General features: G+C 48.7%; 2 protein-coding genes across 2 annotated transcripts; one reads left to right on the top strand and one right to left on the bottom strand.

Moving 5' to 3' along the window:
• Positions 1-22,190: 22,190 nt before the first annotated feature.
• Positions 22,191-60,009, bottom strand: LOC134411243 (carboxyl-terminal PDZ ligand of neuronal nitric oxide synthase protein-like). Its single transcript, XM_063144959.1, has 11 exons — positions 59,849-60,009; positions 51,730-51,801; positions 33,342-33,434; positions 32,220-32,278; positions 30,151-30,259; positions 29,911-30,052; positions 29,213-29,373; positions 28,616-28,783; positions 27,609-27,774; positions 26,436-26,778; positions 22,191-24,476 (listed from the first exon to the last, which is right to left on the bottom strand). The coding sequence occupies exons 1-11, from the start codon at positions 59,957-59,959 to the stop codon at positions 24,047-24,049; spliced, it is 1,854 nt and encodes a 617-aa protein (XP_063001029.1). The 5' UTR covers positions 59,960-60,009; the 3' UTR covers positions 22,191-24,046.
• Positions 60,010-75,709: 15,700 nt separating this feature from the next.
• Positions 75,710-142,232, top strand: TTLL11 (tubulin tyrosine ligase like 11). Its single transcript, XM_063144503.1, has 9 exons — positions 75,710-75,821; positions 91,142-91,238; positions 94,094-94,227; positions 100,387-100,962; positions 104,378-104,473; positions 106,990-107,105; positions 132,081-132,338; positions 133,713-133,819; positions 141,118-142,232. Exons 3-9 carry the CDS (start codon positions 94,096-94,098, stop codon positions 141,405-141,407), a joined length of 1,575 nt encoding a protein of 524 aa, XP_063000573.1. The 5' UTR covers positions 75,710-75,821; positions 91,142-91,238; positions 94,094-94,095; the 3' UTR covers positions 141,408-142,232.
• Positions 142,233-142,868: the final 636 nt, after the last annotated feature.

Here is a 142,868-nt window from a genome sequence, read left to right as displayed (position 1 = left end):
AGGTGCAACTTTGCAAACCTAAGCCGTGCTGCCACATTCTTTTTAGAGAGAAAAGGCTTTCTCCTGGCAACCCTTCCAAACAAACCATACTTGTTCAGTCTTTTTCTAATTGTACTGTCATGAACTTTAACATTCTCACTGAGGCCTGTAGAGTCTGAGATGTAACTCTTGGGTTTTTTGCAATTTCTCTGAGCATTGCATGGTCTGCCCTTGGGGTGATTTTGCTGGGACGTCCTCTCCTGGGAAGATTGGCAACAGTCTTGAATGTTTTCCACTTTTGAATCATCTTTCTCATTGTAGAATGATGGACTTTAAATGGTTTGGAAATGGCCTTATAACCCTTCCCAGATTGATGGGCAGCAGCAATTGCTTCTCTAAGACCATTGCTGATGTCTTTCCTCCTTGGCATTGTGTTAACACACACCTGGATGCTCCAGACCAGCAAACTGAAAAAACTTTGGCTTTTATAGAGGTGGTCATACTTGCTGATGATCAATTAATCACAGGCATTTGATTAGCAGCACCTGTCTGCTACTTAGCATCTTCATTCCTATGGAAGCAGTAAGGGTGTACTTACTTTTTCACATGTGGCTTCTCCATTTTGGCTCTATTTCTGTTAAATAAATCATGACACGGTGTAATATGTCATGTGTTGTTGTTCATCTGAGGTTGTATTTACCTACTTTTTAGACCTTCTAAGGAACAGATGATTGTTATTATGTCCTGATATGTAAAATCATACAATTCCAAGAGGGTGTACTTTCTTTTTCACACGACGGTATATCCTGGGCGTGCTAGGATTAACCAGCCACGTTGCAGAGGCTGTTTTGGACCTGGGCTGTGTTCAGAATTTCTTCTAGCTGCCGCAGGCCACACTGGAGACCGAGGCAGTCTGGAATTGGTTTATTGCGTAGCCTGTGAACACATCACGGAATGGGACTCAGCACTTGGAGATTCCGCATCCCGTCCAGGCAGGACCAACTCCGTCGTAAGGGCTGGGGAAAACGCCGGGCGCGTGTGACTTGCTGGCGTTCGCAAACTCTCAAATCTTTTCCTCCCGCACATTTCTCTGAAACTGACACCCTTCTAATTGGGAACCCCTTCCTTCTTATCCTGTCCTCGGGAGCCCCACGCTATCCTATCCATCTTGCTCCTCTTGTGCAGTAGACCGTATCCTTTTTTCTGGAAAGATTCCGATCCACCTTGAAGCTTCATCTTGAGCGTTGAAAGCCTCAGAGCGTCTTCCTTTGCATGGCGGACGCGCCGCCGCTCGTGTACAGGGCCGCTCTCCGGGTGCTGGTTTCCGCTCGTTCCTCCGCATTATGCACCCTTACCCAATACTTAGGATATGAAATAATTATCCTAAGTGATCAGATTTTAATTAGACGACGCAGCGGATGATTATTGTATTCCAAATTGGTGCGGAGTGCTTAGTTATGTACCAGCCAAACCTGGTCTCTACTATTATACCCAGTGGGTGGCCGTAAGACAATCAGGAAGTAATTAGTTCGGCTGGGGGGGTTGCGTTGCTGCGCCCACCGGGGAGCGCCGTGCTGTGTTCCAGGACTGCGGCAGCGCTGGAGCTGCTCACGGCTGGGGTGGCGTTCGTCTCTCTCTCCCCCCCCCCCACCGCCCCGGTTTCCTTTTTGCATGTGCGCGACACAGTAACAAGCCGTCTTTGTGCGGCAGCCTCCAATTAGAGCTGTCAATATTCATTTGGAAACCAAGATCACATTGAGGGCTTGGCAGATCTTGCTGGCCGTTGTGTAGTTTCTGGGGTTCGGAGGAAGAGTGTTTTGCGGCGCTCGGATGGTGCGGAGGAAACTGGGCACCTGGGCACATCCTCGTCCTCTGAGGCCAGCTTGTAAGACCTGCGGCGGCCCAGTGAGGGAACGGCAGAGCTCAGAGTCGCCAGATGGTAAAAACAGGCACCTTGGGTCCAGCCAAATATCCTGCTGGCCCAGTGTTCTGCCTCCAACAATAACCAGCCCAATGCCTGTGGAATTTACCAATGCCCCCCCCCCCAAATTGAGACTGGGATACCTATCTGAGCCTCTTCCCCTGTATACACCAATTTGACCTCTGAGATCTTTCAAGGGTCTAATCAGTCGTCCAGCGACCAACAGTGTGTTGTCAGGGAACAGCATGTAAGCAGGGTCTTCTCAGTAGCAGCACCTAACCTTAGGAATGCTCTCCCATGTGTGGTCTGAAAGGTGGAAACGGTGATGAACTTCTTGAAGATCGATCTGTTTACTCAGGCTTTCCCTGGCTTGTAATCACATAGCTCTGTTCCAGTGTTCCAGTAATGGTTTTGAATGTATTTTGTTATTTTATTTTGTTTTTACATGTGTGTTTATACTGTGTTTTATGTAATTAAAAAAAGAGAGATCTCAGGACATCAAGTGGCATATAAGTAGATTAATGGTGCAATCCTATTCAAGTTTAGATAGAAAAAAGGCCTACATCTCCCAGCATGCCCCAGTCAGATATGCTGGCTGGGGCATACTGGGAGAAGTAGGCCTTTTTTCTGTCTAAACTTGCATACAATTGCACCTTAAATAAGTAAAATAATAAATAGGGCAGCCTTTCCCCACCTGGTGACCTCTAGATGTTTTTGACTACAACTTCCAGCATTCCTGACCATTTGCCATAGTGGCTGGGGCTGATGGGAGTTGGAGTCCAACACCTCTGCAGGGCACCAGGTTGAGGGAGGCTGAAATTGGGAGTGAAGTGATTGTTTTTTGACAGCATCTGGCATTCAGAGATCTGACCATCTGACAAGCCCTGCTGCTCGATCACTCTCAAGGCCCACCCAATCCAGCCTGCTGGCCAACCAGATGCCCCAATGGGAAGCCCAGAAATAAGACACAAACGGAAGAGAAGCTCCCCTGTTGTAAGTCCCCAGCAATGGATAATGCAGAGGTAAACTGCCCCTGAGTCTGGAGGTTTCACATAGCCATGGTGGCTAACAGCCATTGATATCAGGGTGTTGAACCTCAGGCCTGTGGTCTGAATCTCTGAGCCAGGCCTTAGCACTGGAATTTGTGAAGGAAGAATACAGGGAAGACTTCCCTAGACTAGATGCAGACGGCATATCCCTCCCCGCATGAAGCAAACACCCGTACGTCGTCATTATAGTTTATTGTCAGGATTGTGCTATTTGATGCTAATTCTTTTCTTTCTTTATAATAAAGCTGATTCCTTCTTGACCTGGGAAGGTCAGCTTGAAAATGAAAATGCATTAAAAAAGAAAAGAAGTTTCTAGTCCTTATGTGAGATTTTATAAAGGGCGGAAGACGGGGAGGTTCCAAGAAGGATTTCCAATATTTGGGCAAATATTTCCCCAAATATATTTCTCTATGCCTTCAATAACAGCATCAGCTAAGGATAGAGTGTCTCCTCTGAATGAGTGCTTGGAGGCAGTAATGGTCTGGATGAGGAAAAGCAAACTGAAGCTGAATCCAGACAAGACGGAGGTGCTTGCTGTCAAGGGCTCTGACCTAGGTTTGGAGGTGTGTCAGCCAGTTCTGGATGGGGCTACACTTCCCCTGAAAGACTGTGTTCGCAGTTTGGGGGTGCTCCTGGATCCATCGCTCCAAATGACAGCCCAGATGGATGCAAGGCCAGGAGTGCCTACTATCAGCTTCGGCTGATACGCCAGCTGCGCCCATTCCTAGAGTCAGAAGACCTAAAGACAGTAGTGCACGCGCTGGTAACCTCAAGGCTTGACTTCTGCACTGCGCTCTACATAGGGCTACCATTGTACCTAGTTCGGAAACTTCAACTAGTTCAAAATATGGCAGCCAGGTTGGTCATCGGTACATTTAGGGGTGAGCATATTACCCCAACATTAAAATCACTCCACTGGCTGCCGATTAGTTTCTGGGCAAAGTACAAAGTGTTGGTCATTACTTTTAAAGTCCTAAATGGTAGGGTCAGGTTACCTGCGGGATCGCCTTCTCCCATACAGTCCGCTCCGCACACTCAGGTCCTCTGGGGAGAACTTATTTCAGTCAGCTAAATCTAGGCTGACATCAGTTTCCCAGAGGACCTTTTCTTCTGTCGCCCCCAGATTGTGGAACGGCCTGCCGGAGGAGATTCGTAAAATTAACTCTCTGTGTGATTTTAAGGCAGCTTTAAAGACTAGCCTTTTCCAGCAGGCCTATCCAGATCAATGTTAAATCATGAATTTTTAAGATGTATTGATTCCTGTTCTAATGTTGCTCCCCACCTCGATCCAAAGGGAGAGGTGGGTAATAAATATATTATTATTATTATTATTATTATTATTATTATTATTATTATTATTATTATTATTATTATTATTATTATTGGGCAACGGCAGATGGGAGACCCCTACATAGCTGTTTGGCTTCCCCCCAACTCCAGGTCTAGCAGTAACAGACATTATGCAAAACAGGCATATATACACACACACACACCCTTAATTTGTATGCCTTGTACAGATGACGAAGTCGAAATGAGCAATTTAACATGATGATCCCCTATTGGCATCACCTCTCTTCGCGAAGCGCTGCACCATTTGTGAGCTGTTTGCATTCACAACGGCCCTGGAAGGAAGAACACCGTCATTCCTATCATTGGGATGGAGCGCTGAGACCGACTCGTCCCAGGCCATGAAGTGCACAAGAGGTTACAGGGCTCCTGTAACTTTAACTGTTGTATAGAAAAGGGAATTTCAGCAGGTGTCATTCGTATACATGCAGCTATATTAGAGTGACCAGATATAAAAGAGGGCAGGGCTCCTGCAGCTTTAACTGTTGTGATGAAGAGGGAATTTCACCAGGTGCTGTGTGCATACAAACGGCACCTGCTGAAATTCCCTTTTCTATACAACTGTTAAAGTTACAGGAGCCCACTCCTCCTTTTCATAGGGTCACCCTAACAGAGGCAAGATTTGAACCCAGGACCAATTAAGAGGGATGTCCATCTTCCCCCAATGTCAGCATGTTAATACTTGGGAGTCACCCAGCAAAATTGTGTGTGTGTGTGTGTGTGTGGAATGCCTGTCCTAGAGAGTCTGCCCTTCACGCAGTGCATAGGTAACGGATCAGACCCCAAATGTAGCCCACTAGTTAGCAGTAGCATCATGACAGACGAAAGGAAGGATGTCATTAATATACAACAGGGCTGTTGGACTTGTTTCAGCTCATAGGCCGAATCCCACTTTTGGAGAAGCTCTTTGGGGCGGGGATGAAGGCAAAAAGGGCATGGCAAAACATAAGCTAAACTAAATAACTAAGCCTTAGGGGAGGCATTTCAACCTCTTAGAATTGGGGAAAACCTGTTGAAAAGCCAGGGAACCCCCAACCAGTCAATAGTTGGGGGAAAGGCACTAGAAACATGGTTGAAAAAAAGAAAAAATTTCATTCACATTTTCAAGCTGACCTGCCCAGCTTTAAAGATCTTGAAGAAATCAGCTTTGCCAAAAAGAAAGACAAGAAAATTAATGTTTTAATGTTGAGGGTTTTAATGGAATTGTTTTATATGTTACTGTAAAGCGCCTCGATGCCCGAAATGGTGAGGCGGCGCTATAAAATGCTTTAAATAAATGAAATAAATAAATAAATAAGAAAATAGACACACAATGGCTGGACTTGGATCTCCACGTGCAGCGGAGTGCGGTGGCAGAGTACACCTGGGAAGGAAGTCGGACAATAAATAGTCTCCCTGACATGCTCTTTTTCTGCTTGCGGGGAATGGTTGTTCTTAATGCCGGAGCACAGGAAAATGTGTTTTTTTGCCCCTCTCACATATGCACTCACATCTGCGGACTGAAGTTATGCAATCCGCACTGCCTCTGCAGGATTCCACCGCCTCATTCTGCTGGCGTATGCATCCCCGGGCAATTGAAAAAAGAGAGGCTCCATGTGTCAGGATCCCTGCATGTGCTGGATGTCGCCTTGCATTGAGTCGGTCTGACTAGTGCGCCCTAAGGAGCACTTTCTCCTGTGTATGTTGCTATCTGCCTTGAGGTTGGCTGAGGAAATCCGCCCAGACGAGTGTGTGTCCCTGTGCTTCTGATCCTAAGGTCTAGAAACTTGGGTCTTTCTAATTGTTTTCACAGCTTTATGGCTGTGTGGTCACAGGGATACTGGCCCCTCATGGTGGCGTCTACTCCCCCAAGAATTAGGCCTTCCCTAATTCCCTGTATTGCAATAGCTGTGCTTTTTGATCACTGGCTTTAGATAATTTTCATTGGTCCTTCTGTATTTGCACATGTGGTTCTCCAGGCAAGCAGTGATCCACCTCCTTGTTACTTGAGAGTAAGCACCACCAGGTGGGACCTACATCTGAGTAAGTGTGCTCAGGATCGCCATCTTAGCCATTTTTTATTCGTAAGCAGCTTTGACCACTGTTGTCCAAAAGCAGAAGGGTCTGTTTTTACAGAGAGGGCTCAGTTGCCAGGGGGGGACGGAGGCTTCCTTGCATTTAAAGCCATTGCTTTCAAATAGCCTTCCCCAACCTAGGGCCTTCCAGATGTGTTGGTCCACTGCTGGTTGGGGGATGCTGGGAATTGCATTCCAAGGCATCTGTACGGTGCCAGGTCTGTTTTAAGACAACTGGATCCTTTTTTTCTTCTTTTATCGGAAGTTGCCTGCAACTTTTACCTCTCAACACAAAGGAAACTTTCCCTTCTGTTTTTTGTTATTTTTTTAAGCATAAAATAGCAGAGATGCTCACTCCATTGAAATGATTGGCAGACTGGAGAGCTGAGAAAAACCAAATTGTTTATACGCTAATGAATAGGATCTTGATTGCAAGATCCTGTTTGGAAAATTATAGTGCCTGAATGGAAGCTGTACACAATTACATCCCTCAAATGCTGCATATTCATTTCATCTGCTTTGCATAGAGATTAACAAGCGTTGCCCCTGATGTAGACTCTGAAATTAAAGCCAGTGCCGATTTTAGTCACAGGTTACAAACTAAATGGCATTGTTGGATGAGTAAGAATCTTTACCACCTGCGTGCCAGATGATTGCCGAGTGGCATTATCCAGACAGCGAAAAAGGGAGGGAATACGTGGCTCTCCTTTGCCTGTGCCGAGGCTGCATCGTAAATTTGTTATGTACGTGTATCTGTACTAGGAATAGTGGATCTGGGCGACCTGTCGCGGGCCCTGAATTTCTGCAAGGGAGGTACGGGAAGCTCACTTTTTTCCGACAAGGATGTTCCAAGAGAGAGAGAGGAGAGCGTAAAATAAAATAAAATAAATAATACAATCTGGCACTAGTTAAACATGCTCAGCCCTCAAAGGTAGGCCTACTCCAGCCTTCCCCCACCTGAAGCCATCCAGATGTGTTGGGACTACAATTCCCAGCACACACACCCCAACACATCTAGAGGGCCCCAAGTGAGGGAACATTGGCCTAGTCCACCCATAACAGTGGAATCTGGTGTTAAGATGGATTGTACCATTCCAGGCTGCAGGTGAGGCAACCCTTTGTGGAAAAAAACAGAAACAACTCCCTTGTCCTAGTAAGCAGAAAACTAGCACAGCACAAGCCAGCTGGGCTCACTAACTCGCCTTGTTTGTTTGTTTGTTGTTTAACAAATTTCAGTGACAAAAATAAAAATAAAAATGGGGGAGCATAGAAGAATGTGAAACCTCCCCCCCCTCCCAACACACCTGCTATCTGAGGTTGCATGGACAATTCTTTGTTCTGATGCATGCTGCAGTCACTGTTGGTTTTCAGTGGGGTGTGTGTGTGGCTCATGTTGTTATTTTTTGAGGGTGGGGGCAGATAAGTGAGTGAATACCGGAATCAAATACGGTTAGCAACTTTGTGGCGTGAAAGCTCTTGCACTTTGTACAGAGTGCAGGACACGGGATAATGGGCTCAAGTTACAGGAAGCCAGATTCCGGCTGGACATCAGGAAAAAATTCCTGACTGTTAGAACCGTATGACAGTGGAACCGGTCAACTAGGGAGGTTGTAGGCTCTCCCACACTGGAGGCCTTCAAGAGGCAGCTGGACAACCCTCTGTCAGGGACGCTTTAGGGTGGATTCCTGCATTGAGCAGGGGGTTGGACTCGATGGCCTTGTACGCCCCTTCCAACTCTGCTATTCAATGATTCTATGTGTTTCTTTCCGTTGAGGAGAACAAAGCGTATGGAACAGCAGGACTTAAGTGTCTCTGAGCCTGGGCAAAATGACCTCCCCTTGCAAAAGGAGCTAAAAACAGTTTTAAGAAATGGACCTGAGAGAATCGTACCTCCCGTAAGGATGCCATCTCTGCTTTTTAAAATGCACCTTTTAGAATGCAGAAAAATAACAACGCACAAAACACACACTGCTGACCTGTCCTGGTGTCACATTCCTCCGTTTGAATTGGATAAATTCTGGCTAGATGAATAAACATTTGGCCACTTGTTGACTCTAGTTTGGAGCGCTGCTTTCTGGCTGTGGATGAGGCATCTCCAGGTGCGTTGCCGTCTCTCGGCCTCCGTTTGGCCCCTGCTAGTGAGTGGCCCAACACCTTTTGAAGTTGGTTTACGATCCTGGCTTGTTCCGAACCTGGTAGCCAGAGTTTCCTGGTTTAGACGCAACAGGAAACTATACTTCATTGAAGGCCTGCTGGTTTTAATTCTTGTGCTCCGAGAAGGCAGGTCGATAGGGTTGTGTGTGCCTTTGTTCATAGCTCAGCTTATTAACCCCAGATCGGATGATCCGAACAACACAGGTGTGCATTGGTCGTCTAAAAACAAAAGAAGTATGCTTCCGTATGACTGTTATCTGTACGTTATATAGAGCGCTGTTATATAGAGTGCGGTGGAAATTGGGCAGCATAGAAATGCAATAAATGTTAAACTATAATAGATTAATCGACACTTTATAGGTTACAGCTGTAGTTAATGCCAGAGCACTTCTGCTGGAAGAGCAAGAGGGCAGGTTTTGGGGCAATGGACAATTCCTGGGAAGCCATGCACCTAGGGACAAGCTTCAATTTTGCTCAAGGATGGTTTTTTTTTTTATTTGACCACTAGGCTAACAGTATTCTGCATCTCATCTGTGCAGGAATAATTCAGCCACCGCTTCATCCCAAATAACTCTGAGGGTTTGGAGGACCCCCCTCCCCCCCCGGTCCATCGCTAGAGCCCCTGCTTTGCATGTGGAAGGTTCTGGGTTCAGTTCCTGGCACACCCCGCGAACAAAAGGGCCATGCAAGGCCGTGACAGGAAAGAAAGGCCATTTTCTCCCCGAGACGCCATAGAGGTGTCGCTGCCATCCAGACTAGAGCCAAGATTAGGCTGGATGGACAAAGAGCCTGACCTGGTTAGAAGGCTGCTTCCTCTGAGCTCTGCACGGATTGTTAGTATATTAGAGAGTGATAACAATTCATGGAAAACTCTGGCTCCTTTGCACAGTTTAAGCTCCCAGGGTTTTGTGCTTGGAAACCCCCCATTTAAGCTGTTGTATATGCATGGGGTGGTTGCGGTCGGGTGGCTGTGAGCCTGTGATTTCATTGGCCACGTTGCTGGGAAAGATGGGAATTGCAGTCCAGCATAGAATCATAGAATAGTAGAGTTGGAAGGGGCCTACAAGGCCATCGAGTCCAACCCCCTGCTCAATGCAGGAATCCACCCTAAAGCATCCCTGACAGATGGTTGTCCAGCTGCCTCTTGAAGGCCTCCAGTGTGGGAGAGCCCACAACCTCCCTAGGTAACTGGTTCCATTGTCGCACTGCTCTAACAGTCAGGAAGTTTTTCCTGATGTCCAGCTGGAATCTGGCGTCCTTTAACTTGAGCCCGTTATTCCGTGTCCTGCACTCTGGGAGGATCAAGAAGAGATCCTGGTCCTCCTCTGTGTGACAACCTTTTAAGTATTTGAAGAGTGCTATCATGTCTCCCATCAATCTTCTCTTCTCCAGGCTAAACATGTCCAGTTCTTTCAGTCTCTCTTCATAGGGCTTTGTTTCCAGACCCCTGATCATCCTGCGTCCTTCATGAATTGTGGAGCCCAGAACTGGACGCAATACTCTAGATGAGGCCTAACCAGGGCCAAATAGAGAGGAACCAGTACCTCACGTGATCTGGAAGCTATACTTCTATTAATGTAGCTCAAAATAGCATTTGCCTTTCTTGCTGCCGTATCGCACTGTTGGCTCATATACAGCTTGCGATCTACAACAATTCCAAGATCCTTCTCGTTTGTAGTATTGCTGAGCCAAGTATCCCCCATCTTGTAACTGTGCATTTGGTTTCTATTCACAAAATATAGAACTTGGCATTTATCCGTATTAAATTTCATTCTGTTGTTTTCAGCCCAGCACTCCAGCCTATCAAGATCACTTTGAAGTTTGTTTCTGTCTTCCAGGGTATTAGCTATCCCACCCAATTTGGTGTCATCTACAAATTTGATCAGCGTTCCCTGCACCTCCGCGTCCAAATCATTAATAAAAATGTTGAAGAGCACTGGGCCCAGGACTGAGCCCTACGGTACCCCACTCGTTGCCTCTCCCCAGTTTGAGAAGATTCCATTGATAAGTACTCTTTGAGTCCGATTCTGTAGCCAACTGTGAATCCACCTAATAGTTGTTCCATCTAGACCACTTTTAGCTAGTTTGTTAATCAGAATATCATGGGGCACTTTGTCGAAAGCTTTGCTGAAGTCAAGATATATGACGTCCACAGCATTCCCACAGTCCACAAGGGAGGTTACCCGATCAAAAATTGAGATCAAATCAGTCTGACAGGATTTGTTCCTGACAAATCCATGTTGGCTTCTAGTAATCACCGCATTGATTTCAAGGTGTTTACAAATTGACTTCTTTATAATCTGCTCCAGAATTTTCCCAGGGATGGATGTCAGACTGACTGGTCTGTAGTTCCCAGGTTCCTCCTTTTTGCCCTTTTTGAAGATAGGGACAACGTTAGCCCTCCTCCAGTCGTCCGGCACCTCACCCGTCTTCCATGATTTTGCAAAGATAATAGACAAAGGTTCTGAGAGTTCTTCTGCTAGCTCCTTCATTACTCTAGGATGCAGTTCATTGGGCCCTGGAGATTTGAACTCATTCAAGGAAATTAGGTGTTCTTTGACCATTTGTTTATCAATCTCAAACTGCAATCCTGCCCCCTCAACTTCTGCTTCACTTTTTCCAGGGGGATCATAGACCCGCTTTTGGGAGAAGACTGAAGCAAAGTAGGAATTGAGCACTTCAGCCTTTTCTTTGTCATCTGTTATCAATTTGCCATCCTCATTAAGCAGTTGAACCACCATTTCTTTCCTGTCTTTTCCTACTCACGTATCTGAAGAAAGCCTTTTTATTGCTTTTAGCATCCCTCACTAATCTCAGCTCATTCACATTCACAAATTGAAGGATATAACTTGTTCAAAAAGAACAGAAGAAATAGAAAGGGAGGTGGAGTTGCACTATATGTTAAAAATACCTATCCCTGCACAGAAATACAGGCGGATGAGACTGGGAGCCCTGTCGAGAGCATATGGATTAAAATAAATGGGGCTAGGAATAAAAAGAATATGATAATCGGAGTCTACTACCGACCACCCAATCAAGGAGAAGACGAGGACGAAACTTTTGAGAAACAAATTGCCAGTGTTTCAAGGAAGTGTGATGTACTAGTGATGGGGGACTTCAATTACCCTGATATCTGTTGGGAGACCATTACTGCCAAAAGCGGCCCTTCCAAGAAATTCCTGACATGTATGGGTGATAACTTTCTCCTACAGAAAGTGGTGGAAGGAACTAGAGGATCGGCAATCCTTGACTTGTTATTGACCAATAGGGATGACTTAGTGGATAAAGTGGCAGTTACGGGAACTCTGGGGGAAAGTGACCACGTCATACTTGAATTCTTGATTATGAAGGAGACAAAAGTCGAGCGTAGCCATACACGTACTCTGGATTTTAGGAAAGCTGATTTTAATAAACTCAGAACTATAATAAGTAAGGTCCCGTGGCAAGGGAGCCTAATGAGAAAAGGAGTGCAGGATGGGTGGGAGTATTTAAAAAATGAAATTTTAAAGGCACAGTTACAAACAATTCCAACCAGGAGAAAAGATAGAAGACAACAGAGGAAACCAATGTGGCTCCACAAAAAGCTTAAAGATGACCTGAAAACAAAAAAGGATACATATAGGAAGTGGAAGGAAGGCCAGGTTACAAAAGAAGAGTACAGACAAGTGGCGCAGAAGTGCCGAAATGGCGTCAGGAAGGCTAAAGCTGTGAATGAGCTGAAATTAGCGAGGGATGCTAAAAGCAATAAAAAGGCTTTCTTCAGATATGTGAGTAGTAAAAGACAGAGGAAAGAAATGGTGGTTCAACTGCTTAATGAGGATGGCAAATTGATAACAGACGACAAACAAAAGGCTGAAGTGCTCAATTCCTACTTTGCCTCGGTCTTCTCCCAAAAGCGGATCTATGACCCCCCTGGAAAAAGTGAAGCAGAAGTTGAGGGGGCAGGATTGCAGTTTGAGATTGATAAACAAATGGTCAAAGAACACCTAATTTCCTTGAATGAGTTCAAATCTCCAGGGCCCGATGAACTGCATCCAAGAGTAATGAAGGAGCTAGCAGAAGAACTCTCAGAACCTTTGTCTATTATCTTTGCAAAATCATGGAAGACGGGTGAGGTGCCGGACGACTGGAGGAGGGCTAACGTTGTCCCTATCTTCAAAAAGGGCAAAAAGGAGGAACCTGGGAACTACAGACCAGTCAGTCTGACATCCATCCCTGGGAAAATTCTGGAGCAGATTATAAAGAAGTCAATCTGTAAACACCTTGAAATCAATGCAGTGAATACTAGAAGCCAACATGGATTTGTCAGGAACAAATCCTGTCAGACTAATTTGATCTCATTTTTTGATCGGGTAACCTCCCTTGTGGACTGTGGGAATGCTGTGGACGTCATATATCTTGACTTCAGCAAAGCTTTTGACAAAGTACCACATGACATTCTGATTAACAAACTAGCTAAAAGTGGTCTAGATGGAACAACTATTAGGTGGATCCACAGCTGGCTACGGAATCGGACTCAAAGAGTACTTATCAATGGAATCTTCTCAAACTGGGGAGAGGCAACGAGTGGGGTGCCGCAGGGCTCAGTCCTGGGCCCAGTGCTCTTCAACATTTTTATTAATGATTTGGACGCGGAGGTGCAGGGAACGCTGATCAAATTTGCAGATGACACCAAATTGGGTGGGATAGCTAATACCCTGGAAGACAGAAACAAACTTCAAAGTGATCTTGATAGGCTGGAGTGCTGGGCTGAAAACAACAGAATGAAATTTAATAGGGATAAATGCCAAGTTCTACATTTAGGGAATTGAAACCAAATGCACAGTTACAAGATGGGGGACACTTGGCTCAGCAATAATACAAATGAGAAAGATCTTGGAATTGTTGTAGATCACAAGCTGAATATGAGCCAACAGTGCGATATGGCTGCAAGAAAGACAAATGCTATTTTGGGCTGCATTAATAGAAGTATAGCTTCCAAATCACGTGAGGTACTGGTTCCTCTCTATTCGGCCCTGGTTAGGCCTCATCTAGAGTATTGCGTCCAGTTCTGGGCTCCACAATTCAAGAAGGACGCAGACAAGCTGGAGCGTGTTCAGAAGAGGGCAACGAGGATGATCAGAGGTCTAGAAACAAAGCCCTATGAAGAGAGACTGAAAGAACTGGACATGTTTAGCCTGGAGAAGAGAAGATTGAGGGGAGACATGATAGCACTCTTCAAATACTTAAAAGGTTGTCACACAGAGGAGGGCCAGGATCTCTTCTCGATCCTCCCAGAGTGCAGGACATGGAATAACGGGCTCAAGTTAAAGGAAGCCAGATTCCGGCTGGACATCAGGAAAAACTTCCTAACTGTTAGAGCAGTACGACAATGTAATGGCAATGGAATCAGCTTTAGCCTTCCTGATGCCATTTCGGCACTTCTGTGCCACCTCTCTGTACAGCCTGGCCTTCCTTCCACTTCCTATATGTATCCCTTTTTGTTTTCAGGTCATCTCTAAGCTTTTTGTGGAGCCACATTGGTTTCCTCTGTTGTCTTCTATCTTTTCTCCTTGTTGGAATTGTTTGTAACTGTGCCTTTAAAATTTCATTTTTTAAATACTCCCACCCATCCTGCACTCCTTTTCTCATTAGGCTCATTTGCCATGGGACCTTACTTATCATAGTTCTGAGTTTATTAAAATCAGCTTCCCTAAAATCCAGAGTACGTGTATGGCTACGCTCAACTTTTGTCTCCTTCATAATCAAGCGTACCTGGAAGGCACCAGGTTGGGGAAGATCGGAGAAGCTTATGCAGGCCAGTGGGGCGACGTGCAACGCGTCTCCTAGTGCCCAGCCTCTGGTGTGAAGCGGAGCAACGGACAGGCACTTTCTTCTGCTCAGGGACCCTTGAAGGCCTCCTGCTGGACGCCTGTGCTGATATTCAGCTGCATTTAACTCCCTGAACTCAACACATCCCCTCCGAAGGAGGCACATGAAGCTACAGAAACTGGAGCAGCGCTGCCCTCTGCCGGCTTGGTTGTGGCAGGCCCGGAGCCGATCCCGAAAAACTCTATAAATGGACAAAGTCTTCAAATTATGGGCAGGTGAGAAAAGGAAAGGAAAGGAACCTCTTGTGCAAGCACTTGAGTCATTGCTGACTCCTAGAGGGAGTCATTTCGCTGACATTTTCTTGGCAGACTTTGTAGCAGGGTGGTTTGCCACTGCCGTCCCCAGTCGCAATTACCTTTCCCCCAGCTAGCCGGGTACTCATTTTACCGACCTTGGAAAGATGGAAGGCTGAGTCGACCTGAGCCGGCTGCCTGAGAACCAGCTTCCGCTGGGATCGAACTCAGGCTATGAGTGCTGCTTACCACTCTGCGCCACACGAGGCTCTGGGCAGGCGAGGCTCTTAATGAAATTCCACCCCCCTCACCATATTAGCCAAACCATGCCCCTCTCGTACCCTTCTAAAAAGAGGTAAGGGGGCTGTCTCTAGGGACGAGGGAGAAATTAGTTTGGTTTGCATTTTAATCCATTTTCCTAATATCTCGCTTTTCAATACACAATGTCTTACTTTCAAACTGTGTTGGCTTTGGCTATTGGGCGGCATAAGTGCTGGTTATGACCCATAAAGCCCTCTATGGCTCGGGTCCAGGTTATCTGAAAGACCGTCTTCTCCCTTATGAGCCTGCCCATGCTTTGAGATCTTCTGGGGAAGCCCTTCTTTCAGTCCCACCGTCTTCACAGGCGCGCTTGGTGGGAACATGGGAGAGGGCCTTTTCGGTGGCTGCTCCGTTGCTCTGGAACTCTCTTCCCGAGGAAGCTAGGCTGGCTCCCTCCTTGATGGGCTTTCGGAAGCAGGCTAAAACTTGTTTGTTCCAGCAGGACTTTGGAGAATAATCTGGTTTTCCATCTATGTTAAGAACTTGTAAAGTTTATGTTTTAATATTGTAATAATTTTTTTTTGGTACATTTCATTTCCTAGGTTTAAAATGTATATGTTTTAGATTTTGTAAGGCCGCCTTGAGGCCCAGTATTGGGCAAAAGGTGTGATACAAATAAACATCATCATCATCATAGATGTAATGAAGTGGAAACTTAAAGTAGAGTTTCGGAGAAGTTGTCATTTGCAGTTCTCTGAATTTTGCAACGACGTTCTTCCGTCAAAAACGACACACAGAAATGTGTCTACGAAGAGAAACATGCCCCTGCAACTGCATTAGACTAGGACAATGGCTTGCTAAAATACACATTGGCAAAACAGCACACGGAAATGCATGAGGAGAAATGTGCAGGAAAAAATTACACAAATCTTCATGCAAATGTGGTGGTGGAGGGGAGAAATTTTCAAGTTCGTGATGAACCAGATTTGATTGGAGAAATGGAAGGAAACTGAAATTGACATTGGTCCAGCCCTAGACCTGTCACACAAACTACAGGTGCAATCTATGCATGTATATACAGAAGAAAGTCCTACAACTCCCAGCGTGCCCCAGCCAGCCATAGAGAGAAGGAAGTCTCAGCATGCTGGCTGGAGCCTGCTGGGAGTTGTAGGACTTTCTTCTGTCTAAACATACGTTGGATTGCGTCCTAAATGGGCCAGCCCCTGTTGAACACTGAAGGTTCTCGCCATAGCTTTTAAGGGTGAGCCCATCCTTCTAAGCCCACCTTGTGTGGCTCGTGGATTCACTACAGGAATGAGCACTTTGCATAGGGAGAGAAGCTTCAGCAGGGTAAGGCCATCCGGATAGGGTTGCCATACGTCCTGGAAAACTGGGAATATCACGGTTTCCAAGCATTTCCAAAATGTCCCGGCCGGTCAGTCAAGAATCCCAGATTCCTGGTTCAGCTGGCTGGAGAAATTCCAACCTCCGAAATGGTGCCTTGAGCCTGCTCAGTGGAGTGGCAGCAGCAGCAGAGAAAAATACACATCTATCTGGCGCCTTTTCCAGAGCACCGTCGCTCCTCCACAGGCTCAGCTCAGTTGCTCACTGCGACTCACCTTACTGCACCTGCGTAGAAGAGGAACAACAGCAAGGAAAGGCGCACGTGCTCTCCTCAGGCTGCCTGAGGCCCATGCAATGCAATGGAGTTTGGTGAGCTTGGCTGCTTGTGGTCACAGCTTTAGGGTAAGTGCTGGGCAGAGCTGCTGGGTTATTTGTGGGGGAAGAAAGAGAGTTTTGTGGGGGTGAGGGGGTGAAGGAGAGGGGGGAGAAATAAAAGTCCCCTCCCCCCCAAAAAACATTGTCCCGGTTTTGTGGATTCAGAATATGGCAACCCTACATCAGGACCAGGGCTGAGCCGCTGACAAAGTTAAGAAAGAAACTGTGGCCTGATCCTATGTGGAAGAAACCTGTTCTGGATGGGGTTGCACTCCTTCGGAAGGATCAGGTGCGTAACTTGGGAGTATTCCTAGACCCATCCTTGTCACTGGAGGCCCAGGTGGACTCTGTGGCCTGGAGTACTTGGGGTCAGCTTTGGCTGATCCGCCAGCTACGGCCTTTCCTGGACGGGGATAACCTAGCCACAGTAGTGCTTGCACTGGTAACTTCCAGATTAGACTACTGCAACGCACTCTACGTGGGGCTGCCCTTGAAGACGACTCAGAAGTTGCAGCTGGTGCAAAATGTAGCTGCTAGGCTGCTGACCAGTACATCTCACAGAGACCATATAACTCTGGTCTTAAAGGAATTGCACTGGCTGCCTATTTGCTTCCGGTCAGAATTCAAGGTGTTGGTAATGATGTTTAAAGCCCTAAATGGCTTGGGACCTTGGTACATGAGGGAGCTCCTCTCCCTGTATATGTCTGCCTTAGATTTGAGATCTTTTGGAGGAGCCCTGCTCCACGTCCCACCAACACAAGACATACGCTATGGTGGGACGTGGGAGAGGGCCTTCTCTGTTGTGGCCCCCCGGCTGTGGAATGTCCTCCCCTTGGAGGCCCGGCTGGCACCAGCACCGGCTTCATTTCAGCACCAGGTTAAGACATGGCTTTTTATCAGAGGCTTTGATGGCTAAATTCACCAAGCCTGCACATCATTTTAATTGGTTTTACTGTTTTTAAATTCTATACTGGTTTTAGCTTATTAATGGTTTAATTTGTTTTTAGCTGTGTATATTTATTGTTTGCATGATTTTACCTGTATGCTGCCTTTATCTGTACGATCCTTGTGATATAGGGCAGGATAGAAATGTTTTAATAAATGCATAATAAAATAAAATCCATAGACTGGTTCCTCTCTATTCGGCCCTGGTTAGGCCTCATCTAGAGTATTGCGTCCAGTTCTGGGCTCTGCAATTCAAGGACGCAGACAAGCTGGAGCGTGTTCAGAGGAGGGCAACCAGGATGATCAGGGGTCTGGAAACAAAGCCCTATGAAGAGAGACTGAAAGAACTGGGCATGTTTAGTCTGGAGAAGAGAAGATTGAGGGGAGACATGATAGCACTCTTCAAATACTTAAAAGGTTGTCACACAGAGGAGGGCCAGGATCTTTTCTCGATCCTCCCAGAGTGCAGGACACGGAATAACAGGCTCAAGTTAAAGGAAGCCAGATTCCGGCTGAACATTAGGAAAAACTTCATGACTGTTAGAGCAGTACGACAATGGAATCAGTTACCTAGGGAGGTTGTGGGCTCTCCCACCCTAGAGGCCTTCAAGAGGCAGCTGGACAACCATCTGTCAGGGATGCTTTAGGGTGGATTCCTGCACTGAGCAGGGGGTTGGACTCGATGGCCTTGTAGGCCCCTTCCAACTCTGCTATTCTATGATTCTATGACTAAAGGCTGCCGAACTCTGCATAGGAGCGGGCTGTGGGTTGTCATGAATTCCGAAGATGCCGCTGTCCCGTTTCCACAAATACACTGCATAGAATAAAGTCTGGGCCTCTATCTCTCACGCCGCTTCTCAGTTCATGCTTTGTTCATCGGCTCCAGGTCATGCTTTGTTCCAGCTCAAATCACATGCGTGGTTTGGGGGAACTGACAAGCCACATCCAAAGCAGAAACGCAGCAGATCTCACAACGTGTTTCTGCTTTGCAGAATTCATTTTTATAGGTGTGGGCAAAACATTTTAATCACCCTTAGTCGGAAAACACGTAACGAATGCGGTGCAGGCATACATGTTTGCGAGCCAGGTTTGGTTGTGCAAATGTGCAAAGAAGGTCTTGTTCTTCCAGCACAGCACTTGTTAAAAATTTCTGAAGCAATAGATCTTATAGCACCCTTTCCCAACATGGTGCCTTCCACTTGTGTTGAGACCTCAGCTGGCATCTGGAGAGTACCAGGTTGGGGGTCCGGGTGGTGCATTGGACAGGTGAGTGTGGCACACCTTAGCCTAGTTACGCAGGCCGCCTACTTAGGATCCTAGCCAAAGCTTGGAAAAGTTTTAGTTTTCGGAGATGGTTACAAACTCTTTCAGTCGAAGTGTCGATTCCAACTTTCATGCCCAATGCAGACCGCAAACAAAGAGATTTCAGCGGGTGCTGATCTGAACAAGGCAGGAAGAGCATGAAATCCACACTGATGCTTAGCTCTTGCCGCCAGAGGGCAGTTTAGGACCATGTGAAATGGGGATGCTGGGAAAGTGAACTTCCTGAATAAATTTTGCAGCCGTTTCCAGGGTTTGGATAAAGATTAAAGAGAGGTGCTAAGCCAAAGTCACTGAAGAAGGTGATGGCACCAAGCACGCTAACAAATATTTTCTACAAGATACGCAGAAAAAAGTTATTGAACCAAAGAAATGCTCAGATATCTGAATGTATTTCAGCTAATGAGCCCCTTAGGGAAATCTAAGGCCGTCATGCCAAGTTGATTTTGTTTTCCAAAGTAGCTACCTTTGGCATGCATTATTCCCCTAAAGAAAGGCTTTTTGGCTCCAACCGTCTTGAATATTGAGCATTAGCTTCCTTCAATCCATTTTTTGACAGACCTTCTAGAATCCTCTTAGCTTAAACAAACAGGGACAAGTTAATTTCAGCCGAGGCTTCTGTGGATGCCCGGGTCTAGATGCTGTACATGGAATTGCATGCTCTAGTCTTCTTTTATGGGGTAGCATGGAACAAGGGCACCCAGGCAGAGATGAGAAATGTGCCACCGAATTTTGGCATGTGGGTACACCTTGAGAAAAGGAATAGTTGTCAAAATATGGCGGGGTGCAGCAGAGAGAGAAGAAAGTCAGGCATCGTGAAGGAAAGCACAACCCCCCAGGTCCACTGGAAAGGAAGAATCATAGTAGAGTTGGAAGGGCCCTAAAAGGCCATCGAGTCCAACCCCCTGCTCAATGCAGGAATCCACCCTACAGCATACAGCAATCCACAGGTAGGAATGAAAATAGGTCAACCGGATTGTTATACTGAAGCATCTGTTTTGTGTGAAGACGTGTGTGTGTGTGTGTAACTCCCCTCCCTGAAGAAGTCCGAGTACTTCAAAAAGACCAATCCAATAAACCAAAGAAAAAAGAATCTGTAATTACACCGATGGTCCCAACAACACTGAACACTTTACAGAATAAAATCAGACTTTTGTGTGTGTCTCAGTTTGAAGTCTTTGATAACAAATTACAGAATATGCTTGCAAAATAACTCCCTTTACTTGTTCCCTCTGTTCCCAAGCATGCTTAATCACGCCGGGTCTTTCTCTCTCTCCCCCCGCCCCCCCGGCTTGGTTGCTCTTTTGGAGTAGATTTTGCACTACCAACCATGGAGAGAAATCTTGGCTCTAAATTTGGGCCAGTGTTTATTTCTTGGAAAGAAAACCAAGCCAGTATTCAGTAGGCACGGGTGTGTGTGTGTGTTTCGGCTACGTGATGGTCTGTGTACGTGGCTGAGAAGGACGTTAGGAACTTCCAATCATGTTTGGCTGCTTGGAGAAAATGAGTGTCCTGATGGAAATTAAGAAACTAAAGATGGAATGCCCGTCATATACACCCTATGTCAACCTTCCTCCTGACCTGGTGTTCCACCCCACAAAAGCATGGAGAGGATGGGACTTGTTATCCAACATGCCTTGAGGATGCCAGGTTAAGGGACGATTGCCTTACTTCTTATAAAATCTGTGATTGTTTCCAGGAGGGTGGCTTTTGGGGGAGTGGGTGCTTCAAAAATGTGGATTCTTTTTCTGCATTTGTCCCCTCTACTGAAGGTTTGGAAGCAGAATAATTTGAGAGGCAGGGGAACAGAGAGAAGAGGGCCCACGAGGGAAAAAGCCACCCTGCAGCTGCAAACTGACTTTTTGCCCTGGAGACTCTCAGTTCACGAAGGAAAATGTAACGTGTCTTCCTTACATCTCCGCGTGGGAGTGGGGTGGGGGCCTGTGTCACGACGGGGCAAATCCCTCGAGAGTCCTCCAACATTACGGCGGGGGAATCAGCACCGGCAGAACTCCGGCCTGCCTTGGGGCAGATTCTCACTCAACGCTTTGTACGCTGAAACACACCCGCCCCGTCACTTGTACAGAACATAGGTCTATGTGCATAAAAAGCCACGTTTCCCTTTCAAACATGCTCAGCCGCCCACCTTGATCCTGTCTCGTCCACGCAGGCCCCCTTCACCACTGACAAGGACCGCCCTTATGCTGAGTCCATTTCAATAGGGTGACCATATGGAAAGGAGGACAGCGCTCCTGTATCTTTAATAGAAAAGAGAATATCAGCAGGTGTCCTTTGTAGGCATGCAGCACCTGGTGAAATTTCCTCTTCATCACAACAGTTAAAGCTGCAGGAGCCCTGCCCTCTTTTAAATCTGGTCACTCTAGTATAGCTCCTGCAGCTTTAACTGTGGTGATGAAGAGGGAATTTCACCAGGTTCTCCATATATTCAAATGACACCTGCTGAACTTCCCTTTTCTATGCAACTGTTAAAGATACAGGAGCCCGGTCCTCCTTTTCATATGGTCATCCTACATTTCAACAAGCCGCCAACTTTCTTCCAACGTGCCGCTGCAGCTTTCGCACGTAACCTGAAACGCAGAGATTCCCAGCTGTGTTTGGCTGTGTTGTGTGAGAAGCCCATTTCTGCACATCTAACTGTGGTTTCAAGGCACAAGAGCATTCCCCGCCCTGGTTGGTTGGCAACCTGAATCGACTGCTATGAAGCAACCTTGGAGGCCGAGGCCTCCTTTGGTGGTGGTTGCTAGGCAATGGGTTTTTTTTTTGCCGTAGTGGCCACTCTGGGCCACCAGCCTCTGTGGTACTTGCTTTATCTCTACAGAGGGTTGCTTGGCAACCCAGACATTACCAGTCACTGTCTCGTTCCCCGCTGCATCCTTACTCATCACCCATCCTGAACTCTGACGCAACCTTGCAGACGTTCCTAACTTGCCCCGTGCCACTGTTTGGTTGGGGCACACAAAGGAGGCACACACATGCCCCACACATATCTGAACGGCATGCTGGGAAAACGGCCGCTCGCCTCTCCCCACAGAACCGCACTGTGTGATGCAGCCTGGCCTTTCCCGAGAGGGTGGAAGAGACCAGTGGGGAGGCCTCGTGGACCGGCCCATGGCGAAATTGTGTGGAGCTGGGGGCTGCATGGCAATCACACACCCCCAAATTAGCCCCTCCTGGCTTTCTCAGCCCCTGCGAAGCACTTTTCTTGGTCTTTTAAGCCTCCCCCCTCCCCTCCAATCATCTTCCTTTTCAACAACAAACTCCCAATTTTCCTCTCTCTTTCTCTCCCTCCCTCCCTAACCACAAAGAGCAGCGTGATTTCCACCTGCTTTTGCATGACTTCAGGTGTTGGGCTTTAACATATTTTTCCCCAGCTTTGCACACATGAGGTCAGGCCCCGTAGTGCGAGTTGCTCACTACAGCTTCCATTTCTCGCCTTCTCCTGTTTGTCAGGGGTTGATTCACACAGCTGAACGGGGGCTGCGTCTGGACGCATCACAATGTTTTTGCGTGACTGCTCACGCCCAATTTTTATCCCACCTGAAGGCCAAGTGTGTCTGAGCATGTGCAGAGTGTTTCCCCCCAGCAACAGAGCCAAGCTTTTTAAAAAAAGTCCTATGGGCAAAGCACTTTTGAATATCTACAGCAGGTGTGGAAAAACTGTAGCCTTCCAGAAGATGGGGAATCACAACTCTCATCATCACTGACCACTGGCTATATGGGCTGGGGGTAATGGGAGTTGGAGTCTAAACAACACTTGGCAGCTACAGCCCCCCCCCCAAATAATCGGCACAGATGTGCTTCCTTCCGACAGGGAAGCAAAGCAAATTAGAAGAGCCAAATGCTTCTCTCTTCCGACAGATATTATCTTTAAAATGCATCTTAGGCTAGTAGAGAAGCAACCATGGAGAAATGCAGCACATACAAACTTCTCCTAGTTTATATTTTCTTGCTGGGGCAACAAGGTCTGGAAGAGGATATTCTCATTGGGCTGCTAAAGTTATGGCCAGCTTGGTCCTGTTCTGTGTGGCCCACTTTTGTTTCTCTAGGACTTGTCTGCTCCAACACCCTCAACCCACTCAAAGTAGTTGGATTTTACCTGCCCGATTTTAAAAATGGAACAGGATCGTGGAAATAGCTACCCCAACATCTGGGAAAACTGAATGCTTATTTCTCCTGCCACAAAAATACATAAAGGCTGCGACAGAAGAGGAAAAAAGAGACGTCTCTTATCTTTGCCACCAAATAAATCTACAATACGAATGGACCCTTGCAGCCACAATACCATTTGCATGTTCAGGGCTGGCTGCGGATGCGTAAGGGGGGGAATCCTGGGAGGGGGGGGCGGCTCTTGAGTGAAGGCTGCACAGCCCTAGGTTCCCTTAGCCATTCCCTGCTACCTGAGCAGGGAATTCCCACCTGTGGCAATTAAACTGCTGGAGTCGAATTGTGCGAGGGATTTTCTCCACAAACGATGGGTTTACAGAGAGGGAAGGGAGGCTTTTTTTGGGGGGGGGGGAACCAGGCCTTCCCTTCTCCAAATTTTGAAGCCAAAATGCCCTTGTGCTAGTTCTCGTTGGCTGCAAAACCTTGGAGGAGTTTCCCCACCCTCCCAACACAGATGGTGTTTGAGCTTCTATCATCTGCGACTCTGGGTATAGGCGGACCTGAATCCACCTGAAGTTCACCTGAATCCATACCCCACAAGTGGAAATAATGACTAAACTCTGCCGAACTCGCGATGCAATCTCTCCCCGCATCCCCCGGCTATCTCTTGCACTACAGGCTTTCTGCAACTACCCTTCCTGACTCTTTGCCCCAAACCTTCCCTGGCCGTGAGGACAATCTCCAGGCACACCCCGACATTCAGCAAACAGTGCCAAGGTCCTTCCCGGGGAGCTGACGAGAGCCTTCGGTGGTGTTTCCTTCCTGCATTTGGATCCTGGTTTCCGGCCGGGTTCTTGGAGGGTTTCCCATCAAAAATGAGCCAGGCTCACACCTGCTCGCCGTCCGACGGAGTTCTGAGCGCTCTCAGAAGGCCTTTGCTTGTGTGGAAGACTGTCTCGGGGAGGACTTTGGAGCCTCCAAGCGGTCTCCGTTTAGAGATGACGTCTTGGATTCGAAGTCTCCCTCTTTTATAAGGCCAAGCTGCCCTCGCGGAATCCGCCAGTCTGCTCACGCACGGGCAATGCAGATTCCGGCCTTGTCTAGCTCATCCTCCGAGAGGCTGATATGCAAGCGGGTTTCGTTGCCGCCCGAGGAGAAGGCCCATGTCACGTCCAAGTTGCCCGCCGAGTCCCTCGTCGGATCCTTATCGAGGCGACCCAGAACGGCCTTTGGCAGCGGGGCCAGGCCGTCCTCCCCAGCGCGTTCCTGCCTCGGATTCCCCCGGTTTTCTGCACAGCCAGGTGTGGGCCGTTCTCCCAGCGTCCTGGCCCCGGACTCCAGATTAGAGAGGGAGAAGACGGCGACGCTGCTGCTGCTGCTGAGCGTGGAGGGGGCACCGGCTGCGGTCTCGGCTTCCAGGCAGGGCAGGGCGGTTTTACTGGACCTCCTCCTCAGAGTGGGCGGAGGGGGGTTCAGCTTGGGAATGAACGGCTGCAACCTGTCAAGGGGGAGGTGGGAATGGGGTTAAGAGCCGGGACGGCCCTTGCTGCTGGTGTGTGTAGGAAGCTGCCCTCCACCACGTCACACCCTTGTAGCCTGGGGGGCTGTCTATACGCGATGACAGCCCCCGGGTGGGTGGGTGGTGGTGCGTCGTCGATTATATCATGCAGAAGCCATCCCGGGGCTCCCTCCGAAGCAGAAAAGTTGGGGACCTGACTTTTTTATTGGGAGCTCGGTGAGGACAACGCATCGCCATCTGTCGCCACACTCCAGGGTCGTGGCAGAGGTGTGGAGACGGGTGGATGGCGACCCCGATTGGTTGCCGTCCTCCTGGGCAGGGGGAGGGGCCGGCCGGCCAGCCAGATGGCCACCGGAACGCCCCTGCGCTGCCTCCAGGTGGGGAGAAGAGTCTCCCTTTTGCTGTGGGAGTTGGGTGGGAAAGTTCTCCCCTTGGCTTCAATCCCCGTGAGGTAAGGGGGGAAAAGCCAGGGAGGGCGGGCAGCGGCGCCCCCTCCCCGTGAGCCATATAAACCCCACGCTCGCTCCTTAGTGTGGGGATAATGTGCTGCAACCCCGCAGGAGCGAAACCGTGGGGGTTTGGGGGCTCGCAGCGCCAATGTACCATGGTCAAGACAGCCCCTGGGATACTCCGACTGGCAGCTGTTCCCCGGGGTTATCAGGCAGAGCACCTCATGCCCAGAGAGGAACATGGGACCCGCTGAAAGGCACTCCGCCCCTGAACTGCTCCCTGTTTACTGGGAGGCTGGTTATATTCCAGTTGTAGGGAGCACTATTTATCTCCATTTCTTGGCCGGAGGAGAAGCTGGGCAGCGGAGGAGAAGCTCAACTTTCTCTTTGCCAGGACCCAACCAGTTTGTGACTCAGAGGGCGACCCTCTTTGTGGTTAAAGCAGGCAGTTGAAGGAGAAAGGAAAAGGAGAAATTCTCCGATTAAATGAGCCACATAACAGCTTTTAAATCATGCAGGGTCCCAATGGGTCCATAAAACCTCCATTTTATTAAAAAGTCTACGTTTAAAAATACATAAAAAATTATTGCTTCAATCTTAATATACTTTTCTGTTAGTTGTACATTTTAAGATTCGTGTATTTGCTGTTTGTTTTAATGTGTGCTTATTGTGTTTGAAATGGTCTGAAATTGATCAAATCTGACTTGACTTGACACTGAGCTGTGCCTCCTCCTGAGGTGGGATTCGAACTCGGGACTCTGCCCCGGATTATTCCAGCCACTCTGCTCCTTGGCGCAAGCTGCCCTGAGAGCTGAGCTTTGAGCTGGATTCCCTGGGACCAAAGCGACACGTGGAAAGTGTGTGTCGTGCAGAGGTCAGCGCAGGACGGCTGCTCTCAGACTGCCTTCTAACTGCGCGCTCTGGACATTCAGCCTCTCTGGAAAGCTGCTGGAGGTGAATTTGACAGAAGGAAGTGTAAGTGCAGCTGCAGCTTTTCCTGCTACTTCCTGCGTGCCGTTTGTGCTCTGGAAGCCGCGCATGGCGCACCATGAGGACAGTGTCTTCGCCCTGAAGGTTTTACAAACCTCCATTAGGTGGCTGTGGCTGTGGGGAGGGCTCCCAGCTTTGCAGGCAGAAGGTCTCAGGTTCGATCCCTGGCCTTTCCAGTTAGATCAGGTCTCAAATACTCTGACCTCCTGTGGCCTCTCCTTCCTTTAGGACGAGGAGGGAGAAGTCATAGAAGCAGAGGTGAGGCAAGACAGCCCGGCCTCCCGTGGGGCAAGACCTACACAAGGACTATTGGGACGTTCTCCTGGCCTTGAATGGTAGCCCAAACCCTGCCAAAGAAGGCCGACTCTGCAGAGGAGAGCCACGATGGATACGGGGGCAGGAGTGTCCTTGGCCTCGTCGGAGCATCGGGAGGGCCGCCCACCCCTTCGCCGCTCAGACCCTGGGCGGTCCCGAGCGCCACTGAACCGAGTTCCCCTACCTTTCCTCCTGTGCCCGAGCGCTCGGCTCGCCGCCCTTCTGCCGGCTGGTCCCGTTGGGCACGCTGCACTCGGCGGCCTCTGAGCCCTCGACGCTGCGCAGGCCGTCGGGCCCTTCCAGCACCGCGAGGTGCTCCTCGTTCTCCGCGCCGTTGGGCAGCCCGCTGCCGGTCTCCAAGTTGGCCAGGTTCAGGTAGGATTCACAGGTGCCCAGCAGGGTCACGGGGCTGCCCAGGACACTGGCCGGGGTCGACGTAGACGGCAGGTTGATTTCGAGGCTGTAGTGGTTCTTCAGGTTGAGGGAAAGGGACTGAGCCAGCGTCAGATTCTGCAGTGAGCGGTCAACTGGAGACAAAGCAGGGAGAGAAGGACCGGTCAGCGGTGCCACGGGCACTGGAGAGCAAGGAGGACCCTGCTGGATCAGACCAGGGGTCCACTTAGTTCAGCCTCTGGGAAGCCCACAAGGCAATACCCAGTTTTATGTCCCCGAGGTAGACGGCCACTATGCACAGGAGGTTCCATCTAGCCAACATGAAGCATTGGTTCAAAGCAACATGAGCATCCCCGCCTCTTATGGCTGCGAATCCCAGAAGTTAACTATGCGTCGTGTGGGAAGAAGGTCTTTTTTGTCTCTCCTGGATTTGCTGCCAGTAATTTTCATGGGGGTGACCCTGAGTTCTAGGATAAAGAGAGAGGGAGCAAAATGTCTCCCTCTCTCCACTTCCTCTCTCTCATGTCTCCCCATCTGCCGTCCCCTGAGCTGGTTGGGAAGGCGATAATTTTAGTGTCCTTTTCCCATCTCTGTTTGAGGCGGGGGTAGCTGGAACAGCGCAGCTTCGTTATGGGCAAAAAGAGATTTAAGCTAAAATAGGCTTGCATTTTTGGCCCTGCCCCTTTTGGCCTTTGGCCCCGCCCACCACTGGAACCCCGTCCCCGAGAGCGGCTCGGAAATGGAACCGCCTCTCAAGTTGAGAGAGGCTCTGCACCCCTCCCGTGAGGACGACCGGATCCTGACCCACCACCTGTTGGACGAATGAGCCAAAGTCCGTCGAGGAAACTACGGATGCATCAAGCGATGCTGCTGCCATCTGGGGTCATTTCCCTGCGCCCGTGGTGGCCCCTCCCAATGGCCCCGCCCACACTGAGTGCCGCCCCGCCCCCATAGGCCCTCTCACCTGGATGCCGCAGCTGCACCTTGATCTCCAGCTCCTTGAGCTGCCGCACCAGCAAGGAGACGTGTTGCAGGAGGTCGCGGTTGGTCAGCAGCAGCTGGCGGACGCGGGCCTGAGCCTCGATGCGGGCGGTGGTCTCGGCCGACAGCTGGTCTTTCAGCAGCTGCACCTGTCGGGGAGGAGAGGGGCTACAGAGTCACTCGGACCGAGAGGGACGAGACGAGCCCCAAACGCCCAGCACACCCAGTATCCTGCTCCCAACGGCGGCCAGCCTGATGCCTGTGGGGAGCCTAGAAGCAGGGTACAGAGGCGGTGGACCCTCTTGTTGTTGTTTACTTTCAACATCTGGTATTTAGAGGTACTCTGCTCTTGAATACGGAGGCTCCAGTCAGCATGGTCAACAACAGTATGGAATTCAATAAATTCTCTCTGTTTAGTTTGACTTTGTTTAAGCCATGGATGTTGAACCTCTTTCAGCCAGTGGAAGCTTTTGGGGTACTCAGTCTGGGAGCAGGCAGGGCCAAAGGAAAGGAAAAAAAAGGGGGGGAGGGGAACTACAAAAAATGCCAATATAATTTAGCTTAAGGGGTGTGGTGATATGACGAACCTTGGAGGGCTGGAATTGGATTCTTGGAGGACCAGCTTTGGCCCCCGAGACTGAGGCTCCCCACCCCTACACTAGCTGGGGCATGCTGGGAGTTTTAGGTCTCTTTTTCTGTCTAAACATGCACAGGGCCGCACCCTTAATCAATCCACTTTTATTGATTTAGGACATTTACGTACTGCCTTTCACAATCTACTTCCCAAGGCATCTGGGGTTCTGCCACGTTATTGTGGCAAAGGGATCCACGAGTTGGTTTAGCAGCCCTTCAGCTAGTCCTCCCCAAGGGCAATGCAGAAAGGGATTCTGGGATGAGAACTGGTGGGAACAAGAGCCGGAGCGTTGTGACCCTTCGGAGGTTCGGCACGTGCAGGGAGCCTGTGGCTCCTGGCCAGAGAGGGGCACTTACCTGGGCCACCGCCACCTGCGTCTGCTGCTGCTGTTGGAGGAGCTGGTGCTGGAGGAGCTGGAGGCAGTGCTGGGAGGCGAGCGGGGTCACCGAGGTGGAGGAGCAGGGGCTGCCGGGGCTGCCCAGGGGCTGCGCAGCGGCGGGACGCAGGGAGCCACTCTCGTTCTCCTGGAATCCGCAAAGGCAGCAACCGTCAACAGCTGCTCTTGTTACGGTATGATTTCCCAACCCTTTTCTGGCTCAGCCCCCCTTCCCCAAAAGGGACATTTTGAACAGGTCTCAACCCGGCCTTTTCTGCAGGGATGGTGCTTTCTCTACCTTCCCCCCCACCCATAAGAGTCAGTGCGCAGCAGTGGATAATCTAACAGGCCTGGGCTGGGAGAGTCCCGAGTTCAAATCCCCCGCTCCGTCAGCATGCTCACCTTGGACCAGACAGGCTAAACTACCTCGCAAGGCTGTTCTGAGGATAAAATACAGGAACACCCCCCCCCTCTTCGTAGCTCCTGCCCGAAGGAATTTGGAGGCAGGCAGGAAGTGATACAGCTGTGATATAAAATAAAAGTTCTGACGGCCAGCTCGCTGCTGTAAAGCTCATACCTGGCTGCTCCTGTCCTTGAGGCTCAGCCCAGGTTTCGGGACCCCCAGGTCGGGCACAGCCAAAGGCAGCTCACACGCCCCGCAGTCAGGCACATATGACCCCTGGGAGTCAGCAGGGACGGGTTCTTCCTCAGCCATGGCCGGCCCAGCCAGCTGGAGACCTTCGAGAAAGCGAGAGGCAGGAAAAGTGAATACCTCAAATGCCGCGTCCGGTTCTGGACACTGCACGTGAAGGCGGATTCAGACCAATTCGAAGGAGTTCAGAGAACGCCAACAAAGCGGATCAGGGGACTAGAAACGGTGTTCTACGAGGAAAGGCGGAAAGAACTGGGCACGCTTAGCCTTGAGAAGAGAAGACCGGGTGGTGGTGGTGCTATGCGAGCACTTTCAGGTTCCCAAAGGCTTGTCTGGCAGAAAAAGGCTGACAAAATAATGGGCACATTTTGGATGAATATCAGGAAAACCTTCCTCGGAGTCAGAGTTAGTCAGGCAAGGGAACCAACTGCCGAGGGAGCAGGCGGGCTCTCCGTCCCTGGAGGTACCCAAGCAGAGAGGGCCGAAAGGGCCCCTTCCAGCTCAATGGTTCCAATTCCTAACATTGGATGAGCCTTTCATATTGATAATACCTTCTTTTCTTTTTTTAAAAGAGGGCTATTTCGAACCCGCGAAATAGGGGGGATGCTGCCCAAATCCTTCACCTTCCAGGTGGGGGTCGTCCGCCGAAGTGTTGCTGGCGCCGTCGGCCTGGCCGTCTGCGTTCTGGAGCGCGTGCTGGAGGCTCAGTTTGTGGCACACCTCGAAGGCCTGGCCCACGGTCCGCACCACGCGCATGGCCTGGGTCTGCGGGGAGAGAAGGAACGGCCTCCGCGTGAGCAGGGAGGGCAGACGGGGCGGGGGGAGAGGAGCCAGACGGAAGCCCCGGCCCGGCCCCCATTCACCTTCTTCTTGGACTTGAAGACGTTGCACCGGAAGGAATTGTTGGCGCCATCCCGGGCGATGTAGCTGAAGATCTTCAGGTCTTGGGAGTCGTGCGAAACGTAGAAGATCCTAAGCGGAAGGAAGAGGGAGGTGTAAAAAGCTCTTTGGAGGCCGCCACGGTGCGTGCAGACGGAAGCGGCTCGGCTTCACCTAGAAGCCCCTTCCTTAGTTCACACTCGCGGAAACTACCCTGGGATCTTGCATGGGGGAAGGGAGGGGAGGGGAGGGGAGGGGAGGGGAGGGGGTGTCACCAGCTGTGCTCTGACGATGGAAGATGGAATTACCAGCTTAGATGGTTGAACCACCTGGACCAAATTAACAGCTTGACCAATCCGGTTTTGCAGATTACAACCATCTGATGCAATTTGAGGCCGGGGTGGGGAGAATTCCAGATATCCGCACCGCCTGGCACCTCGGACGGCAAGCTCATGCCGACAGAGGGCAGCTTGAACTGGGGTTTCTGGGACCCACGTGCCGCTCCGCCCCACAGGAAGCTTTTGCCCCTTTGCAACCTGGCGCTCCTTGGCAGGAAACGCGTGCCGATGGAGCGCAAATCAATCTTGCACCCCCCTCCATCTCTGGCAACTCCTGGTTGCGTGGGCAAAGCGCTGCGTTTACGGGTGCGAATAGGTGGCAACCTCCACTTGGCACTGAACATGGAAAGGAGAGACGGCAGCGAAGTACCCGTAACATGATGTGCCTCCCGTAAGACTCTCCTCCAGGTGTCTCCTCTGAGGGAGGCTCAGAAGGCGGCAACAAGGGAGAGGGCCTTCTCGGTGGTGCCCCCCAAATTGTGGAACAATCTCCCTGATGAGGCCTGCCTGGCACCAACCTGGTTATCTTTTCGGCGCCAGGTTAAGCCTTCCTCTTCTCTCAGGCATTTGGGCAGCATAGGATTTAATCAGGATTTTTCTAATTCTTGTTTAAAATCGTTTAGATATGTGCGTGTTGGTGTGAGTGTAGTCTCTTCATAAGTTTTTACACCATGCCTAATGCCTTTTTTAAAAAATGGTTTTTAATCTTTGTCAACTGCTCTGAGAGCTTCAGCTGTTGGGCGGTATAGAAACGTCAGAAATGAAATGAGGAGTGAAGTTGGTGCCTGGCGAAACGGCTGCCTGTGCTGTGCGGGCGGGTTGGGGGCTGGGGGTGATGCACGAACGGCCTGGCAGTGTCGCTGGGGGCCGGCCTGGGTGTGTGTGTGGGATGGCCGTCTGGTTCCCTTCCAAGCGACCATTCTTCCACTGGCAAAGCATTCAGAGCGCTGGCCACGCACGGGACCTGCAACCGTGAGCCAAGGCGCTGCCAGCTGAAATGTCAGTTCAGCCGCTCAATGCATCCGGTGGCCCTAGGAAGCGGCCACATACGGAGTCAGCCCCTTGGCCCACTTAGCTCAGTACTGTCTTCACTGACTGGCAGCAGCAGCAGCTGTCCAGGATTTCAGGCAGGCATTTCTCCAGCTTGACCCAGGGATCGAACCTGGGACCTTCTATATGCAAAGCAGGGGCTCCACCATTGAGCTACGGCTTCACCAAAGCTTCCCGATCCCTGAAATTTGCGATGACGACGACGACAATGATCTTTCTTATGGGGTGGGAGGGGCTTGCACAAATGACCCGACACAGAACATGCAGAGCCCTTTGAAGACTCAAAATGCGCCAACGGAAGCTATGTTACCCAGAGGCAAGACGGGAGGTGAATCCTGCAGCTCTGAAACCAAGAGAGCGAGAGAGAGCAGGAACAACGCCCAGCTCTGTCTCGGATCATGAGCCCAATTGCATGATTCATGTCCCCGTCCCCCCCGGGCACAACTTTGTGGGCAGTGGGAGGGAGAAGCCCGTGCAATTACCCACAGGCAAATAGGATGTCCCCATCTGGCGCGTCGGAGCCAGCTTGCCAACCCAATAGAGGCTTTTTGAAAGCCACCCGCCAGGCCGTAACGCAGAAGCAGCTGAGCACCTCTTCTCCGATTGACGCCCCCCCCTTCCTTGTCAGAGGGACGGGGGGACACAGATTATTCACAGCAGCTCACCGGTAGACGGGGTCGTGCATCACCACCATCTTGCCCTCATCCCAGGTCCATTCCTTCCTCTGGAAAGCCAAGATTAAAATAAAAATAAAAAAGGTTAGCAGTGAAGTTTAGTTCAGTTTTAATAGCTGTGCAGCATGCCGGAGCTCATGGAGGCAGAAGGCTCCCTTGCCAGGTACTGATGTGGATGGAAGTCTAAACACACCAAGGCAGCTGCGAGAATAAACCCAGCGTCATATCTATCTATCTATCTATCTATCTATCTATCTATCTATCTATCAGGCTGGATATCAACGGGGAGCAATCTTGCGATGCTTCAAAAGGATGCGGGGTAGGAAATGGGGTGTAAATATAATCAATCAATGGGTGTAGGGCCTTTATTTTAGCAGCCAGCCAGAGCTTTCCCACAAAGCACCCCTGTAATTGTAGTTTGGAGACCACGGAGGGTTTTTTTGTGAGAGAACTCTAACCCTCCAGCCCTGCTACAAACTAGTATTTTTTTAGAAAGAGGACTTGGCCATTAAACCAGACGGTGGTGCGAATTCGCTCTCTCCCCCAGACCATCTGGGCTCCTGTTTAAACTACGGGCCAAATTAGACGTGATGCTAGTGGCAAGAATGCAGTTAGTCCCGCAGGGAAGCCCTGCACAGCCTCAGGAACAGGTGGGGAAGTTTAACTCTCCCTGCAAGAATCTGGCCAAAAATCAACACTTAGGAGCTGCTATTTGCGGTTCAAGCAGGAGGCTGGTGACTCCGATGGCAGTGGGGCAGTAAACCCGCTCCGGATTTCTGACTGAAACCTGGAGCAGATTCACCCGCCCCAATGACATCAGAGACACCAGCCTCCACCGATTTCAAGGTGGAGAAAATCCATTATGATTTTCTCATACAACATCTTCAGAGAGGGGATTTTTTTGGGGACTGTGGCAGGGAAAGAACATTAGATGTCAACCTCTCTAACCCCCCCCCCCCACCCGATCATCTCAATTTTTCTGAGACGTGCGTATTAATTGTGCTCACGCAGTTGACGTCACGTCTAGTTTGGGCTCTAACTTTTATAAGCGAACCCTCTCCCACCCCTTCCGGCTGGGGGGTGTGTGTCGTCGGCGAAGGAACAGTCCCCCACCTTCTGCTTCTTGCGTAGGATCACTTTCACCCCGTCCACCGAGATGACAATGTTGACTTTCTTCTTCTTGATATTCTTGGCCTTGAATTCATACTGCGGGAAGAAAAGGGGGCAGAGAGAGGCAGTTGAGGCCGCCAGTTGCCATCCGTCACTTTATCTGGGCCCCTAAAAGCCAGCCCTGTGGGGTTTCAAGAACCAGAAGCATTTGTGTGCACGCAAACGCACGCGCGCGCGCGCGCGCACACACACACACACACACACACACACACGTACGTGTGTCAGCAGCGGGCTGCCTCCTTCTGCATTTCCCTCCCTCTGATTTGTGTTATTTGCAGACACCACGGCCTCTTTCTCCCGGGCCTTCTTCTCTTCTCCTGAAGCTGAAAGGGCCGGATCCTTTTTATCTCGGCTCAAAAGGGAAGCCATCGGTCCCAGCGGAGGGAGCGAGCAGCATTCAAAGGGAGCTTACGTGGGGCTCTCTGGGCGATCAGAGGGTGCATGGAGATGCTCCCTTTGTTAGTTAAAAGGACCCGAGGGCCTTTTGCAATTTGGATTACAAGAGCCTCTGTGTGTGCGTGTCAGAGAGGAACACATCGTCTGGCCTCTGTAGCCCCCAAACAGGAACAGAAGAAGAGCCCTGATTCCGGATCAGACCCAGGGTCCGTCTAGTCCAGCGGTCTGTTCACACAGAGGCCAACCAGCTGTTGACTAAGGACCCACAAGCAGGACACGGGTGCAACAGCCCCCTCCAAACAGATACGATTATTGGGGATAAACAGCAGCACTGGCCCAAACACTTCTGTCTCAGGACGTGAAAGCTGTTTTATCGGGTGTAAAACCAGACCAGGGCTCCATCCTGGGCTGCGGGCTGAGCTTACTTAGCAATGCGGAGGATGCTGATGAACGCACTCTGCACATCCTCAGAGGTACTACACGTTTGACGGTAAGGGACACTCGAGGGAACAGGTTGCAAGGCTCAGTTTCTTCTGTCGTTTTGCCCCACCTTTTTGGCCCGAAGGACGGATGAGCACAGCCCGGCATGGCACCTTCCAGGTGTGTTTGGACTGCAGGTCCCATCATCCCCAGTGGCCATGCTGGCTGGGGAAGGCGGAAGGCTGGATCAGCGGGCCGCAGCTTTGTGCTCGCAGCCCCCAGCCAGGCAGGAACCCACCCAGCTAAGCTGCGACCTCTTGATCCGTGCACGAATTCTGACTCCGGGTAAGCTGTTTAGGAAGCTAAATTTAGCAGCAAAGTGTGAACGCAGAGAGGGGCGCGGAGGGCGGCGTTTTAAACGGAAAGAAACGGGTGTCGAGTGGTGGGTGGGTGGGACGTAATCCCCGCTGACTGACGGGCAACAGCTGCTCCCCTCCATCGCTCAGCCTTCAAAGCAACCCCCCCTTTCTCCCTTCCCAATCTCTGCCTGCAGCTAAGAGCAGTGATGTCGTGGTCCCCCCAACTCCCTTTATAGATATTTTAAGCACGTAATTGCAAGGTAGGGAAGGGAAAGGCGGAGAGAGGAGAGCAAAGCCCCATCATCCGGTTTGGCGAGCGGAGCAGAAACGGAGCCACCTGGCAGGCGCTGGAGAGATTCTCCCGGGGGGGGGGGACCTGTGGCCCTCCAGAAGTTTTGGGACTCCAGCTGCTGCCAGCCCTGACCACTGGGCTGGATTCTCCGGGGGGTGGGGTGGGGGTGGCGCACTTTCCCCACCAATGCTGTAAGACAAGAGGGGGCCTTCCTGACGTTTCAGGGCCACTGCCAGCCACGCAGCCGCCCAGCTGCAACCGGTGCGCCAGCCACGCAGCCCCTGGGCCAATCGCCGGCCTTGTCTGCAACGGTGGCTCCCAGCATGACGGGCCCTGGGTCTTCAAAGAGATCCCTCTCTGGTTCAGAACTGCTGGGCCTTCGAGACAACCGTGGGGGGATTTTTTTTAGTTGAGAGCGGGGGAGGGGGGGCTACTTCTAACCAGGGGGCCCAATTCGCCCCTCCAGGGGTGCCATTCTGGACCTCTAGGGATCCCCAGAGAGCCCCGCCCCCTTTCCCTTGGCCCCACCCCTTTTCATTCAACCCACAATTGTTTTATGAGTTCCCTGCTTCTGCGCAGGGTTGTTTCTAAAGGGTGGAAGCCTCTCTCCTAAGGTTTGGTTACCGGCTAGAAGAGCTTTTAGCTAAACAGGCAGCTCTGCGAGGGGGGAAGGAGGCCAGCCCCCCCCCCGTTTTCTCAGGGTGGGGGAGGCCGACCTTTCTCTAGAAAAACAGCCGCGCTGGCTGCCAGGGGCCCTGCGCTCTGCCAAGGCGGCAGGAGGAGAGGAAGCAGCCTTGGAACGTCGTCGGTGAGCGATGCCAGCTGGCTGCCGCCGCTTTCCACCCTCGGCTCTCACGTAGGGAACTGCTCGTTGCTTCGAACCCGGGGCGGGAGCCCAAAGCTCCCAGGATTGCAGACGGAGCTCAGTCATCTCTTCTCGACATCTCTGAGATCCGCACTTTGGGCTGATATAGCAGCCAGAGACCAGAAAGCACTGAATCCGATGTTGCAAGCACAATTTATCATTATTATTTGTTTAATGGTAAGTTTCTAGACCAGCTTCCTCCAACCTGGCGCCCTCTTGATGTGTTGGACTACATTTCCCAGTATCCCCCAGCCAGCAGAAGGGTGGACTGTGTCTGTGCCTGGAGGCTCCCAAGTGACAGCTCCGGAACAGCCGTTGGGTTTCCCCAACCCTTTAAAAAACGCTTTCTGAGCTAGCGGCCATCGCCGTGACAATTTGTGGCAGTGAGTTCCGTTGATCCAGTGCACGAAGGAGCTGCCCTCTCCGTTTTTGGCTAATTCACTGCCCATCGGTTTCATTGGCCAAAAGGCCCAGTTCTAGTATTACAGGAGATGGAGACAAACAACTCTCTCTCCATGGTGCATAATTCTACAGGCATCTTATTTCCCCTCTGCCGTCTCCTTAACTACCCTTAGTCTGCCTGGGGTCACCCCCCCTCCAACTGCAACTGCTTCCCCCTAAAGCAGGTGTGTGTGTGTGCGCGTGCAAGACCTCCTTCAAGCCGAGGGCCGAATTCGGGAGCCACGTTCCAGAGATGGGGGCATGGTCAAAATGGCAGCCTGCTTCAGCTAAAAGCTCTTCTAGCCGGTAACCAAACCTTAGGAGAGGGGCGTCCATCTTTCAGAACAGGGGGGAAACAACAACCTTGCACAGAAGCGGGGAATTCATAAAACAACCGTGAGTTGGACGAAAAGGGAGCTGGGCTCTCTGGGCATCCCTGGAGGTCCAGAATGGCAACCCTGGAGGGGCGAATTGGGCCCCCCGGTTGGAAGTAGCACCCCCCCACCCCCGCTCTCAACTTAAAAAAAGAAGTCCCCCACGCTTTTGCCTTTCGTCTCAGCGCTCCAAGCCTTTTGGACGTCCTTCCCTCTGCCTTTCCCAACCGTACAACCTTGTTTTAGGAAGGACACGAAGGCGACCGTAGAGAAGGAATTTGGCTCAGAGATGAGAGCGGAGGAGGCGGCCTCACCGGGTGCTGGCTGGAAGGGGGGCCGTTTAATGAGCCCACTCCGAGCTGCGGAGGCGCTGCGGACACCGGGAGAATCCCTAATGCAGCCGTCCTGCCCAGCGCCGCTCGCTCCCCGGCTACTAAATAATGCAGGCCCTTCTCCGTCCTGTTCCTTGCAAAGCAGCTATTTTGGGCTGTATGGATTTCGGAGTGAGAAACGAGCCCAATCCATTCGCTTCAGTGCAGGACTTTTTACACACAAAACACGCACGCCACGCAAACTCCCGCAGCTGGGACGGGCCGCTCTGCTACAGGCAGGAAGGACTACTTGGAGGACATGTTTAGCCTGGAACACAGAAGATTGAAGGGAGAGATGAGATCCCTCTTCAAATACTTGAAAGGTTGTCACACAGAGGAGGGCCAGGATCTCTTCTCGATCCTCCCAGAGTGCAGGACACGGAATAACGGGCTGAAGTTACAGGAAGCCAGATTCCGGCTGGACATCAGGAAAATCTTCCTGACTGTTAGAGCAGTACGACAATGGAACCAGTTACCTAGGGAGGTTGTGGGCTCTCCCACACTAGAGGCCTTCAAGAGGCAGCTGGACAGCCATCTGTCAGGGATGCTTTAAGGTGGATTCCTGCACTGAGTGGGGGGTTGGACCCAATGGTCTTAGAGGCCCCTTCCAACTCTAGTATTCCATGATTCTATGTCACAAGTGGAATCAGACTGATTCATTCATTCACTCACTCACTTATGTACCCTGAAGATACAGGAGTCCCATGCTGGTTGGAGCTGATGGGCACTGTAGTCCAAAACATCTGGAAGGCACCAGACTGCCTGACCTAGCTGCAGAGCACATCAAATAAAATCACAACAAAATGCAAAGGAACCGAAAGTTAAGGGGCTGGAGCAGCATAAAGGAAGGGCAGAACTGACCGGGGGGGGGGGGGGCGCAGCTGCACTTTGAAAGGCGTTTGGGCCCTCCTCACACCCACCTTGGGGGTGAAGCATTTGGAGTTTTGCTTCAGGGAGCAAAAGGCCTTTGACCTTGTCCTGGGGGTTACTTGGAAGCTACTGAGGGCAAATGTGAAGCAACTTTCCCTCCTAAGTTTATTTGTAATTGATTCACCCTGCCCTGCCCTGCCCTGCCCAACCAGCGGCTGCATGCTGCCCTGCTGGGAATAACCTCAAGAGGCATTAGTAACCTCAAGACTGGATTACTGCAATGTGCGCTACGTGGGGCTGCCCTTAGGGCTGTTCCGGAAGCTGGAGCTAGTGCAGAACGCAGCAGCTTGGCTGTTGTCGGGAGCTGCCTCTTTTCAGCATGCAACTCCTTTGCTGAGGGAACGGCACTGGCTGCCTATTGGCTACTGGGCCAGGCTTAAGGTTCTGGTACTTGTGTACGAAGCCCCAAGCAATTCGAGACCAGAGAACCTCAGAGAGCACCTTCTCCCGTACCAACCTGCCCAATCTCTGAGGCGATTGGAGGCCTTGCTCCTGGCGATTCCACGTGGACCTCTGGCCCGATTGAACTCCACCAGGGGAAGAGCCTTCAGCGTGGTGGCCCCTTCCCTTTGGAACTCCCTGCCCCTGGAGGTCAGGCAGGCACCGACATTAGGCTGCTTCCGCCGCCTCCTGAAAACAACTCTGTTTCAAGCAGCTGTGCCCAACTGACCAGCCACCCTTTTTTCTGGCTCCTTTGTTTTTAAATTGAGTAATTTTAATTTACTGTTTTTAACCTTCTTTCTTTTTACTGTTTGTTCCTATGTTCACCACTCCGAAATCTATTTTAGATATGGAGCGGTATATAAACCTTGTAAATAAATAAATAATCATAAACAGTATCTTGGGGAAACCGAGGGAGAAGCAGGGGTACAAGACCCGTGTTAGCTCCTAGAAGCAGCGGGGGGCCTGCTCTTGCGAACGGCCAAGAATTCTGGTCCTCCAGGAGGAAATCGTTAGGAAAAGCATCTTTTCCCAGCATCCTCCCTGGGTCATGGGATGCAGCCTTTTACTGAGTCAGGTGCTTGGTCCATCTAGTCCAGTATTGTCGACACGGACTGGCAGCAGCAGCTCTCCAGAGTTTCAGGCAAGATTCTTTCCCGGCCCTACCTGGACCTGCTGGAGATAGAATCTCCATGGTCTCCCAATGGGCTACGGTCCTTTCCCTAAAAAAGAGAGAGTAAGTTTCTAGTCCTTATGATCCTAATTAAAGGGCCAAATCAAAACGGGAACATCGGAAGCTTCCTTGTCTCAGTTCAGACCCTGGGTCCGTCTAGCTCAGCATCGGCAATCCGGAGCTCCGCCCTCAGGGGTGTCAGGCTGAGGCCTTTCCCTTGCACTAGATTGATGTCCAACCTCTGAGCAGCTGCTCCCGAGGGTGCGGCCCTTTCTAATGCCAGGGAATATGGCCGGAAGGCTGCTTTCAGGATGGGGACCAAGCACAATGCTCAGGATTCCACCAGGGAGAGCATTTTGCTGCTGCTTTGGAGAGGGAGCATTCTGGGATGCAGGGAGCATCATGCGTGTGCATCCAGCCTCTCTCCATCCTTGACTCCATCTTTGCAAGTGGCTTCCTTTTCTTTGATCGGGCGTCTCCTCCGCCTCTTCCCTTCTGAGCCGAAACCCAGCATCCGTCAGCGCCGAAAAGGGGGGACGAGTCGTGTAATGCAAGCCCAGGCAGAGCTGGCCAAGTCTCCCCCCCCCCACACACAGGGGGGCTGCCTTCCTGTGCCACGGGGTGGGGTGGGGGCGCATTGACAGACTGAAGAATGCCATCCGGGCAGACGCAGCAGTGGGAACAAGGCGCCCCGATGCCAGCAGGCGAATGTGGGCGCCAGAACGATCTCTTGATCAAGATCCTCCGGCGATTTGCAGAGGAGAAAATGCAGGAAAGCTCGCAGGAAGGGAGCCAACCCCCTGCGAACGGAGTGGTTCAAACTCCCTTGTGCTCCCCGTTTCTAGGATGGGATGCCCGGAAGCTGGGCATGGTGACAACAGCCCTCTTCCGCCACAGCTGCTCCACAGCTGGTCTTCAACTTAGACTGCTGCTGGCTCTCAGGGCTGGTGTCCAGGGCAGGCACGATCGGGCGCCTGCCGAGAACCCACAACCCAGCAGGGGCCCACGAGCAAGACCTCCCTGGAGTTGCTCCTCCTCTCCATCCTTGCAATGTGCTTGTTCACCCGCCTCTCACTCTGGCCTAGAAAATGCTGGCGGGGAGAAGTAGGAGACGCTACGGCCTCCCTGCTCGCTGGCTCTCTGCCTGCCAAGCAATCACGTGGGAGTAAAGAGGAGGAGGAGCAGTGGTGACAATAAATGGTGGCGAGAAGATCCCTGAGGGAGGGGGCCCATGGACAGTGTCTTGCCCAAAGGCCCCCCAAAACCTAGAGCCGGCACCAATAGTTATTGATGAGCTCCTTCTCTTCCATAAATTTGTCTGATCCCCTTTTAAACCCATTTAAACCGTCGGCTTTGTGGCAGTGAGTTCCACAAGTCAAGTCTGAAGACACTGCCCTGAATCGCCTGCCAGTTAGTTTCACTGGCTGACTCTGTGTTCTAGTCTTACTGAAGTGTAAGACTGCAAAGTCTTACTGAAGAACAAAGACTGCAAAGGCGTGTCAAGCCCTCGCTGGAGGGAACCTCCTCTGAGGAGGAGCTCAAGATCCAGAGGTGACGAATAACAAGGAGCCCCCCCCAGAAGGAGGCCTGTGGGAGCCTGGGCCCTCAGGGGAGATGGGCAGAGCTCTGTCCCCACAGGAGGTGGGTTCCATCTCTGACGTGGAGGCTGGGCAATCACCTAGCTCCTGAGAGTGTCCTCATTTTTTAGAGGTAGGGCAATAGGGCTCCTTGGGCGCCAGCCTGTAATGAAGTACAGCTGAGCCCTGGGTGGGGCTCAGGAAGCTCTGGCAATATAATCCTGCATTATCAGTCTAACCATTGCTGGAAACAATGACCAGGTCTTACTGCCTTGTATCCTGTTTTCTTCGCCTTGAATTGAACTTCTGTGCTACTGATCTTGGACTCCTGCTTGACTCCGCTTCTTGGACTGCATTTTACATCTGACTGTTTATCTGTGTTTGGACCTTGGCTGCTTTTCAGATGTCTCTTTTGGAACTCTCCTTCTTGCCTGGTCAAACTGCTTTTGACCATTGCCTGCTTACTGACTTGCTTTTGGATGGCCTCTTAGTTTAACCGGAGCTTAATCCAGCCATGGCAGGACAAGCTGTGCTCTCCAACCTTTCTGGCTCAGTGGGCAGATTTGGAATGCTGAGAGTGGGTGTTGTCACAAAATGGCTGCCATGGGCCCCCCCTGCCCATTCATAAAACGGCTGCTGTGGTGGGCGGGGCCGGTCACAATACACTCATTTCCCAGAAGGCAAACTGGTGAGACTAAACAGCAAGTCACTTGCGCGAGAATTCGGCACTGGAGGGAGACCCCTTCGCTTTGCAGCATGCATCCCAGTTGATCTCCTTAAATCACAAATTAAGCAATAAAATAAAAATCAAGAGAGACAGGGAGCTTGGCAGGCATTAAGAGAGATGTCTGCAGGCACATTGGTGCCCACAGGTACCACACTGGAGACCCCAGACCTAAAGTAACTGACAAACTCCAGTTCCCGAAATAATTTTAGAAATGCCTGTAGTCCAAGAGAAGTGGGAGATCAAGCCGGATGAAGCAGAGGAACACGATGTGGAGCAGGACAGGAAAGCCCAGTCACCTCTGCAATTAATACCTTTGTGTCAATCATTCTCAGAGCTAAACCAGACATGACAATGCTAAACGCTTCACTTGACGTTGCATCTCCGTAGGTAAGCAGGGCCTCTCTAGTCCGGTGTGGCCACCCAGCTGTCCTGGCGGGAAGCCCACAAGCACAATTATAGCACCCTCCCACTTGTGGTCGCCAGCAACGTGGACGGAGAAGCACTCTGCTTCTGACACTGGAGGGAACATACGGCCATGAGGACTAGTAGCCAGCACAGAAAGGGACCAGGCTGCTGCTGCAGGAAAGGCAGAGCGCTCCAGTCCTCTTCTCCTAGACCCCTGCAGGCTAGTCAAGGTTAGGTGAGGTTAGTCACTTTTGTGGACTTATTTACAAGGCTGCGTTAACCCTTCCCCAACCCCCCAGGTGCAACACTCCTGGTGAAAACTGCCTGCTCCACTCAACAGGGGTGGCAGCTATTCCTGTAAACAAATGCAAAGAGGCAACTTCACGTTGTTATTCCTGTATACAAACACAAAGAGGCAACCTGACGTTGTTACTGTCGTGCCTGGTTTGGGGCTTCGACTCTTCCTTGGCTAACCGGGATGGACATTCACACAAACTAGCAGGGATAGCCGCAGCGCCATCTGGGGATTCCCCCCACCCCAACTGCGGAGAGAATCCAGTTTCAGCCGTTCTGAGCATGGCATTAAAAGGTCACCATTGCTTAGAGATTACACGTTTTGCCGGCTGATCCATCAGCCCATCTGCTATCAATCATCCCTGGAACGTGATCTCATAACCGTGGCATTTTCTTCTTAACTAGCAAAATGCCCGTCATTATGACCAGGCGGGGGCGGGGATGATGGGCTGGGTGCATCACAGGGCTTCCACGGGGACGCACAGCAGCTCAGCCCTCCATGATCACTACCAGTACTTTTTTAAAAAAGGATTTTTAAAAAAATGCCCTTATGGTTGCAAAGATAAAGTTAAAATCCTTAGGGGGCTGAGAAGAGCTTGCAGCAGTCCAGGGACAGCCGTTCCGTGTTCTGCATGACGAGCCATCAAATTATGTTAATCGCATGCAAATCTTCATGATTGGAATAATCCGAGTAACTGAACTCAGGTTATGTCGGCAAAGGAATAGTGTGTAGAAGGCTGCCCTCATGCCAAGCTCCCCACCCTCTCTCTCTCTCTCTCTCTCAAGTGCAGCACAGAGAGTCATGCCAAGACACCCTTTGAAGTTTCGTGCATATCATAGAATCATAGAATCATAGAATAGCAGAGTTGGAAGGGGCCTACAAGGCCATCGAGTCCAACCCCCTGCTCAATGCAGGAATCCACTCTAAAGCATCCCTGACAGAGGGTTGTCCAGCTGCCTCTTGAAGGCCTCTAGTGTGGGAGAGCCCACCACCTCCCTAGGTAACTGATTCCATTGTCGTACTGCTCTAACAGTCAGGACGTTTTTCCTGATGTCCAGCTGGAATCTGGCTTCCTTTAACTTGAGTCCGTTATTCCGTGTCCTGCACTCTGGGAGGATCAAGAAGAGATCCTGGCCCTCCTCTGTGTGGCAACCTTTTAAGTATTTGAAGAGTGCTCTCATGTCTCTCCTCAATCTTCTCTTCTCCAGACTAAACATGTACCAGTTCTTTCAGTCTCTCTTCACAGGGCTTTGTTTCCAGACCCCTGATCATCCTGGTTGCCCTCCTCTGAACACGCTCCAGCTTATTGCCTCTGTCTACCATATCTGCCTTCCCTACAGCCCTGTGAGGTGGGCCACTAACAGTGGATTAAGAGAATCACTTCTCCCTCTTCCATCATTTCATCATTAGAAGAAATGTTATCATAATACCTGTGAAACTGATTTCAGGAGATTCAGGATGACAAAAAAAGAAAGGACTTTGTCACATACTCGTGGCAACAAGATGCAGTGAAAACCACATAGTCTTGTGTCACCTTAAAAGACTAGCAAATTGGTTATTGCAATTTGTTACTCTTTAAGGTGCCATAGCAAAGGGTGGGTGAGCAGGTGATCATTGACCCTGTTGAAGTGCTCCAAATTCTTCCTCGAAACTTGGATCACTTCGTTCGCGTTCCCAAATGAGAGTCTCTTCTTTTTTCCCCAAACAGGAAAAATGTGCATTTCTGATCAGGGGAAAATACATGTTTTAAAAAACTGTGCATTTTCCCCAATTGGGGGGGGGGGGGAATGCACATTTTTAAAAATGCAGTTTTTCCCCAATGCAAAATGCACATTTTCTCCTATAGGCAAAAACACAACAGTACAGATTTGGGGTGGGTGGGAATGCACTCTTGCCTATGTACGCTTTTCGGAAGCATGCACTTTTGAACACGAACACGACTTCGGGAAATTGCGAAAATTTCCCCGAGAACTGCATTCCTGATCGCATTTGTGTCTCGGGTTATGAACAGGAACGAAATTCTCCAACAAAGACCTCTTGTTGTTTTTGCTGTAACACTCCGAGACGGTTCCCTCTCGGAGGTTGCAGTGACGACAACTAACTTAGATGGCTTAAAAGCAATGATAATTTAATGAAACCTCTACTGTCAGACGCAGTCTATATCTGAACGGCAGAAGCCACAGGGGAGGGCTATAACCTTCACGTCCTGCTTGTGTGCTTCCTAGGGGCATCTGGTCATTGACTGTGGGAAGCAAGGTGCTCCACTCCGTGGGCCTTTGACCCAATCTAGCTGGGCTCTTCTTAAGTTCTTCCTGCGATTCTCCTTTCAGAGATGATGGACGAGATCACGTGGGGGGCATATTTCTTCTCTCAGTCCTACCTGGTGTAAGACATTGTAAACCTTTCTCTGGCCCCCAACACGCGCGCACACACACACACACACACACACACGTTCCAGCAGGTAGGATTTGCAGCTAAATTCCTTATTGCTCAACCTCATTTCAAGGGTGTTTACTTACTGTGGAGAAAAGGTCATTGCACATTTGGCTGACTCTTCTAATTTTGGGCATCAGAAGCTTTTCAACGACTGTGAAAAGCCTGCAAAAAGGACCTTGCGCGTCCTCTTGCCAGGCGCCGTTGATTCATTACCTGCAACGCTGCAGGTAGACTGAGCGTCTTGGGAATCCTGAGCTAAAAATATCCCCCACCTCTGTGACCAGAGCCCTGAACATCCTGCAGCAGGCAAGCCCCAACGCCGACAGCAGCCGAGGGAGAATTACGTCAACTCCGCGTCCTTATCTTGGAACGGATTTTGCCCCAGAAAGGCTCGGGCTTCCGGAAGCCATTTTGGAGTTCTCTGTAGAGGCATGACACTCGCAGGACCACAAGCCACAATAGTGAGGGCCACTGAGCAGAAAGCAGAAGCCAAGCAGCCTGTGCTTCCTCACTCAGGCCTAGCAACATGCCAAGCCATCTTTTTCCCTTGCCACTCCTCATCCATCGGGGAGAAGTGCGGTCTTCCCAGAACAGTTCTTTTGCATGTTTGGCACCCTAGAATGAACGCATTATTCTTCCCCCAGTGGAAATGTGAATCTGCTCACTATTTCAATGGGCTTATTGCTCATTTCTCCCCACCGGACGTACTGTTCCGCTCGCTATTGCACCACACCTATTGCTCATTTCTCTTCATTGAAGTGCTGTTCCACTTGCTACTGCACAGGGCCTATAGCCTACTACTCACTATGAAATGTGCTGATCCACTCACTATTTCACAGAGCCTATTGCCTATTACTCACTATGAAATGTGCTGATCCACTCACTATTGCACAGAGCCTATTGCTAATTTCTCTCCACTGAATGTGCTGTTCCACTTGCTATTTCACAGGGCCTATTGCTTATTACTCACTACGAAATGTGCTGTTCCACTCACTATTGTACAGAGCCTATTGCCTATCACTCACTATGAAATGTGCTGATCCACTCACTATTGCACAGAGCCTATTGCTCATTCCTCTCCACTGAATGTGCTGTTCCACTCGCTATTTCACAGGGCCTATTGCCTAGGACTCCCCACGAAATGTGCTGTTCAGCTTGCTACTGTGGGGGTGCTGCACAGTTGCTCAAAGGACGGTTGTTTTTTGGCAGGGCCCCTGTTTTGCATGCAGAAGGTCCCACGTTCAATCCCCAGCAGCATCTCCAAGTGAGCTGGGGAAAGCCCATTACTCGAAACCCTGGAGAGCCACTGCTGCCAGTCAGTGTTGACAATATGGAGCTAAGATGGACCAAGGGCCTGACTGAGGATAAGGCAGCTTCTTACCCTGCCGCATTCTGTGCCTTTGGCTCAGTGCACAATACGTCACTGGCTCCTGAGTCTCGGCAATTCACCATTTGCTTTATTTGGGATCCTAACGGGGCACAGAGCGGCATCAAATGCTAAATGGAGCCCAGCCTGAGCAGCAGCAGGCAGGGCCAGCGGCGTGCATAAGAAGAGTCCTGCTGGATCTCCAAAGGACTCCGTAGTCCAGCAGTCCGTCCGCATGGCGGCCAACTGAATGGCTGCAGCAGGGCTGAGCAGCTGCTTTCAGTCCGTGGCCCAAATTCCTTTGAGAAGATCTCGGGGGCCGTATTAAAGAGGTGGGCAGGGCTGAAGGGAAACGGGGCGGAGCCAACACGCAAAGAATCACAGCCTCTAGCTCTTCCTTCCGGTTACTGCCTCTTAGAAGAGGCATTTCAAGCATATAGAAAGGGGAAGGAACAGTAAAAAAGCTGAGAAAACGCCAAACGACTGGTGGTTGGCGAGGAAACGGGGTGGCCTTCTGAGGATCAAAGAATCATAGAATAGCAGAGTTGGAAGGGGCCTACAAGGCCATCGAGTCCAACCCCCTGCTCAATGCAGGAATCCACCCTAAAGCATCCCTGACAGATGGTGGTCCAGCTGCCTCTTGAAGGCCTCTAGTGTGGGAGAGGCCACAACCAACCTAGGTCACTGGTTCCATTGTCGTACTGCTCTAACAGTCAGGAAGTTTTTCCTGATGTCCAGCTGGAATCTGTCTTCCTTTAACTTGAGTCCGTTATTCCGTGTCCTGCACTCTGGGAGGGTCGAGAAGAGATCCTGGCCCTCCTCTGTGTGACAACCTTTTAAGTATTTGAAGAATGCTATCATGTCTCCCCTCAATCTTCTCTTCTCCAGGCTCAACATGCCCAGTTCTTCCAGTCTCTCTTCATAGGGCTTTGTTTCCAGACCCCTGATCATCCTGGTTGCCCTCCTCTGAACACACTCCAGAGGAAGTCCAAATTAGAACCCCAGGGAGGCAGGATTTGGCTTCCAGGATGGAGCTTCTCCAGCCTTGGACTACAGGAAGCAGGACATGAGGGTAACAGCGCCCCCTGCTGGTGTTCCCCAGCAACGGAGGTACCGAGGCACGTGGTCTCTGATACCGGAGGGAACACAGGCCCATGATGGCTTGTAACCACTGATCGCCTGATCCTCTGCGTGCTTTAGAAGGGCAGCTGCAGAACTCCGCTACGCCACTGGAACGCGCCTTCCATTTCGGAGCGCCCAATTGTGTAGAATCCCTGTTGCTTTTCAGAACAAAATACGACCGCTGTGCCTACCCTGGCATGCCGGCGTGATGCAAAACCACATTTTGCGGCATGGTTTAGTTTGCGGCGTGGTTTAGCAAAGGCGCCCTTGGGAGGGCAGCCCTGCACAGTCTTGATCTTGAAGCCTGTGGCAAAAGCAAGCCCTGCGTGCGCATGCCAGTGCATCGCTGTTATGCCCTTGCCCTGCACCACAGCATGTATACCTTTTGACAGAGCTGCTGGCTCAGGAGCCGACTTGCCCGCAGAAGAATCAGCCCACGTGACCCTACCACGTTTGGAGAGCAATCACGCCTGCCTAGCAATTGGCAATTAAGGGGGCAGAGGAAGAAGGTCAATGAATTTCCAAGCCGCGGCGCAAAGAGGAAGCCGGGAGACGATTGTCCCTGTTACTTTCGTCCTTAGAGAAGTAACAGAGGTGACCGCCTACCAGCGCTCTCCGTGCCGTGAGCAGAGCTCCGTGGGTGCGCACGCTGCTAAATTTGGGGCCACAAAAGCGAAGTTCTGCGAGCTGTAGACAAGCGCACACAGTTTTTCTGGGGTTTAGGGTGCGATGCGTAGCCTACTCACTGTGCTGACTCTCAACCATAAGGACTAGTGACTTGTTCCTTTGTGTCAGGAAGGGGCATTCTGAGATTAATATGACACGGCTGATGACGATTGAAGATGCTGGGGAGCACAGCTTGGCCTGCCCCTCATAGCAGTGCATCTTCCCTGGGAACCTTTCTAGCCCGGCTTTGCCAAATTCAGGGGAGCAGCACCTGGGTCAAACGGGGCATCACTGACTCTCCCGCGCCCCACCCCAAAAAGAAGCAAAGGTGAGTGGTGGTGGTGAACCACACTGGTACCAACGGAAGGAGCTGGGAAAGGTTTATCCCACCACGCGGATTGCACGCAAGAGGTGGGGAACCTCAGGATCAGGGCCAAATCCAGCCCTCCTGTTCCCCAGACACTCCCTTTCCCATAACCACGGATCGCTTGATGGTCTCCCAACTTTTGTGCCATTTTCACCCCATTCTAAAATGTTGAAAGGCCTCTTCCTAAGGCCGAGTTGATGGCAGCGAGGTCTTCGAACGCCAATATGCTGGTGGGTGGTTTTTTGTATGCTTGGCTCCACCCGCTTGGCCACACCCCTTCCACCTTCAGCCCCGCCCACCACTGGAATGCGGCCCCCAAGAGCCAAAACTGAATCCGGCCCTCGGGCCGAAAGAGGTCCAGCAACCCTGCTTGCTCCACGTCCCCCTCAACTGTAGCGTCTGAGCAGGGCTGCATTCAGACAGAGAGTAAAAGTGGCTGAGAAGGACTGAGAAACCGCTCTCTTTAGCGCGACAGATCTGCCTTGCCTTCTCCCCTCCTCAGAAGCAGGATCGAGGGATGCTGTTAAAACCAACCCCCGCCCTGAAGCTGGCCAGCACCTCAGAAGAGATGCACACGTGTGCATCAGTCGTTCTGGGGATGTGCCCGTTTCGAAGTGCATGTGCTTTTGAAACGTACGCCTGCTGTCGAAGGCGGACTGCAAGCTCGGATTGCATCTGAGCCTGTTTCTAGCCCAGAAGGTGCAAACTGGGTAAAATCCTGACCAAAAATGAATTGACATGACTTTCTCATACATCCCTATTTAAAATCACCTTCTGCCTTCTCCAGGTGACCCACCTGCTGAGGCAAACCGGCGGGTGGTGGAGGAGGGGATTACCATCAAAAGAGCCCTTTGCTACCCCCAAATGGATCCGCAAGGAGCCTTCACAGACAGGGGTCAGGATAACGTTTTCCTTTTTAAAAAGGTCCTTGATCGATGGTCTACTCCTGTACACCTGTCTCCTGTACTCCTGTCTTACCGTTTGGGAGCTGCTGCCTTTTTCAATGCCATTTAATCACTTTAGGGTTACGGGTGTCCTTTGTTTTCTATTTATTTTTAAGGCATTTTTAATTGTTCGGTTAAGTTCTCGACTTACTTCTGCGTAGGCAGGTAGCAAAGCGACTCATAAACCATCATTGATCAAATTGTGAATCTGCCAACACGCGATTGACCAAGCATCTGTGCATCTCTGTAGCGAAAGGGGTCTACAGGGGGTGTTGGCAAAAGGGGAGGGGTGTCCAAAAGAACAGGAAATACCAGCGTGTTTTAGCGTCAAGCGCTCGCGGTCAGTCACCAGAGGAATTTCAGCCTTTTCGAATGGGAGGGGGAAAACGGCACGAAAGCCGGAGGCATCTACCAAACAACTGGCCATTGGGGAAGGCAGACATGGTCATTTGGAGGTCCTGCACGTAATATATAGCTTGCACTAGGGAACAGAGGGGCTGCATTTCGTACCATGTCCGTAGGGACAGGACCCCCATTCACGGAGAATCCCAGGTATGCCATCCTCAGTCCTTGGGACAAGGGGAGGTCACCAACGGGCTGGTGGCATGGGGTGCACAAGGCCACGTCACACTGAAAACAACACCGGGGAATAGATGCCACGCTGCGCCCGCCCAGACGTCCGTCGCCGCTGTGTTTAATATTCCAGCGACAGCAGTAACGGCGCGGCTAGCGTGGATTAATTCTGGCTCAGACGATCTCAGTAAAGCCTGCGACTTCAGGCAGCTAATAATAATCCAAAGGAAAGACTTGCAATTAAGAAATACAATTAAATTCCGGCTTGGCTGTGCCTTAACGACAGCCAGGCCTGCAGGCCCGTCTCCTCCCTACCCAATTTGCATTCCGCTCCATGCGCTGAGCTGTCTCTCTGTGTGTGTTCTTTTAAAAGGACGTTTCACCGAGAACGCCCCGCCCCACCCCTACCCCCAAGGCAGCGAGGGCCGTGGTTTGCCATTTGCTGCTCTGTTCCCTAACTTCTGAGGGACCCAAAGGCCCAAAGAGTACCGGAGAGGCAGAGGACTGCTCCTCCTGCTGCTGCTTTTGAGTCTCCAATGATTCCTTTGTGCCAGGCTGGAGCGAGGAAACGTTCCCACGTGGCTTTACACAGAAATCCCCACCCGCCACCCACTAAATTTAAATGTCCACGTCTTAAAAAACCCAGTGCCTTGGGAGAAAGGGAGCTTAGCGGCTAAGGTTCCACTTGCAAATGTTTTACCCAAGGGGGAAGTTAGCTGATTTATTTCGCTGCCCTTGGGGTGGATTCTCGCTTTTGCCAAGGAACCGGCCCAGCCGACTATAAAGACCCTTGCAGAGCCAGGAGAGTCTTCCTTGCATCCCAGCGCTTTGCAACTGTGGAGGCAAAACTGAGCGCAAGATGCTACTTTTGGTTGGCTGCGGGACATTACAGTTTTGCCAGATTTTGAGATGGACATGACTGGGATTGAACCTGGTACCTTCTGCATGCAAAACAGGGGCTGTGTGTCTGGGTGAAGGAGCGGCTGTCGTGGCCTTTACCACTGGCCCCACAAGTCCCGCCCCATCTAGCCCTGACTGCCAACAACTCTCCAGGATCTTGCCCAGAGAGGCCTTTCCCAGACTTTTTTGAAGTCGAAAAGTCTCGGATTGAACCTCCAACCTTTTACGTGGATTAATCTGCTCTGACCGTCGCTGCAGGAGCTCTGAAAGCAATCAGGGCCTGGCTCCTGGGCACCAAGGAACACCAGAAGCCCTTTGAAGGCAAGGACTCGACTCTTGAAAACGTGCAAGCGGAGCAGTTTATCAGGAGGGATCAAAGGACGGACATCTTCACACAACGCAGAGTTAAACTATGGAACTCACTACCACAAGATGTAGTGATGGCCACCAATTGGGATGGCTGTAAAGTGGGGTTGGATAAATTCCTGGAGGAGGAGAAGGCTATCAAGGGCTACTAGCCCTGATGGCTATGTGCTACTTCCAGTATCGGAGGCAGTTTGCCTGTGTGCACTAGTTGCTGGGGAACATGGGCGGGAGGGTGCTGTTGCACTCACGTCCTGCTTGTGGGCTTTCCGTGGGCAGCTGGTTGGCCACCGTGTCAACAGAATGCTGGACGAGATGGACCCTTGGGACTGGAAGGGGCATACTGTATGGGTGTGAGAACGATCAAAGTGGGGAGCATCTTTTCTGTTCCCCTCAAATCCAGATCTGAGGAAATCTGGGCCGCTCATTTTTGCAAAACAACCTCAAATTCATGCGGGTCCTCCGTCCACCCTCGCCAGTTGAATAAACACTGGCCAATGTCTACGTCGAACGCCTCTGCCCTCCTTTGACGCCTCTGCCCAGAACGGGCAAAGAAGCAGCCACCGCCCCAAGTCACGTCCTCGGCCTCTGAAGGCGAAGAGAGGGACGGGAAAACGCAGACCAGCGGCAGGGCCAGAGATGGACAGAGGCGCCCCCCCCCCGGCCAGCGCCACCATGTGCTCCCCCCGCCCCCCGCAGAAGGCGTCACGCTTGTTCCATTCATTCCTGACTCAAAGGCTGCTTGGGAGATCTTTGCTTCGATTCCAGCACGGAGCTCCTCCGTGAGCTTGGGAACGGAGGCAGAGGGTTTGTTCAGGAACCAGCCTTCTGCTTCAAGGGCTGCTGGTGAAAAGGCAGATGGGGGTGGTATCTCTTGGGGGTGGGGGGAGGGGAGAACGAGCAACAGGAACAAAGCAACATCTTGCCTCCCTCCCCAGCTCCCATTTGACGAAATTGCTCAGTACAAGCCAAAGAGAGTGCGGAGAGGGGAAGGCAGGAAGGCAGGCCGTATGCGCGCACTGACTCACCCGGATCCTTCTCATCGCTGCCACGATCTCCACGCGGCTGTTGGGTCTTGGCACGTCCAAACTCCCAATGTACTAAAAGGAAGAAAGAGAGGCACACAGAGAACACAGCAACGATGAGTTCAGTGGGTTACGTGGGAGTTGCCCTGGTCGTTCCAACGCATGCGCGGAGCTCTGGGGTAGCAAGCACTGCCCCAGTGGTTTCTCGGCCTGGGCAAGCTCTGCGCATCCATGCAGTGCACAGCAATGCAGTATTGGGTGCAGGGCTACCCCCCCACCCCCCAGCATCGACGCCCACAGGGCAGTTCCAGACGGTAGGGAGCTCCATGTGTGTGTCGGAGAATCCAAATGAAAACTGCCTGGTCTATTCAGCACAGGGGGTGTGGGGCTTCAAAAGGCCTGAGGGACATTTCCCTCCCACCCACCCTCCAGATGCTCCCTGTGGGCCGCACCCACTCACCCACCCTGCTGGTGCTAAAAAAACACACCCCAATACAAACTAATGCGCAGCAACAGAGTGCTAAAAGGGTGAAATTACTTTGTTCGTTTTGATCCTTTTTGAAAAAAATGTTTTTACAATTTGGGGTGGGGGGCAGATGGGAGCCATATGCTTCCCACCCCCAATTTAGCAACTTCACAGGTTCATCTTTGTACTCTCTCCTTCCCTCCCTCCCCGAAAAGGCTCAAAGCAAGCGGGTGTTGTCAGAGGCTGCGTGGACTCAGATGACTCGCTATGTGTTCTAAGCCTGGATGGCGTCCGAGTGAAAATGGGACCCCCACCCCCGGAAAGCTCCGTGCTGGGACAAGTTGCTGCACGCATGCAAGCCAGGCCTGGGATCCTGCAGCCGCCGGCCGACGGAAAGACTTGTGCAAACTCGCCCTGCGCTGCTGCCCCTCATTTCGTCACTCCTTGCAAAACAGGCACCGTCATCGGAGCTGGAAGGAAGTGCGCAGCTCACACCGGGCCAATGCCGAAATGCAGGAGCCGCAGTGTGCAAATGTTCGTTCCCCACGGTTCGTCTTTAGTGGCTCCGTCAAGGCAGAACCGGGCGCAGCCACCAGCAGAGACGGCCGAGCCACATCAAATGATCCTCGTGCCCTGCCGTAACCTGGTGCCCGCCAGATGTTTTGGGCTACAACTCCCACCACCCTGAGCCAGCATGCTGGGGATGCTGGGGCTTGTAGTCCAACACATCTGGAGGGCACCAGGTATGGGGAGAGCGGCACAGCGGCTGCAGAAAACCCATTCCCATCTCGCCTCCCGCCAGATTTGGAGCCAAGTGACAACCCAAAGGCGCCTCCTCAAGATCACTCAACACAGATTAGTTGCTTAACGCTCATTAAACCATCCACTCAGGGTGATGAAAAGAGAAAGGCCGGGGGGGGGGGGCAGCCTTCAGTGGGTCTTGGAGGGGATATGAAGCGACTGTAATCCAGTTTAACTGCTGTGAGCTCAGCCAGGGGAACTGGAGTGCCGTTCTGGGGTGATTAACAGGGAGGCTTGACCGCAACATCGTGTGTTCTGAGGGCGGGCCACCGAAGCGCGTCGCTTCCCGTTGCGGGGGTCACTCGACGCCCGGCCGACGCCAGCCCAGCAGGTGAGCCGACAATTGAAAATCATGTACAGGAGTGAGGATGATTTGTTATTTAATATTTCTAATCTGCTCTTCAGGTCACGGAAGACCCAATGCTGCTTACGGCGAAAAAGCGAGTACCAGACACTTAAAAGCAACCAACAGCAGTACAAAAGACAAATTAAAACACAATCCAATTTCGAAGGAGCCAAAAAGATAAAGGTTCAATTTAAAACAGAAACGGTGAATTTAAAGGTTGCCCAAATAAAACTGTTTTCAGTTTCTGTCTGAAGGATGGCAAAGTGGGGGCTGATGGACCTCCTCTGAGTGGGTTTTCCAGAGCTACGGCACCAACACTGAGAAGGCCCTGTCTCTTGTTCCATGAGCCCATTCATGAAATGGGCAACTTCGGTTTTCTTTAGACCTAGTACTCCCTCCTGCACTTCCCACTGGGCAAATGTCAAACCATCTGCTTTGGGAAATGGTCTATTGCCATTATTCATACAGGCTGGGCATGATAGTTGTAGTCCAATACATCTGGAGGACGCCTGGTTGGGGATAGCTACTCTAAAGCCCTTTTCCTGCCTCCGTCTCACCACGGCATCGTTCCCAAAATGAGCTCCAGGCTTTAGAGTAGCTCTCCCTAACTGGGCGTCCTCCAGATGTATTGGACTACAACTCCAATCATGCCCAGCCTGTTCAAGGGGGAACGCAGTTCCGAATTGCAGCAGCCTTCCTAGGAAGCCCTCCTCCTGAAAGAACCAGTTAAAGCTTTTAAACCACGTGCCGAATTGGAAAAATGCGCTCCTCAAATCCATAGTTTTGCAAAGTTAATGCACAATACTCTCCGAGCCAAGAATGAGAAAAAAACAAACCATATTCCTTAGAAATTGGCAATGTTTTTCAAAATTATTGGAAAAATAGATTTCCCCTTCCTGTAAATAATGACTATATATTTGATTTATTATAAAGATCCAACTCCTTATTCTTTCTTATTTCTTTCCCCTTTGCTTTTTATTTTTAGTACAACTGTCTGTAAGTTCTGCTAACGTTGATAAAAAAAGGGGGTTGATCCAGACTGAGTCATACTTAGAGTAGACCGGTTGAAATCAATGGGACTTAGTCATAACTTACGTCTCACTGATTTCGGGGGCTCTATTCTATGTTTGACAAAGTCAGGAATCCTACCAAATGTAAATATATTTATAAGCGGCTTCTAGTTTGCAGGTTTTCAAAGAGAGAATTCTGTGCTGCTGGAGGGGTGGAAAATGCACTGCCCACCGCCTGCCTGTTCTGTAAACAGCCTGCTAATGTTACTAGCCTGCAAATATTTTTACTAGCCCGCTGTGGGCTGGCAAATGAAGGACGGAGAGTTGCAGCACTCCTCTAGAGCCTGCTTGATTTCTATGTTGGGTGCAGTGGAGGGGCTGAGCGCCCCAGTCCTCCTCTTCCACCAGCCTGCTCCCTCACCTGCATGTAGTTCCTGGTCGCCTATGGCGAGCAACCTCGCGAGTGCTTACATAGGAAGCTACTAGAGCAAACGCATCAGATGCCTGTGAGCTTCTCTGCATGAAGTCAAGGTGCGACCAATTCTTCCATTTAAAGCCCTTTTGGGCCTGGCACCCACATGCTCCCAGAGGACACGTCTGCCCTACGAGGCTGGCTCTGTGGGAGAGGCTCAGCTCGGTGAACCTATTCTGCATGAGGTGAAGGTACGGGTTCAAGGGCAAAGCCGTGTTCTTGACCAAGGTTGCCCAAAGGCTTATGGAGCTGCCCTACCTGACCGAAAAAGGTCTGAAGCCATACGGTTCTTGGGCCTCACCGAGAAGAATGAGGAGCGAAGTGTTACAGTGGGGGTGGGGAATCTCTTTCAGGTCGAGGGCTGGGCTCCATTTTGGATGAGCTCTCAAAGACCACATTCCAGTGGTGGACGAGGCCCGAAGGCAAAAGGGGTGGAGTCAAAACCACCCCAAATCCCAGCATATTTAAGCGTGCAGCTTAGTGCCAGTAACAAAGCTGTAGGAGAGGCATTTCAACCTTTTTTTGGGGGGGGGGGGGAATTGCGCAAAACCCAAGAACCCACCAAACAATCGGCCAGAGGCCCAGATTGGAATGGCAGGAGAGCCGGATTTGGCCAGACAATTTGCACCTGTTTGACATGATCTGGCTTCGTCTGGATGGCTAACACGAGTGGGTGCATCTCTCTTTTTGTGTCGCCATATCATGGCAATGCTGGTATTGTGTCGATGGGCTGGTGTTCCTGGGGGGGAGGGGTGTCCTTTCACCCCCATTTCATCCTCCTCTTTGCGTGGATGTGACCCATGGCTCGGCTGCAACGCCCTCGACTTCGCTGTCCTTCTGCCACACCGCAACGCTTTGCGTGTGATCCATAAACACTTTCGACTTCTATGGTGCACCACACCAAGCACAGCCATCCCGTCAGTTGTGAAACAGGGCCGTCTACTATATTTATACAACAGCGTTCTCCCCTCGAAAACTTGCACTCTACAAATTGAGAACAAGGGGAGAAACGCAGGGAAGGGAACAGGATCACAATTAGGGACAAATCTAAGATGTCTCTTATATCACCTTCTCCAACTTGGGTTCTAACCCATCTGGTGGTCCCCAGGTTGGAGACGCTGATCTTATATGACTCCTCTCTCTAGGTTTGAGGCAGTTAGCAAGAATCTAACTCCCTACCGCCAGCATAGAATCTAACAATTGAAAGATACAAGTCACGTTGTTAATAATAGATCGCTAAAACACGCAGCATTTTTTTTTAACAACCACCCACTCAACAGTTCTAACTAGAGACTTAAAGGCCCAGTAAAAACACACACACAGACAACAGGGGAGGATGCTTCCCCCCTCTTCAAATCTCTTGTCCTAACAAGAATCGACTTTGCCTTTTTTAACCCCGGGAACTTAAAAAGGGAGGCATTTTCTTGCCCCTTTGGGCACAAGCTGCTCCTTCAAGAGATGCTGTCCCGTGTACTCTTCCAAGGTGAGATCCTGCACAGATCTGCTGGTTGCATGAGAGGCAGTGGGACCTGGTGCCTCGTTATCGCTGGGTTTAGGGTTGCAGTCTTAGGGAACAAAGACTGCACAAGGAGAGGCCGGGAAAGAGATTCCTCACCATTCAAGTGCAGCGCCTGTTTTAAAATAGCATTAACACTGGCACGGCGTCCCAGGGGCCAGGGCAGAAAGACAATGTTTGGTATTTAAAGCATCTCTGCCTGTGCTCCCAAACAGGCGCTATTGTCACCGGAGACCCGACTTCACACATCTCTCCCCCACATCCCACTGAGATCCAGCTCCCCCATCCCACAACAACAGGGTGGACTTACAAGAGGTCAGACTCACACAGACTCATTGGAACGCAACTACCTCCCTTCCACACTGTACCAGTTCAGCCTGGAAAGAGATTTATAATTACTCCTGCACAAAGCCATCCCCTCTCCATTTTGGTCTCCCCTGCGGGAGATGACAGAGATGATTTTCTCAGGTCAAAAACTCAGCAAGAATAGGACACTGCGCTCAACATCTAAGGTCCTGCTCCGGGTGCCTACTCCTAGGGAAGCTCGGAGGACGGCAACGAGAGGGCCTTTTCAGTGGTGGCCCCTCAATTATGGAATGATCACCTGGAGCCAACACTGTTATCTTTTCGGCACTAGGTCGAGACTTTTCTCTTCTCCCAGGCATTTAACAGCATTTAACAACATATTCTAAGTTTGTTTGTTTTTAATGGACCCCAGGACTGTTGTTGATTAAATGGATACTGTTGTTTTATACTGTTGTTTTGTATTTTTTGATGGTTTTAAATTTTGTATACTTTTTAATGTTCACTGTTTTTTAACTTTTGTAAACCGCCCAAAGAGCTTCGGCTATGGGGCGGTATATAAATTTAATAAAATAAATAAATAAATAAATAAATAAAATGTTCACTTGAGGATTCGGCGAGGGGTGTCCGTGAAATCTACAATGGAATCAAATGAGTGAAGGTTTCGACAAATCCGGCCTGCAGATTCTGCCGTGGGCCATTTTTTTTGCGAGTCATTCAGACTTGCGGACTGATTTTTCACTCCTGGAGGGGATTAGCGCTAATGTGTATTAACACATTAGCGCAAGTGTGCATTAGAGGTAATGGATGCTTGTGGACGTGCATGCTTGCGCTGCTGTGGATTAGGACAACAAGAACGAAATTCCGGTAAACAAATCCGATCCTGCCAATGAGTAGACAGAACGAAAGATCCCTGACGATCCCTGAAACGCGGACAAAACGGATCCCTAGATTGGGCAAAGTTCTACACAGGCTTTGGAGTTACACAGAACTCTTCACAGAGTAGAGCGGAATACCGGCACTTTCATCAGCAGCGTGGAAGGCTGAGGAAAACACAATTCTGCCATTCTGCTAGAAGAAGAGATCTGTGCAACTCTGAAGCTTGCATATTTCAACAGGCAAATGGGCTATTAGTATCAGCAACTGGCTGCCTGGGCAGATAAAAAAATATTGCTTGAGACACTTGGGAATATTAGAATATATTTTTAGACTTCTGCAAAGTTGGTACCAAAGTGTTTTCATCCTGTTTTAGGAGTTTGAAGTATTTTTTTCCAAACTTGGAAATACCAGCTCTGCTACAGAGATAGTCACACTACAGTTTTAAAGGGTTGTAATGGGTCATTTTTATCCAATAGGAGAGGTCCACCAAGAATCAACTCACTTGCCATTCTGCTTGATAAAGAATCCTGCGTCAGCAATAAAGCTTGCACATTCTTTGGCCAACGAGATCTTGAAACCAAATTTCAAGATACAGGGAGCTGTATCCTCAATCCTCCCAGAGTGCAGCACACGGAGTAATGGGATCAAGTTACAAGAAGCCAGATTCCAGCTGAACATTAGGAAAATCTTCCTGACTGTTAGAGCAGTCCGACAATGGAACCAGTTACCTAGGGAAGTTGTGGGCTCTCCCACACTAGAGGCCTTCAAGAGGCAGCTGGATCTGTCAGGGATGTGTTATGGTAGATTCCTGCATTAAGCAGGGGGTTGGACTTGATGGCCTCATAGGCCCCTTCCAACTCTCTGTGATTCTATGACAATGGCATGTCTAGGGTTGCTAAGTCCAAGCACACACATCACACCAGCCTCCACTCTGATCCAATTGTGACACGATGCATGTCCCAAAACGAACCGGAATCCCCCACCCCACCTCCCAAGCAAACCATGGCTCCTAATTAACCCTGCAGAGGAAAACGTCCAACTCATTTAAACTTTTTGAACCAAGGAGATGAAAATAAAATAAATCCCAGCAGGACAAACCAGTTTTGTCTCGAACACAGCATACGACGGTGGTGACCTTCTGACGTCTGCAGTGCTACCCCTCCCCCCCTCCCCCGGCTTCCCTCTTCCCCAAAACTGCCTTGGCTCCATCCCACTAGAACATAATGAAAGCTGGCCGTCACACCGCTTGGCTCCTTGGCTGTGTTTTCCTCCCCTCTGTAAATCTCACCGCTGACCTGTTGAGATAAACGTCTTTTGACTGCTAGGCCCGGCGGCGGCGTGGGAACGGCGAGTTCTGAACGCTACGAGGAGGAGGAAACACCCCCACCCCAGCATGCCTTTAGATTTGGCCAGAGAGAACTGGGCCTGCAGGCCAGCTGCACTTGCGCATCTGGTGGAAATCCCACCGCTGACTGGAAAGGGGCAACCAAGGAGCAGCCAGCCGGCATCCGCTGAAAACACTCTTTCCCCTAAAGTCTCGCTGGAGCGGAGACCAAGCGTCCGTTCCATGGTGGCCAACCAAATGCCCCTGTGGATATCTAAGGCAGGGGCAGTAAAGCCCTCTCCCGTAGTTGGTGCCTGAGTAAATTGTATTCAAAGGTAGACTGCATCTATGCAGAGAGGTTCCATTTAGTAAAAACAGCCTTCCCGAACCTGGCGCCCTCCAGATGTGTTGGGAATACATTTGCAACCTGAGGGGACTACGAGTTCCAGGGGCCGTTAGCCAGCTAGCACACCTGGGCAGCCAAACCCAGTCTGCCCTCCTGGGGAAGAGCTGGACGCCAGGATGCCTAAAGAGGCGCCCCCTCCGCGGGACGCCTCTTACCCTAACTCCGCACAGGAGACCTCGGTCTTTTCAATTGTACCCCTGAGGGGCAGAGACGGCAGAAGGGGGGCGGGGGAGGAATGCTGCAAGCAAAGAATAACGGGGGGGGGGGGAGCTGCACCGGTGGCACTCCTGACTTCTCGTGCACCTGAGAACAGGCAGGCTTACTGGGGCCAGGTCCGATTGGAACCAGTGCGGCTTCCTTACGAGTAAACGGCCGGGGACTCGGGGAAACACCCCCCCCCCCAGCACTCCCTTCTCCGAGGGTTGCGGAGTGCCGTTGAAATCCACGGGGGCTTTCCTTGCGAGTAAACAAGCCCAGTGGGGAGCGCCTGATGCCAAGGGCACCGGGCGCTTTGCCCATGCTCTGGGGCCGGCTGGGAGGGCGCGCCCCGGGCGACGAGGCCGGGCGCGCGGCTCCCTCCTCGCCCCGTCGAGGCTCACCTTGGCCTGGAAGTGGATGCCGTGCTGGAAGGCTTCCTCGTTGTGCAGCGGCACCCGCGAGTCGCCCGCGTCGTCCACCAGGTTGTAGCGGTTCTTGAGCTTGGCCGGCATCTTGCGGCCTCCCGGCGGCGCGCCCGCGGGCCCAGCATCGCCCGCCCCGACGGCACGGCACAGCACGGCACGCACGGCACGGCACGGCTCGGCGCCCCGGGCAAGCTCCGGCGCCCTCGCCGCCCAGCGCCCGGCTGCCCAGCGCCGAAGCCGCCGCCGCCGCCGCCGCCACCAGCAGCAGCAGCAGCAGCAGCACGACGAGGCGGAGCGCGGACGCGGCGCAGGCAGGCTCCGCCCGGCTCCCTCCCCGCCCGCGTGATGCGCTACGTCGGGGCGGAGCGGAGCCGAGCGCAGCCAGCCGGCCGCCCGGCCGCGGGGGCAGGAGGAGCGCAGCCACGGGCGCGCGCGCGGCGCGGAGCCCCGGAGGCGCACAGCCCGGCGGCACTCGCGCTCCGGCCGAGGCGGCGCTCTGGCCATGCTCAGGGGCACGGGCAGCCTCTCTTGCCCGCTCACACATATTATTACCTTTTTTTGTTTGCTGTTTGACTTTATTTATTAACTTTATTTGTTTACTTTATTGATCAAATTTCTTGTTATTTTAATTATGTATTACCATTCTTGTTTTCTATCGTAAATTAATATATAAATAAGTAAATACTCACATTTTTGTTGTGTATCATTTATTTATTGGCTTTAGTTATTTATCAGATTTCTTGTTTGCTTTTATTTATTTATTTTATTACATTTTCAAGCCTCCCAATAACTAATGTTCTCTTGTTAAAGTATGGTTTGGTATATACAATCTTCACCTTGGACCGCAAGACGATCAAACCAGTCCATACTCCAGGAAATAAAGCCAGACTGCTCACTTGAGGGAATGGTATTAAAGGCAAAACGGAAGTACTTTGGCCACATCATGAGAAGACAGGACACCCTGGAGAAGAGGCTGATGCTAGGGAGAGTGGAAGGCAAAAGGAAGACCAAGGGCAAGATGGAGGGAGGATATTCTGGAGGTGACGGACTCGACCTTTGGGCAGCTGGGGGTGGCCCACGATGGCCGACAGAAAGCTCTGGCGTGGGCTGGTCCATGAAGTCACGAAGAGTCGGAAGCGACTGAACGAATAAACAGCAACATCATCTTCACCACCGTTTATTTATATCCTGCTTTTCCCTCTGAAAGGAAGCCCGAAGTGGCTAACATCATTGTTCAAAATACTGTAGCATCAAATAAAATCTTACGAGAAATTAGCGTACAAAATACCGTAGTGTCAAATGAAATATTAAAAGAATGTTCAAAACTTAAATATCAAGACTATTAATAAATACAAAATTCATAAATGTATTAAAGAAACAAGGGAGACAATAAAATGCAAGCCATATTTTAACCGAAAATACACACCAACAGCCCATCCCAGCAGGCAACATTGTAAACTATTTGGACATGCCATGGAAAGAAAGAAAACTCCCTTGAAACTAGGTGTGATTGTTTTTGCACCATCAATGTGCATGAGGTGCTCAGTGTGCAAATACCTAGGCATGGTTACAGGGTGTGTTTAGACTTTCTTGCTCCCTAACGTGAAAGGATCTGGGTCGGATATCCAGTGGAGTGCCACCCATTGGCGTGCGCAGCACATCTCATTGGGGTGTGCACTCAGGGATTTTTTAAAAGGCGAACGTTTATTGAATACTCAATCATAAAGGACTTTATTTTTATTCATTTATTTATTAAAGACTATAGACATTGATGCCCCACTCCACGTTCAGCTTGCTTGACGGCCGGAGGACACAGTATTGGTGGGGCTTTGTGGTGACACTAGCCAGAGAAGGGGCTTATGAGGCACTATTAGCCTTTAGGGCCCCTCCTCCTGGCCTCTTTGAAGTGTGGCTCCTGGCAGAGAGGCTCCCAGCAGGGTGATTCCAGGACCGGTGCCAGACTACTTTGCGCCCTATGCAAGGTGAGCCACTTTCACCACCACCCCAAAAAAATGCCAACTTTGATTTTTAAGAACATATGTTTCCTGGAAAAAAGAAGAAGCACAAAACTTGAAACTGCTACATTTATTTTAAAGTGCAAGAAATACGTCATGCCAATTATAGCAAACAAATTGGAAAGGAACATCTATGGGTCTAAAATGCATTATTTAATAGGAATATCACCTCGAAATCATCCCCTCCCCAACTCACACACGCGCGCACACACACACTCAGCATCTCTCACTCCAAACAAACACACTCATGAACACATGCATTCACTCAAAGACCCCATTCACCCATACATTCTCTCTCTCTCTCTCTCTCTCTCTCTCTCTCTCTCTCTCTCTCTCTTCCAGGCGCGTTCCGGAAGTCCGAACATGGAGCCACCCCACCCCCAGCCCAGCGTCCCTGGCTTCGTTTCAGCTGGGTGGGCGTGGGGCGCCATCTCGCTCGCCCAGGCCCAGCTGAATCCTCGGGGCAGGCCGGCTCACAGCCAACATGCGTGAGTGCTGCGCTGTGCCCGATGCCCCTCTTAGCTTGGCGCTTTAGGCGGCCACCTGAGTGGCCTCTATGGTAGCACCGGCCCTGGGTGATTCCTCTTTGCTCCTACTGCCAGAAGCAATGGGGCACTGTTGCGTGGAGGGCACCAGCAGAACACCCAGAGGACTGTTCTCTCACTGCATCTCAATCCTCCTCTGAATCCCACGCGATGCCCCCCTCAATTTGATGCTTATTGCTTGAGACTTTAGGGTGTGCCTGGGCACACCTGGCACACACCCTTGCACACACCTATGGTGCCACCAGTGTCTTTATCCGACCCGAGACATTTTGCAGACATTTTGGGAACCGCCTCACCTGGGCCTTGCAGATTTCAAATTCCATCTCCTCTTGTTCTTGTTGCAAATCCTGGCTTCCACTCTGGCTAGAATAATCTGTTAACGTTCCCCGTGCAAATGCGCCCAGATTTATGCCAGCCTATAATTTATTCATCACATCCCCGCGTGGCTTTCGCTTTACACATGTGAATATATTAATTCTGTGGGGCTGCTTGGTGGCAGGTCCCGGCCCCTCATATTCTGTAAGTGCTTTGCTCCTTTATCATCTCTCCTTTGCCAAATGCTTGAGAGAGAGAAACACACACGCACATGCACACACACACGCACACGCACACGCACACGCACACGCACACGCACACACACACACACACACAGAGCTTGAAGGGGTCTTTTCATCTTTTCACAGTGGGCCTTATTTAAACACCACCGGAAGTGAAATCTAACCCACCGGAGAGAAGAAAAACCATATCTGTGTTTGCTTGTGAGCATCCTTATACCAAATAAGAAAGAATCAAGGGTTCAGCTCTGCCCCCCTCCCCCTTCCGCACTCTGGGAAATAAATATTTACACCCCAAAACATTGAAATCTGCAAAAGCCTTCCATTTTCTATTCAGATTTTAAATCTAATAACAAGAATGCCCCCAGGCACACAACTATTGTAAAGCTTAAGTTTTCTTTTCAGGAAAGCTTTTCAGGGAGACTGGTTAGGTACTCTTAGAGTCTGTAGTGCTCTCTGTGTTTATGGTACTTAAGTTCTGGGAAATTTGAGAGTCAGTGTAGTGAGTGGTGTCTTTAGAGTGTGGTGTGCACGTAGTGGAAGTATATTAATCAATACTGATAATAAAGAAAGTTCAAGAGTGATTGTGTGAGAAAAAGGAAAGTGCGTATGTGAATGAGTGACAGGATTGTATGAAAGGTTTCAAAAAGGTTTTTAAATGTTGTTATTTGAAACAAAGCTTATGAACTTTTAAAAATAAATTTTGATTGTTTTGTTTTTAAACTACCACAAAAGTCCCATGTGTCTGTTTGGCATTTATCATCTTAAGTTTACACATTTAACACCCACTCTGACAATCATTCACCTAAGCAGATATAACTCACAGCGCATTATATTATATATATTAAAAATCCATTCTCCATTTTAAACCCCTTTCTCCACATAGTTTGGAGGAAGGTGGGCTTTATCCCTTGCCTCAGGCGTATCAAGTGGTGGTGCTTGGCTTGAGCAGGGAGCAGCCTCGGCCGGGTCTGGTGTTCAGAGCCTGTGTCGCCCCATAAGAAGTGGTGGCAGACGTGAGGTCTGGTGTTCAGAGCCTGTGTCGTGGCATAAATAAGTGGTCCCTCCTTATAAATAAGTGGTCCCCAAAGCTTAAGCACTATATAAAATAGAAGTCATTATTTTGACTCTGTATATCATCACTGTTCATTATATTGTTAAAATTGTCACGCAGTTGTGTGCCTGGGGGCATTCTTGTTATTCGATTATTATCAACTGCAGCCCTCGTGTGTTTTAGTTCGGATTTTCAATCTGACATGTGCGTTTGCATTTTGGCCGTGACGTTTTTAGGGCAGTAGCCTGATTCAAGTTGCTTTGGATTGATCAATGCATGCGATCAATAACTCCTTTGCCTTCAATTCAAACGTAAATTGAATCAGCTAGTGAAAAAAAGGCACACTTTTTTTTTACTGTGAGGAAAAGCTGAGTCACAGTATCAGCCATGGCCTCAGAAGAGGCATTCTGCACTAGCACCGTGAGCAAAAGGGGGAATTCCTCTTCTATTTACGACTGGCAGTTTTTGGACCTACTTGCATTTAAGGTGTGGTATGGGGCTGCTATTGTAGCAGTGGAGCCTTGAACCATGACTAAGAAAGAGCCAGCCGAGAGACAGGGATGGGCAGAAGAGGCTCAGGGGCCAAAGGAAAAAGGGGCAGGCCATTTAAGCCTCTGAGATGTGGAGGCTGTGATGTATCTCCACACTGTGGAAGAATCGTCACTGGATGAATTTCTGCAGCTCAACTGCTGTTCAAGGTACAGGGAGCAGCTGCTACCGCTCTTCCTGCACGCCTGATGGGCTTTCTTGCCCAAAGTGTGATATGACAGAGTCAGAGGATGCCGGGTAACCATTCAAAGCCTCCAAGGATAATGTGACCTTCTCAGAGAGGCCTGGTTTGGATGCTCTGCTCTTGGTTTCCTGTTGGAACATCGTGAGTATAGTCACACGGCATGAGGCCATAGACTTAAACCGGTTTAACATTTGTTCCATCTCCCCAGCGAACAGTTCTGGGGTATGTTGGGAGTTGGGAGTTGGGAGGCTGCCGTCGCTATCAGAAACCTCAGCACCCTAAGCCCAAATTACACTTTCCAGGATTCTTTTGGAGAAGCCGCAGCAGTTAGATTGGTATAAAACTGATACGAAAGTGTAGTGTGGACATGCTCTTTAAGGGAACAAGCCGTGGGCACAAGCCATGGGAACAAGCTCCCATTTCTGAATGGGAGCAAGCGGTTGGTTTCTTGCACCTGCTGCTCAGTGCTGTTGAAAGAAGCGGAGCTTACTTCTGAAGTTGAAAGTGGAGGCACTCATACTGACAGTCTTCATAGCCATGCTCTGAAGGAGAGTCCAAACATGCCCTTGTGCTGTTCGATCTCTGTGTGAGAGGGAGATCTTTTGTAGGCCTTTTGTAAAGCTAACATGTCTTAATTACCCATTCAAGATCAAAGCCGCTCCAAAATACTTCGTATTACACTAAGTATGCCATCAGAGTTTTTAGTGTAATACAACAGATTTTCACGGATCCCTCTCAAGACATCGTCTACCTCCCGCCCCTTCTAGCCTTCTTTGCGTGACAAAAAAAGACCCTGGCAAATCTGAATCAGTTTTGAGATGGAAGTTGCCGCGATCTCCTGCTGTGTGCAGGAGAAGCAGCGGGATCAAAATGGCCCACTGAATGGGCCACGTGCATGTTGTTTACTTCCTCTTTCAAAAAAAGGAAGTAATGCAGGACAAACACGTGGGTGGAGAAGCGACGGTAAGCAAACGCGATTTCCTCCATGTGATGACATTCTAAAGATGGCTTGTTGCTGGGAAAATCCAATTCTCTCCCAAGTATTGTGAGCATTTCACCTGAGCTTAGAGGGAACAGGGACCTCTGAGGCTCTGTGTGTGTGTGTGGCAGATTCGATTGTCCCTGCTAATCTGAGTAAGCAGTTGTCTAGGACTGGGCTACAGAAAGTCAGACGATACTGGGCACTGGAAGACCCACGTTTGCTTGTTGCATTTGTCGAGAAAAGCTGCACCGCTTGGAATTCTTTCTCCTGCTTGTCTGTTAGGTGCTCAACCATGCCCAGGTGATGACCAACAAACAAAGCCTGCATTACATCTTGGACGGACGTCCCATCGACGGATTGCCCACTGTGATAAAGGCAGGCCTTCCCATCCAGCCTTTGCCAAGCCAGCCGGGTGCGATTGCATCAGACTACTGTTCCCATCTGCCTGGGGACAATGGGAGCAGTAGTCCAACACAACCGGAGGCCATCCCCTTGGGGATGGAGACAGTGGGTGGGGGGGTCGTGAGTCATTGTTACCCATAGGAAGTCGTTCCAAACGGTTAGTCTTGCTGCCGCCTGACCATAGATCAGAACTTGGGGTAGAATCATAGAATCATAGAATCGCAGAGTTGGAAGGGGCCTACAAGGCCATCGAGTCCAACCCCCTGCTCAATGCAGGAATCCACCCTAAAGCATCCCTGACAGATGGTTGTCCAGCTGCCTCTTGAAGGCCTCTAGTGTGGGAGAGCCCACAACCTCCCTAGGTAACTGATTCCATTGTCGCACTGCTCTAACAGTCAGGAAGTTTTTCCTGATGTCCAGCCGGAATCCGGCTTCCCTTAACTTGAGTCCATTATTCCGTGTCCTGCACTCTGGGAGGATCAAGAAGAGATCCTGGCCCTCCTCTGTGTGACAACCTTTCAAGTATTTGAAGAGTGCTATCATGTCTCCCCTCAATCTTCTCTTCTCCAGGCTAAACATGCCCAGTTCTTTCAATCTCTCTTCATAGAGCTTTGTTTCCAGACCCCTGATCATCCTGGTTGCCCTCCTCTGAACACGCTCCAGCTTGTCTGCGTCCTTCTTGAATTGTGGAGCCCAGAACTGGACGCAATACTCTAGATGAGGCCTAACCAGGGCCGAATAGAGAGGAACCAGTACCTCACGTGATCTGGAAGCTATACTTCTATTAATGCAGTCCAAAATAGCATTTGCCTTTCTTGCAGCCATATCGCACTGTTGGCTCATATTCAGCTTGCAATCTACAACAATTCCAAGATCCTTCTTGTTTGTAATATTGCTGAGCCAAGTATCCCCCATCTTGTAACTGTGCCTTTGGTTTCTATTTCCTAAATGTAGAACTTGGCATTTATCCCTATTAAATTTCATTCTGTTGTTTTCAGCCCAGCACTCCAGCCTATCAAGATCACTTTGAAGTTTGTTTCTGTCTTCCAGGGTATTAGCTATCCCACCCAATTTGGTGTCATCTGCAAATTTGATCAGCGTTTCCTGCACCTCCTCGTCCAAATCATTAATAAAAATGTTGATGTAAGGTGGACCGGTTAAGTTGTGGGCTGTGGTCATGGAAAGAGGGGGTGGGGGTCAACAGGACGCTGGAGGCTGGTGGCTCTGATGTCAGTGGGGCAGTGAATCCATGCCAGGTTTCAGTCAGCTACAGCTTCTTTAGAGTCCTGATTGGTTCTGACTGAAACCTGGAGTGGATTCATCACCCCACTGACATCAGAGCCACCAGCCTCCACTGCACCAGAGGTGGGGAAGGGACAGTTTCAGGCTTTACCCTACTGGTATCCTTGCTTTTTAGTCCTCCCCTACATTTGGATGGTGCCTGTTTGTTTGCTGTCAAAGGCCATAACCTGGGTTTGGAAGTGTGTCAACCAGTTCTGGATGGGGCTACACTCCCCCTGAAAGACTGTTTGCAGCTTGGGGGTGCTCCTGAATCCGTTGCTCCAAATGACAGCCCAGATAGATGCGACGGCCATGAGTGGCTACTATCAGCTTCGGCTGATACGCCAGCTGCGCCCCTTCCTAGGATCGGAAGACCTTAAGACGGCCGTGCACGCGCTGGTAACGTCGAGGCTTGACTTTTGCAATGTGCTCTACATAGGGCTGCCTTTGTGCCTCGTCCGGAAACTTCAACTAGTCCAAAATATGGGAGCCAGGCTGGTCACCGGTACACCTAGGGGTGACCACAACACACCAGTCTTAAAATCTCTTCACAGGCTGCCAATTAGCTTCCGAGCAAAGTATAAAGTATGAAGGAATACAGTATAAAAGTTAAAGAAAGCCAGATTCCATCTGAACATCAGGAAAAACTTCCTGACTATTACAGCAGTATGACAATGGAATCAGTTGCCTGGTGAGGTTGTGGGCTCTCCCACACTAGAGGCCTTCAAGAGGCAGCTGGACAGCCGTCTGTCAGGGATGCTTTAGGGTGGATTCCTGCATTGAGCAGGGGGTTGGACTCAATGGCCTTGTAGGCCCCTTCCAACTCTGCTATTCTATGATTCTATGAAAGTGTTGATTATCACCTTTAAAGCCCTACATGGTTTGGGTCCAGGTTACCTGCGGGATCGCCTTCTCCCGTACAATCCACCCCACACTCTCAGGTCCTCTGGGAAGAATTTACTCCAGTCAACAAAAACAAGGCTGACAACCATTACCCAGAGGACCTTTTCTTCTGCCGCTCCCAGTTTGTGGAATTGCTTGCCGGGAGAGATTCGTTAACTTAACAGTCTTCCGGAATTTAAGAAAGCCATAAAGACTGATCTCTTCCAGCAGGCCTACCCAATTGAATTTTAAGATGCCTTTTTAATAATATGCTGCTTTTAATAATGTATTAGTTTTATATATTTTAATCAATTATATGTATTTTATGGTGTTTTGTATTTGTGTTGTACCCTGCCTCGATCCAGAGGGAGAGGCGGGTAAGAAATCAATAAATGTATTATTATTATTATTATTATTATTATTATTATTATTATTATTCCCACGGGGGACATTAAGGTGCAGCGCAGGATTGCCCTCTACCTCTGCGATCCCATTCGTTGGCAGGGGGCCAAACGGACGATACCTCTTATTCCCCCTCCCCTCTCTTCTCCGGCCACATTGGGTGTTTTGCTGGCTTGTCTCAGCAACAGTTGCCCTCTGCTGCTCACGGCCACCTCTTTCACGGCCAGCCAGCTCCAACATTCTGTTGAGAAAGAGGCCTCGGAAATGAATACGTGTCACTTGCAATTAAGCATCGTTCCGTCATCCTCCGCCAGGCAAGCGTCCCCTCTGCATCTTTGCGTGGCGCATGTGGGTCGCTTCTCCCCGCTACGTGCCTGCGACAGAAAACAGGGGCTTTGCGGGGGAACGCTTGTGAAGTTATCCTGCCCCCGCAGAGATGCATAATTACAGAGCGCGCCCTCGTTTGCCAGATGGAGTTTCTTCTGACCAAAGTGTCTCTGTTTAAATGGTTGGGCTCTCCGGCAAGCCTACACTGAAAACTCCCGACCTATCATTTAAGGCATGCAGAGTTGTGGTTGCCCTGCAAAGGTCCTTCTGTTAAATGTGGCTCTTAAATGGTGGACCGAAATAGATACAGCAAAGATGTGGCCGTTTTCCAGTTGCTGGAGAACATAAAATGACAATTCCATTGTCATTCTTCACAAGTACAACAATGGAACCAGTTACGTTGGGAGTTGGGTGGGCATTCACACACTAGAGCCATTCAAGAGGCAGCTGGGCAGCCATCTGTCAGGCATGCTTCAAGGTGGATTCCTGCATTGAGCAGGGGGTTGGACTTGATGGCCTTATAGGCCCCTTCCAACTCTACTATTCTATGAGTCCATTTCACTCATGTCCTATGGGTGGGCTTCCCCACTGAAGGTCCAGCCTGTGGGAGGAGATGGACTCTCGGTCTGATCCAGCAAGGCTCCTCTTACATTCATATGCCATGAAGCAGGAGAAATATCATGCATTTCTGTGTGTGGAAAAGTCAGGTTGTGTCCCTGGGCTCCAGTCTTTGCAATTTCTCCCCTTCATACTCGTAAAAATAGGTGCACGTTGTGTTCTGCCACAGACATCTCTGTCTGCCAACGGAGGATAATGCATCATGCAATTAACGAAGTGGTCCGCACTCCACAAAGGCGCCTGCCACGATCAATTTGCAAGCCTTAAGGTGACTTCCTTGGGGGATGCTGTGACAGAATAACATGGCCTCCGCTCTGACGCTTGGGGAATTGTTAATTCCGCTGTCCCCACCAACTCCTTCCCCTTGGTACATTCCAGAGGTGGCACGAGGCGTTCTGCACGGCTTGTGATGCAACAAGCCAGGTGCAGATGGCCAGTCAGGCATGGCGAACCAACGGGACTCCCATCAACTTCCTGTTTTTGCAGACTGCTTGGAATGGCAAAAACTCCTGGCACCGGCCATGGGTGAGAGGTCCGTCTTTTGGCCGGCCAGGATCTATGGCTGGCAGGCTGCATTTGACAGATCACCAGTTGTCCAGGCTTGGGGTGGCTTCACAGAGACATGCCCGGATGGGAGGCGATCTCTCTGGGCTCAAACAGCAGGCCTCTGACCTCTCCCGTTGGGCCATTCCTACGTTCTCTTCTTTCGTTGCTTTCAGTTCAGATGGGCTGACGCTTTGCACTGAAGTTGCTGCAACTTCCTTCCCCTTTCTCAGCACATGAGTGGTAGGTCCAGCTGAGGCCTTGCAGTGTGTAATGCCTCTCCATTATCCCACCAGGAAATGAAGATTTTTTTTTTTTATTTCTGCAGCTCTGCACGAGGCCCCCAGGGAATCCGTTCTCTCAAGCTGCTCAGTCCAAGGAATAGAGGGCAACGCAAGCAGCTCCAGAGAAGCCGCTCTCTGCCTTCAGGTAGCAAAAGAAGCATCTTCTCGACACGTGTTTTGGATGCACCGCGATGCTGGTGTGGGAGCAATAAGCCCTTATTGGACTCATCCCCCCACCCAGCCCCCAGCTTACCCTCTGAGGCAACTATAAGAAAGATGCAGGACAGGGAGTTTTGGAACATTTGAAATGGGCAGGGCTGTGTGCATCATGCACACTTAAAAATCTGCCACATGGAAAGCTAAATTCTGCAACCTAGATAATTACACAAACTGAGAACATCTATCATGCTTGCGGTAGTCTTGGAAAATGGCTACCTACACCACTTTAAGGCTACTACCTCATGCACGCTTTGGCTAATTGAACATAGTGGGGCTTCCTTGTGAGTAAGCATACATAGGCACCTGTTGCATATCCTACCTCTGGTCACTTATTCACCTGCATTGAAAAGGAGCACTGGACCGTAGACTATCAAGCCTGATTCAGCAAGGTTAACCATATGGCATACATTTTCAAAACAAGTAACTCTAGAGGCAGGCATGTGCAAGTCATAAGAAGAACCCTGATGCTGGATCAGGCCAAGGGTCCATCTAGTCCAGCATTCTGTTCACATGGTGGCCAACCAGCTGTCCACAGGAAACTCGCAAGCACAACATGGTGCAACAGCACCCTCCCACCCATGTTCCCCAGCAACTGGTGCACACAGGCTCACTGCCTCGGATACTGGAGGGAGCACATAGCACTTCTCCTCCAGGAATTTGTCCAATCCTCTTTAAAGCCACCTCACTTGGTGACCATCGCTAAATCTTGTGGCAGTGAATTCCATAGTTTTACTGAGCGCTGTGTGAAGAAGTACTTCCTTTTATCTTCCTGAATCTCCCACCAAGTCATCGCTGAGCAAGAGAAAGCCAACTCACACAGAGTCACGAAGGCTTCTTGGGGGAGTCTGTTCACACATGCAGCTGCCACACATCAAGAGCTGTGCAACCTCTGTTCTCCTGTCACGCCTGCAAAAGTTGCTCTTCACTGTAACCCCATTGCTAGTTTTAAACACACACCACAAACACACAACAAAACATGGTTCTAGACACAGTGGCCAGGTCCTGCTTATACAAAGGTTCCACATTTTTTTCTTTGTCCTGTGTAGTGTGTCTGGAAGCTCCTTTGTTAATTATTTGATGTGGAGCGAGAGCGAATGTATAGTTGCAGTTTTATCTTTTCACTGTAGCAGCAGTGCCACCTAGAGGCCTTGTTGGGTCATAGACTCATAGAATGGAAGGAGCCTATAAGGCCATCGAGTCCAACCCCCTGCTCAATGCAGGAATCCACCCTAAAGCATCCCTGATAGATGGTTGTCCAGCTGCCTCTTGAAGGCCTCTAGTGTGGGAGAGCCCACCACCTCCCTAGGTAACTGCTTCCATTGTCGTACTGCTCTAACAGTCAGGAAGTTTTTCCTGATGTCCAGCTGGAATCTGGCTTCCTTTAACTTGAGCCTGTTATTCCATGTCCTTTCTTCCCTCTGCAGCTGTACACCTGGCTGGTGAGTTCAAGTCTGTTGTGGGTGATTTCTTTTATTTTTATTAATTACGTGTATAACTTGCCTTCCCTCCAAGAAGTCGAAGGCAGCGTAGAATATCTCTGCCCCATTTTGGGGCTGGATATCATAGGGAGACAACCCCCCTCCCTCACGTACCCAGCTCTCTCCAACCTTTTAGGTTTTTTTTATTAATATCTCATAATAATAGAATCATAGAATAGTAGAGTTGGAAGGGGTCTACAAGGCCATCGAGTCCAACCCCCTGTTCATTGCAGGAATCTACTTATAGCACTTTTATCAACAGAGGCCAAAAGGCAAAGAGTCAGCTTGTCTGGGACTCTTTCTCCCACACACACAGATTTGTGCTTTTGCACCCTAGTAAATGGCCCATGTGGTGGTTCCACATAGACCCATCCTTTGATTGGAGTCCACCAGGAGAAGAGCCTTCAGCATAATTTCCCTGCTCCCCCTACCCCACCCCTGATGTGCCCTGTGCCCGGTTCCCGGCTCCTTGAGGTTACTCGTGAGGAGCTGGGACAAACCATGACGCCTGGCCACACATTCTGCAGTCTCAGGATCATCCCGAGTCTGCGGAAAAACCACAAAAAAGGGTAGGGCAATATCCTGGGAAAAGGGAGGGATCATCGCTCCCTGCTACCGGGATCCCTTGTGCGTCATGTGAACGCACAGGGGCAATCTCAGGGCGATCCCCGGGATATCGCCCTGTCTAGCTATGCCCAAGGAGAGAGAGAGAGAGAGAAACAGCCAAGATTTGCAGGTAGTAGACTTTTGCACCTAGGATCACATCCTGCCTTTTCCTTGCCCTCCCTTGGGATTGTGACACACACACAGCCCTGACAATGGTCATTGGTGAGGGCCTGACCATGTGACCTCCATCCAATCAGAGGGCTAGGCAGACCAGGGAAAGGTAGAATGGAGATGGCCTTCATAAAGAAGATGGTGATGCATGGCAATTGAACAGCCCCAGAGGGGGAAGGAGAAAGCAAGGGGTGCTGATCCAGGGAGAAAGGAAGGGCATCTCTCAGGGAGAGGCCCAGCCGGTTAGGTACCGTCGGCAGCGCTTCCCAGGATGGTGCGGTTGCATGTCTTGTATTAGTGTTACTTTACTGATATAAGGGACCGTTCCCAGCATCGTCACTTAAAAACATGCATATTCACTTTATGACATGTTGAACATACTGGGCTTTCCTAATAAAGATATTATTTTTATCACCATCATTATTTATTATCACTTATTATCACTTATTATCTATTATTATTATTATTATTATTATTATTATTATTTATTCCCATCTTCACTGTAGCCATATCAATGTAGGATTTCCCCACTGGATTTGGTTATCAGGCAGAAAAATCTACCACATAATTGGGTCTTTTTCGATTGAGTGCAGGACACGGAATAACAGGCTCAAGTTAAAGGAAGCCAGATTCCAGCTGGACATCAGGAAAAACTTCCTGACTGTTAGAGCAGTACGACAATGGAACCAGTTACCTAGGGAGGTGGTGGGCTCTCCCACACTAGAGGCCTTCAAGAGGCAGCTGGACACCCATCTGTCAGGGATGCTTTAGGGTGGATTCCTGCACTGAGCAGGGGGTTGGACTCGATGGCCTTGTAGGCCCCTTCCAACTCTGCTATTCTATGATTCTATGATTTTATGATGAAGCAATATCCCAGTGTGATTATGAGACTTTTAGATGAGCTGGCTGGCGAATGCTGGGAGATGTAGAACTCCCCCCCCCCCCCGCCTCAATAGGCATAGGATCGTGCCCTTTGGCTACTGATGAAATTCATATGGGTTTTTTTTTTCTGTCAAAAGACAGGAACTGCTAAATCTCATACATACTGAATTCAGAAGGACTGACCTCTGTGGATGGACGCACAGCATTGCACCATCCAGACCTGGTTGCTGGGTTTTAGGATCTTACTGAGGATTTGGGGGACACATTTTATCCCTCCCTCCCCCTCCCCCTCCTCCATTGGTCTCCATGTGAGGATTCACCGGCACTCATCTTCCTCTTCTAACTGAAATGTTTTCATGTGTGAAGAGTGAGCAGCCACCTGATGAGAGACAGGGCTGGGCAGGCACGAAATTAGGAAAGGGGACACAGGGGAAACTGAGGCAGAAAGCAAGCAAGGAAGACATTTGAGGGAAACAGAATGGAAGAAAGGAAGGCAGGCACCTTGGGGGAAACTGAGGCAGAAGCAGGGAAAGAGAGCGAGACAGAGCGCTTTGAAGGGAGTTGAGGCAGAACGGAAGGCGGAGGACTTTGTGCCTTCCTTTTTTTCTTGCCTGAGTTTCCCTCAGATTTTGAGGGGAAACTGAGGCAGAAGCAGAGGAGGGATAGAGCACTTTAGGGAAACTGAGGTAGAAAGAAGGAGAAAGAGAAGGGAAGAAAACAAAACAACCCCCCCCAATGCCTGCCTTTATTTTTTGCCTCAGTTTCTTTGAGGGAAACTGAGGTAGAAACAGAGAAGAGGGGAGAGATCGCCACTTTCTGCTTTCCCTCCCTTTTTTCTTGCCTCAGTTTCCCCTCAAAGTTTAAGGGAAACTAAGGCAAGAAAGATAGGCCGGGACGTAGGGCGACCGTAAGGGAAGGAGGACCGGGCTCCTGTACCTTTAACAGTGGTCTAGAAAAGGGAACTTCACCAGGTGCTGCCTGCATGCTTACAAAGGACACCCGCTGAAATTCCCTATTCTAGACCACTGTTAAAGGTGCAGGAGCCCGGTCCTCCTTTCCAAACGGCCACCCGAAAACGGAGTAAACTTCGAGGGAAACTGAGATAGAAACAGGAGAAAGAGAACGGTGGGAGGGGGCGGGGAACGCGGTGTTTTGCCTCCCTTCTTGCCTCAGTTTCCCTCAGGGAAACGGAGTCAACTTTGAGGGAAACCGGCTGGCCGGCCTGGAAGCAGCGAGCCAGGCGCGGCGGTCCCTGCTGGGCCCGGCGGCGAGGCGCGCCTTGCGCGCGGGGCCGCCCCAGAGCCAGAGCGAGAGGCGCGGCGGGCGGCGAAGGCTGCGCCGCGTCGGTTTGGGCGGCTGCGTCCGGGGTAACAAGCGGCGGCGGCGGCGGCAGCAGCGGCGGCGGCGGCTCCGGGGAGCATGCTCAGTTCCCCTCCGCCCGGCTGGTCGTGGTGGCTGAGGGGGAAGGAGGAGGTGGAGCAGCGGCGGCGGCGGCGGCGGCTGCAGCAGGAGAGGAGCCGGCCCTGGCCCGCCGCCGGACCCATGGAGAGGCCGCCTCCGTCCGGCACCGCCGCCTGCGTCCAAGGAGAAGAGCAGGAGGAGGAGGAGGAGGAGGAGGGGGAGAAGGCGGAGGCGCGCCGGGCCGGGGCGCAGCCGGAGGGCGCGGCGTCGCCGAGAAGAGGCCCGGGCGCAGCGGCCTTGGCGCGCGCCTCTCCGGGGACGTCGCTGGGCTCGGCCGGGCGCCGAGGCGGAGCGGCGGCGGCGGCGGCAGCAGCAGCAGGAGCCACCGCCAAGGAGCCGCCTCCGCCGGCCTCGCTGCCGCCCACGCCCAGGAGGAAGAAGGGCCTGGCCGGGCCGGCGCCTCGGCCGCGCCCCCGCCGCGCCCCGCGGCCTGTCACCGTGGACAGCTCCAAAGCGCGCACCTCGCTCGAGGCGCTCAAGCTCAGCCTGCGGCAGCTGCGCTGGAAAGAGGTGAGGGGGCGCCCGCGGGGTGTGCGGGCGTGAGGAGGGGGCAGCCCGCCGCCCTTCAGAGGGGCTTGGACTGCAACTCCCATCAGCCCCAGGCAAAGTGGTGCTCTCCTGATGTCTGGGGCTGCAATTCTCAACTGCCCTGGCACACACTCCAGCAATTCCTGGGTTGTACTACAACTCCTATCAGCCCCAATCATACTGGGATTTATGGGACTTGTAATCGAAACACATCCGGAGGTTTGGGAAGGTTGTTACAAGGAGGTGAGATGTGTTAGACTGCAACTCCCAGCATCCCCAGCTGGAGCAAATGGGAGTTGTAGTCTAATCTAGCTGGTGGGCAATATGGGGTTAGAGATGGACAAACAGGCTGACTCAGCAAGGGGTGTGTGTGTGTGTGGGATAAAGTTCTCTGGGGGTTCAGACTGGGGTTTTTTCCCAGCTGTAGCTGTCTTGCAGGTGCCAGGTTTGCTGGAGTTGAACTTAGGAGCCTTTTTTGCCTGCAGAGCAGGGGCTGTACTGCTGAGCGGCAGCCCTTCCCAGAAATGATGGGGCCCATGCAAGAGGCCCAAATCTCTCCAGTGTAAGGATCTCAGGTGGTGATGGCGGACAGTCATGATTTTGGAGAGCCATGGCCTGCTGGAGGAATAAACGGCCTCTCTGGGCCCAGGGCTGGACTGTGAAGATGTGGCCATGTGTGCCCACATAGACATGGGGCAGAGCTTGTCTGCCCCATACCTGTCTTCGTACGGAGCAGACAGGCTGTGTCCCGTACCTAGAAGGTTTGTCTTCGTTTCCCTTTGTACAGGTTTCTTGGGTAACTGAGTCATAACGCTTCCCGCTCCAAGAGGTCTCCCATAGGGTAGTCCTTTGACAGATACTTTGGAAACTGTCAGAGAGCTCTTTTGTATGTTTTTCCTTCATGTCGATGTCCATTTGCTGCAAACAGAGTTAGCTGTGGGGTTTTATATTAATCTCAAGGGTTTTTTCATAGTTAAATATATCATTCCACATATTTATTCAACATCAAAAAAATGTTTACCATAGTCTTCCCCCAACTTGGTACCCTTCATATGTGTTTGAACTACAGCTCCTATCAGCCCCAGACAGGTGGTGGTGGTGGTGGTGGGGTAGGCTAAACAAAGATCTAAACAAAGTTAAAACAAAATGTTCAACTGGATAGTTATGGGTCAGTTTCTGTGAACTACACAAAATAGTCATTTTGCATAGAGTTAGAAGAACCTGATTGCTGGATCAAGGCCATGTAGCACACTGTTTCTCACAATGGCCTGCCATGTGCTTCTGAGAAACCCATAAGTAGGGCGTAAAGGCACGGCCTTTATTTTCTTGTCGCTCAGCCTCATCTGGTATACAGAGCTAGACTCTTGGAATATGGAGGCTTGATTTAGGGTCCAATCCTATGCATGTTTAGACAGGAAGAAAGTCCTACAACTCCCAGCTGGCTGGGGCAATGGGGCATCTGGGAATTGTAGAACTTTTTTCCTGCCTAAACATGCATAGGATTGCACCCTTAGATAGCATAAGGTGAGCAACACTGAATCAAACTGAAGGTCCATTTTAGTGGCCAGCCTGGAAGCCCCACAAACATCACATGGAAGCCTTTCGCCTCGGTCCAGTCTTGTTTGCTTCCCCATCCACTTGTATTTGGGGGCATCCTGCCCCCAAACCTGCAGACACCAACTGGGTTTCATCCCTAGCATTCTCTTCTATCATTAGTCTAATTTGCAGCTGAGCGTATTTTGTGCTAAAGGTCTTAAAATCCTGCAGTCCAGAATGTGCGCCAAGGAAAAAGGTGGATTTTACAACTTGTATAAATTATGCAAACAGAACACATTTGCATGGGTTTCCCCTGCCACTGATTTTGCAAAACTTTTTCTCCTGTCCTGCCACTGAAAACATCACACTGTGGCCTTTCTAAGCTTCTCCTATTTAAGGTATTTCAAGCATGTGTCCTCAGGCATAAGCGTCCCTTTTAAAAGGCAAAGGAAAGCTCAGATATCTAGGGAGACGTTTTATGCCTGCAATCCTGTGCCTTTTGCTCTGCTCCCTCAGAATTGTGGTGTACACACTGTTGCCTTGGTTGCATGTCAGTGCCCTGACTCCTCAGGCTGTGTGGCTGGCTTCTGTCCAGCTTTGTGGGGTGTTGATGCAGTTTTATTTGTTCATGAGCTTTCTCCTCTCCCTGGTGACCAAATTGGTGTTGGGAGGCTGCAGGTCCCTTTGGAGTTGTGCCTTGCTGAAGGGAGTGGTTAGACACTGGGTAGGTTTAACTGTTGTGCAGGTAAGCAGAGCCTTCCTTTCTGGAAACAGGGACCCTCCTTAGAAACAAACACAGGGTCCAATGAGATGTTGGGGGGGCGGGCGGGCTGGGGGCTAACACAGCTCTGGGACATTTCCAGCTCTTGTCCTCTTAATACCTAGTTGAACACAATGCATATTGTGACATCATTGCGATGTGCAATGCTCTTACTCTCATTGCTGCTGGTCAGTGATGTGAAGCAGGGATTGAGCCAGGCACAGTGTGTTGTTGTTGTGATGTGCATTGTATTAATCTAATCTGGAGCTGGGAAAGGATAGTAGGTTCACACATCCCTTGCAGGGGTCCACCAACCAGAGGCACCTCATTTGGTGGTGGTGGAGGAGGAGGAGGAAGTGAATGACAACTCTGAAATTGCCCGGTCTAAATGGCATTGCGCCCATTCATCATGTCACCAATGTATCTTATAGAACAACGTGTTTTAAAAATGGAAAACAAATTCTGTGGAAAAATAGAGCAGTGGAATATTTTACGTGATGGACAGATCTCGACCTCACATCACTGGCCAGACCAGGGTGTTTATACTTGGGCTACAGCCAGCCTCTAGCCAGGCCTGTGTGGCTTCCCATCCTTAATAGAAACGCAAGAAGAGTCATGCTGGATCGGACCAAAAAAGACTGTTTAGTCCAAATGGAAGTTCCAGTAGGAAATGCCCCCAAACCAGGATATGAGTGCAACAGTACCCTCCTGCCCATGTTCCCCAGCAGCTGGTATACTGCATCTGATACTGGGGGGATAGGATAAAACCATTATTACCAGTAGCCATTGATAGCCTTATCCACCATAAGTGTCTCTAAACCCTCTTTAAAGCCATCCAAAACTGGGGGCTATTGTTACATCTTGTGGTTTTCCTTACATGTCAATTTGAGCAATGACACCTCTCATTAGTTACAATAGTAGAAGGCAGGACCAAGCTAATTTCTCACTAAATGACGGGGCAGAATGCTGCCTGCATATTTTGCCTTATAGCTCCAGATCTGCAAGGACTAGAAACTTACTTTCTGAAAACAAACTAACAAAATCTTGGAATCTGGGCTTGGGTGGGCCCCTGATAGGAGAAAGCCCAGAGCAATTTCCCCTTTTGCGTATTCAATAAAACAGCCCCGTTGTGACCTGTTATAAATGCCACTGTTGACAAAGAGTAAGTGAAGGAGACTTCTGCAACTTTCAAACTGGCTAGATTAATTAATTTGAAACATTTTAAATTGATGAAGAAGGCACTTCTGATTTTTCGGGCACCACGTTTTTTGTTTTTTAAAATGTTATTTTTAATTTAAGTACTTGTCAGCCTTTCTAAATGTGAAGCCTTATAGATGTGTTGGACTACAGCGCTCATAATCCCCAGGCAGCATGGCCAAATGAGCAGGGTGGCTGGGTCTAATGGGAATTGTGATCCAACCAGGGTAGCAAATTGGGGAAGGCTGACTTCATTAAACTGCAGATGACCCAGTGCTAAAAAAAAAGATGGGGCAGGAATGCTTTTTCCAATACTATGTAAGAAGAGCCCCCTGCTGGATCTGACTTGGAAACCAGTGTGATTTAGTGGTTAACCAGAATAAAACCAAGCACCAATGTAGAAATCTAAAATACAGATTTAAAATGTGGATTTAAAACAGCAGAGCTAAAAGACTAGGATGGTAAAATGCTAAAATACTGGGGAAATAAAAAGGTCTTCACCTAGTGGCTGAAAGAACACAACATAGGTACCTGGTGAACCTCTCTAGGGAGCTCAATCCACAGCCGGGTGCCACAGCAGAAAAGGCCCTCCTCCTGCTAGCCACCGCCTCACTTCCTTTGGCAGGGGCTCATGGAGAAGGACCCCTGAAGATGATTTTAGGGTGCGGGCAGGTACATACGAAAAGAGGTGATCCTTCGGATAACCTGGCCCCAAGACAATTTTGGTGAGGATCAGTGAAATTTTGGCTGTTTGGCAATGCTGTACAGGATGTGCATAATGTGAATTGGGGGACGGTATGATCATGCATTTGGAATCCAGGGGACCAGTCATGTCTTGGGGTGCTATTGCACTGAACGCAGCCCTTCATGGCTCACCAGCTTCTGCGATTAGTGTGGTGCCAGCACGTTCCGTGCATTTGCTTGCTAAACAGGTTCCTGATTCCAAGTTCTTGCAGCTTTGGGAAAGGAAGAGGTCAGTAGAAACAAGGCTGGCTAAAATTGGATTTTGTGCTAACGAGATAGATGCGTTACGGGCTGACTTGCTGAAATCATTTGCAAAAGTGCAACCAGAAGGCTAGCTGAGAATTATGTATGTCAGTGTAAATCAGAACGGATAACGCTTCCGAAAAGTCCTCTGAACAAATCCTTTTGGAACAAGTTGACACCTTCGTCCGACATGTCATTTGCATAATATCAAGGAATTAGCATAATTAGCTCTGAAAGCAGAATGCTACCTGAAGTACTGTTCTACTGTATCTGGAGCTGGAGGCATGGTTTAGTGGGGACACTTTGGCCTGCAGGGGGAGCCATTGCTTTTTGTTATGATTATGTGTGTGTGTGTGTGTGTATATATATATATATATATATATATATATATATATATATATATATATATATGTGTGTGTGTGTGTGTGTGTGCGCGCGCGCACGCATGTGCTCAAAAAACTATTTGTGAGACCAGAATCCAGAAGTTCCAATTTCAGATCCTGAACGGCATTTTTCTGGCAGGCTAGGTGTTTGTATGTCTGTGTGTGTGTGTGTGTGTGTGTGTGTGTGTTCATTTCTATATTGACACCTGCAGCTTCATGCATTTTTTGTGCCTCTGTAAATGACATGCATCTGTGGGAAACGTGAGAATTTCAGCCTTCGTTTCTTCCTTAAAAACAAAACAAAAGCTAAGCACCTAGTCCTCATGTGTTAGAAATGTCTTCTTCTACACGGTGGCTGCCCAGGGACCACCAAGAACTGCACAAGCAACATTTCCGCTGTTCTCCATCTCTTTGCATGTGGTATTCAAAGGTGCATTGCCTCAGAATGTGAAGGTTCAATTCCACTATCAGTCATCACCTGCTCTTCCCCTCTGTGAATAACCTCTTCCCCTCTGTGAATGGCTCCAATTCTCCCTCCTTTCAAAGATTTGTATTTTGGGTGTTTTAAATTGTATTTTTATTTGTATAAAGCCTAGAGAATCTTTGTTTAACAGCATCTGTCAGGGATGCTTTAGGGTGGATTCCTGCATTGAGCAGGGGGTTGGACTCGATGGCCTTGTAGGCCCCTTCCAACTCTGCTATTCTATGATTCTATGATTCTATAAGCCAGTGGTGACACCTCTCAGCACCCGACCTCTCAGTTCCAATTTGTACCCAAATTTTCTACACCCTTACAAAAACCTCCCATCGAGGCATCAAGATATGGTGGGCTTTAAATCTAAAATGAATATTTCAAATCAGGTTGTGGAAGCATATCAGTAATGGCATCGCTATATGTGGCACAGAGACACAGAAGCAAACAATTGAAATTGCAGCTGTAAGGTCTGTCTTTGCTTATGTTATTCTGTAGGAAAATGAGTCAAAGTCTTAATATTATATATATTTAGTTTTATTCTTTGAAGAAGCCCAATGTGCTTTGGGCCTCTACCAGCGGAGGCTGGTGGCTCCAATGTCTGTGGGGTGGTGAATCCACTCTGGGTTTCAGTCAGAACCAGTCAGAGGTCTAAAGGACTGATCCAAGGTGCTTTCAGTGGTATAGCTCCTTTAGAGGTCTGACTGAAACCTGGAGTGGATTCACTGCCCCACTGACATCAGAGCCACCAGCTTCTGCTGCCCTTTGGGCCTTCAGGGGTTTTAAAAAAAATAACCTGCTGAGATCTCTGAAAAGATATATCTCCAAGGCAAATCTTGTTGTAAGCTCCTTGGGGTAAAGACCTGTCCATTTTTGCTTGTTACTCTGTGCCATGTACAGTAGCAACTCTGGGGAAAAAGAGAACAAGAGGGTGAATGTGTCTGAATGCAGTTACATTACAGTAATACTTATGCATGTCCCCAGCCCCAAATTGAGTCCTACGGCTTTCGAAATCCCCAAACCCCACCTTTTCCATGAAGACATTGGCACAACCCACAACCTGCACCCAGCTGTACGGAAAAGGTGGCGTTGGGAGGATGGAATGGAGTCTGTTACGGCTGCAATTGTATGCATGATGCTTTCTTAGGAGTAAGACCCATCAAAAGCTATATGGCTCACTTTGGGCAGGGGGCACAGACACACATGCATAGGGAGGGGTGTTCAGGTTGGTGAATCTGAAGGAGCGTGGAAACAAATTGCGGTGTGAGCTTCATTTCTGTGTATCTGTTGCCATGGTTACAGCAGCATTGTTTCACCTGCACTGCTATGCAAATAGTTGTGCCACACCTGTCGGTGTTTCAAGCGTTGATTTCTTGGCCTTTCAGGCACACCCTGCCCCACCCTCTTCTTTTGATTCTCTACTTTTTTAGCGCATCTTCCTAACCTTTTTCCCTATTAGAAGGAAACGGTCCGTTTCATACACGGTGCTCCAAATCTTCATTTTCCCTCCCTCCACTCGAATGCATAAAATGTGTGTATATACAGGCACAGCCAAGAAAATGGCACATGACATCCAGGCCTTGAAAAAAATAAAATAAAGCATAGTGCTAGTAGCAGGAAGCCATTTCAAGTGGGCTATGAATTACAGAGTATTTTATTTTATTTATGCATATGCATTTTTTTGTTTTGTTTTGGTACAGCTGTAGGTATGGGGTCTCTCTTTATATGTGCCAAAGAGTGAGATAGTGGCTGCATTGCTCCCACGTGCATTTGTTTAGCCCTGATAATGTCTGAAAAGCGACTTTTAGTGTTGGTGTTTTCATTTCTATTGAGTGTTGGTTGGTACCGTTTATTTGCACTCTCTTGCGTCATCAGAGAAGACAGTGCACACTTTGTACCCTGCTGGTTGGTAGTGAGTCACACAAATGCAGGTTATTACCTCTGTGTTCTTACCATGGGGGCAAGCTAATTTTCCTGTGTGTGTGTGTGTGTGTGTAAATGTATGCAGCCAGTGGCTTAAAGTATATGCAGCCAGACTTAACATGACTGCTGCTTGCATCTGAGCAAAAATGGATCCCTGAAAGGCACAGTAAAGTGGATTTAAAAACCTGAGACAATGGAGACTGTAACAGTGTCTATGTACTTTGAGATTTATGTATATGTGTATTATTTCTATACTGCCCAATAGCCGAAGCCCACTAGACAGTTCACAAAAATTAAAACTCTAAAATACAACATGATAAAACCTAATATAAAAAAGTTTAAGACAGAAACCAAAACAAAACCCCAGAGTAAAAACCACCTGCAGGGTAAAGATCTAAAAGAACAACAATAACATTAAAAACCAAAACAGAAGCCTGGGAAAATTAAAAGGTCTTCTCGGCACCAATAAGACGACAATGAAGGCACCAGGTCTGTCTGGAGAGAGCATTTCACAACTGAGATGCCACCACTGAAAGGCGTCTTCCTCACTTCATTTGCCAGAGGGCACCCGGATCTAAAAAGAAAGGCAAGCCAGCCAACTGGAGTGTAAGGGAACAACTGAGATTAACTACTAGAGAATGCTGTGGGTTAGCACTCAGCAAGGGCTACCGTGGAGCAGGGATGGCACACAAACTCTGCCCGCCGTCAGTTTTCAGTTTAGGGCATGGAGCAATAAAAATAGGACACCCTTTACAATCTGAGGTTTGGACAGCTGGTTGCTGCTCTGTCAAAACAGTAACTACCAGAAACAGGGCCTTTTTGTCAGTAGCCCCTGAAACTTTGGGACCTTCTGTGAAGGAAGTTCGAATGGAGTTAGAAGTAGCTGTGAAAGTTTTCTTTTTCTGCAAGCTTTTGGTTGGTATTGTTCTTTTCTATAGTTAGCTCTGCCCTCTCCCCCACAAAAAATGCTGCTTGTTTTGTATTTTATTATATACTGTTTTTATGATGTTTTATGTTATGATGCATTCACCACTGAGTCTTAGGAAAAAATGGTTTATAAATACCAGAATGAATAAGAAGCATGCCTCTTGCCATGTGCAGAGTGCATTTCTTTCTGCACTATTTATTTATTTATTAATTACATTTCTATACGGCACAATAGCCGGAGCTCTCTGGGTGGTTCACAAAAATTAAAAACATTCAAAGTATAACAACAGTATAAAACCATAATATAAAATACAATATAAAAGCTCAACCAGATAAAAACAGCAGCAATGCAAAATTACAAATTTAAAACACCAAGTTAAAATTTATTTATAGACTTAAAATTAGGGATGTGCTCCACTCCAATTAGAAGCTGCGAATCAGAAGCAAATTGGCCTGCTCCGCCTTGCCCAGAGGCAGACTAGAAGCGGCCCGGGGACCCGTAGAAGCAAGGCGAAGAGAAGCGCTTCATGGGACTTGATTTGGGGTGAGTTAAAAGGTTAGAGCCCTGCCAAAAATCAGGGGATGATGGGATTTGCTTGAGTCTTGCCATGAATGTGGCTCTAGATGGCATCTGTGAGGGTGCCCGCTTCAATTTTTTTAATCTGTCAAACCGTTGGAGAACAACCCACGTCTGCAAATGGGGTGCCCGATTTTCATAAATTCCCCCAAAATCAGGGGATGATGGGACTGCCTTGAGTCTTGGCGTGCATGTGTATCCCTGGATAAGCTGTCATGGTGGCAAGTTTGAGGTTTCTAACGTGCAAATTGACGGAGCTATCGAAAGGGGTGTGAATGGGGTGCCCGATTTTCATAAATTCCCCCAAAATCAGGGGATGATGGGATTGCCTTGAGTCTTGGCGTGCGTGTGTATACATCCATGAGGTGTCATGGTGCCAAACTTGAGGTTTCTAACTTTAACAGAAAAAAAGTTGTATACTTTTTTAGCTTAATGCAAGCCTATGGGGGGGGGGAACTGAGCTCCGATCCAGATCCGGAGCTCCGCAGCGGAGCGGAGCGGACATAGGCGGAGCGGGGGCGGAGCGAAGCGGCCCGATCCGCAAATTGCGGATCTGGAAGAGAAGCGGAGCGGGGGGTCCGTGCACACCCCTACTTAAAATGCTGGGAGAATAAAAATAACTAAGTAACTAATGCACACTCCTACTACATGGCTTTTAGGTAACTTTGCTCCTCTGATGTTCCTCATTTTAGAAATTTAATCTCTATGCGTCTTCATTTTAAAAATTGCATTTTAATTTTGGGTAATAATTTTTATTAGGCCAACTCAAAGTGTTTGATGAAGAGTTCAGCTGGACTTGAAAGTTAGCACGGTATTTTGTGACTGTCGAGTTGGCCTAATAAAAGGTATTACCCTCGTATGGATTCTGTATTTTTTCTTTTGTGCAAGGTGCTTTTTGTGTGACATTTTTTAAAAGTTTGCTAATTCTTACAGCTGTAATAAAAATATGTAGAGTTCCCCCCCTCTTCCTCAACTCCTTGATGCCATGAACCAACATTCAGCAGAGCTGGCTGGGGCATTCTGGGAGTTGTAGTCCAACACATCTGGAGCGCCCCAGGTGGAGGAAGGCTGCAGTAAAATATTCCTGGGCTTCAACCCTTTTGCTGACCTGGTCTTCGCTCTTGAATGTTGTTGTTGCAGTTCTTGGATCTGTTTGTCCCTCTGTAGTTCTTCCTGCTGCTGTATTGTTGAAGGGCTGCGTGGAGAAACTCCTTCCTTGTGCTTGTTTCAGAATTAATTAGCTTGTAGCTGGGATAATCTGATTTGTTACACTGTAGCGGGGGAAGACTGCGGAATGCTAATATTGCCAGCTTTTCTCTCTTAGGCAGCAAAGATGACGGCCCTTCATCTTTCCAACGTGCTCTTATTAAAGATGCAAGCTCTCAATTTTAAGACTTTTAAGCACTTAAGAATTGCCTTGCAAGGTTTTATCCCAGGTTCTGTCTGCAGCGGCAGCTAACCAGATGTCTCTCGCACTCACGGGCGAGGTGTGAGGGAGAGGGCCATTTCTGCTTTTGATAGCTGATATTTAGGCTGTAATGTACACTTAACGATGGAGTATGTCCCGTTGGAATTGGTGGGACTTACCTCTGAGTAAACGGTGCACTGCTAATCAGGGGTGGCCAACTTATGACCTTCCAGTTAGTGTTGTTCTGTAACTCCCATCTTCCCTTGCTAGGGCTGATGGGAGTTGTTAGCAAAAACATCTGAGAGCCACAAGTTGCCAAAACTGTGTTCGAAGTACATGGAGGGTCAGTTTGGCTATCATGGCTAATGGCTCTTCGTTTGTTTCATAGACCGACGAATCTCTGAGTTTTGCTTTCTCCCACATTCATGTTCTATTAATCTCGTTTATGAACAGAAGTGAGAATTTTGGTACATTCTTATAAAAAATGAACTGAAACAAAATACTCACCCACCTGCACCAGCCAAATTCAATAGCTGTTCCCAACATGGAGAGGACTTGTCTGCCCTATGAAGAGAGACTGAAAGAACTGGGCATGTTTAGCCTGGAGAAGAGAAGATTGAGGGGAGACATGATAGCACTCTTCAAATACTTAAAAGGTTGTCACACAGAGGAGGGCCAGGATCTCTTCTCGATTCTCCCAGAGTGCAGGACACGGAATAACGGGCTCAAGTTAAAGGAAGCCAGATTCCGGCTGGACATCAGGAAAAACTTCCTGACTGTTAGAGCAGTACGACAATGGAATCAGTTACCTAGGGAGGTTGTGGGCTCTCCCACACTAGAGGCATTCAAGAGGCAGCTGGACAGCCATCTGTCAGGGATGCTTTAGGGTGGATTCCTGCATTGGGAAGGGGGTTGGACTCGATGGCCTTGTAGGCCCCTTCCAACTCTGCTATTCTATGATTCTATGTACCTATACAAGTACATAAGAACACCAGAAGAGCCCTGATGCTGGATCAGACCCAAGCTACATCTAGCCCAGCAGTCTGTTCACACAGTGGCCAACCAGCAGGCCTTGGGTGCAACACTACCCTCCCACCCATGTTCCCCAGCAACTGATGCACACAGGCTTACTGCCTCGGACACTGGAGGTAGCACATCACTATCAGCTAGTAGCCCTTGATAGCCTTTTCATCCAAGAATTTATCTAACCACTTTTTAAAGTCATCCAAATTGGTGGCCATCATTATACATCTTGTGGTAGCGAATTCCATAGTTTTACTGTGCTGTGTGAAGAAGGACTTCCTTTGATCTGCTCTGAATCTCCCACCCATCAGCTTCATGGGATGACCCCGAGTTCTAATGAGACTATCTAAAATAGGGAAGTTAGATTTGTAGTAGAGATTGGACAACATAATAATATTATGCCAGTACTTTTCCATCTACAGTGACTCCCAGTCCAATTCTGGGTCGTATTCAAGTGCTGGTATTAACATTTAAAGCCCTAAACAGCTTAGGGCGAGGTTTCCTGACGTATTGCCTCCTCCCATATGTACCTGCCTGGACCCTAAACGGTCCTTCTCAACGAGGCCGGTGGCTACCAGGAGAAGGGCCTTTTCTGCTGTGGCACCCTGGCTGTGGAATGAGCTTCCCAGAGAGACTTGCCTGGCATCTGTATTGTGCTCTTTCTGGCGCTGGGGGAAGCCTTTTTAAAATTTTATTTTTGCAGGCATTTTAGCATTTTAAGGTGCAATGCTATGAATGTTTATACAGAAAAAAAGTCCTACAACTCCCAGCATCCCTCTAGCCTGCCATGCTGTCTAAACATGCATAGGATTGTAGGGCTTTTCTCTGTCTAAACATGCATAGTATTGTGCCCTTAGTCTTTTAATTCTGTTGTTTAAATCTTTGCATGGCTGCTACATTTTATCTTGGTTTTTACTTTTATTTTATACTGTAATTTTAAATTTTTAAACATTTATAATGTATTTTATGTAGTATTTAATGGTTTTAATTTTTGTGAATTGCCCAGAGAGCTTTGGTTTTGGGGCAGTATAGAAATGTAATAAATAAATAAATCAGCACCACAGACGTAGCTGAATACACAGGGGTTCAAAGCCAGACTTTTAATCGTGAAGCATTCAAAGCCGCTCTGCCTGGAAGGAGGAAGCTCTTATTCAAAAAAAAAAAAAGAAAAAAAAAAGAATGGAGCTGAATTCTCACCCGTTTCTACTCTCCTCCTCAATGGTTTTGTTTAATACTTTTTAAAAAGCTGTCTTAAAGCGGTGCCTGTCAGCACATCACGAAGCAGTGAGTTCCATAGGTTAGTTATGCTTTGCGTGAAAAAACACTTCCTTTCTGCTCCCCTAAACCTCCTATTAATCAGTTTCCTTGGGTGATCGTTAGTATTATATGAAAGAGAGGGGGAGAGGGGAGTAAGCTCTTTCTCTGTTCTATCCTGCTCCAACCTGGTGCCCTCCAGATGTGTTGGACTACGTCCCATTATCCACTGGATAATGGCCAGCACTGGATCTGCCTTCTTTGACAAAAAAGGAATCTTCTGCAAGACAAAGGGGCCCTCTTGTAGTAGGCCAAATTTGGGGTCCCCCCACCCACACGCTAAAGCACACCCCATTAGGGTCTCCTGATTCTCTGTGTAGCATTTTCAGTGGGAAGGAAGCCCACTTCCGTCACTGCTGTTGATCCAGTACAAACTTGGTTCCAACCCTTTTTGCACCGCCTGCGTGAACCGCAGTAGGTGAGAGACCATGTCTCAATGCACATTTCATTTTAAACTTTGAGTTAATAAAAACATGAATGAAACAAAAACACCCACCTCGAAGTCAGCATTGCAGGTGCGTTGGAAGAAAATTGGGTGGGCGGCATATAGCCCTTGATAGTTTTCCTGCAAATTAATCTTTTCTTCACACCTTCCAAACCAAGCGTCTTTGCTTTCTTGTCTCCCTGAATAAAACAATAACGAGATGAATCACAGGTCCCCTTTCTCTGTTGTTCTCTGTTGTCTGTGCCACCCTACCCCATTAAGCAGGGGAGAAAGAAAGCATTTGCCCAATTAACAGATTAATTAATTCCCTCCTCTCTTTTTCTCAAAACTGGTTGCTGCCAAAACAGAGGTTTTGATGCATTTTAATTTTTTTTTTTTAAAAATAAAGGAATCAGTTCAGAGGAAAGTTGCAGAATAGTTCATTTCTTTCCTTTCCTTCTCAGCTTTGCACAAAATACTTCTATGCCTAACAGAGAAAAAAAAATGCTAGCAAAGAAAATAGCCATAAACAGCCAGAGGGTATTTCTCCTGTGAGCTACTTTTGTGATGTTGCTTTTCCAGCGGTGAACAAGTTTCTCAGCCACTGCAGTTCAGGAAGCTCAACAACACCTCCACGGAGGAGGCCTGTGGTGCATTTGCCCTCAAGCAATTCTTGCATCATGACTCCGGCTTCCCTTCTGCATGCCTCAGTGTGTTCTACTTATTTTTGGAGACACAGACCTGCTGTTTGTCCCCAGGGGTGGTAAAGTGATTTGGAGCAGGTGGATAAAAGCGCAAACTAGGAGGACCACGGAAGTTGATCGGTTTAAGCGACAGCGAACTTAATGCTTTTAGGGTGACTATATGGAAAGGAGGACAGGGCTCCTATATCTTTAACAGTTGTATAGAAAAGGAAATTTCAGCAGGTGTCCTCTGTAGGCATGCAGCACTTGGTGAAATTCCCTCTTCATCACAACAGTGAAAGCTGCAGGAGCCCTGCCCTCTGCTGTATCTGGTCATGCTAGGCAGGGCTCCTGCAGCTTTCACTGTTGTGATGAAGAGGGAATTTCACCAGGTGCTGCATGCATAGAAATGACACCTGCTGAAATTCCCTTTTCTTTACAACTGTTAAAGATACAAGGATCCCTGTCTTCCTTTCTATACTGTCAGCCTATTTTAAGGAGATGGATCCACAAGGCCAGTCTTAATCAGCAGGCCAGTGAGTTGAGAGTATGAAAGCTTGTTTTCCAAAGCTAATTGGGTTTCCAGGATGTTCTTACAATAAGGTTAAAGATGTACTCCTTGGTTTGCTAAACTGAATATTATCATTTGTGATGGATTGCAGTTTCTCTCAGTTTCTAAATTCAGTTTGTTGCGAACTTTTAAGTTTAGTTCATCCCAAACCTGGTGAATTGTTTTTTAAAAAAAGTTTGCATGAAAATGGAAAACACTTTTCATACACGTTTCTCCCAATAATAATAATAATAATAATGATGATGATGATGATGATGATGATGATACCTGCCTCTCCCTCTGGATCAAGGCGGAGTACAACACAAATAAAAACACCATAAAATACATACAACCAATTCAAAGGTTTAAAACCAGCGCATCATTAAAAGCAGCAAACCACTAAAAAAGGCATTCATAATAATATTAATATTTCTTGCAAGCAATTTTCTTAGTATAATGCATTTTTGACATTATTTCCCTTAATATACACATCTTTGTATGAATTTAATTGGAGAACTCCATCGTAAAATTCGGAGAAGTGTGAATTTTGAAGTATAATTTACTTGAGGTGTACATAATGGTTCAAAAGTGAGAAATTAGAGAGCTTCATAACCGAACAAGGATTTGCTCTCCCAAATCTAACTTGGTCACTCGTAACACAACACTGCACTGTTTTCCGAATATCTCCGCAAACTCTGGCAATTCTCTAGCAAAGATAGTCAAAATTCTGCAACCAGAAAAGCTGAATTCTGCAACCTGCATAAAACAGGAAACTATAGATATAGATATATTTCTTTAAAAAAAATTGTTATGAGGTCTGAAGTCAGTGGGATTTACTTCTGAGTAAACAGGCACAGGATCAGACTATACCAGCATGTGCAGGATCATGAAGACCGAGAGTGTGTGTTTGTGTGTAGCCTGATCCCGTGTCTGCATGCTTAGATGTGAGTCCCACTGTGTTCAATGAGGTTTACTCCCAAGAAAATATGTGCAGAGTTGCAATTCTGAAATATTTCTTTTTTTCAGCCCAAAACAAAGCCCCTTTTAAAAATGGATATATGGAGAGATTTATAACGTGCACTTGGCTTGTTTTAATTCTTCTTAATCCCTGTGTTTTCCTCCTTTACCACTGCTTCAGTTTCCTTTCGGTCGCCGCTTGCCCTGTGACATCTATTGGCACGCTGTGTCATTTCATGATAATGCCATCTACTCAGGCCAAGTCAACAAATTTCCAGGTAATTGAATTTCGTGTTGCTAATCAAAACCATGGATGTACAGGGAGGAGAGCTGTCTTTTTTTTATGCATTTGACAGGGAGAAAAAACAACCTACATTGCTCTACTTTGTGATACGGCTTGAGGGCCAGATATTCACTGAGCACTTTCTTGTAGAGGGGGAATAGGCTATGTGTAATATTGCCCTGTCCTTAGTCAGACCATTGTCCTATCTAGACAGCTGGTTTTTGTATCCTGTGATTGGCCACCAGCACTCTCAAGTTCTCTGGCAGGGAGAAGGTCTTTGCCCATTGTGTACTAGCTGAGGCTTATATTACTGCAAGTACCAGGGACTGAATCTTCTGCATGCAAAGTATGCTTTCTTTCTCTGAGCTAAGGGCCCTCCCCATATTGCCTTATATTGAGTCAGACCCTGGGTCCATCTAGCCCAGTATTGTCAACACTGACTGGCAGCTGCTTTCTCCAAGGTTTCAGGCAGGAAGGTTTCTGTCCTCATGATCCTGAATAAAGAAACATCAGGAGCTGCCTTATCTTGACTCAGACTATCAGATCCGTTAGTACTGCCTACACTGACTGGCAGCCACTCTCTTCAGGGTTTCAGGCAGGAGTATTTTCCTTGCTCCTATCCTGGAGATGCTGGGGAACAAACCTGGGACCTTTTGCATGCAAAACAAGGGCTCTACGGTCCTTCCTGTCTAGTCCTAACTAGGTCCCGAGATAGTGAGGCTGTTCACACAACACACTAACCCACACTCAGTGCTTGAATGTTGGTTGTTTTGAACCATGGCTTGTTTGTTGAACTGTAAATTAGTGTGTTGTCCGAACGCAGACAGTGTGGCTTGTTAACCACACAGTATGGCTTTTTTCTTTGAAGCTATGGTTCGTTGTTGGGTGGTTAACAAGCCACATTGGCTGCATTCAGACAACATAATAATGCAGTCTGTGGAAAATGTGCTCTAAAACAGGGGAATCCTCTAAAATAAAGGATATTTCTATTTTTATACCATGACTGAGTAGACTTCCATGCATTTGTCTGACTCCCCCTTTTAGCACCATTTAAGCCAGACCCCCTTGCATCTTGTGGCATTGAGTTCCACAAGTTAATTATAGATTGTGTGAAGGAAGGAGTGAAGTTTATTCTGGACCTATTACTAGTTCAGTTTCATTACAGAAGTTCTGGTATTATGAGAAAAGGTGGGAAATGTCCAAATCCCACACACTATTCATAATTCTATGCATTTCTCTCATGTCCCCGCCCCGCAGTTCTTACAATATTTGCCCCATGTTGTTATGGATACAGATTTAAACAGAATAATCCTGAGAATAGTTTCATTGTGGGTGTGAAGTTGAATTCCTGGGTTCTAAAAGTGCCAAAATAATTGACCTTGTGCAATAGACAAAACTAATAAACGTGTTACTGTAGTTTTACAGAGGAGAAAAGAAAAAAGGACCATCAAAACAGATATGGAAAGCAGAGTTCCTCCGACGGATTAATATTGAGGAGTTTTAGTCAACCCTTTCCTGATATCAGGGCTATAAAACTTTTTAAACCTCCGTTATTACTCCTTTAATCCCCACCTGGATCCTGCTAAGTAACAGCTACGGAGCGCGGTATTGATTCATTACAGCTCTTGGCTTCTATTTTATTGCACTCTGCAAAGAGCTAGAGCATTTTGTTTTGCAGGAACTGAGTAGGCAGAAGGGCAGTGCTCCTCCACAAACCAACAACAACACTTAATTAAAGTCTAGAGTTTGGTTTCTCTGCTAACTGTGGACAACTCGGCCAGCTCTTTCTCATTCCACCTTATTTAGAGGCCCCAGCGGGATTGGTGCTCAGGGAGGAAGGGCAAATGGGTGACGTCTTGGATTCTGACACATTCGTTCTAAACCCTTCAAATGCATGAATGGAAGCTGGAAAATTGTTAAGTGGGAGTCATGAAGGAACTGCCTTATGCCACCACGATGCCCAGTGCAGCATCTTGCCCTAAATGGATTGGGGCCAGTAGATTTGAACGGCTGCCTCCTCCTGTATGAATCTGCCCACAGTTTAAGATCTTCTTTGGAGACTCTTCTGAATGTTCTACCACCAAGAGAGGCTGGGTTGATGAAAGCATGGAATAGGTCTTTCTTTGTGGTGGCTCCCCAACTGTGGAACTCTCCCTCAAAGGAAGCTAGTTCGACCCTTTCTTTGTTCAGTTTTAGGCACTTTTTTGTTCCACGTGGCTTTTACTATTTTAAGGGTGCAATCCTATGCGTGTTTAGACCAAAAAAAGTCCTACAGCCATGCATAGGATTGCACCCTAATGTATTAGTTCCGCACTCTGTTCTTAATATTATTAATATTATTTCCTGTTCCTAATTCTGCTATTTATGATTATTTAATTTTTTTAAATGTTTTTAAAAGGCTTTAAGAAATTCCTATGTTTTAATTGTATGTCACCTTAGGGGATCCTGTCTGGGGTGAAAATAACAAATTAAAATAAGTTCTCTCAGTCATTGGCTGCTCGTACCCTGCTTTCTGGTGGGCAGGAGCTACAGCCTTTTCTAGAATCTCTACTACTCCTAGCACATCGCTAGAGTAAAGCTTTTGTAGTAGCAGGGGAGACAAATGCCCTCCAGGAATTCCTTAGCCTCAACACAGTAATGCATACAGAAGCAGCTTTCCCCCAGCCTGGCTCTCTCCAGATGTATTGGACTATAACTCCCATCATACACAGGCAACGGCCATGCTGGCTGGGGATTGTGGGAACCCTAGTCCCAACAGATCTTGAGGGCAATAGGTCGGGGAAATGCTGTTGTAGATCCTAGCTCTGTGGGTTGCTGGGGCCGTTGTTCACCGCCAATTTCCTCCCACAGGCATGACAGAAATGGTGCGGAAGATCACCCTGAGCCGTGCCATGCGGACAATGCAGGAGCTCTTCCCGGATGAGTACAACTTCTACCCCCGCTCCTGGATCTTGCCCGAGGAATTTGCCATCTTCCTCGCGGAGGTAGGTTGCTTCTCCTTGTCTCTTCTCTCTGTATGTGCCGGCGGCATTGTTTCACCCCATCATGGGTTTCTTTGAAGCTGGGCCTGGGCATGTCGTTCTCTGAAATATGGCGTCAAATTGATGCTTCCTTTGGCCCTTGTGCAGCTGCCTCTAGCTCTGGCCCAGACAATGGTGGTGATGAGAAGGAGGATCAGCAGATGCCACGGCCTCCTTGCTCCCTGGCTCTCTACCTGCCAAGCAAGCAAGTGGTAGCCATGATGAGAAAGAGAAGGAGGAGGATCAAGAGCACCTGGGGACCATAGTGGTGAGAAGGGAGACTCACTGAGGGAGGGGCCCCATTGTGGGTGCCTTGTCCAAGGCCCCTTCAAAACCTGGTCCCTTTCTGGATCCATGCTGGAGTCAGAGTGTGCTACTTTCTGGATACGTCCTTCCAGCCCACGAAAGGAGATTTTGGCACCTCCGTGCACGGGTGTTTTAGCCAGCTGTGGAAACGCAACACAGCCCAAACTTTGGAGCGATTCTGTTAGGCGACTGGCACAGCCCCCAGAGAAGCAGTGCGGCCCTGGCAAGTTCTCTCCCCCTCCCCCAACAATCCTTGGTAGACACTTTGATGTGCCATTCTGAGAAAAGCAGATGGCCAATAAAACAGCCCTGCATATGGTTCCTCCGTCTGTGTTTGAGGGAAATGTACCAGTTTTGTCACCAAACATCCCCTTTTATGCCGCTTTTACTAGCATATGAGAAACTCTTCCTTCTAGAGTTTTCTCATGGACACACAAGAAAACTTGTATGGTATGCCCCCTCCCAGTTTTGCTGCCAATTCTCTGATTTTACCCACACTGTGAGACCTTCACAGCATTGGGCCTCAGGGAGGAGATGTGTGTGGAAGACCTGAATTCATTTATTTTTTTAAGTTTCCCTACCATATTTCATAGAATCATAGAATAGTAGAGTTGGAAGGAGCCTATAAGGCCATCGAGTCCAACCCCCACTCCCACACTTAATGCAGGAATCCACCTCAAAGCATCCCTGACAGATGGCTGTTCAGTTGCATCTTGAATACTTCTCATGTGGGAGAGCCCACAACCTCCCTAGGTCAATGGTTCCATTGTCGTACTGCTCTAACAGTCAGGAAGTTTTTCCTGATGTCCAAAGCCAGAATCTGGCTTCCTGTCAGTTGAGCCCATTATTCTATGTCCTGCACTTTGGGATGTTCGAGAAGTGACCCTGGCCCTCCTCTGAGTGACAACCTTTTAAGTATTTGAAGAGGGCTATCATGTCTCCCCTCAGTCTTCTCAGGCTAAACAGGCCCAGTTCTTTCAGTCTCTCCTCATAGGGCTTTGTTTCCAGACCCCTGATCATTCTAGAGGTGCAGGCTTTGAGACTAAAATGAAACCACCAAACGCATATCTATAGCACATGCTTAAACCCTGCCTAACACCAGAGGGTTCTGGGAAATGTAATTTTGCAAAGGGAATAGGGAGCGTGGAAGCTAGGGATCTTCCTCAGAGAAATCTCACCAAAACTACAACTCCTGCATTGAGCAGGGGGTTGGACTTGATGGCCTTATGGAGGTTGAACTTGATGGACTTATGGAGGTTGGACTTGATGGCCCTTCCAACTCTACTATTCTATGATTCCCATGATTATTGGAGGAAAAACAGTGGCAGTTCAGGCTATGTTAAATTGATACTTATTCTGGGCTGTGGACATATCCTAAGTTTCCTGTTGAATTAACACCCACTCCTTCGCCTCTGCCCCCTCAGGGTTGTCCCTGCACCTGCCCACTACAAATTAACATGGAACACATTTCACTGGGAAAATCTCCTTGCATCAGTTTCTTTGGAATGAGCAGAACTCGTCTCGAGCAGCTGCCGTGGCTTTCAGTGGTGAACACACAGGAGGACTTCACGAGGGATGGTGGGTCGTGGGCGTCCACCTGCCTCCATCTTTCATTGTGTCCCATGTCTGCTAGCTCACCCTGTATTTTGGCAGAGTCAGTTCAGATAACACACTTCTCAATGGTAGTTTTAGAACTCCACAGTGGAGTTTTTACACCACCGTTGAGAAATGTGTTGTCTGGCAGGAAAACTCCACACAACGGTGGAGGTTTTTTTTTGGAAAACACTCCATGCTGTGCAGAGGAGAAGTCCTGCACAACCGTTGTGTTCCATGTTGTGTAGAGCAGGGGTCCCCACCCCCCGGGCCACGGGCCCAGTCCGTGGAATGTTAGGAACCGGGCCGCGCAGGTGAGATACTTTCACCCACTCCCCCCCACCCCAGCGTACCTGGGCACGGGGCCATCTCGCCTGCCCAGCCGAAGTGAAGCCAGGACACTGGGGGAGGGTGGGGGGCGGCTTCGAAACGGCGTGCCTGGCCGGAAGCCGCTCTGGGAGAGCGACTTCCGGGCGCGCCGTTCCGAAGCCGCCCACCCGCCCCAGCGTCCTGGCTTCGCTTCGGCTGGCCGAAGCGAAGCCAGGATGCTGGAGTGCGGCGGACAGGCGTAGCTTCCCAAAATCATCCCCTCAACCCGGTCCGTGGAAAAATTGTCTTCCACGAAACCGGTCCCTGGTGCCAAAAAGGTTGGGGACCGCTGGTGTGGAGGGCTCCATGGAGTTTTCCATTGCATTGACTTTTCTCACTGGCTACAGAGTTCCCTGGCAAGAGCGGTGGAAGGAGCTAATGCCACTCTAGGAGAGCCGCCAGGATTGGTTTTTTGCAGCAGTGGCTGATGGGAAATCATTGGGAGGTCTGGGGGAGGAGAGAGGGTGGAGGAACTGTCAGACAAAGATCATGATGGATTTTACTCAATTCCACGGTAGCCCACGTTCACACAACGGTGGAGTTATAACATGTTGTGTGTGAGGTACCATTCAGCGGAGTTTTCACATTGTGTTGACTAATGTCTTGTCTGAACTGAGCCTCTGGAATGTTTTCCTACTGCTCCTTCCCCACTTTTTAGTGTTCCATTAGGGTCGTTTTCCCGACATGGCCACGAGGGGGCAATGCACATCACATCTAAGTTTTCGTCCAGATGGAAGGAAATGCTTGAAGGGCTAAGAAAGTGATATAAGGAAGCCAATAAGAATAATACAATAACAAGAAAACGAAGACCAAACACGATCACCCACACTTGCCGGGGAAAAAAGAAAAATGGGCACAAAAAGCACTACATGGGAAGCATTACAACATAATATAGAACCCACAAATAAACAAAAAAACAATCTTACAAATGGCTCAGGAAAGGCGAGTTACTTCCTAAAGCAGAAGGTTAGCTAATAGTCACAGAGGGGCAAGTTATAGCAACCAAGAACGACCAAAAACACAGCACAAAAGATAACAGTGTAACATCAGATTCATGTAGGAAATGTCATCAATTCCAAGAAACAATAGACCATGTAACAGGAGGATGTAAAATCCTGACAGGAAGAGACTATACAGACAGTCACAATAAAATTCAGATTCATCAAACTACCTACACCATACTATATATACTCACCTGAAACAAACGCAGATCATAAAATATACTGGGACAGAACAATTCATATGGACAAGACAATACTTTGCAATTGACCAGACATAACAGTTATAGACAAAAAAAGCACACTTATCTCATCGACATAGCAATACCTAATGACAAAAATGTTGTAGAAAAGGAAGAGGAAAAGAGAGAAAACTATACACCACTGGCCTGGGAAGTTAAAGAACTATGGCAACAGGAAAAGGTGACAATTATCCAATTAGTCACATCAGTCACTGGCATCACATCTAATTTTTGTGTGTGCAGAAAACCTTCAGAAACTGGGCCTGCCAAAATACATCCACACCAACATCCAGAAAGCGGTCATACTTAAAACATGCTCAATAGCCAGGAAATTCCTGAATCAGTAAAAGACAGCATGACTTGGCAAAGCCTGTCATGTCAGTCTAGAAAAACCGCCATGAGTGAGAAAAGAGGTAATAATAATATCAGTAGCAGCAAAGGAAGTTATGCCAGCGCATAAGGAAAAAAACCCAACTCCACAGTCAGCCAATAGATTTATTAGGACCAAGACTGCGAGTCCCATCATTTCCTATATTAGGACCAGGTCATAGAAAAATCACCTCTAGTTTTAGGACCCTGCTCCTGAATGGCAGATTTTGGTATCCTCCAAAAGCAAGAAGTTAATAATGGCTTTTTGATCCAACCAAAAGGGCTGGATAAAATATTAAGATGCTTTTTGACCTTGCTTCATGCTCCGCTTTTTGATACATACAGTCCGTGGGGTGGTATGAGTTTTTGCCAGTGGTGGAAAGCTATCGGCCAGGTTCGGGGCACGGAGTTGAGAGTGGGTGAAAGTGTGGGCATTTCTTGTGCAGAGGGCTTGGGAGCCTTTTGTGATGCCAAAGGTCATGGCGGTATTGCGGTGGTCGGGTGCGTGGTGGCCGCCCAGACCCCCCCCCCACCTGGGCAGATGTGGGAAGGCTTCCAGTCATGCCCCCTCAGCACGACTCTGTGTCCAGTTAGGGTACTGAGGAGGAGCCCTTGGGGTGCAGGTTGACAAGGCAGCCTGGGTGTTGCAGCACCAAGGAGAAGCTCCTGGTGAGCAAATTGCTCCAGCACGGTCTCAGGACAGACGGACGCCTTGCAGGCCTTTACAGCCGAGCTCCATCACAGACTCCTCCCCTTCCTTGCAAAGTGGGCAGCTATAAAACGACGGGCCTTTAGCTTGGAGCTCAGCACTCCTTCGTCTCTCTCCAAGAACTCACGCTGGGCATCCTCCTGCCTGTGCTGATGCAACGACTGCATGGATTATGCAAATCTCTTGGAAATGGTTGTGCTGAGCTACTATGGAAGCTGGGCTCAGGGGCTGCTGTTTCTGGTCGAGGCTTAGTGTGGGGTCTCTGGTGTCTGGTGCCTCCTCCTTTGGTACCACTGGTTTGTCAACCTTTGTGTCCAGGTCACTTCGGGATTCCAAGTTCATGACACTTTGGCTGTACGGAGGTGGAAGAGGACTGTCCCAGTTGAGATGTGAGGGGATAATCACTCCCCTCACCTCAGTGTATGCCTTGAATCTCATGGCTGAGAGCATGATAGGACATTACTGAAGAAATGGAGGGGGGAATTCAGAATGTCTTCAATGTTAAGAACATAAGAAGAGCTGTGCTGGATCAGACTGAGGGTCCATTTAGTCCAGTACTCTGTTCACATAGTGGCCAACCAGCTATTGTCCAGGCACCCGCAAGCAGGACATGGTTCAACAGCACCCTCCCACCCATGTTCCCCAGCAACTGGTGTATGGACAACCATCTGTCAGGGACAGCCATCTGTCAGGGATGCTTTAGGGTGGATTCCTGCATTGAGCAGGGGGTTGGACTCGATGGCTTTGTAGGCCCCTTCCAACTCTGCTATTCTTTTGTGAACCGCCCAGAGAGCTCCGGCTATTGGGCGGTATAGAAATGTAATAAATAAATAAATAAATAAAATTCTATGATTCTATGATTCTATATAGGTTCATTGCCTCTGCTAGTGGAGGTAGCACTTAGCCATCAGGGCTAGTAGCCATAATAGCCTTCTCCTCCAGGAATTTATCCGACCTCCTTTTAAAGCCATCAAAATTGGTGGCCATCACTGCATCTTGCAGGAGCGAATTCCACAGTTGCTCTGGCACTGGCCGTGATGCCAAATCCTGGTAGCCTGATATTGTGTCCTGCCAATTGCTTGGCCGATGTCTCCCTCATCCTTTGCCCCTTTTGCAAGTCCTAGGCAGGTGGTAAAAATGGAAGGTTTATCCAGCTCATGGCAGGCTGCCACAGCCAGCATCTGGGCTCCGTTCTGCTTGGTGGATCACAGGTTGGTTGGGCCATTTTGGTAAAGCTCTTGAGGGCTGCATTCCCGCGGTGGAGGGGGGTCAAAGAGGCAGGACCAAGGTACCGGCATATTTCAGCATAAAGCTCTTACTACATTTTAACGTCTTAGAATGGGGAATAAATGCAGAAACTGGGAAAGCCATCAAACCATTGGTGGTTTGGTGAAAGGGGTGGGGCCAAGGGGAGAGGAGGTGTGGCCTTCAGGGGAAATCCCCAGATGCTGGACTTTCTTGCATAGGGTTGCGGTTCTCCGTCCCTGTTCTAGAAAGAAGGGTGGGATGGAATGCAAACTTGTTGTTTCCATTTTAGGTTCACATGATCAAAGACACCAACCCTTCCTGGAGGCCCACCTTCATTGTGAAACCTGATGGAGGGTGTCAGGGGGATGGGATTTACCTCATTAAAGAGCCCGGCGATGTCCGGATGACGGGCAACCTCCAGACGAGGCCCGCGGTGGTCCAGGAGTACATGTCCAAGCCCCTCTTGATCGACAAGCTCAAGTTTGACATCCGTCTGTACGTCCTGCTGAAATCTTTAGACCCGCTGGAGGTCTACATTGCGAAAGACGGGCTCTGCCGGTTTTGTACGGAGCCTTACCAAGAGCCGACCCTGAAGAACCTCCACCAAGTGTTCATGCACTTGACCAATTACTCGCTCAACGTCCACAGTGGGAACTTTGTCCACTCGGACAGTGGCAACACGGGCAGCAAACGGACGTTTTCCAGTATCCTCAACAGGCTGTCCTCCAACGGCATCGATGTCCGGAAGGTCTGGTCTGATATCATTTCCCTGGTCATCAAGACCGTGATTGCCATGGTGCCTGAGTTGAAGGTTTACTACCAGTCTTATATCCCCACTGGGAAACCGGGGCCATCTTGTTTCCAGGTAAGTATGGAATTTAGCGAGACATTATGTTTTTGTTGCCTTTTGGGATAGACCAGCGTTACTCATCCTGGTGCCCTCCAGATGTGTTGGACTGCAACTCCCATCAGTCCATTGGTGGATGGGAATGATGGGAGTTGCAGTCCAACACATCTGGAGGAAAGCCAGGTTAGGAAGGCTGGGATGGATTGTCTATGGCACAACTCTAAAGAAAGGATGGGGAAATTGTGTCTTGCAGATGTTCTTGGATTACATCTTCCATCATCCCTGACCTGGCTGGGGATGATGGGAGTTTAGGGTCCAACAAATTATGGATGACCACTGGTTCCTTGTACCTGTTCTAAAGGGTTCAGAGCGGCTTTGGTGGCAATGGAGTCCCTCATGTTCACTCCCAAATCCCCCCCTTTCTTCAGAACCGTAGGCTGCCACAGCTCAGCGATGGAGGACATGCTTTGCATACAGGAAGTCCCAGTTATCCCCTGCGTGCAAAGCACGTGTCCAACCACCAAAGTGTGCCTGCCTCCTGCGTCTTGCCTGACGTGGCATTTGAATTCGGGACAGGGTCACTCCCCCTGTTAGCAATGATGCTCCTCCAGCTGGCGCCCTCCAGGTGTGCACCTCTCCTGGCTGGAGAGCCACTTCCGGTGTGGCTTCCGTGCTTCTTGAATCTTCCCCGCCCAGGCTTGCTTCAATCAGAAAACACGTTCTTATTCTGTTCTTCCGCTGCTTGCAGATCTATTTGTTTATTTTGCTCTCAGTGGTGGTGGGAAGAGCTGAAAATCCCAGCGTTTGCCCTGACCTTTGGAGAATTGTGGTTCAGGCCGAGCTGACCAGGAAACAGCTGTGATTATGTGCTTTGGCTGTGTCATTAAAGCTACGAGGGCCTGCCAGAGGAGCAATTTACCAATTAGTGTCTCACAAGCGCTCTGCCGAGAAATCCATCTCAGGTGGAGTTCTTGCCCTCTTGTCTTCCCCTCTCTCCTAGTAGACAACCACCACGTCACTAAAATCCATCTTTTAGCAATATGTGGGGGTTTAGTGATAAGTGGACGGGACGCCGTAGCACAGCCTGTGACAACCTGGGGCCCTCTAGATGTTTTGAACTATGGTTTCCTCCAAAACATCTGGATGGTAATGTGTTGGAGAAGGCTGGGTAGTGGAACGGAAGGTTTGTCGTATGGAAGCCTGTGTGGTCCTAGTGGAAACAGGGTGACAGAGAACTCGGGTTTTATAGCCTATTCAATCCCCAGAAACTTGGTGCAGGTAAACTAAAGTGAAGGTTCACCTACACACTCCAGAAGAATGGAATGAGGTACCTCCAAATACGTCAACGATTCACCACCATTTTGCCAAACAGGCAGGCCTAAGTTGCAACGTTTTCAGAAGGTGGACTTTGTAGAGTCTCTTTTGGAAGGGATTTTTGTTGAAGCAGGAAGCCCGAAGAACATCTGTCTTCTTAATGGTGTCCTTAAAGGTCTGTCCTGAGTGGGCCTTGAAAAAACCCTCCTCCAGGGCTGCTTCCTGGAAAGACCTTTATCTTGTCATCTCACTGCACGGAATTTTATGGAGGAATCCAGACAACATTGGCTCAGTTCAAACAACACATTTCTCAATGGTGGTTTTAGAACCCCACAGCGGAGTTTTTACACCACCGCTGAGAAATGTGTTGTCTGGCGGGAAAACTCCACACAGAATATCCATGCTGCACAGAGGAGAGTTCCTGCACAACCGTTGCATTTCGTGTTGTGTGGCAGGCTCTGTGGAGTTTTCCGTTGCGTTGACTTTTCCCACTGGCTACATATTTCCCAGGCAAGAGTGGCAATCTAGGAAAGCCGGCGGGATTTTTTTTTGCAGCAATGGGAGGTCTGGGGGAGGAGAGAGGGAAGAGGAACTGTCAATCAAATGTTGCGATGGATTTTACTCAACTCCACGGTAGCCCACATTCACACAATGGTGGAGTTAGAACATGTTGTGTGGGGAGGACCCCCTACAAACTCAACCGTTGAGTGGAGTTTTCACACTGCGCTAACTAACGTGGTGTCTGAACTGAGCCGGTGTGTGTGTGTGTGTATGTGTGTGTGTGTGTGTGTAAAAGTTAGATGGAACCATCCTATTCAGGGAAAGAGGTATTTTCAACTGGAGATAACTGGGATTGAAACTGTGGCCTTTGGCTTGCAAAACAGGGATTGTACTACTGAGTTATGTTTCCATATATCTGAGGAGCTGAGCTCTCAATCTCTCTCTCCTGCCCACCCATCTGTGTACCAGTGGTAAGGGCTTTTAAAGAAAGACTTCTCCAAAATCAGCGAGCCAGTCTTCATCATTATCTCCACCGTGCCTGGGCCCAGCTCCAGCTGAGAGCCCCCTCCCTCCTGCTACCAACTGTCTCCGCAGAGGCCACCAGTGAGGGAGGAAGCAGCAGCCAGGCACCTCTCCACCGTGCCTGGGCCCAGCTCCAGCTCAGTGCCCCCTCCCTCCTGCTACCAACTGTCTCTGGAGTGGCCACCAGTGAGGGAGGAAGCAGCAGCCAGGCACCTCTCCACCGTGCCTGGGTCCAGCTCCAGCTCAGAGCCCCCTCCCTCCTGCTACCAACTGTCTCTGCAGAGGCCACCAGTGAGGGAGGAAGCAGCAGCCAGGCACCTCTCCACCGTGCCTGGGTCCAGCTCCAGCTCAGAGCCCCCTCCCTCCTGCTACCAACTATCTCTGCAGAGGCCACCAGTGAGGGAGGAAGCAGCAGCCAGGCACCTCTCCACCGTGCCTGGGTCCAGCTCCAGCTGAGAGCCCCCTCCCTCCTGCTGTCACCTGTAACTGCTGAACTTTCCAACTAAGATTGTAGTGCCTGAATTTGCTTTCCTTTCCCCCCTCCTCCTCCTCCCTCCCAATCTCCTTTCCTTTTGTGTCATGTCTTTTAGATTGTAAGCCTGTGGGCAGGGACTGTCAAGAAATACTTTTGTAAGCCGCCATGAGAGCCTTTTTTGGCTGAATGGCGGCATAAAAATCCTTAAATAAATAAAAAATAAATAAATTATCTGGGGACACCATCTGTGTAGACAGCTCGGTGCTCTTCAGATGTTTTGGATCACAACTCCCATTACCCCTATACATTTATTTATTTTATTTATTTACAATACTTATATACCACTCCCCATTCAAAATTTTGGAGTGGTGAGCAGATAACAGAATAAAATCACATTAAAAATAGATTTTTAAAAGGAATATGACCTTTGGCAATGCTGGGTTGGACTGATTGAAGTTGGAGTCCAGGACATCTGGAGGATTCCAGTATGTCAACATCTGGCGTGGCTCCTGGAAATAGGAGATGATGGGGTGAGGACACACACACACACACACACACACACACACACACACACACGCTATTTTGAAAGGGGGAAATGCTGTTGATCTCTCTTATTCCAAGATTTTAGGGTTTGACATTCTCCTGATGAAGAACCTGAAGCCGATATTGTTGGAAGTCAACGCTAACCCCAGCATGAAAATTGAGCACGAGAAAGAGGTAAGCCGCCCCTTCACACACACACAGCCGCCTCTCAAGCCAGCTGCTTTTGGGCATAGCGGTGCGGTTCTTCTTTAGATTGTTTTCTTTGAAAGGTAGAAGCTTCCTGTGGACTCCCTCAACTTTGCCTTGTCCTCGCCCAATACCTGTTCCGCCTGGGAAGCCCTCGGTATGATGTCATCCCCTCTCTTCCTTCCTCAAAATGCACCTCTCTTCCACGAAGCATTTGGCTTGACCCTACAGGGTCAACCAGATATCGAGACGTTTATAATCGGATGTCCTACCTCTTTGCATTCAAAATATTCAAAATAGCTGCTGGCAGAAGGTTTTGCAACAGAAAGGAAAAGTACTGTGGTCTCAGTCCGGTTGGTGTCTTCCCCCACACAGCTGTTCGCCATAGGAATTTAATGGGACAGGAGTTCCCAGCATAAATTTCCATCTCCTCTGGTTTGGCCTTAAGTACTTTCCCCCAATGAAAAGGAAGCCTAAGATGTGTAACTAGATTCACATACAGAGAGATCCTCTTTGGAATTTTCTCCCAGGGAGACTCACCAGGGGGCATCACCTCAGCCTTCCCCCAAGTCTTGGACATCTATCCAGATGTCTTGGACCGCGACTCCCATAATGCCCAGCTGGTCCAAGACATCTGGAGGGCGCTTACGTTGGAAAAAGCTGTGCCACGTTGCTATCGGTTTAGTTTCAGGCAAAGACCCTTTTATTACGACAATGGAACCAGTTACCTAGGGAGGTTGTGGGCTCTCCCACACTGGAGGCCTTCAAGAGGCAGCTGGACAACCATCTGTCAGGGATGCTTTAGGGTGGATTCCTGCATTGAGCAGGGGGTTGGACTCGATGGCCTTGTAGGCCCCTTCCAACTCTGCTATTCTATGATTCTATGATTTAAAAATGCCCACGTAACACCTGTGCTGAGAGTTGCACTAACTGCCAGTTTAATACCAGACCAAGTATTATTATTGACGTATAAAGCAGTAAACAACTTAGAATCTGGTTACCCAGAGTGTAGGACACAGAATAATGGGCTCAAATTACAGGAAGCCAGATGCCGGCTGGACATCAGGAAAAACTTCCTGACTGTTAGAGCAGTACGACAATGGTACTAATGACCTAGGGAGGTGGTGGGCTCTGCCATACTAGAGGCATTCACGAGGCAGCTGGACAGACATCTGTCAGGGATGCTTTAAGGTAAATTCCTGCATTGAGCAGGGGATTGGACTTGATGGCCTTGTAGGCCCCTTCCAACTCTGCTATTCTATGATTCTACGATTCTCCTGGGCCTTTTAAACGCTGCTTGAATTTGTTATTTTTTCATTGTTTTTGTTTGCTTTATGGTATTGCGTTCTTATGGTGCGTTTTATGTTTCGTAAACTGCCCTGGGATCTTCATTGCTGAAGGTGTGGGTAATTATTTATTTTAAATATTTCTGCACCACCCTCTAACCCTGATTTTGTTCTGACTTTATACTGTAAGTTTTACCCTACCCTGTGCCTGTTTGCTTTCTCTTCCCCTCCTTATTGTTTTATTATGGTTTTATTAGAATGTAAGCCTATGCGGCAGGGTCTTGCTATTTACTGTTTTACTCTGTACAGCACCATGTACATTGATGGTGCTATATAAATAAATAATAATAATAATAATAAAGTGCTCGCAGAACAATTCGTTGGAAAATCATTCAGTACAATCAAAACCAGATACAATCCCCCACAAAACAATAACAGAATAGAAGCAGCAGGTTTTAGGGGTTTTAAAGTTTTTTTTAAAGCCAGAACTCAGAACTTTCAAAGCCTGGGAGAATAAAAATGTATTTATTATTAGGGTGACCATATGGAAAGGAGGACAGGGCTCCTGTATCTTTGACAGTTGCATAGGAAAGGGAATTTCAGCCGTTGTCATTTGTATATATGCAGCACCTGGCGAAATTCCCTCTTCATCACTACAGTTAAAGCTTTTGTATCTGGGCAAGAGGATAGGGCTCCTGCAGCTTTAACTGTTGTGATGAAGAGGGAATTTCACCAGGTGCTGCATGCATACAAATGACACCGGCTGAAATTCCCTTTCCTATACAGCTGCTGAAGATACAAGAGCCCTGTCCTCCTTTTCATACGGTCGCCCGATTATTGTTATAGGGCCTTCATCACAGGCAGAGATGGGTGGACCTCACCTCCATCATTATGAATGGGTCTAATCCCTCTTTAAACCCAGCTACATACCCTCCAACATTTGTCAGATGAAAATAGGGACACACGTGTGTACAGAATGTGTGTCCTTTCCTTTGCACTGCCACAGATCACTGCTTGAACAGCATTCCCACCATCATACACAGGTATTCTGCCCCTGTTCCTGGAGGTTCCATTTAGGTGTCCTAGCTAAGGGCTGTTGATAAACCTCTCAGTGAATGGCAGAACTTTGAGCACCCTTTCGTTTAGGAACACAGTATGGTCTTGAGGAGACATGTGGAAGCTTTGTCGCATATCAGCGTATGCTTTGGGTTTTTCAAGGTTTCTCCGGGGGTTATTGAGTACATCCCAAGCCCTGTTGATGAAGAAGTCAAGGTTGCAGTCATTCGGGACACTCTCCGATTAGTGGATCCCCATAAAAAGAAGAAGGAAGAAATGTAAGTATGTCTTGATTTCATGTCCCCTTTCAGATGACTGATCAACTGGTCAGTAGACCTCAAAGTTTTGAGTCACTCCTTGCTAAAGAAAATTGTAACATTCTCTGTCAAAGGCCGTCAAAATTCTGCACCAAAAGCAGGTGGATTATTTTGATCTGTGTATGTTGCTCAGGTTTATTTCTTCTGATTTTGCATGGCTTTTTCTGCAATATTTTGCATAACTCATTCTGGTTTTGCTAGTCACTGCTCTGGCTACTGCAGTTCCAGCAGGCAATGTCCGTTCACTTCCAAGCAGTCATAAGGGCTAGTGACTTTTTTCCCCCTAATGAAAGTTGAGATCCTTAGGAGGTCCATCAAGATCAAACTTCTGCATATATTACCATGTTCTGGATTTGATTGTTTTGCTGTACACTCACACCTCAGATTTGTGAGTGGACACAATACACTGGGAAGCGCCCATGGAAAAAGCTAGAGGTCTCTCTCAGCAAATCCTCCTGTATTTGCAGAACAAACTAACCACATAAGAAGAGCCATGATGGATCAAAGTGAAGCCCTATTTAGTCCAGAACTCTTCTCTTACAGTGGCCAACAGGTGCTCCTATAAAGCCCACAAGCAGGACATGAAGCCAACAACACTCTCCTGCCCATGTTCCCCAGCCAATGGCATAGAGAGGCATACCCCCCTGAAACTGTAGGTAATGTCTAGACATCATGAGTAGTACCCATTGATAGATGTACAGTATCCTCCATGAATTTTTATAGCCATCCAATTGGGTGGCCATCACTACGTGTTGTGGTAGTGAATGCCATAGTTTTAACTACACACTGTGTGAAGAAGGACTCCCTTTTATCTGTCCCAAATCTCCCACCATTCAGCTTCATGGGATGAGCCCACACTGGAGATTATGAGAGAAGGAGAAAAACTCTGGTCCACTGAAGGGGAACATCCTGGTGGTTTGGAGCCGTCTCTTCTGGCTCTGGTATTCACCTAACTGTAGAGATTTAATTACCAGCCTGCTTCACTCCTTCCCTGCATCCCTCACCCTCTCTGTGTTTTCATTTTAATAGCTCCCTCTAATATTAGATCCAAGAGTCTTAGTAATTTGCACTTTCTGTTCTACATATTTTCGATTCCTGGGCATCATCTCCGACTCTTGAAATCCCGCAGTAGCGGATTTGCATACCCATTCAGTATGAAAGCCACACGACGGGGCCGGTGATGAATTGCTTATCTCATCCTGGCTGAAATGTGTGGAAATTGCATGTAAAAAAAAAAAGCTCCCTTGTTTGCAGAGAATAAACACGCTCTTTCAAAAGCTCCCTCTGCAATCCAGCGGCCAGCATGCACAAAATGCCGTTGGATGGAACCCAAGCCCATCCAAAGTGAAATGCCATCTCTCAGAAATAAATTTCGAGTTGCATCTCTCTCTCTCTCTCTCTGTCTCTGAACATTGCAGAGATAAAAGGTTGCAGATTAAGTCTGCTGCAGTTAATCATTCATACTGTGCATGTTGTACCATTGCAGCCAAAAAGATGTTAGTTCTCTCAGTGGGGGGTTGCCCCTTTTTGCTTCCCCCCCTTTCCCTAAAATGGATATGAATAAGAAGAGTTATTCTAGATCTGACCAGAGTGGTCCAGCTAGTGGCCACTTGGATGCCCTAAAGGGAAGTTCACAACAAACCCACCACACCTCTATATCTTCAACACGGAGGTTCCATTCCTAACTATCCTGGCTAATAATCACTTAGGTGGGTTTCCGGTGGATCAAAACAAAGATCCAGCCAGCCCAGGGCTGGGCAACACGCAGGCCTGTATACGGCAAGTGGTGTGCCCCACATTTGCTGTGGCAAAAACCATATTGTGGCAGCAAACTGCTAGGAAAGGCTAAAATGGCCGGAAGGTTTTGCAGGAGTGCAATCCACAGGGGGATCTGGGGGTGGGGGGCGAATTTGCCCCCTCCCCCGGCCAACATCCTATTTCCCACAGTGGCCAGCCTGATGCCTCTGGGAAGCCCACAAAGTTTTATGCCTCCAGCATCTGGGAGAGACGGCCGCTTAGACATGCACGTTCCACAAGCGATCGCAGCCAATAGCTGAAATAATTGTATATTTCCCCCCCTACACACCCCAGGAGGTTATAAAAACGTCTGCAGAAATTCTTATGATAAATATCTCCTACTGAAATTTGCGGGCGACCCAGACCAGTGTCACCAATGAATTTTAACAGCAGATATTTATTATAAGAATTTCTGCAGACGTTTTTATAACCCCTTGAAGAAGGCCTTAAAATACAAATTGGTCGAAACACGTTGGGATTTTTTAACAAATTAAAATCTTTGTTTCAGCACCCTGGGATGTTTCTTTCTATTTGTGGGTCTATTTTGGATGTATTCCTGCTTTTGCACCAGTGTTTCCCCCCCTGTCCCCAATATTCCACCCTCTGCCCCTTTCCAGCCCCTTCCTCTGTGTCATCTTTGTATCAGTATCTGGATTTTAAGCCTTTCTCATTCTTTATAAACTACTGTGAACAACCGTAGTAACATTTGTAAACAACCGAGTAGAGAAAAGTTGAGAAATAGTCAGTTGCTTTTAAAAATAAAAATAAACCTCAATCAAGCCCACTAAACCTAACTTATTAAGATCCTAAGACTAACTTACAAAAGAAGCTTACGGGTATAGGGAAGGATGAAGCACATACCTGGGATGCCCTGGCCTATTTTGGCTGATGTTGTCATGCAAAGACCAAGCAAAACCTGAAAAATCTAGTCTTTTTGGGGTGGGTGGGTGGGTGGGTGGGTGGGTGGGCTGGGAGATTCCTAGGGAGGGAAATTCAAACTGGCCAGTCCATATTCTGCGAGGAAGACCTGGTCATGCATCTTCCTGATCTGCCTTCCCCAACATGACTGCAACTCCCATCTGCCTGGCCATGGTCTGGGAATGTCTGGAATGATGCTTGCTGGTAATGATGGGAGGTGTAGTCCAACACTGTGTACAGTTCTGGTTGCTGCACCTAAAAAATGATATTGTAGAGTTGGAAAAACTTAAGAGGACAAATGATCAAGGGGCTGGAGCAACGCCCCTATTGATGGGAGGTTACAACATCTGGGACTGTTTAGCTTAGAAAGAAGGGAAGTGAGGAGAGACATGACAGAGGTCTAAAAAATTATGCACCATGTGGAGAAAGTGGATCGAGAGACATTTTTCTTCCTCTCTCATAATAGTAGAATCCAAAGAGGTCACCCCATGAAGATGATTGGTGGGAAATTCAGGACGGATAAAAAGAAGGACTTCTTCACATAGCACAGGGTTAAACTATCGAATCCACTTCCACAGGATTTAGTGATGGCCACCGATTTGGACGGCTTTAAAAAGGAATTGGACACATTTAATGGAGGAGAAAGCTATCATTTGGCGACTAGCCATGATGGCTCTATGCTCCCATCTGTATCCGAGGCAGTTAGCCTATATACACCAGTTTCTGGGGATCATGGGTGGGAGGGTGCTGTTGTACCGTATCCTACTTGTGGGTTCCTTGTTGACAGCTGGTGAGCCACTTAGATGGACGCTTGGTCTGATCCATCATCAGGGCTCTTCTTATATTCTTACATTCTTATTACACACCTGGAAGGCTCCAGGTTGCGGAAGTCTTCTTCAAATGATCTCAGTAGTACTTTTTCTTCCTTACATGAGCTGAACGCGAGGGGAAGTTGGGTGCCTAGACTGGCCATGCACTTTGCTCAGAGATATTTCTAGAAAGATGAGTGGTGGGAGGGGGGAAGGGTTGGTTTGTCACAGCATGAATCCTGACCTGTAGGACTGCTTGTGTGGAGTGGCTCTGGGAGTAGTTTGGGTTTTAATTGAACACCTAGTGACAAGCAGGGGCTCAAAGCTGCACGAGGACCCGAACAAGGAGCAAGCGGTAGTGTGTTTCTCTCTTGCTTCTTCCCTCGGAAAATGTGTGCCTTTGGGCCTGTTGACGTCTAGAGTGGTGGCCATGCAACATCCGTTTGTTTATACTTTGCGATGGTGATAAGGGCGGGTTGGCTTCTTTTTGTTGTTGTTGAAAACAGAAGTCGAGGTTCAGTTCATTTGTTATTTCTTTAAAACATTTATGCCTCTCCTTTCCTAGAAAGGGATCAGGGTGGCTACCGATGAAACAGAAATGTAAAACCAGCTTTTTAAAATGACAGTCACACTCTAACAATCTTAAATCATTAAAAAGCTAAACAAGAGGAACGACAATTGTGTACGCTGACAATACAGCAGTGATAAAAATGATTCGCCCCTGGCTCCGATTCAGTTAAGACCAGTTGGATAAAACAGCCATTTGCAAACTTCCCTTTCTGACCAGGAAGGATTTTGGTAACTTCTGAAAGGCATTAAGGAGGGGACAAAGTGACCTTTCCTTGGAGAGGAATTCCAAAGCCCAGGTGCAGCCACCAAAAAGGCCCTTTCCTTGTTTCCAATCAGGGATACCATCTTAAGGACGTAAACACCACATGGCTAGATCATTTGGAGCATCAGAAATCCCAGGTGTCTGTTTCCAGCAGTGAATAGCTAAATGCATAGGAAATTATTCTCCAAAATTTCAGGTGTTATTTTTTCCAGAATTGCTTTGAAATGCTGGGAATTGAGCCTGGGTTCCTTCCCAGGCAAAGCAGCTGCTCTATCACTGGGGTTCCCTAAAAGGGGGGGGGAAAACATTTCTAGGCATTGTGCAATGAGCAGTGAAGGCTTTTCTCCCCAAAACAGCCCAGTAGGAACAGAAGAATACCTGATAGTGGAGGCTTGTGGCTCTGATGTCAGCGGGACGGTGAATCCAATTTGGGTTTCAGTCAGAAATCTAAATGAGCTCTCCAAGGTGCTTTAGAGTCCTGACTGAAACCTGAAGCGGATTCACCGCCCCACTGACATCAGAGCCACCAGCCTCTACTGATGCTTACTGTTTGATGGAGGGCAGGGGGAGAAAGACTGGATGTGGGAGATGGAATTAAGTGGCCATAACCCTGCATAGACATGCTCTCTGCACTGCAACATTTTGTTCCAGGGTTCGCCTGCACATTTTAGATGCACCTTTTAGATGCTCGCTTGTACATTTTTCTTGATACAATCGTGTTTACCAATCTCTGTTGACGTACCACTAACCAACAGGTGAGGCTTTCAGCTACAGGGATGGATTTGATCCGCCGCTAATTACCTCTTCAATTAAAACAAATGAAGTGTCAAAATGAATGTAAGGGTGCTCTTTTTATTTTTTTAGATACCATCCTAAAGCTTTTCATAGTCTGGAAAAGAAATTAATAGCTCAGAGAGGTGTTCCGTTGCCCTTCATAGAGGCGTCATATCTCTCCCCTTATGTTGTTTCGTTTTTACACTGAGTTAATAAAGTCCTGTTTAGATCCCCCCCCCCCCCCCGGCTCCCCGCCCCTCTTTCCAGTTGCAATTTGCACTTTGGTTGCACATTACTGGTTTTCAGATCTGTCAAGAGCTGCATGAGATATAGGCAGGAAATAGTACCAGCACCAGTAGCTTGCATTACAAAAGGCCTCATTTCAATAGAAACAGGAAAAGGTACAGGGAGGGATCACCAGAAACAGACAGGGGTTGTAGTATTAAAGACTTAGGGACCTTCTTACTTCAGAATGAGGCACCTCATAGAAACACAAGAAGCTGCTTTCTACTGACTCAGACGCTTGGTCCAACTGGCCCATATTGGTGACTCTGACTGGCAGCAGCGGTTCCCCAGGGTTTCATGCGGGAGTTTTTCCAGCCCTACCTGGAGATGCCGCTCAGGATTGAATCTGGGACCTTCTCTGTGCAAAGGATATCTCCTACCACTGAGCTATAGTGCTTTCCCTAAAAATAAAGTTATGTTTCTAGTCCTTATGATTCTAAATAAAGGGCTGAATTAAACGGGAAGATGGGAAGGTGCCTTTCGCCGTGTCGGACCCTTGGCCCATCTAGCCCCAGTATGGTTGACACTGACTGTTTGAAAAAGGAGCTCGACGTTTTGGATCTGGCGATCCTTCCTCAGGAGCTACAAACAGATGAAGTAAAATTTCCCTTTTTCAAACAGTTTTTTACAAAGATATTTTTAAACAGTACAGACATTTGTGTAAAGAGATTAAAACCTTTTCCACTCTTCAACACTAGAGTCTACCTCTCTTTCTATTGGTTCTGCATAGTGTTTTCCCCTCATCATTTTGAAGGCAGCTTAGATACCATCAACAAAAAAGGCAGCCCCTGCCTGCAGGCTTGCAATCTAAAAAGACTCAGCACAAAAGGAAAAAAGGGATGAGGAGGGAAGAGAAAAACAAATAAACCAGGGCACTGATTCTTAAAGTTAAATAGTAGTTGCATGCAGACTTGTAGCATTCACGTTATGATGCCTTTCCTTAAGCTAGTTTGAATTTGTGGGCTCTCCTTCTTCCTCTACTCCATCTTCTTTTCACTGAGCTGTGAGATGAAATGGGCGGAGCAACACAAATCTAAATGTGTGCTCTTGTTTTACATACAAGCAGCCTCTTAATTAAGGCAGCCTTTCATGTGAATCACCACTGTTCAGATTTCTGGGTTTTGCAGATTGCACCATCTTTTGCAGGGTGCTCCTCTATATTTGTTGCAAACAGTCAAATTAAAATGTCGCATAAGCAGAATTTAATTGCTGACGGTTTATTCAGAAGTTTTTGTGTGTGTTTGGTGGGGGTAGGGTGCATGCAGCGGAGGATATGCTATTTCAAGCAAGACTTTTAGGCTTAAACGTGGTGGTAATGGGGGTGTCGTGTGTTTTTGCATTTTTTCACCATCAGGTGCGTGCGTCTGTCTGCCTGGTGTTTAATTGGAAGCCGCGTGTACCGCTTTCTCCTGCATGTGCTCCGAATGGCTTTTGAAGATCCTTGCGTATCATCCTGAGTTCTTCCCTTGCAGCGCTAATGACTTTGCTTCCCTGTCGTGCGAAAAGGAAATATTTGAATCCTGCTTTATTGGCGCTAATTAGCCTGGAGAAAAATCGTGAAAGGTTTCCTTCCTTCCTTCCTTCCTTCCTTCCTTCTTTTTTTTAAACGCACACACACACACACACACACACACCCAAAACAAATAATAAGTGTAGCTGCTTTAGCAAGTTTAAAAGCGCGTTTAAAAGTGCAGCACTTCCTCTTTTATGAGCCCTGTGACAAGTGTTCAGAACTTTCTTGCAACAAATTCAGGGGCAGCGGGGAGATATTCGATATTCGATACATTTATTAGAATGTAAGCCTATGCGGCAGGGTCTTACTATTTACTGTTTTACTCTGTACAGCACCATGTACATTGATGGTGCTATATAAATAAATAATAATAATAATAATAATAATAATAAAGGTGAGGAAGTGTGTGTGTGTGTGTGTATGTAGCCATGGGCCAAATTGGACCCCAATTATTTGATCTGAGAAGCCATGCCTAAGGCAACTGCCATATAAGCCGTATATAAGGCAGGCCAGGCTTCCTGTTAGCTGCCTAGATTAGTTCTCTGGCTGGGCTGACGAGCCGCAGTACCCCTCTCTGGTCACTGCAGGGTTGCAGGTGCAGGGACTGAGGTGCCCACGGCTGTCCACCAGCAAGAAGCTGGAGGTAATGGCTCAAAGGGTGCTGTGGATACAGTAAAGATCCGGGAGGAGACCTGGGCACTTACATACTAGCTACAGGTTTTGGAGGACTGTTGGGCCAGGCTCCCTCATTGGTCCTGTCCTTCAGGGAGTCCACCTTCTCACCGCCATGGCCACCAGCTGCTTTTGCTCCTCGTCTTCTGTCTCATCTTTGCTCCCACTTGCTTGCTTGAGAGGCAGAGAGCCAGGGAGCAAGGGGGCCATGGCATCCCCTGCTCCACCTTCTCACCACGCCCATTGTCTGGGCCGGAGCAAGAGGCAGGTGGACAAGCAGGCTGCAGGGGGGAAGAGGAAGAGAAGCTCTAGGGGACCTTTTAACAGCAGGCCTCTGTTGGGGCGTCTGCCCTCGGCAGGTGCCCAACCACACCTGGTCTGCTTCCACCTGTCCTCTGAAGAACTGTGGGACAAGGGGGGAGAGTCAGAAAGTGAGGTGAGGGTGACGGGGTTCTTTCAGACCTCAGGCAAGGCATCCCTCCACCGGATTCCTCAGGCTGCCCACTGTGTTCTGTTGGAGCAGGGTTTGCGGTGGAATCCCCAGCCTTCTCCCCTGAGCTTAGAATCATAGAATAACAGAGCTGGCAGGGGCCTACAAGGCCATTGAGTCCAACCCCCTGCTCAATGCAGGAATCCACCCTAAAGCTTGGGCTGGCCGGGAGCCTGACAGCCTTATTGTCAGGGTCCCTGCTTCAAGATCCTTCGCACAGGGAAGGGGCTGGACTGAGTCACCCTACGAGTAGGTGCATAAAGAAATGTCTGTTTGCAGCATTCGCAGCTTTGGATTCAGGCACATGGGCACCGCCCTTGGTAATTAGCTGGTTGTTGTTGTTGTTGTCATTATTATTACAAAACAGAAGAGAAAATATTCTCAGGTGCCTGAAAAAACTATTATAACTAATGTGTTTCAGAACAGACTTCCTTCCTGAGGGCCACTTACATTTCTCCCAATGTGTTGCGAGGTTCCGAAATGTGCAGAGGGCATAATAAAGGGTGTTTTCAGGTTCCTGAGAATATTTTCTGTTTTGGGACACGGAAGTGCCTCCCCCTCTCGCTTTTTCCATTATTATTATTATTATTATTATTATTATTATTATTATTATAATTATTATTATTCACATGGCGTACTTCGAACTTCATTGAAGGACGGTGTTGTCATTGGGGAAGGCAGGGAGCGAATTAATCCTGGGACTGGCGCTGTGCCTGCAGCAGCCACCGCCTTCCCGAAAAGCCACGGCTGTCGCTCCTCCACCACCTGAAGCCGTCAGGGCTGTCTATAGAGCCATCATGAGACATACATCCCGGAAATTAATTTATGAGGAGAAGTCATTAGTGGGGCAGCCACAGCAGCGGCCTCCTCCTCCAGCCTCCGCCGTTAAACAAACGCTCAGCTGTCAAGCCACTGAGATCAGCTGCTGTTTTCAGAGATGATCCAACCCCCAGAGAAAACCCCACCTTGCTGTAAGGTTGCTTTTGACTGAATCATAAGAACATAACAGCCCTGATGCTGGATCAAAGCGAGGGTCCATCTAGTCCAGCACTCAGTGGCCGACCAGCTGCTGACCAGGGACCAACACAGCAGGACAGGACTGCAACAGCACCCTCCTACCCATGTTCCCCAGCAACTGGTACACACAGGCTTACTGCCTCGGATACTGGAGGGAGCACATAACCTTCAGGGTTAATAGCCATGGATAGCCTTCTCCCCCTCCAGGAATTTACCCACCCCTCTTTTAAAGCCATCCAAATTGGTGGCCATCAGCACATCCTGTGGTAGTGAGTTCCACAGTTTAACTATGTGCTGTGTGAAGAAGTCCTTCCTTTCATGGGATGACCCCTTTGGGTTCTAGCATTTTGAGAGCAGGAGAAAAATGTCTTCCTATCTACATTCTCCACACCAGGCATCCTTTTGTACACCTCTATCATGGCATTTAAAGAGTTTGAACCAATCCGTCCACCACTTGAGGGCTGTTGGCTCTTCAGAGACCACCATCCCTTTAAACTCCCACCCAGCTTTGTTTGTGGGGTGGAGCTCTGGCCGTCCAAGGATAGAAGAGCTCTGTGGATTTTGCTGGAACGCCAGATTAATATTCTGGGAGCTCTCCCAGGTCCTGAAGGCTCCTGGCCTCCAGATGTGTTGGACTGCGACCCCCAGGATTTCTATTGGCCGTATGTACTGGCTGGGAATTATGGGAGTTGCAGTCCAAAACATTTGGAGGGCCCCCGGTTGGGGATGGCTTCCTTAGGACATGATGAGCAAGGAGATGCCAGCAGGGCTCTGCTTATTTGAACATTTCGATAGAATTGATGCAAGTTGCAGCGATGTCGAAAGTTTTAGTTTCCTCGGCACCATGGCAGCATCTCCCAAACTGTAGCCCGTTCATGCTGTAATTGGCATGTTCTGGGCTGCCTTTTGCTCCATTTCTCCCTCAGCCGTTTTTTAATGTTGTCAGGTTGGCCAATTAGAGCCAGCTTCCGTTTTTGAGAGGCGTCTAATCTAACACATTTTCCTTACGCTTCAGCTGTCCTTTTTTTAAAAAAAAAATTAGGAAGAGAAAAACACTCACACACTATCTTGCTCTCTCTCTCTCTGGCAGAAATGTAATGCTTTTGGGAATAGCTTAGAGCAGCCACCTCCAACTTGGTGCTTTCCAGATGTGTTGGAGTGCAACTCCCATCATCCCCAGACAAGTGTGTCCACTGGGAGTGATGGGCATTGCATCTAAGAACATAATCAGAGCCCTGCTGGATCAGACCAAGGGTCCATTTAGTCAAACTTTCTGTTCTCACTGTAGCCAACCAGCTGCCCACAGAAAACCCATAAGCAGGACATGAGAGCAACAGCACCCTCCCACCCATGTTCCCCAGCAACTGATGTACATCAACACACTGCCTCTGATACTGGAGGGAGCATTTAGCCATTAGGACTAGGAGCCAATCTTTGTCCAATCTCTTTTTGTCCAATCTCTTTTTGAAGGTATCCAAATTGCTGGCCATCTCTACCTCTTGTGGAAATGAAGCTTAACTCTGTGCTTTGTGAAGAAGTACTTTTTTTTTAAATCTGTTTTGAATCTCTCACCATTCAGCTTCATTGGATGACCCTGTTGGGTAATATGAAAGAGGGGGGAAAAATCTCCATCTCCCCTTTCTGTACAGCGTGTGCACTTCTGTCATGTCCTCCTTCTCACCTTTTCTCTAAACTAAGCAATCCCAGACATTGCAGCCTTTGCTCATGGGGGTCTTGCTTCAGCTCCTTGGTGATTTTAGTTGCCCTTTTCTGCCCTTTTTCCAACTCTACAACATCCTTTTTAGGTGTGGTGACCAGAACAACAAGTGTGCTCAAAACTAGGGCTGTGCATGGACCCCCCGATCCGTTCCGCACCCGATCCGCAACTTTCGGATTGGGTCCGCTCTGCCCCACGTCGATCCGCCTATGGTCGGCTCCGCTGCGGAGCTCCGGAACCAAATCGGAGCTCCGCAGCACCGGCGCCAGGTAAGGCCCTCCTCCCCCTTACCTGGCTCCGTTGCGGTCCGGTGGCTGCTTCAACTGAGCCCAAGGACTCGAACAGGAAGACCAGGCCGGTCTTCCAGTTTGAGTCCTTGGGCTCAGTTGAAGCCGCTGCCAGAACGCAATGGACTCAGGTAAGATCCTTCCCCCCCGCCCCCTTACCTGGCTCTGCTGCCATCACTGCACAGACTGCGGTGGCAGCGGCAGTGCCAGGTAAGGCCCCCTCCCTCCTCCCCCCTTACCTGCATCCGTCGCGTTCCGGCAGCAGCTTCACTTGAGGCCGAGGCTCAAAGCGGAAGGGCAGACCGCGGTTGCGGCCTGGTCTTCCGGTTTGAGCCTCAGTTGAAGCCACCGCTGGACAGCGACAGAGGCAGGTAAGCCCCCCTCCCCTCTGCCCCTTACCTGACTCTGCCGCCATTGCCGCACGGACTGCGGCAGTGCCAGGTAAGCCCCCACTTACCTTTTTTTCGGAGCTCCGGATTGAGGCAAAGGATCTGCTTGGTCTCGATCCTCTTCGCCTCGATCCGCAGCCCCCCCGACCCGCTTCGTCTCCGCCTTTGTCGGAGGCGAATCAGGCCACCTCGCTATTGCTTCCATGCTCTGAAGCGAAGCGGAGCACATCCCTAAACATAGATTTGTATAAGGTAAGTAAGATCTTGGCGGTTTTATTTTCAATTCCTTTCCCAATTACACTTGACATGGGGACTGCCTTTTTCACAGCAGCCGCACATTGGGCCAACATTTTCATCGAGCTCTCCATCACAACCCTACGACCTCTTTGTTGGTCTGTCTCTGCAAGTTCAGATCTCATCAGTGTACCCGTGAGGGTTTCTTTTGCCCCAACGTGCATCACTTTTCATTTGCTTACATTGAACTGCAGACTAGTTTGGAGAGATCCCATTGGAGCTCCTCACAATCCCTTTTTGGTTTAACCAAACAGGAGTAAAACCAGCAGGATGTACCCTTCTGCTAGCCCGATGCCCCAGGTCTCTTTAAAGAGACACATTCATGGCCTATTGATCTCCACTATTCCAGGCAGTAAGCCTGTGTGCACCAGTTGCTGGGGAACATGGGTGGGAGGGTACTGTGGCACCATGTCCTGCCTTGTTGTTGGCCCCTGTGTGAACAGAGTGCTGGACTAGATGGACCCTTCGTCTGATCCAGCCTCAGGGCTCTTCTTACGTTCTTATCATGGGTTTTGGCCAGGATAGAACCTCTCTCTTCAGGGGTATAGTAGGTGCTGGGAACAAGGACTAGGAAAGCCTCTCAAGGACTTCACCTATGTGCTTATGAGTCCCTGTGCCAGCTACCTTCTTGCTATTTGAAGTAGGACATTGGATTTGATCAGCATTCTCTAATGTGGAATCCCCCAAATGGATTGGAATACAACTCCGAAAATCCCCTGAGGCAGCTATGCTCATGTTGGAAGCCTGGGAAGGCTGTTTTGTTCTGTTTGCCCCTGGAGTCCATTTGGTTAAAAAGTCCTCCCTCCCTTTCGTGTGGGGACAAATCCCTTCCACCTTGCCTCCTTGTTTCAGTGCATTTCTCTCCGCCCCCCTGCAAATTCTCTCTTCATCTCTTGTGCAGCAAGTAACACCCAAAGAAAGGAGCGAAACAAACAGCTGCTTTTCTGCATTCAGAGAACTGCTCAGACTTTCTCTCTCTCTCTTTCCATTTATACAGTTAAGGTGCGAATGTTGTTCCTGCCTCTTGCATTTCAAGCGTAATTTATTCCTTAGTTCTCAGCCTTGGATATGCAGCAGCGTTTTGCAGTTAATGAACCATATTACCTTGGGACTTTCCAGCGCTGTGATCAGGTCAGTGCTGCACGGCTTTACTCCCACAAAACTGGCTCGCCAGTTTGCTTTGCAGCATCAAGGAGTGTGAACAGGATAAATCCACTTAGTCCGCTGCGGTGGGCTTTGGTCTATTTAGCAGGGCGTTTGGATCAAATAAAATTGACGATCGATCAACTCGGACTTGAGCAGATCAATTGGTGGAAGCAATTTCTGATGGGGAGTGCTGAGAACGAGGCTGCAGCAAAGGCACGGGGCTGCTGCCCAAAATGGCAACCCCAGGGGGAGGTTACCTTTTGCTTTTCTACCTCCCTGAGCTTCTTGTACTTACGGGAATGAGAGAAAAGCCTTGCTGGATCTGTACAGTCCCAAGGGAGGGTCCCAAATTGTTGTTCCCAGTGGCCTAGCTCCGGCACCTTACATCTTACTCCACCACCGCTCCGTTGGCATGGGCAGATTGAGCTCTTTGAATCGAGGGCACCCTCTAACCTGCAATACCAGCCTACTGGAACATGCTGTCAGTTGACCCCCAATGACCAGTCCTGGCCCTCCTGGCCCTATAAAGGCCCAGCCTCAGCTCCTTGCACTGAGGAGGTCATCCCTGGTGTGAGGATGCTACCCAAGTGCCTGTTCCCTTCTCCTGGTTGCTGCTTGGGATTCTGACCCCTGCTAGTGTTGGATCACACAGCTGCTTTGGGCATATTTGGACTGACAAATATCCCTGGGGTCCTGGAATCTGATGTCACAGAGTCTGTCCCTTGCTGAGGCCTGGCAGGATTAGACCAAAGATGCATTTAGTCCACCATCCTGTTTTCAACGCTAGCCAGCCCACTAGTGGTGCATGAAAGGTATTGATCTCCCATTGGGGTTCATCACACGAGGCTGAATTCCCACAGCCTTACCAGAGCTTTCTTCGTCCGGATTCTTTGTGGAATTAAGATCAGCTCTTTTTACTCTTAGCACAACCAAACTCACAGGGTTGTTGTTGAGAAGATAACATGGAGAGGAGGAGGATTATGTACGCCGTCTTGGGTTCCTTTGAGGAAAAAAGCTTGGGATATAAATATAATAAATAAATACATGGGTGGACATGTGGTTTGAATTGAGGAAAGTCTTTTCTCAGCAAATTCTATATGTTTCAGTATGGTTCGTTGAACAGCCACTTAGATGGCGCTGTATTTATAGTGCAACACCGTCATTTCCCACAGCTGATAGATTGGATTAACGTCCATTATCATGTTGTTTCTGATCTTTTTGAAAGCGGGATAAAGGTCATGAAGCGCAGGAGGGGCCCTGGAGGTTGACACTGTCTTTTAAATAACCTGCAAACTTCCGTGAGCAACCAATCTTGATCGCTCAATATAAGTCCTTTTAGATGAAAATGGCCCTCAGAATGCCTTACAAAGATTAGTAATAAGAAAGTCTCAGCCTGCAGGCTTAGTCTAAAAAACACGACACAAAAGGAAAATGATGGGGAGGGAAGAGGAAAAAAGCAAAACACAAGCACCTGCCTTTAGTTTCAAAGTTCTTACAGGTATTCTTTCTGGCAGGGAAGGGTGAAACAAGCTCCCTGAAGCTGTTCCTTCTTTGGCTGATGTATGGGGCCAAGCTGGTCCTCTCCTGATCCTGGTCCTCCCAGTGGCCCTTGGTTCTCTGGCCAGAGTTTTCAGTCCAAGGGAACTGTCTATTATCTCAGACATACTGCATCTGATTATGGAGGTTCTATTCAGCTATTGTGGCTAACAGCGGGCAATAAACTTTTCTTCCTCCTTGAATGCGTCTAGTATAAAAGGGCTGTCACACAGAGCCTTGGGCGTGTCTTTGCATCATCACACAAGAAGCAGTTTCCCTCCTCTTCCTTCCGTTGCAAACATCCTTCAGGTATCAATGCAGCAGCCTCCCCAGGTTTTGTTTATTACCTCCGCCTCGCAGACAGCTTTAAAGGCCCCCAAGAAACACCTTCACAGGCAGCTGTTGAAACCCTGCCTTGAGATTAGAAAAAGATCCCCTTCCATTAAGTATAAATTAACTTAATCACCAGGTATGGGAGATAAAGTGGCATAAACAGACACTCCCCAAAGCTTCAGTCAAAATTAAAATTCTATTTAAAAAACTGTTTCGTGTTTTACGGCGGTTTGACACCCCTCCCCCCTGCTTCAAAGAGATTATATCTATTGTTTTGTTTTATTTTATCTAAAACATGTTTTTGCAGAATTGGACTGGCAGGAATTTGAATGCACCTGGATCAAATAAAGTGCTGTAATGTGTGAACATTTTCAGCTGGTCATATTGTGGTGAAGGAAAGGGCAATTTGATATATTTTAAAGTGAGAACCGGTCGTTAGTTTTTCAGGCAAAAAGGTTGATGGCAGTTAAAGAATTTCTCACTCCTGCTCCCAAATGAGCGTGTAAATCTACACAGCTCGCAGCTCCTGGCAGTGTTTGGAAGAACTACTACCAAGGGTCTCTGGAGCGTTTTCCTGTTTCCATAAAAGTTCTACGAGAGCTATATTCCTGCCTTCAGTTTATTATTTCTAATAGCCTGAAAACCTTGACTCTCGGCTGCGTGTCACTTGCCTGTGATCCAAGCTGGTGTGGAATGTTCACAAACATACTTTGCTGCTCAAGGAGAAACTGTCAGCAACAAACATTTGCAGCCAGTGCAGTTTCTTTGCAAGGGTAGCAAAACTCTGCTGCTTTAAATCTGTATTTTAAATCACGGCATTGCTGCTTGGTTTTATTCTGGTTGTGCTTTTAATTATATTGTGGTTTTAAGCTTCTATATTATGTTTTATGCTGTATCTTATGGTTTTAATTTTTGTGAACTGTCCAGAGAGCTTCGGCTATTGGGCAGTATAAAAATGAAATACATAAAATAAATAAATACATAAAATTAAAAGCTACTGTGTTTGGGCAGTGGGGCATAAGGAATCTCTCAAGATCTAGGAACAACGTAGCCTGGAAGTTGTTGATTGGACTTACAAGTAGGGTGACCATATGGAAAGGAGGACAGGGCTCCTGTATCTTTAACAGTTGTACAGAGAAGGGAATTTCAGCAGGTGTCCTTTTTATGCATGCAGCACCTGGTGAAATTCCCTCTTCATCGCAACAGTTAAAGCTGCAGGAGCCCTGCCCTCTTTTTTGTATCTGGTGCCGTTTTTTCAAGATAGGCGTCAGGTTGACTTCTGGGAGTATGAGCGTGTTTATCATGCAACAGCTCTGCCACATTTGCAGGACTTTGTGGGGAGTCTAGACAAAGTTGTTTTCAATTTGTAGTCCTCCTGTGTTTCTCCATTGCATCTTGCACCTTTTTTTCTTACCAGGACAAAAAAACACCCATTAAGGCAGAAAAGATTGAATGCTCTTTTGATTGTTAGCATTAGGAGACCTCCCTGTGGAAACACCCTGAGTGAGGGGAGGGGTGGGGAGCAGATTTGTTGTGATGGGAGTTGTACTGAATGATATTTTTTTATATATAGCCCAAGATGGTCAGTGATAGTCGCTCTATTAAAATGTTTGCTCTTTGAACTAATTCCATTTGCAGTCACATTAGGAGGCAAAGATGGTGTCTTTGGTAGTTGTTTTTTTTTAAACACTCTTTCTATTTCTGTGTATCTTTATTTCCTAGTGAAAATACCAGGCTGTTGTTGTGACTATACTATTTTTTGGGGAGTGGAATGTCACCCTTTTGTGACTTATATAAAACTGGGAGGGAGCTAGAGAAAGTGTAAATGACTTATGAAGGAGCCGTTTGGGTGTGTAGGGGGTTGCATTTTAAAAGGGCACAATTCAAAGTGCTGGTTATCACCTATAAAGCCCTCTACAGCTCAGGTCCAGGTTATCTGAAAGACCCTATTCTCCCATATGAGCCTGCCCATGCTCTGCGATCTTTTGGGGAGGCCTTTCTCTCGGTCCGCCAACATCCCAGGCCCGCCTGATGGGTACGTGGGAAAGAGCCTTCTCGGTGGCTGCTCCAAAGCTCAGGAACTCCCTTCCCAGGGAGGCTAGGCTGACTCCCTCTGTGCTATGCTTTCGGAGGCAGGCAAAAAGTTTTTAGTTTCAGCAGGCTTTTGGAACTATACTGGACCTGCCGTTAATGTATTAAATCCCCCCTTTTAACCTGTTACAGTTTTTTTAATTTTTTTAACATGTTTTTAATTTGACTGTAGGTTTAATTCTATTTTAACTTTTGTAATTTATAGTTATATGTTTTAATTGTACATGTTTTAATCATGTAAACTGCCTTGAGTCCCAGTACTGGGGGAAAAGGCAGGATAATAATAATAATAGGCCAGGTACAAAGAACTGTTAAGGTTTCTCAGTACAGCTACGGACAACTTCCCTCTCAGAAGTTAGAATGTTAGTAAAGGTTCCATGACGTCACAGAAGTTCAGCCGTTGACTGGTGCCAGTTAGCGAAGGTTCTGTGACATCGCAGAAGTTCACCCAATGACTAGTGCTGGTGGTGAATTTACCTAAGTACACAAACAGAATGTATTGTAGGGTGCAATAATTGGAGGTCGCTCCTGAATTCACTTCAGCCCACTGAGAGATGCCTTCTACCTGCAGCCATCCTTCGAGACACAGGTGATTTTACAAAGTGGTCTCTGTGCAGGCAAGAGTTCCTGCCAAGTGGCTTTAAAACAGTTTGAAATAGATTTAATGTTTGACCTGTCGCTGCTCACTCCCTTCTCAGACTGGCCCTCCAGAAAAACCTGTGAAGTTGCACACAAACCGATGGAATTCTTCAAATTCCTCTTCCAAAAGCTGCCACAGAGCGAGCGAGCTGTATTTATTTTTAGGGCTAGGGCCCAATTAAGGAAATCTTAGTTGATTTCATCGTATGGGGTTTAGTGGATTAAATCCACATACATTTGCACAAGGGAAAGAAAAAACGTTTTTCTTGAACTCTTGAGATGTGTTGGACTGCAGCACCCATAATTCCCGTGTGTCTTGTGCGCACACCTGTGTGAGCTTCAATGATGCATCCATGCATGGCTGCAGGTGCCATCTTAAAGGCGTTCCCCCTTCTCCCTCTCTCACACACATGCGCACACAGGAAGGTTTCTTCTTCTTCTTCTTCTTCTTCTTCTTCTTCTTCTTCTTCTTCTTCTTCTTCGATGGCACTGCTTACCATCTTCATGTTCTTTACCAATTAAATGTTGCAGTTCTATTCACTTCCTTTAACACATCCGTATCCCACCCTTTCTCCAAGGGGCCTGGGGTGGATCCTTTTGCCATTTTCTCCCCACAATCACCCTGTGTGGTAGGCTAGGGAGAACGTGAGCAGTTTTCCTGTTTCTGTCAGGCCTTACCAGGAGTAGTCCTGTGGATTCAGGATAAGGCAATTCCAGTTAGCAGGGGAGCTGTCCAGCACTGAGCACAAGAAGAGAAATGTTGTTTCAGCAACGGTTAAGCTGCTTTAGAGGCAATGGTGGTGCCGCACTCCTTCCTAGCTTGTCCGTAGGGCTCAGATCCAGCGCATGCTTCCTCCTTACGAGAAGGACACACTACTTTGGGGGTGATCTGCATGGATCTTGACCAGCTGAAAGCTCCTCAGAGAGGTATGCCCTGGATGGTGACCTCAAGATGGCTAACGGCATCCCCACAGCTCCCCTTGACCCCTGCAAACACTAGGCCAGTGATTGCATCCTCCTCCTCTGAGGAGTTCTGGAATGCAGTTCTGGAATGGTCCTGCTTGGATAAAGGAGGCTCAGGGGAGACACGATAGAGATGTACAAAATGATGCCAGGTGTGGAGAATGTGGAGAGGGAGACATTTTTTCTTCCTGTCCCATAATACTAGAACCCAAAGGGATCATCCCATGAAGCTGATTGGTAGGAGATTCAGGACAGGTCAAACAAAGTCCTTCTTCACACAGCGCATAGTTAAACTATGGAATTCACTACCACAGGATGTGTTGAAGGCCACCAATTTGGATGGCTTTCAAAGGGGTTGGATAAATTCCTGGAGGAGGAGAAAGCTATCAAGGGCTACTAGTCCTGATGGCCATGTGCTACCTCTAGTATCAGAGGCAGTAAGCCTATATACACCTGTTGCTGGGGAACGTGGGTGGGAGGGTGCTGTTGCACCGTGTCCTCCTTGTTGGTCCCTGGCCATTGGCTGGTTGGCCACTGTGTGAACAGAGTGCTGGAATAAATCGACCCTCGGTTGATGCAGCAGGGCTGATCTTATGTTCTTATAACATGACTGTGATTGGTCCAAGATCACACAGCATGTATCACAGCTTAGCGGGGATTTGAACCCAGGTCCCCCCAGGCCCAATTCCAACACTCTCTTGACTACACTATGCTGGCTTTGTTATTTAAAAAGGTTGCCTCTGGAGTGCCAAGGTCCCCGGCATGGCAGCATTGCTTGTTCTTTGTGCAAGAAGTGCTCTTTAACAACCAAACATTAAATGAACCACAAGTTACCAATCATTCTGCTTGGCGGACCAGGAAGGCTTTGCAATACAATTATCTAATCTGCAGGTATTTAAGGCATGAACAAACAGGCAATATTGCACCTCCGTCAAGCTTCCATCAATTGCCCGTGAGTCCTTGTGCCGCCGGTGTTGGCTGGGTTTGGTGTGGAAATCTGGTGTGGCTTTAGGACAAGGATCAACTTCTCCCAGTGACCTCAGCTCTTGGGAATCAAGTGTGCTCCAATCTGCATAGCCCCTCCCCTTAATCTGCATGACCCTGCCCTGTTTCTTGGTCACACTTGAACTAGCATATATTCAATTATTTGTTGTTTATTTATTATGCTTTCAAAAAAAATTAAAATCCTGTCCTTCCTCCAATGAGGTCAAGGTGGCCTATTCTGTTCTCCCCTCTCTTCCATTTTATCCTCACAACAACTCTGTAAGGTAGGATTTGGCTGAGAGAGAGAAACTGGCCCAAGTTCACCCAAAGAGCTCTAGTAGCTACGCGAGTGGAGATCTGAATCTGGGTGAAACTAGTCATAGTTTTTGTGAACTGCCCAGAGAGCTTCAGCTATTGGGTGGTATAAAAATGAAATAAATAAATAAATAAATAAATAAATAAATACTCTGCCACTCTTAACTAGCCTTCTCCAACCTGGGCTCCTTCAGATGCATTGGACTAGAATTCCTAGCATTCACAAGGCAGCCATTTCACCCCCACAGCTAACCCGAGAGGTAGATTAGGGACATCGTGAGCGATTGTGCAGTACGTGCCACATGAGTCCTTGTGGATCCAGGATAATGAAGCTCAGCTTAGTCGGGGAGCTGTCCAGCAGGGATTACAGGAGGAGAGATATTGTTTCAGCAAAGATCAGGCTCCAGATTTATGTGTGAAGCTGCTGCCCCACCTCTTTCTGGGTCATCAGAAGTCTGGTTCTAGAGCATGGTTCTTCCCCTGTATGCTGGCTGGGGGATGATGGGAGTTGGAGTCCAACTATCTGGAAGACGATAGGCTAAGGAAGGCTGCTCTATCCCAGGGTAAGGAATCTGGGGCCCTCCGGATGTTATGGACTACAACTCCCACCTGCACAACCAATGGTTGGGGATTAAGGGAGCTGTAACATCAGACACCTGGTTATCTACTCCTGTTCTAACCACTATCCTATATATGCTAGTGATGGCAGGGAATCCCACTAGGCCTCTTAGCCCTGTCACCACAATGGAGAATACTATATATTACACAATACTAGAACAGGGCTTAAATACAATACTAGAACAAGGCTTAAAATTGCAATGCCCGAGCCCAGGGCCATTCGCTTCTTGTTTTTATTTTGGTGAGGGGAAGCGACAGCTGCCTGATTAGGAGTTGCGAAATGAAACCCCATCTCATCACACACATCCCCCTACCCCAAATGTGAAGTTTCCTAAGTGAGGAGGCTTTTTTGTCTGCCGCACAGCAGCAGCTCAGGCCTCTGCTCTGCTTTGAACTTGACAGCTGCCGTTTGGGCCGCTTGTACCCCCATGGTTGTAAATCTCGAAGCCTTTAATTAGCAGTTGGAAATGTAGCTGAGGGACACCAAAAAAAGAAAGAAAAAGAAAAGTGTATTAGCATAAAGATTAAGGCCACTGAGAATGAAGAGGATCTGGTGTAGACGGGGAAAAACATTAATAAATTAGTAATCATGTATAAAAGATAAAGCAGTCTTTTGGATTTTTATAAGCTTTGCTTAAATTGAAATTCCTTCCCCCTGCACACACCCACACCCGGCGCACTCCTTCTTCTTCCTCCAAAAGTCGTTAATATTTTCTCTACTGGTGATCCCTTCTGAAGGGAGATCTGTCATGAGTCACAGTATTAGAGAAATGAATGTATCGGGGTCAGACATTAGTATGTAAATCATGCTCTGCTTTTTTTATTCCGGGCCCTACCTCATGTTTGACCTTTTGTTCACTTAATCTGACTCCGCTGTGCCTGTCAGAGGATTTAATTCCATTGGGTTTGTGAAGAACACAGGGCTCCATGGCTGGTCTCCCTTTCCCCTCTGGCTGGGCTGCCCTTGATGGTCCTGTCAGAGCAAAGTTCTCCCTTTGCCTTCTCCATCCCGTTCCCCACATCCTCCATATCCTTGGATCACTTGTCCATTTGCTTTTTAATATTTGTAGGCCACTTTTTGGCCAGAAGCCCTTAAAGCAGTGTACAGCAGGGATGTGTGAGAATTTCATTTCATTTTTGTTTTGAGCAGATTTAACTGAATTTGCAAAGTCCTCCATGCTGGGTACATAAAGAATTTAAGGCATAAAAAAATCGAAGGTGCTTCATCCATCCAGGCCCAGAGCTATGAGTGTTTTGCTTTTATAGGTCTGGGTGGAAATTACGTTGGAACTAGGGCTGTGGATGGACCCCCAAATCGCTTTGGAAGCCGATTCGGAGCTTCTGAGTCATCCCCAATTTGACTCAAGCCACTTTGGGCCTTGGCCAATCTGCTTTGGATCCATATCCAAAGCAAGATCTGGGCACCCAAAGCAGGTCAGCTGTTGTGAGTTCCCTTGGTGGGCACCCGGGAAAGCTGGGCATGAGGCCAACCAGGCGTCCATCAGGCTCCCCCCTCCCTCCCCACTCACCCCCCCCCCAAACCTGGAGCCACTGCCTCTGCCTGCGGGACTTACCTGACCTATCTAGCAGCTGCCTGTCCTGGATGAGAGTCACTATTTTAAATAAAGATGGGGGTTCTGTAGTTTTGTAGGTCTTAAAGTTGCAAACTGTGGCAGCTGGATGGGTCAGGTAAGTCCCGTGGGTGGGGCAGGGACTCACAATTGCCCCAGGTTGGGCCGAGGTGGTCAGAAGTGCTTCAGACCGCCTTGGCCCAATCCGGTGCCAATCTGGATTCGGACCGAAGCAGGCCGAATCGGTCTGCTTTGGTTCAGATTTGGGTTTCAGTCTTGAAGTGATGCACAGCCCTACTTGGAACCATGTTAATGCTTAATATGGATCACCATCTCTTCTTTCTGACAGTCTCTTCAATAATAATAATAATAATAATAATAATAATAATAATAAATTTATTTATTACCGGCCCCTAAGTCTGGATCCAGGCAGGGGACAACATAAAATACAAAATATTATAAAACACATAATACTGATTAAAACATATAAAAACTAATACATTATTAAAATAACAGCCAGACGTCTTAAAATTCGACTGGGTAGGCCTGCCGGAAGAGATCAGTCTTTATAGCTTTTTTGTATTCAGAAAGTCTATTGAGTTGGCAGATCTCTCTCAGCAGGCCATTCCACAGTCTGGGAGCCCTATGAAGAGAGACTGAAAGAACTGGGCCTGTTTAGCCTGGAGAAGAGAAGATTGAGGGGAGACATGAGAGCACTCTTCAAATATTTAAAAGGTTGTCACCCAGAGGAGGGCCAGGATCTCTTCTCAATCCTCCCAGAGTGCAGGACACGGAATAATGGGCTCAAGTTAAAGGAAGCCAGATTCCAGCTGGACATCAGGAAAAACTTCCTGACTGTTAGAGCAGTATGACAATGGAATCAGTTGCCTGGTGAGGTGGTGGGCTCTCCCACACTAGAGGCCTTCAAGAGGCAGCTGGACAACCATCTGTCAGGGGTGCTTTAGGGTGGATTCCTGCATTGAGCAGGGGGTTGGACTCAATGGCCTTGTAGGCCCCTTCCAACTCTACTATTCTATGATTCTGTGATTTGGTGACGTCTTGCCATGCTACAACAGCTCTGCCTGTGTCGGCATTGCTGGTGAACTAATAAAGAGAGGTGTTGTTCGGTCGAAAGGAAACTAGGAGCTTGGGAATTTTCTTTCGGCTGCTATTTCTGAGCCTCATTTAGTGGAATCCTTTAAAAATCAAAATTGTGTTGGGTGCAGGGAGAATACCTTAGGAGTCATGTCATCTACTTTAACTCGATGGTTCCTGAGTAGCAGATGGCTCCTGGAGCACTGAGGAAAATATAATGGTGCTTTTCAAATGGGATCACTTTAGCTAACAGTCGGGGACAGGTTTGGGCTGGTGGAAAAACTCCGATGTGCCATTTTCCAGCCAAGAATGAAAATGAGCCTTACAAATGGCGATCCTAATTAAAGTCTAGCTTCATATATGTGTGTGGGTGCCTGGCCCTGACCTACTTAGTGATAGAGTTTCCCTTAATGAGCTACATCTAGAACATACCTGAAGACAAACAGGGAATAATGCATGCCAATTGAATTGACTTGGGCTGGCTCAGGCAAACCGTTGTCCGAGGAATTTCCGTCTCTCTGCAGTGGCAGATATGGCCCCGATTCTGCTTGAGTCCATTGGATAACCAGGCGATCTGAAGTTGCCACAAAATTTCACCTAAAGTGAAATTTGGAACTGAGCTCTGAAGATTCTTGCTCAGAACAAACAAATGACGAATTTTGAGAGAGGGAAAAAAATCGGCACAACATTCCCAGGCATGTGCGCCACACTGTCCATACACTTGGCTGGATCCAGGATCTCCTTCTACAAGAGGAAGGGTTCCTCTCGTGGAAGGCCCCTGCACCTGATTTTGGAGGGATCCACCCCATTCAGCACGGTCTCTTGACTCTCTGTGTAGCATTTACAGGGGGCTGGCAGGGCGGCCATGGGTAGGAGGGTTTAAGAACATAAGAAGAGCTATGCTGGATCCTGTCCAGCATTCTGTTCACACAGTGGCCAACCAGCTGCCCACAGGAAACCCACAAGTAGGACATGAGTGCAACAGCACTCTCCCACCCATGTTCCCCAGCAACTGTTTCCCCTGCATACTGCCTCTGATACAGGAGGTAGCATAGAGCCATCAGGACTAGTAGCCATTGATAGCCTTCTGTCTCATTCCTGGAGGGGGATTAGAATTAGTGGGGGAGACCACTTACATCAGCACAGTTGATCCAGTGTAAATGTGGATCCAATCTCATGAAACCAGCAGAAATCTGCATTGAGTTTAAGTCTACTTACACACACACCCCACTTTGCCAGTCTGGTGCTATTGCCTCTTGCTGTTCGACCCTTTCCTCCCTGTTGTAAATCTTTAGGGAGGGTGGAACCAGTCCATAAAGCCAAATAAAATATAATAAATCACATTAAATATGTACAGAATTTGCACCAAGACGGGCTTGGCCAACTGGTGATCCGTCATGTGCAGCACAGTAGCCAGACAGCTATGTGTGATGGTTCCAATGGACCCTTCGACATTCCCCCTGCTATAATTGCAAACTCAGTGGGTTTGTCGCTTCACAGGCCATGTTCTGTGGCTGGTTTGCTGGGCCTCTAGTTGCAGACGCCTGCACTGGGAGTTTTGCCACAAATAGCACCCAAAATCTTGCTTATTTTTCGCCTTGGTTTAAGGGGCTTAGTGGTGTCTCAGCAGAAATTCTAGTTTGCGTCATGCAGGATGGTTTCTTCTAAGCCAGAGTAAATGTTTACACCCGGTTTCTTCACTAAGTCCTTGAAAATGGGTTTTTGCGACAGAAAACACTGGCAGGGTGTTAATGGACAGACAGGTTCACTTCTCTAGGGGAGGACGGACGCAGGAGATAGGAAACAACAAGGCACGTTAATGCAATTTTTATGTTGCTGTTTGAACTACAGAGCTGAGCCCGGTGATGCTGCGTCGCAGGAGAAAGATGACTTGCTCGAAGAAGGGTCCGTGGAAAAACTGGAGTTGGATGGCAGCAAAAGCCTGGAAGCCAACATCCCCACAATTTGCCTGAAGCAAGTTTTCCCAAAGTACGCAAAACAATTCAACTACCTGCGGCTGGTGGACCGGATCGCGGCTTTGTTCATCCGTTTCTTGGGTGTGAAAGGAACAAGCAAGTTGGGACCCACGGGTTTCCGGACGTTTATAAGGTGAGGGGTTTGGAGAGGTCATTTGAAAGAATGTCCTGGAGGTTGGCCTTGCGTGGAACTCCCCTATGCAGCTTTTCATGTGCTGTGGGGTAAATTCCTGGATGCAGGGCTATTTTGCGCCCTAGGCAAGGTGAGCTACTTGCACCCACCCCCAAATTGCATGGAAGTCTGAACGTGTGCACCGAGTGGAGAGCTGGGACTGGCTGACTTTGATTTGGGACCGAGCCGTCTGGAATTCACCAGGACTTACTTCTGTGTGAAAGCAACCCGTTATGTAGCCTGGCGTCCCGATCCCCTCCACACGTTTACTTGGGGGAATAAGGCTTCCGAGTAAGGAGGCATAGGTGGATTGGGCTGCACTGGTGCCTCCCGGTGCAACGCTTTCTTGGATGCAAGTCCCATTGATCCACGCGCGCAGGATCGGGAAGCAGGAGAGTTTTCCTTGCGAGGAGTCCACAAGTCCTTAGCTTTCCTGGGGGAAGGGAGAGGGAGTGCCGCTTACCCGCCTGCCTGGACATCGTGGCCTGTTTGAGGAGAGAGGGCAGGCGACCTGGTGCCCTTTCCTCAGGAGTAAGGCAGAGGCTGGCTTGGGCCAGGGTCAAGCTCGCCATGTGCTTTTGCTTCTTCTGGTGGCAGTGGCCTCCCGGCTCTAGGAGGGCGGCTTCTGGGTGGCTAGAGCAGCTCTGGGAAGCCGGCTTCCAGGCGGAAGTCCAAACGTGGAGCCCCACCCCCACCCCAGTGTCCCTGGCTTCGCTTCGGCTGGGCAGGCGCGGGGCGCCATCTCGCCCGCCCAGGCCCAGCTGAATCCTCGGGCTGGGCCAGCCTGGCTCACAGCCAACAACACGTGTGAGTGCTGCATGGCACCCTGTGCCCCTCTTAGCTTGGCACTCTCGGTGGCCGCCTGAGTGGCCTCTATGGTAGCACTGGCCCTGCCTGGGTGAACTGCCGAATTCTGCCACACAGTTTTTTCCTGTCTTTCTGGTGGTGGGAATGAGGGTAGCAAGAGGGTTGGCCGCTGTGTGAACAGAGTGCTGGACTAGATGGACCCTTGGTCTGATCCAGCATGAGGGCTCTTCTTAAGTTCTTAAGAGATGAATGTGAGCAGAGCTTTAGCTATTCCTTGAGCCATGGAGAGCTAGATGGAAGCTCCGTGTTCCAAATCCAGCCCTCTTTCCTTGTCTTTTGGGCTGAAAGAGGCACTGCAACGGCTAATCCAATGCTCACCTAGTGAGTTCTGGATTGAGCTGGGACTGCTAGGTCAGTTCACCGTGTCGTTGGAAGTCTGCTGCGTCCCACCGGGATGCTTCCTCCCGAACCCTTATTGTCTGCCTTGTCCCCACTGCCACCTCCACAACTTTCTTTCGTCCTCGCCAGAAACAGCAAGATAAGCAACAGCGGATTCAGCATGGCTGCTGCGGATATCCTTTACATCGACATAACCAGAAGGGGAAGCGGCCTTGCCATGGACCAAAGGGATGCAGGTCAGCCATCTTATTTTGTAATCCTGGGGAAAGAGGGGATAGGGATTGGTTTCACGGCTGCTCCAGTTTGCTGATAAAGGAGAACACGCAGGCCAGCGTAGGGATGGGGAAATGAGAGTGATGTTGGCAATCGCGAGGATTCGCTGAACATCACTTCAACGCTTGCCTCGTGCCCGATTCCCGTTCGCATTTGCGTTCGCTGCTCGTTTTACATGAATGGGAAATCATGCAAATCTCCCCAAATTTGCAAAAATTTCATCCATAGTCTAAAGCGGGGCTGATTCAGCTGCCTTAGGAAATTTGTGCGAATCGAACTGGGAATCAGGAATGAGACGAACGCAAGCGCTTGTTTGACAATTTGTGACTATATTTGCTGACGTCCAGAGCTCTGGATGGGGCATGCCTGCATGTTTTGCGAGCAAAAATGAAATCCTCAAGCATCTCATGGTGGGCTTGAGGCAGGTGTGGCTGAGCAAAACAGAGCCCTGCGGATTTACGCAAACTTGAGCAAGGGAGATCATTTCTCTCTCTCAAAACCCCCTGCAAACCTCAAGGTCTGTGTCCTCTTTAAGTCCCTCTTTCGCACCTTATGGGGAGCCCTGGAGTGAGTGTCCTCATTTGAAGACATGGCTCAGACAGCTCTCAAAGGTTTGCACAGGAAGAAAACTTAAAAAACCACACACATTATTTCCTGCATTGAGCAGGGGGTTGGTCTCGATGGCCTTATAGAATCATAGAATCATAGAATCGTAGAGTTGGATTATTTCTGGGAAAATCCACGTCCTCCCGCCAACCCCAGCTACTGTGAGGCTTGAAACTACACTTGGAAGAAGCAGAAGAACATCATGGCATAGTAGAGTTGGAAGGGGCCTCTAAGGCCATCGAGTCCAGTTCAGGAATCCACCTTAAAGCATCCCTGACAGGTGGTTGTCCAGCTGCCTCTTGAAGGCCTCTAGTGTGGGAGAGCCCACAACCTCCCTTGGTAACTTGTTCCATTGCCTTACTGCTGTAACAGTCAGGAAGTTTTTCCTCATGTCCAGCTGGAATCTGGCTTCCTTTAACTTGAGCCCGTTATTCCACTCTGGGAGGATCGAGAAGAGATCCTGGCCCTCCTCTGTGTGACAACCTTTGAAGTATTTGAAGAGGGCTCTCATGTCTCCCCTCAATCTTCTCTTCTCCAGGCTAAACATGCCCAGTTCTTTCAGTCTCTCTTCATAGGGCTTTGTTTCCAGACCTCTGATCATCCTGGTTGCCCTCCTCTGAACACGCTCCAGTTTGTCTGCATCCTTCCTGAAGTGTGGTGAAGTATAGGCCCCTTCCAACTCTACTATTCTATGATTCTATGAAAAAAAAAACCCAACATCCCCAAAACTAAAGCTTTCCCCTTGGCTCTAGAGCTGAATGGGTTTATTTAAAAGCTTCTCAGGCAAAATAATAACAATCATTAAACGTATCAATTCATTGAAGCAGTAAGGAAGGGCCTCCCTGTCAAGCTATTGCAGATGACGGTTAAAGTCCAGGTCCCTTTGTTGTCGGGTGGGGGTGGGGGTAGTTAATGTGTGTGTGTGTGTATGTGTATGTGTATGTGTATGTGTTGGGGTGTGTGAAACTAGAACCCATTGAGGGTAGGTATGCATATTAGATTTCACTTTTGGGACTGAGATTTCTCACCTTCTCACCATTGCTGAATTTTGCTGATGTATTTGTAAATCATGGGGGGGAAACCCCCACAAGCTATTAGAACTTACCCGGCAATAAAATAAGTTAGTGGAAGTGTCCAACTTTTGAATTTCATTAGTAAGTACCAAAATTGATAGGCAATCAGAGCAACAGGAAGCTTATTTTTCATGTTTATTGCTTCAAACTAACATTGCCATCTGGCCCATTGTTAATTCTGGATTAGCGCTTGGTTTTGGTTTGCATCTTAAATTGCTGCTGATAAGCAGAATCTGTTGTTTGTGGGATGTTGCTAGCACAGATTTGTCCCTGTATGTATGTCTGTGTTTGCGTGTGTGTGAGTTCATGTGTGTTTTGTTTATCAGTATTGTGTCTTTGGTTTGCTGACCGGAACGGGCGCTAGGAAAAATATTTATTTACACTGCATTCAGGGTGAGAGAATTCTCTTCCTCCACACACCCCCACTCTCCAAAAGCTGTAGGCCTTCCTCTGAGCCGTACCAAAATACAGCTGCTCTGCAAATTTCCTGGATTGTTTCCCTTGGCTAGATTGCACCTTTCGTTGTCCTGGCTGAAAGCCACTTTTCGATTGCTTTTGTAGGGGTGTGGTGTGGCAAGGCGGGGCGGTTGTATCTAGAATGCTTCAGCAGTTCACCTTTTGCAACGCCAGTGCTCTTTTCCCACCGTATGCCTGGCAGCTGAAGCTCCATCCTTGGGTGGGGTGGGGTTGGGGAGCATGCCATCTACTCTGCAGTACTAACCCACCTGAGCACCCTGTTTATAGGGCTAATCCCTCTCCACCAGGCCCTATAAAGTCCCTGACTCAGAACTTGCTCTTCTGCCCAAGCAACTCATCTCTGCTGTGAGTACGTGGTCTATGTCAGCAGTGGGCAACGTTGTTGGGTCAATTCACCCCTCACTGGACTCCCTTGCAGGATGCATTTCCCCTGCCTGGAGCTGTCAGGGTTCCTTCCGTGGCCTGGGCCCCCTGAGCAACTCTTTAAGGATCTCTTGCCTTCTTCAGAGTCCTACCTACCTTCTTTTACCTTCCCCCTTCCCAGTTTCTGGTCCATGCCGGTTGGACGTAGCTGCTTCTCTTTGGGCAAGTGCAGACGTTCTGTAATGCTCTGGAACCCTCAAGCGTGAGCCCAGGGAAGTTGAACCCATGGATGCCTGGCGGTTTGCAGAGAGAATGCTTATAAATTTGTTCTAAGGGCGACAGAGCTTAAACGGCCTCCCGCAGAGGGCCCATAAAAGGGAGGCGTGTGTGGAAAGGCAAAATTAAAAACCCACATTTGGAAAACGATGACATTTATTTTACAAGGGACTTTCTCTCTCTTTTGTGTGTGTTCCCCATCAGGTTTTTTAATATGTGCTCCGGATCCCAATGAACCTTAACAACGGGAAGGCTTAAATGCTCGTTTTGCGTCCCTTACACAGATTTAATTGTCAGGTTTTATTAAAAATGGTAATGGATGGGTTTTATTTTTAATATCCACAAAGACGTTTTATACCAGAGAATTGGGAATGGAAATTAGAGTGTTATCAGCTGGGGGATTTGGATAAATCTCCCTCGCCCCCTACAAAAGAGGCAAGAATAAGGAATGCATTCTGTTATGTGAATCATGGAGACCTTTTGAATGACAAAGGGCATCGGATGTGCTATTCTCTGCTGTGAATTATCCACATACACTTGAAAAAAAGTACCCAGCCCACCCGTTGGTTAAATGGTGAGGCAAATTGAGAGCTCACAACCTCCTCGTCTGTGGGATAGCACCCCCCCAATCCCATTATTGGCTGTGCTTCTGTGATGTCACGGAATGCCAAGTAAATTTCTAACTTGCATGAGTGTTCATGTTCTTTCATTTTAAGCTGCCTTGAAGACCTGTGGTCAGTAAGAAATTAATATTTAAATCAATTAATAAAATAAATAAATATGGTGGCATCGACTTCCTGTTTCCACTGTATTCCCATAGTGTTTGTAATAATATTTCATTATTAAACTCATATGGATTACCTGAACCGTTTCAGGGCTTCTTGGAATTCTCAGATCTAGCGATCGAATTTCCATTTCCAACATCCACCAAACTGGGCTCAACTTGAATCGCCCAGAATCAGATATGAACAGACCAGCCACCATCAAAAATACAAATACAACTGTCTAGGTAAAGCTCTGGCCCTTTTATTTATTTCATTTTTAATTTTTTTAAAATTTATACTTAAATATTCTCATACAATAAAAGAAAACAACATAATACATAAATGTTAGATAACCTTAATAACATATATTCTAACTTAATCTGTTAACATAACCATACTTAACATAAAAGTGCACCCCGCACCAGGGGATCTTATTCACCAGGGGATCTTATTCCTCTCTCCAAAATCTCATTGTTTCTTCTGGAGGTGGCTTCCCACTCCCCTTAGATAAAACAAATTCTAGGAACTGTTTCCATATTCTCTCAAAAATTCGTTTTTGTTATTCCTCGTCTCACTTTTATATTACATGTTAATTTATCATTAATAGCAATATCCCAAATCTCTTTATACCAATCTTCTATATGGTAATCCCCTTGAACCTTCCAGTCCCTAGATATCATTAACCTTGCTGCTGTTAGCAAATTCGTTATCAATTCTTTTGTCTCTTTATTACAATTTAATTCTCCATATAATGATAACAATGCCACTATAGGCCTTTTATTTATTTCAAGTTGCTGGGGAACATGGGTGGGGGGTGCTGTTGCACGATGTCCTGCTTTCACAGAATCATAGAATAGCAGAGTTGGAAGGGGCCTATAAGACCATCGAGTCCAACACCCACCCACCTTGCTCAATGCAGGAATCCACCCTAAAGCATCCCTGAAGGATGGTTGTCCAGCTGCCTCTTGAAGGCCTCTAGTATGGGAGAGCCCACAACCTCACCAGGGAACTGATTCTATTGTCGTACTGCTCTAACAGTCAGGCAGTTTTTCCTGATGTCCAGCTGGAATCTGGCTTCCTTTAACTTGAGCCCCTTATTCCGTGTCCTGCACTCTGGGAGGATCGAGAAGAGATCCTGGCCCTCCTCTGTGTGACAACCTTTTAAGTATTTGAAGAGTGCTATCATGTCTCCCCTCCGTCTTCTCTTCTCCAGGCTAAACATGCCCAGTTCTATCAGTCTCTCTTCATAGGGCTTTGTTTCCAGACCCCTGATCATCCTGGTTTCCCTCCTCTGAACATGCTCCAGCTTGTCTGCGTCCTTCTTGAATTGTGGAGCCCAGAACTGGATGCAATACTCTAGATGAGGCCTGACTTTGTTGGTCCCTGCCCAACAGCTGGTTGGCCACCATGTGAACAGAGCGCTGGACTAGATGGACCCTTGGTCTGATCCAGCATCAGGGCTCTCCTTGCGTTCTTATGTTCACTTTTTGTCTAAAGATCTCATAGTGCCATACGTGGTTTCTCCCTCTACCACCATTTTGTCTTCACAACAACCCTGTGAGGTAGTTTAGGTTGAGGGAGAGTGGCTTTGCTTGATGAATTTGAACCCTAGCCTTCTGACTTTTAAATCCAGCACTCTAATCTTCACACCACGTTGGCCTTTTGTCTTGTGCATGGGAACATGGTTATTTGAGAACTGTGTGACAGGACGTGGGCTTTGATCTTGGCTTAGCTTTTGGCTGTTAAGGCACGGAATGGGTCCCAAACCTTTTTGGGCAGGTGGACACATTTGGAACTTTCAGGGGAACGTTGTGGATGCTCTCACAAAATGGGTTCTGTGGTTGTCATGGAGACCATAGCTGGCTACAAAACACTCATTTCCCAGAAGACAAACTGGTGAGGCTAAAAGAAAACTAACTTGATGAAGAACCTATGTAGAAGGCAGGGTGTCATATGAGTGTGTGTGGAAGGAAGCACCCTCTTTTGAACCCCAATAAAGAAGGCACTCGGTGGCACCCTCTCACTTTGCAGCATGCTGTCTTCCCCGTTATTATTATTTTTAATTACAAAAAAGAATGATTCTGTTTTCCGTGCATGTACAGCCCAGTAAAATAACAGAACTTCTAACTTTCTTATTCCATTAAAAGCTCTGCAGGAGTGCCACTTAAGGGGTGTGTGTGTGTGTGTGTATGTGTCTTTTCCCTCGCATGCCACTCCACCATGACTGATAAAATGAAGTCCAGGTCTGGCATCTGCTGAGCTGTGATAAACCTGGCAGCCTCTTTGCCAGACGATTTGCCGCCCACCTCACGGGTGACCCCAATTGCAGCCCTCGGTTGAGGGAAATTACACTTCAGAGTGTAATTGTACTGTTTCAAAAGAGCCTTTTCTTCCCCTTGCTCTCAATAAGCCCGGATTGAATGTGCAAAAATAACAATATATAATACATACGCACTTTGAAGCCTTATCGGAAAATTATTCTCCTTCAGTCTTCGCCCTTCACTGAACGAGTCCCTCAAAGGCCTTTCCTGATTGCCGGCATATTGCAAAGGTTTCAGCAGGCCACACGGATCCCCCACTAGGTATTAAGTTGGACGTTTTAACTCACTGCCAGGTTTGGGAACACCGGCGCTATTTTTTAATGAGCTGATCTGCTTTCTCCGTCACTTACTGCAACAAGAAAAGTTCTAGGTATGATTTATAATAAAACAAAACACGGACCTCTCTCCGTTGTGAGGACATGTCTTTTCTGGATGGTGAGAGCACAGGACAGGGCCGGCATCGAGGGTGGGCATGGTTGGGCACCCGCTGAAGGCCACACCCTAGCAGGGGGCCACTCTCAAAAGCCCCCGGATGTTGCTGCTCCTCTTCACCATGGCAACCTCTTTGTTCACTTACCTCTTGCTTTGGCTCAGAAAATGGTGGCCTTAAGGGGAACCAACCTGGACAGCACCATAGTGATGGGCTAAACTATTAACTTCCATCATCCCCAACAAGCATGGCCCTGGGCCTGTTTGCTGGGGACAGTGGGGGTTGTAGTCCAACACCTGGAAGGTAACAGGGAAGGGAAATTGGCCTTGGGGCCATAATACCCCAAAGACGTCCTCTCCTCGTATGAATCTCCTTGCCCTTTGAAGTCCTCTATCAAAGACTTTTTGTGTGCCCTTTTGCTTCCTGAGGTTCAGGTGGTCAGGATGCAGGTTAACACAGCCCACCATACTGTCTCTGGACCACAATCCTCCAGGCTCCAAATTTGTTCCTCTCGGTAATGCAGTCTCTGATCCTCTCTGATCCTTGCCTTCTCTGCTTGCTGTCTGCTCTGTCCCCTTTCCTTTATCCACTCTGCTTGCCCAAGTCCTCTTCCCAGCCGTTGGCTTCCCAGCTTGCTCACATGTCATAGGTGTGAGATTTAGGTCCAGCCTAATGAATCTTAGACACCCCTTATAGTAACTGCAGTGTTTGTAGGTATTCTGTTGCTGACACTTTCCCCTCTGGGAAGTTAGAATGTTGGCGAACATTCCTTGACATCACCAATCCCTGGTCAGTGGATACATTCCTTGAGATTGCTAGACTCAACCTGTCTCTCTGTGTGCACATGCGTGCACGTGTCATCAGAGTTGGTAGGGCAGAAGGTTTTAGGCTGAAAGGCCATGCCTCATTCCTAATTCGCCCTTCCTTTCCTTTCCTTTCCTTTCCTTCCAGGGATGGGCCTGCAGGCTTTTGTAGAAGCAGTCTGTTTTCTGGCGCAGAGGAGGTACAAGTCTCTCTCCCTCCACGAGCAAGTGGAGCTGCTGATAGACTTCTGCGAGTACAACCTGGCTGCCCTGGACGAGAAGCGCCTGGCCTGCAACCGTGTTGTTCCTGAACGCCGCACAGCCCTGGTCACCTGCCATCAAGACAGACTGCACCTGAGCCCTAGCGCTCACACGCCGCCTCAATACCATGGCCCGACGGCCCATAAATTGGTTGATTATAGAAGCCCCCGGCCCTGAAGAGGCTGCGTTTGGTTGGGGAAAAATGAAGGTCTCTCCAGCATGAAGCCATCTGTGCCGCGGGAGATGAAATGGGCGCGGGAGCCCTCCTGCCTCAGAGTCATATTTTTATTTATTGCCACCTGTCCCGATTGATGCTCCTCCACCAAGATCCTTGCCGCGCAGCGTCCACCTTTCGAACGATGGCTGTCGGTGGGAGGGCCGGCTATTTACGACGTCCTGTCAGAGCGACAAGCTGACTCCCCCTCCACTCTCTCTTCCATCTCAAGTTGATTTTAAACAAGGGTCATCTACGAAGACCAAGCATGGCAGGTGTCACGGAACCAAAACCGGAGAAGAACCCGCCTCGCTTGAGAGAGTCCGGCCTTGTCACTCCTCGCCGAAGTCTAAGTGGGCTGGGAGAAAGTGGTGATTCACTGCGTTTTGCTTCGCGGGAGGAGGAAGAGGTGGGAGGGGGTGAGATCTAGGAGGTATGTAGAGCTATAGAAATGGTAGAAGATGTTGGTAACGATGAACTAAAACCCTATTTATGTATTTCAGACACTTTGTCAGGGCTCTTCTCATTCTGGAGGGTGGGTGGAACCAGCGCCCAGCACTGCTGATGCGCTGTAGCTCAGCAGCGTAGCACACGCTCTGCATGCAGGTGATCTCAGGTTTTATCCGCTGAAGTCTCCGCTTGGAAGGATTGGGTGGCAGGGCCAGGAAATGCCCTTGGCTGAGACGTTGCATAGCTGCTGCCTGTCAGAGTACAGAATACTGGGGTGGATGGAGCAATGGTTTGATTTTATCTAGTATGCTCACTCACAGCTTTGTGGAGGCGGCGGGGGGGGGGGGGAGGCGGGAGAAATGCCCCAAAGGTGTTCTCTCTCTCTTTCTCTCTCTCTCTCATATCCCATATCCTTGCATGCCATAAAGGATGAATGTTTATGTTCATCCAGGGTAGTTGGGGAGTAGATGAACTCTCCAAACAAACACTTCGCTTGGGCATCTGGAGCCATCGGCTTCCGGAAGGGTTTAAGCAGGGCTGCATGTGCAGTCCACGATTTAGCAACAGCACTGGGCAAATGCAGAAATTTGTACCGAGCACGGAATTCGCCGTTCCAAAAATATAAGCTTTCGTTGAAATGGAAACAGTGAAAATAGCAAGTCCTTAATGCTGAAAGCGCATGATGAAATCTCAGAAGCAAAAGCATGTGCGTTCGGGTGGGGGGGTTTCAAGAGATTGGGGTGTGTGTGCATGTGTGTGTGGGTGTTCTTCAGTGTCTGGTGAGCAGAAGCAAGGAGGGGGGGCTTCAAAACAAGCAGGCAAATTTTCTTGAAGTTGCATAACTTTATAAACAGGTTGCAAAATTCACATTAGGAATGTTGTCAATGTTTGCTTACCTTCTGGTTTGGAGCATGAAGTGCCTTGCGCTCACATTGACTTTGCCTTTCAGACAACTGTTGCCTCCAAAGTGATCC

This window comes from Elgaria multicarinata, chromosome 19 (genome assembly GCF_023053635.1).
Source record: "Elgaria multicarinata webbii isolate HBS135686 ecotype San Diego chromosome 19, rElgMul1.1.pri, whole genome shotgun sequence".
NCBI lineage: Eukaryota > Metazoa > Chordata > Lepidosauria > Squamata > Anguidae > Elgaria > Elgaria multicarinata.
Note: the sequence above shows the minus strand (reverse complement) of the source record. Positions and strands in the feature narration are given on the sequence as shown.

Bases quoted from the DNA above. Each gene is read 5' to 3' on its own strand.
- LOC134411243 (XM_063144959.1), bottom strand. From the start codon at position 59,959: ATGCCGGCCAAGCTCAAGAACCGCTACAACCTGGTGGACGACGCGGGC. The intron at 27,775-28,615 runs GTAAGTGCCCCT...CCTCCCCGACAG, and splicing joins CGCAGGTGGCGGTGGCCCAG to GTGCAGCTGCTGAAAGACCA. The intron at 26,779-27,608 runs GTGAGAGGGCCT...CTTTGTCTCCAG, and splicing joins GGTGCAGCTGCGGCATCCAG to TTGACCGCTCACTGCAGAAT.
- TTLL11 (XM_063144503.1), top strand. From the start codon at position 94,096: ATGACAGAAATGGTGCGGAAGATCACCCTGAGCCGTGCCATGCGGACA. The intron at 100,963-104,377 runs GTAAGTATGGAA...TCTTATTCCAAG, and splicing joins CGGGGCCATCTTGTTTCCAG to ATTTTAGGGTTTGACATTCT. The intron at 132,339-133,712 runs GTGAGGGGTTTG...CGTCCTCGCCAG, and splicing joins GGTTTCCGGACGTTTATAAG to AAACAGCAAGATAAGCAACA.